The sequence below is a fragment of the Vitis vinifera genome, chromosome 11 (genome assembly GCF_030704535.1).
Source record: "Vitis vinifera cultivar Pinot Noir 40024 chromosome 11, ASM3070453v1".
In the NCBI taxonomy this organism is placed as follows: Eukaryota; Viridiplantae; Streptophyta; class Magnoliopsida; order Vitales; family Vitaceae; genus Vitis; species Vitis vinifera.
This window is the reverse complement of record NC_081815.1, coordinates 6,003,652-6,138,946: the sequence shown is the minus strand read 5'-3', so window position 1 is coordinate 6,138,946 and position 135,295 is coordinate 6,003,652. Positions and strand designations below refer to the sequence as shown.

General features: G+C 36.4%; 5 protein-coding genes and 1 pseudogene across 10 annotated transcripts in view; 5 read left to right on the top strand and 1 right to left on the bottom strand.

The window, feature by feature from the left end:
• The first annotated feature begins 17,925 nt into the window (after positions 1 to 17,925).
• On the top strand, positions 17,926 to 21,292 carry LOC100255842 (heparanase-like protein 3). Its single transcript, XM_002263137.4, has 9 exons — positions 17,926 to 18,480; positions 18,594 to 18,630; positions 18,720 to 18,903; positions 18,989 to 19,137; positions 19,829 to 20,059; positions 20,148 to 20,337; positions 20,419 to 20,544; positions 20,625 to 20,724; positions 20,807 to 21,292. The coding sequence occupies exons 1-9, from the start codon at positions 18,223 to 18,225 to the stop codon at positions 21,209 to 21,211; spliced, it is 1,680 nt and encodes a 559-aa protein (XP_002263173.1). The 5' UTR covers positions 17,926 to 18,222; the 3' UTR covers positions 21,212 to 21,292.
• Positions 21,293 to 21,403: 111 nt separating this feature from the next.
• On the bottom strand, positions 21,404 to 76,249 carry LOC100262576 (probable anion transporter 6, chloroplastic). 2 transcript variants are annotated; one of them, XM_002263164.5, is made up of 15 exons: positions 75,741 to 76,249; positions 72,742 to 72,887; positions 70,667 to 70,766; positions 70,340 to 70,392; positions 69,589 to 69,663; positions 66,829 to 66,909; positions 66,339 to 66,400; positions 65,509 to 65,576; positions 42,809 to 42,924; positions 40,749 to 40,785; positions 24,078 to 24,173; positions 23,059 to 23,200; positions 22,897 to 22,949; positions 22,044 to 22,130; positions 21,404 to 21,936 (listed from the first exon to the last, which is right to left on the bottom strand). In XM_002263164.5, exons 1-15 carry the CDS (start codon positions 76,101 to 76,103, stop codon positions 21,835 to 21,837), a joined length of 1,581 nt encoding a protein of 526 aa, XP_002263200.2. In that variant the 5' UTR covers positions 76,104 to 76,249; the 3' UTR covers positions 21,404 to 21,834. The 2 variants fall into 2 exon arrangements, with proteins under 2 accessions (XP_002263200.2, XP_059596836.1); XM_059740853.1 differs by lacking the exon at positions 24,078 to 24,173.
• A 3,298-nt stretch (positions 76,250 to 79,547) lies between these two features.
• Positions 79,548 to 80,889, top strand: LOC109123371 (protein SRG1-like; annotated as a pseudogene).
• Positions 80,890 to 90,210: 9,321 nt separating this feature from the next.
• Positions 90,211 to 105,965, top strand: LOC100250663 (protein SRG1-like). Of its 5 annotated transcripts, XR_009466910.1 has the most exons (6): positions 90,263 to 90,648; positions 90,846 to 91,093; positions 91,172 to 91,499; positions 91,952 to 92,234; positions 92,549 to 92,653; positions 93,405 to 93,843. XR_009466910.1 is itself a non-coding variant. In XM_019222796.2 (5 exons), the coding sequence occupies exons 1-4, from the start codon at positions 90,391 to 90,393 to the stop codon at positions 92,186 to 92,188; spliced, it is 1,071 nt and encodes a 356-aa protein (XP_019078341.1). In that variant the 5' UTR covers positions 90,258 to 90,390; the 3' UTR covers positions 92,189 to 92,234; positions 93,405 to 93,843. The 5 variants fall into 5 exon arrangements, 4 of the variants coding, with proteins under 4 accessions (XP_019078340.1, XP_019078341.1, XP_059596702.1 ...); XM_019222796.2 differs by lacking the exon at positions 92,549 to 92,653 and having other exon boundaries at positions 90,258 to 90,648; XM_059740719.1 differs by lacking the exons at positions 92,549 to 92,653; positions 93,405 to 93,843 and adding an exon at positions 105,625 to 105,965.
• Positions 105,966 to 112,517: 6,552 nt separating this feature from the next.
• LOC100247195 (protein SRG1) lies at positions 112,518 to 114,463 on the top strand. The gene is given in 5 exon segments (XM_010658246.3): positions 112,518 to 112,866; positions 113,101 to 113,348; positions 113,427 to 113,754; positions 114,228 to 114,333; positions 114,336 to 114,463. Coding segments are annotated over 5 exon segments (1,074 nt in total). The 5' UTR covers positions 112,518 to 112,602.
• A 19,000-nt stretch (positions 114,464 to 133,463) lies between these two features.
• LOC100242056 (protein SRG1) overlaps positions 133,464 to 135,295 on the top strand; it is a 2,560-nt gene continuing 728 nt past the window's right edge. Inside the window, exons 1-3 of the mRNA XM_002263281.4 lie at positions 133,464 to 133,986; positions 134,423 to 134,670; positions 134,747 to 135,074. Coding sequence (XP_002263317.1) covers positions 133,738 to 133,986; positions 134,423 to 134,670; positions 134,747 to 135,074 — 825 coding nt within the window. The 5' untranslated portion in view covers positions 133,464 to 133,737. The remainder of the gene's footprint in view (positions 133,987 to 134,422; positions 134,671 to 134,746; positions 135,075 to 135,295) is intronic.

The window sequence follows — 135,295 nt, the reverse complement described above, 5'->3', positions numbered from 1 at the left end:
TGACTCTTAGAGTAAACCTACAAGGTGTCATGTTGAATGTCATAAAAAGTTTAGTTTACTCTTATTAGACATCAAATAGTTTTCAAATAAAATGATCAAATTTTGGTCAGCCATGAGATGTGATATAAAATTTCATAAAGTGTTTGATCTACCCTCATTAGACATCAAAAGAAAATAAATGTTTTCACTGTAAGAGAGAGACTCTCATGAAAATGAATATTTGTTAATTCTATTTGAAAAACAGATTAAATACCAATTGATTTTCATATGAGATAATCAAAACTTGATCTAATAAAATCTAAAGGAAAAATAAGTGTTTTCATTATAGGAGAGAGGACCCTATAAAAAAAAAAAGGAACAAAAAACAATTGGTTTTCATATGAGATACTTAAAGTTCGATCCAACAAAGTTTAAGGACAAAATAGATGTTTTCATTATAGCAAAGAGGTACTATGAAAAGGAATTATTGTATTTGAAAAAGTTGAAAAATAGGCAAACTTAGGAAAAAAAAAATGACAAGAATACCATAGCCATTGTGTATAAAGTTTTAGTACTTGTAGCTAAAAAAATGACCTTTTTTTTCCCCTCTAATCGCCTTCCTCAGAAGCACTTAGCAACCATAGCAACCATGATCATGTTACATCAACCCTCAACTTCCTTTTTTTTTCCTCTAGGCTAAATTTGGTCTCACAGTGCCATTGATAAAAGGGATATATATATATATATAAACCAATTGTGTGCAAACTAATAACATATCCTTAGGCCAATAGTATCAGTTTGTTCAACAAATTACCAGCAACATTTCCAGTTAAGTCCAACATTTATTTCCAAAACTGACAGAATATCAAAGTTGGAAAGCTTAATACATGTGATAATCACCATAATTAATGTACCTCTTTATTCTCTCAATATGTTCATAATTGTCCTTTATTCTCCCAATTAATTCGAACTAAAAGAGAAACCAAGCTGCTGTTACCAAATTAATTGAGGAACTGGTTTATAAATCCTCTCCATCCTCTTCCTCCACACCCCAACGCTGAGAACCTCTTGCCAGCAGCAGAAAAGAGTCATACTTAATTTCCGACGAACCAAACAAACATGTTAAGAAAAAACCAAGTAGTCTCTTCATGGCTGGTAATGATGATATGCATCCCTTTGTTGGTCCATGTTGGACAAGCCCACATAGGCCCCCAACCTGGTATTCCCTTCCGGCCACCTAAATTTCCCAGCGTGCTACCTCATATTCCCGACCTGCCAGGTCTATTACCACCAATTTTCGATAAAGATATCCAGAAATGCTGGTCATCTCTTTGGGCAGTTGGAGGATGTGTGAGGCAGATTCAGAGGACTCTTGCCGGTTTCAACCTCGTCCATATAGCCCCTGCTTGTTGTGAGGCCATCAGTGCCATTGATGAGCATTGCTGGCCCAAGATGTTTCCCTACGCTCCTTTCTTCCCCCCATGGCTCAAGAGTAACTGTGCTCGCCTCTAGAGGCTAAGCCAGTTGGGCCCTTAGATCGGTAATGACCAGAAATCAGAAACAAATAAAGGTTGATGATTATTTTATAAGTTACTGCTTTCTTTCTCTTCTCTTCTCCTCCTAAAGATCTGTAGAAGCAAATTCAACCAACAACAGACCCAGCTGCCACTGTTTTGGTTTTAATGTATCCTGGAAATAATAGCAAAAGCAACTAAAAATTGGAGAAAGTGATTCCCATATTACATGCACATGAAACAAACTAAAGGTCTGCATGGGTGTACTTCTTGTTTTTCAATTTTTGCACTTTATTTTTAAATTTTGGTAGCAAAAGTTAAAATAATAATAATAATAATAATAATAATAATAATAATAATAATAATAATAATAATAATAATAATAATAATAATAATCGTAGAGATTTTTAGTTAATTAAATTTATTTAGTTTTTATTTAATGAAACCAATCCTTAGGTTTTTTTTTCTGGAGTACTTTTCTAAAGGTATGCATGGGCGTAATTCTTGTTTTTCAATTTTTGCACTTTATTTTTAAAATTTGGCAGCAAAAGTTAAAATAATAATAATAATAATAATTGTATAGATTTTTAGTTAATTAAATTTATTTAGTTTTTATTTAATGATACCAATCCTTAGGTTTTTTTTTTCTAGAGTACTTTTCTATGGCCAAACAAAATGTGAACAAAAGGAAGAGAAAAATGGTAATAATAATAATAATAATAATAATTGTATAGATTTTTAGTTAATTAAATTTATTTAGTTTTTATTTAATGATACCAATCCTTAGGTTTTTTTTTTTCTAGAGTACTTTTCTATGGCCAAACAAAATGTGAACAAAAGGAAGAGAAAAATGGTAATAATAATAATAATAATAATAATTGTATAGATTTTTAGTTAATTAAATTTATTTAGTTTTTATTTAATGATACCAATCCTTAGGTTTTTCTTTTCTAGAGTACTTTTCTATGGCCAAACAAAATGTGAACAAAAGGAAGAGAAAAATGGTAATAATAATAATAATAATAATAATAATAATAATAATAATAATTGTATACATACATTTTTAGTTAATTAAATTTATTTAGTTTTTATTTAATGATACCAATTCTTAGGGTTTTTTTTCTAGAGTACTTTTCTATGGCCAAACAAAATGTGAACAAAAGGAAGAGAAAAATGGTCAAGGAGTGAAGATGACTTTTAAGTAAATTATGCTTAAATAGTTTGTTTAAAACATATATACTACTTAATTGATATGTTAATACTAGATTTTTTTAATAAATCAATTTAATTTTTTAACTATTAGATTGATATATTAAACCCAACTAATAAATTTGTTTATCAAACAAAATTCTTATGAGCAACTAGAAAATTGAATTATTTTAAACCATATTAAATCATTAAATTGATTTACGAAATACACTTTTACTCTAATATTAGTTATTGTGAAATTAGCCCTCCAGAGGTCGTCATCCATTGACTTGTATTTTGATCATGTTTTTAGTAATAAAATAATTGGCATGGTGGGCTAAATACTTGAACTTTGGGACCATCCAAGTAAGTATGTAACAAAAAATTAAAATTAAACTTGTATATGTTCTCCCGAGGTAAAAATATATAGATGAGTATGCAGTATTTATCATGTAACACTTTTTTTTTTCTTAAGATTATACTTGGTTAGTACTAAAGAAATAAAAAAATTGTTAAGAAAAAATGATTTTATTATGTTTGAATATCATGGAATATTAAGAAAAGGAAAAAGAAAAACGTTAAAATATTTTTCTTATTTTCAGAGAATAAAATAGATAAAAAGTTTAAAAAATTGCATTTCTCAATCATTTGAATTTCTTCAATTTTTCAATTAACAGCTAAAGAAAAATATTTAATAATTTTTTTTAATCTTTTTCTTCCAAATTAAAAAGAGAGGATTGTGTGACATTTGCCATGCATGCAACAAATTTACATGAAATGAAAAAACAAATTTACCATATGCTTGAATATCATGGAAAAATGTGAAGAAAAATGTTAAAATATTTTTCTCATTTTCCTAGGATAAGAGGGGGAATACTTGAAAATTTCATATATTCTCAATAATTTGAGTTTCTTTAATTTTTCCCTTTAACAACTAAACAAGAAACATATTTTATAATTTTTTATTTTTTTCTTTTCGTATATTTTTTCTATCTATTTAATTCTCAAATGCCTTTAAAACCAAGCATACTCGAAAGCTTATTAAGAAGCAAAAACATTATTATCAATATCATTTTTAAGCCTTTTTTTTAAATAAAAAATAAAAAAGAAAAAAAACCTCTAAAACGTTGGCACTTTAATTTTGTTTCTTTTTATAGTAAAATCCCCACCTCTGGTTTCATTTATAATATTAACCTTTTATTTGAAAAATCCTGAAAATTGTTTTTTTTTTATTTTTTTGGGCTGTTTGGGGGTGGGGAATAACAGTCTGATGTGAGAAATAGCATGTTATCAGCATATTCCTTTTGTTTGGGTCACTGGAGTCAAATTCTTGGAAGCTTAATTAGTATCGGTTTCTAAAACTAGCAGACATGAGGTTACAACCTTTATTTGGTTTTTATTACATTTTTTATTTATTCGAATTGAAGAAATTAATTATAATTCTAAAAGCTAAAAGCACGTTATAAAAAACTGAAAAAAATATCTAAAATAAATAAAAAATAAAAACCTCTTGATTAATTTCTTCATCCTCTAACTGCTATAAATCATGGCCACATTCTTTTTCTCCACATCAAATATTCTCACCGTCAATCCCTTGCTTCAATCCAAGCAACAATGGCAAGGAAAAACCAAGTAGCATCATCAATGGTAGTATCAGTTGTGTGCATGTCAATGCTGCTCCATACTGGACTAGCCCACATAGCACCCAACCCGCCACCTCAGAGGCCAAACATACCAGGTCTACTCCCGCCATTCTTGGGCATAGATTTACAGAAGTGCTGGTCATCTATTCTGAATGTAGAAGGATGCGCGTGGGAGGTTTATAAGGTTCTTTTCAGTTTCCAATTCGGCTCCATCGGCCCTGCTTGTTGTAAGGCTATCAGTAGCATTGAAGATAATTGCTGGCCCAAGATGTTTCCCCTCACTCCTCTCTTCCCTCCATTGCTCAAGAGTATGTGTGTTCGCCCTTCACCGCCGCCTAAGGAAGTATAATTGGGTCAAACCAGTAATGAGCAGGAACAAATAGATAGCTAGCAAATAAGAGTTGATGATTGTTTTGTGAGATGACTAGTACTTCCTTTGTCTTCTCATATAGATTTTATTTATATAAGCAATTTCAATCAATGCGAGACCGGGAGTACGTAGTGTTTGTTTTTTTTAATTATTTTTTTTCATATGTTCAAGGCATTTTACAAATTTTCTTTGCATATGCTTCTCAAGGCTTCCTCCCCATCATGGAGACTTCGAGGAAGGGAAAGGGTTAGGAAAAGAAAATTAGGAGAAAAAAATGGAAAAAAAAGGGCTTAGCTTTAATGATTTATTTATTAAAAAAATTATCATGTGTTTTAAACATTGCTTTTAAGAAAAATAAACAACTTTATACTATAATTTTTTTTTTAAATAAATTTATTTTCATTTATATTTTTCTTGATAAGCTAAATAAGTAGTGATTTCAAATTCAGAGGTTAATTGGTCTCTAACAATTTTACACTAGTTAGAGTTCGATTTTTTGGGGGTGACAGTACTAGAAAAGTTGACGGACTCCATTTAACTTAAGTTGATTTAGACCATTTAACTATGTCAAGATAATCCTCTTTGAAAAAATTTGGTAGTGCTCTTAGATTAAAATCAAAATAATGAATTAGAGTTGATATAATTCAGTATAAAATGAACTTATAATCATGGAATTGACTCGATCATCATATTATAGATTATTAGTTGATAACCTAGCCCATTCTCACTTTGGATCCACTCATTTTGTATCTATGATAAAAGAAATCAAGAATTCAACTATATCATAATTTATTTATCTTTGCCTTGTACAAAAAGATTTCATTGTGCAGGATATTTCCTATGCCTTTTTTGGATTTTTCAAACTTCAAATGGCCCAAAAACCATCCTATTTATTGTATAGTATTAATATTAAGCCATTGTAGGTCTTAAAATCTTATGTATATGTATACTCCTTCAATCTCAAATAACAGAAAAAAAAAAGGAAAGAAAAGAAAAAACCACAAACCCACCTGCTTCATGCAACTCTAGCTTCTAAGCCATGGCTTCCGGTTTACCATTATTAATTATGAGCATTATTAATTACCTCCTGGCTTGTTATGAAAAAATTCGCCACACTTTTCCAACATAGATGCCAAAGGCCCGATCTCTATATCATAGCAAACAGTGGCATGCAATATAACAACACAACAATCATCGCTCAATTTGAGAAGATGGGTGTAGGAAGAGTGAAAATAATTTCTATTTTTATTTTTGGAAATTACTTTTAATTTAATTTATTTTATTCTATGAGTCTTATATTTTCGGGAAGTGTCCTATTGAGAATTATTTTTTATTTTATTTTATATTATTTTATTCTATTAGTGTTATATTTTTGGGAAGAGTCCTATTACGATTGTGTTAGTGGAATCTTATTTCTTTTATAAGTAGAATCATCTTCCATTTTGTGTCATCTTCTAATTACAAGTAGATTTACATTGGGACTGTGTTAGTGGCCTATAAAAGCAGGTCATCCCTCTCTCTCTCTATATGAATACCAATTTTTCAGAGAGTTTTCCAAGGAGTATTTTCATACATCTATTTGGAGGAATTTATTCAAAAACTCATACACATCTCGCTTATAGAGTGCACCCAAGGCGAGTGCACCCAAGGCAAGGTCTGACTGTTGAATCCTGGAGGTAGACCACTGGTACCCTAGTGCACCGAGTGTTGGGTTTTTCCTCATGTGGAATGCCCAAATTAAGAGCCCAAAATTTAAGACCTCTTAGGCCTTTATATAAAAGGGCTAGAAAAAGAACCCTTTTTCTTTTTCTTCTTCCAATTTTTCGTAGCCATCGGAGATAGGAGAAAAAAGAGAGAAAGGGGAGAACCACCATTTCGAAGTTAGAGAGAAAAATTCAGTTTTTTTCTTCATTGCCCAGATTTCATCAAAGGTCTGATCCCGCTTCGTCTGTGGGCCGATCGACCTGAAATTTGGAGGAGAGGTTCATAACTCATTGATATTCATTCTGAACGGTGAAGATCAGATTTGGAGATCTAGAAAGTTGTATTTTAGTCCGAGAACAGAGCCTCCATTTTGATGCATTTTCTATCCGGACAGTTTTGATCATAGACACCGATCAAGGTTAATCCATGGTTCGATTGAGCCGATTTTTGGAGAGCACGTTTAGAACTCATTGGTCTTCATTCTGAACGGTGGAGATTGGATTTGGAGTTCTGAAAATTTATATTTTAGTTCGAGAATAGTGGTGTGTTTGGTGAGATCTCTCTATTGTTTTTATGCAAAGTTGTTGAAATTGCTAAGATCAATTTGTCTTGATATATGGTTGATGTATGCCTCTAGTTTTATCTAGAGAGAATTGTGTAACCCATTAATTATATTAGTAGAGTTTTTAAGTGGCTTAAGGGTCCCGTGGTTTTCACTTCTCATATTGGAGAAGGTTTTCCATGCTAAAATTATTGGTGTTCATATACTTGTTGATTGGGTGTCTTCTTGCTACTCTATTTGATTGATTCTTATTAGGTTCTCATAAGAGGGGATAAAACCTGGTTGTGCATTATTTGTATTTATCCCATCAAAGTGGTATCAGAGCATTGGTTCAAGATAATTTGTGTCTTGTGTAGAACAATGGAAAGCAATACAAGTAGAATCATTACTTTGAATGGCTCCAATTATCATGTTTGGAAAGGAAAGACCTATTATATGTGAAAGATTATTATTTGCCTGTGTTTGCTTCTGAAAAGCCAGAAAATAAAACTGATGCAGAATGGAATTTACTTCATCGGTAGGTTTGTGGTTATATCAAATAGTGGGTAGATGATAATGTTCTCAATCATGTTAGTGAAGAGAAAAATGCACAGAGTCTATGGAACAAGCTCAAACAGATATATGCTCGAAAAATTGGTAACAATAAATTGTTTCTGATCAAGAAGATGATTAGCTTGAAGTATCAAGATGGAACTCCTATGACAGATCACTTGAATACATTCCAAGGTATTATTAATCAATTGGCTGGAATGAATATCAAGTTTGAGGAAGAAGTGCAAGGGTTGTGGCTTCTTGGTACATTTTCGGACTTGTGGGAGACGTTTAGAACTTTTTTGTCTAACTCAGTCCCAGATGGTACTATGAATATGGATTTGGTTAAGAGTTGTGTTATGAATGAAGAGATGAGAAGAAAGTCACAGGGTTCTTATTCACAGTCAGATATCTTAGTTACTGAAAAGAGGGGGAGGAGTAAGAGTAGAGGTCCGAAGAACAAAGACAGAAGCAAAAGCAAGACTAACAAGTTTGCCAATGTTGAGTGTCATTATTGCCATTTGAAAAGGCATATAAGGAAGTATTGTCGCCAATTGAAGAGAGATATGAAACAAGGGAAAGTGAAGGACAAGAAGAATGACAATGATGGTGAAGATGATCAAGTTGCCACTACCACTTCAGATTTTCTTATTGTTTATGATAGTGATGTTGTTAATTTTGCTTGCCAGGAGACCAGTTGGGTGATTGATAGTGGTGCCTCAATTCATGCTACACCTCGAAAAGATTTCTTTACATCCTACACATCTGGTGACTTTGGAAGTGTTAGAATGGGTAATGATGGCTCAGCTAAAGCCATTGGTATGGGAGATGTGCGTTTGGAGACTAGTAATGGTACTACGTTGATTTTGAAGAATGTCAAACACATTCCAGATATCCGCATGAACTTAATCTCCACAGGTAAGCTTGATGATGAAGTGTTCTACAACACCTTCCGTGATAGTCAGTGGAAGCTCACTAGAGGTTCTATGGTGGTAGCAAAAGGAAAGAAGTGTTCCTCATTGTATTTAATGCAAGTAAGGGTAATTGATTCCGGTATCAATGTAGTGGATGATGATAGCACAATTGAGCTTTGGCACAACAGACTCGGTCACATGAGTGAGAAAGACTTGATGATTTTGGCTAAGAAGAATCTTCTTTCTGGTATGAAGAAGGGATATTTGAAAAAGTGTGCTCATTGCTTAGCAGGGAAGCAGACCAGAGTTACATTCAAAACACACCGCCATACAAGGAAGCCAGCTATGCTTGATTTAGTGTATTTTGATGTGTGTGGTCCTATGAAAACAAAAACACTTGGTGGATCTCTATATTTTGTGACTTTTATAGATGATCATTCACGAAAGATTTTGGTGTATACCTTGAAAAAAAAAGACCAAGTGTTAGAAGTGTTTAAGCAGTTTCATGCTTTTGTTGAGAGACAATCTGGTGAAAAATTGAAATGCATCTGGATTGATAATGGGGGTGAGTATTCTGATCCTTTTGATGAGTATTGTAGACAACATGATATTCGACATCAAAAGACACCTCCTAAGACTCTTTAGTTGAATGGGTTGGCTGAGAGAATGAATAGGACACTAGTTGAAAAGGTGAGATGTTTACATTCATAGTCACAGTTGCCAAGATCCTTTTGGGGTGAGGCTTTGAATACTGTTGTACATGTTCTCAATCTTACACCATGTGTTCCTTTAGAATTTGATGTTCCAGATAGAATTTGGTCAAATAATAAAATCTTTTATGATCACTTGCGTGTCTTTGGATGCAAGGCTTTTGTGCACATTCCGAAAGATGAGAGGTCTAAGCTTGATGCTAAGACAAGACCTTGTGTATTCATTGGTTATGGTCAGGATAAGCTTGGTTATAGGTTTTATGATTCAGTGCAGAAAAAGCTTGTAAGAAGCTGAGATGCTATGTTTATGGAAGATCATACCATACATGACATTGAGAAGACTGATGTAACAGAGTTTCAGTATAGTGATAATTTGATTGACTTTGATCCAGTTCCTTTGACACATCTTCCTACATAGGTTGAAGATGAAGCACATGATGACCAACTTGACATTGGTGATGTTGAAACTCCCACACAAGTTGAGATGGATGATGATGTTCATGAGCAGTCACCAGTAGTAGAGGCTTTACTAGATATTCCACTCAAGAGGTCTACCAGAGACCAACATCCTTCCACACGGTATTCTGTTGATAATTATGTATTACTAACTAACGGGGGAGAACTTGAAAGTTATGAGGAAGCCATGGGAGATGAGAATAAGATAAAGTGGGTTGATGCTATGTAAGATGAGATGAAGTCATTGCATGAGAATCATTCTTATGAGTTTGTTAAGTTGCCAAAGGGAAAAAGAGCTTTGAAGAACAGGTGGGTCTACAGAGTGAAGCAAAAAAAACACACTTCACAGCCACGTTACAAAGCTAGATTGGTTGTCAAAGGGTTCAGTCAAAAGAAAGGTATTGATTTTGATGAGATTTTTTCTCCTGTTGTTAAGATGTCGTCTATTCGTGTAGTTTTGGGCTTGACAACTAGTCTTGATTTGGAGATTGAGCAGATGGATGTTAAGACTGCATTTCTTCATGGTGATTTAGACAAAAAAATTTATATGAAACAACTAGAGGGTTGCATAATAAAAAGAAGAGAGGACTTGTGTGTAAGTTGAAGAAAAGTCTTTATGGCTTAAAGCAGGCACCGAGGCAGTGGTATAAGAAGTTTGAATCAGTTATGGGGGAGCAAGACTACAGAAAAACTACTTTTGACCATTGTGTATTTGTGCAGAAATTCTCTGATGATGATTTTGTTATATTGTTGCTCTATGTTGATGATATCTTGATTGTTGACAGAAATGTTTCAAGAATTGATAAGCTGAAGAAGCAGTTAAGAAAATCCTTTTCCATGAAGGATTTGGGGCCAATAAAGAAAATTCTTGGTATTAGAATTGAGTGAAATAGAGCATCCAAGAAGTTGTATATGTCCTAGGAGCAATATATTGAAAATGTGCTTGAAAGATTTAACATGAGCAGACATAGCCCTTCTATAGATAAGGAGAAGGAAGACATGAGAAGAGTTCTGTATGCCTCAACAGTAGGAAGTTTGATGTATGCCATAGTATGTACTAGACCAGACATAGCTTATGTAGTTGGTGTTGTTAGCAACTTTCTATCTAATCCAGGAAGACTACATTAGGAGGTAGTCAAGTGGATTATGAGATATTTACGAGACACTTCCACGTTGAAACTCACTTTTGGAAGTGGGAAACTAGTACTTGTTGGCTACACTGATTCATATATGACAGGGGATGTAGATAATAGAAGGTCTACTTCAAGCTATTTGATGACATTCTCAGGAGGTGCCGTGTCTTGGCAATCAAGACTACAAAAATGTGTTGCATTTTCTATAATAGAGGCAGAGTACATTGTAGCAACAGATGCATGTAAAGAGTTGTTGTGGATGAAACGTTTCATACATGAGCTCGGCTTTAAGCAACAATGCTATGTGGTATACTGTGATAACCAGAGTGCCATTCACCTTAGTAAGAATTCTACTTTTCATACAAGATCGAAACACATTGATGTGAGGTATCATTGGATGAGAGATGCTCTCAATGATAATTTGTTTGAACTTGAGAAGATACATACCGATCACAATGACTCAGATATGTTAACGAAGTCCTTACCAAGGGAGAAGCTTGAAGTTTGTTGTTCAATCCTCGGGATGGCGAGTCCCTCCACATAATGGGAAATGGGGAAATTTGTTAGGTTTTTCCTCATGTGGAAGACCCAAATTAAGAGCCTAAAATTTAAGGCCTCTTAGGCCTTTATATAAAAGGGCTAGAAAAAGAATCATTTTTCTTCTTCTTTTTCCAATTTTTCGCAGCCACCGAAGGTAAGAGAAAAGAGAGGAAATAGGAGAACCACCATTTTGAAGTTAGAAAGAAAAATTTAGTTTTTTTTTTTCACTGCCCAGATTTCATCAAAGGTCTGATCCTGCTTCGTCTATGAGCCGGTCGACCTGAAATTTGGAAGAGAGGTTCATGACTCATTGATCTTCATTCTTAACGGTGGAGATCGGATTTGAAGATCTGGACGGTCATCTTTCAGTCCGAGAACAGAGCCTCCGTTTTAATGTTTTTTCTATCCGGACAGTTTTGATCATGGACTCCGATCAAGGTTAATCCATGGTTCGATTGAGCCGATTTTTGGAGAGCACGTTCATAACTCATTGGTCTTCATTCTGAACGATGGAGATTGGTTCTGGAGTTCTAAAAAGTTATATTTTAATTCGAGAACAGTGGTGTGTTTGGTGAGATCTCTCCATTGTTTTTATGCAAAGTTGTTGAAATTGCCAAGATCAATTTGTCTTGAGATATGGTTGATGTATGTCTCTAGTTTTATCTAGAGAGAATTGTGTAACCCATTAATTATATTAGTGGAGTTTTTAAGTGGCCTAAGGGTCTCGTGGTTTTTACTTTTTATATTGGAGAAGGTTTTCCACGCTAAAATTATTGATGTTCATATACTTGTTGATTAGGTGTCTTTTTGCTACTCTATTTGATTAATTCCTATTAGGTTATCATAAGAGGGGATAAAACCTGATTGTGCATTATTTGTATTTATCCCATCACTGAGTTCGTTTTCGAGGAGGGTGGATGTATTTCAAGGACAGTGTTTTGTTACGCCTTAGTCGATAAGTTTTTCTTTTCATTCATTATGTTATTTGTTTGTGTCTTTTGGGCTAGTATTTTGTTTCCATACCTTTAAATTCCAACATATGGAACCTTGTTGACCTGCTAAGCACTACTTTCTCACATTCTTTTGCAACATCATACGCCAACTTGCAACTTCGCTTATCGATTAGTCGGGACGCCAAGCTTGATCACTTGGTGCAACCAATAGGGCCATTATTATTAATGCCATGGAAATTGGTATTGCAAATACCTTTACTGCTGCCTCTTTCCTTGCCATGGCTGCACTTGTGGGCTTAGCTTCCTCTCTCCTTTGTACGTAGTATTAATATTGGTGGAGGACTAGAAATGAGAGTTGAAATCGAGGATTGTTGAAGGTGTAAATAGGATTTTTTTTTATGTTGTGGAATGGATTCTAGCTTTGAAACTCTGATGCATTATTTCCATTATGAAGTCTACGTGTAGCTTCAGTTGCATCTATTGTCACATAATTAGAATCTATGTATTAACCATTAGAGAATGAGTTACAGAAGAACTATTTGAGAAACATTAAATTATGTACGTCATAAATGACTAATTCTAATAAACTATTGCTTGCTAACAACATTTACAGTGGAAGAGCTAGAACCTATATCGCACGGGACAATAATTATAATTTACTTCAGTGGGGTAAATAATTGGCAATATCGAGTAGGGTTTATTCAAACAAAATCTCATATCAGGATTGAAAATCAATCACATTACCATTTATAATGACTTACTCCTTTATGTGTGGATATTATTTGTTCTAAACTCAATAAATTCTTACAGTTTTAAAACATGTCATAATTGAAGTGGGATATCATAAAGTTACTTCTAAAGTCAATTCAAAGTGAAAATTTGAAGATATCCAAATAAAAATTGTTGCAGTTTAAAATTAAGGCCATGCATACTAGAATAGCTAGGGGGAAAAAGAGTTAGGAGCTAGCACAAATATATTTGAATCACCATCCATAATGTCTGTAACTTTATTAAAAATTTGTCATCTAGTTCTTGTGTGACTCATTCTCTAATGGTTAATACATAAATTCTAATTATGAAACAATAGATGCAACTGAAGCTACACATAGACTTCATAATGGAAGTAAACGCATGAAAGATTTTCAAAGCTACAATCCTTTCCACAATATAAAAAGGCCTATGTACACCTTCAACAATCCTCAGTTTCAACTCTCATTTCCAGTCCTCCACTGATATGACCACAAGCGAGAGAAGAAGCTAAGCCCCCACAAGTGCAGCCATGGCAAGGAAAGAGGCATGCAATGCTAATTTCCATGGCATTATTAATCATAGCCCTGTTGGTTGCACCAAGTGATCGAGGCTGAGAGTGCCGACAACATTGTTGATAAACGAAGTTGCAAGTTGGCGTATGATATTGCAAAAGAATGTGAGAAAGCAGTGCTTAGCAAGTCAACAATATTCCATCTTCCCAAGTTGAGCGATGATTGTTGTACTGCTATCGCATTTGCCAGTGTTTGCTATGATATAGAGACCGGGCCTGCTTGGCTATATATTTTGGAAAAGTGTCGCGAAAATTTTCATAACTAGCCAAGAGGTAATTAATAACGCTCATAATTAATTATGGTAAACTGAAAGCCATGGCTTAGAAGCAACAGTTGCATGAAGCAGGTATGTTTGTGGTTTTTTTTTTTTGGGGACAATTGTGTTTTGGACCTAGTTGGACCCAAAAATTAATATTTGGTCCATATAAGTTCACCATTTAAGCCCAAGACCTAGAGAAAGTGTGAAAATTGAGAAAAATGATATGAATTTTTTATCTTTCCAAAAATGACATTTATTGACTATAAAAAAAAAAAAAGTAAAAAAACATTAATTTAAATTTTATTCCTTTTGTAAACTTCAATAAAATTTAATTTAATTTAGTGATTTGAAAAAAAATACAACATTTTCCAAAAAAATAAAAATAAATTATTATTATTATTATTATTATTATTATTATTATTATTATTATTATTATTATTATTTAAAAATCAAACATCTTGGAAAATATATATTTTTAAAATTATGTATGTAAAAAATAACTAAAAGTATGTCAAAATTATTTTTTAAAAATGATGTATTTTTAGAATATATTTTAAAAAAAATTAGTCTTCTAAAAAATAATAAATTTTCAAAATAATTATTAAAAAAATTAAAATAAAAAAGTTTATTAAACATTATGGTAGAAAATACTCAAAATAGTTTTGAATGGTATATTGGTCTCTTCATATTTTATATCTTTCTCATCAATTATGTAACTTTTATGGACCAAATCTTAATTTTTGGGCTCAGTTAGATCCAAAACACAATTGTCCCTTTTTTTTTTCTTGTCATTTGAGATTGGAGGAGTATACATATATGTAAGATTGTAAGACCTACAATGGCTTAATATTAATACTATACAATAAATAAGATGATTTTTGGGCCATATTATAATACCAATTTTGTATAATTTTTTTTGATTGGGAATTGTTTATACTTGGAATATATTTTTAAAGATGGATTTAGAGGTTCAAAAAGAAAAATGTAAATTAGACTACCATCATTTGTGTTCTCTCTAATCTGTATGGACTCTTAATTTTGGCCAAGATTGATTTTTCCATGGCTTCATATATTTTCAAATTAATACCATAATTCTTCCTAAAAAAAACCAACAAAGTTTTAATGTAAATACCAATAAATGAAACAAGTTCTAAACTAACATTTTATTTTTAGTTTGAATATAAGTAGAAAACAATGCTATAGCATTATACAATTAATCACATGTTATATTTGATTATTCCTGGCCAAAACCCAACCCCAACCCATCTCCCACATGGAGTTTTGACTGGGCTAGAGTGTCAGGCCTAGGCTCCAACCCAACCAGGCCCGATTACATGTGGACAAGGTTGAGGTTGGGCCAACACGACCCAGTAGGACACTTGGGGAAGCCCAGCTCAAGAGAAGAAACCCTACATATGTCAGAGGCCTTGGCATCTGCTTTTAGGTGAATTAGATTATTTAATGCATAATATAAATCCTTCAAATGAAACATTAATAAATGAGGGGGTTCAGCCCTTTTTTTCATGTCCTTTCCTTTTATCCCTTCCAAAAAGGAACAAGATGAAGGTCAATTATTAGGTATTCAGGATGACTATGTGGTTAATTTTAACCTAATCATAGGCCCAAGAAGCCCGTTATATTATAAAGTTTTCCGTTTAGAAGTCCCACTCTGTCTTACCTAATGGTCGTAGCCTTGTGGGCTTGTTGGTGACTTGGTGGAGCTCTGAGGGAGACTGTTCTTGATGGGTACTTTTGAATTTTAATGATGAATAATAAATGGTATATTTCGCTCTCTTTTCCTGGCTAAGAATTCAGGATGAGTCCACGCTAAGATAACCATTAAAGTTGTTGCATACGTAATTCAGAAAAACAATTGGTCTTTATGGTAAGGTAAACATCATGCAATGCCCCTTTTGTCAAAGTCCTTGTCGTTTTAGGTGAACTGTTCTCTTCATGATCATGGGTTTTCAATATTATCTTTGAAATATGTTGCCTTACATGCATGTATGGTTTAACAAAAAAATACAAATATGAAGGAATCTTTGAGTAACATTGTCTCAATTGCCGACCTCTTGGCCTTTGCAATCAAACTAATTGAAGTTCCTTTTGAAAACTTGAGGGCTCTTGACCAAATCAAGAATTGAACTCAAAGGAATAAAAGTAATAGGATTGATCAATTTTATTTTTCCATCGATATTAAAAAGACGTCGTCAATAAAATAATATCACATATAGAATTTTAAATCTCGTCATACATATGGTTTAGACTTAGATTTAGATTTAGATTTCAATAGATACCACAACGTGTATTAGCATTTTCTAAGCTAGGGATAACATATAAGGGAGCAGACAGAAGGACTTTGGTTGTTTGCCATGTTAATCTCATGTGGGCAGGTTTGCGTTACTTTCAAGAAATCCTGAGAGCTCATTAATTTGAATTTAATTTGCTAAATGCAGTTAGACCCAACAGATGGATCAGCCATCCGGTGTGGACTTTTGCAGGTGTAGAGAATGATGAGGTTTGGAGATATTTTAAATGAAAAGTAGAGACTTGAGTTGTGGACATCTTGAATTGGAGTGTAGGAACTGCAAGCCATACATATTCTTCCCCTCCTCTCCAAGTATTGAATATGGAGTGTGGTATAGTGGGTTACAGCAAAAGGAATCATTTCCAAATTAGAAGGTGTTAGGTTGGACTGAACTGAATTCCACCCACCAAAATGGACCTCCTTATCAAGCATTGATGGATTAGGTTTTTGGTTGTTGTCTTTTGGGTAGAAACCCACCTGATCCCCCAAGAGCTAAGATAATGGAGGATGCTTGCAGGTTCAAACTACTAAACAGAGAACAATTTTGGACTAAGTGCGTGTTTTGAATTGAACCAACCAAAGCAACCTAATATGTATGGGCCATTTTATATTTTCTTTTTCCTTTTTTTTTTTGGCTAATCATATGGCCATTTTAGCAATCCATATCCTTAATGAGAAGCTTTTGGAATTTCATCTGGACAAGTTCTTTGTGCTATTTTGTAGGGATTTTTTTTTGTTTTTTTAAAAAAAGAAAAAATTGAACTATAGAAACAATCGTTCGATTAAACAAAGGTTTGCATGTGCCATGCACATGTACTTCTCTAAGTTGGTTTGTAAATGAGGTTGGTTGAAGATTCAACTTTGAGTTCCTTGTAATGAACTTTTTTAGTCATGCTACTAAAAATAAAAGAAATAATTGAATAAAAGGGATGAAATATTCATCATATTTGTAAATTTATCCCCCATCATATTTTTATTTGAAAGGTAACTCATTTTTTTTTTATATATATATAAATGTCCTTAACTATTTCAATTATTTATAATATGTATATTTTTTTTGTAAAAAAATGTCATTTTTATAAGAAAACAATAACAGTGTTTTTGTCAAACTGAAAAAATGATGAATGGTTAGATTTTTAAAATTGGGTTTCCAATTACCATTTTAATCAAATATCTTAAAATAAAATGTAAAAATTGAAGAGAAACTTGCATATTGATTTATTCAAAAATGACCAAATTTGTTACAATAAAAATGATGGGCATTTAATTCAAGATTTAAGACACTAGAAAATAAAGACTTAGACTAAGAAAACTTAGTTTATGTTTGTAGCCTAATCATGTGAAATCTTACCATATGTATTAACAATTTAATGAAATTATTAGTAAAATTCAAGACATTTTCTCGAAAGTATTGATATTTTAATTTTTCTACTTATTTATACCCTGTGTAGAAATGACAATGAGATAGGGTCTTTTGATATCAATCAAATTCCATCTCAATTGTGAAAACTTAAACAAGTTGGAAACAAGTTTAATATATATATATATATATCCCGTGTAGAAATGACTAAAAGACGGATTCATTTGACATCAATCATATCCCATCCCAATTGGGAAAACTTAAAAGGGTTAGGAATAGGTTTAATACATGTATAGTAAGGATTAATTTTATTTTTTATTTGTCTCTATTTTTAACACAAAATAAAAAACCAATCTTGATCCAAGCTGAAATCTAATGGACCCACACTCACGCTCACCACAGTGCTTTTATCTCAAAAGTCTTACCTGCAATCCTCTTATGGGGCGCAATTGTCTTTCTAGTTTCTACCACCATAAACCAAAGCAAAGATCTGGCCCACTTGCAAGTTGCCGCTAATCTTTGTATTATTCTATCCAAAGGTTCCAAAGCAAAACACGGAGATGCAAAGCAAATCTTAAATTGCTTTCCCGCATATACAAAAACCAAAGCATGTCCTTAGATATTTTTATATATTTTTCCTCTCATGCATCCAGTGTGCGGCTTGTAAATCTCCATCCCTACCACTTCCCTTAGTAGCCTCCAATGGCAAGCTCTGTAATAACCCCACTTCTTTGTTGAGGGAGGGCGCGAGAGAGACTCGGATCCTGAACTGTCGTATGAATCTGAAGATGGGTTCTCTGTTTTGGCTAATGGGGCTGTGTTTTTGGGTGTTTGTCTTTAGTTACAGCTTCTCTACTGTAAATGCAGATACTGCAGGAGGAGGAGCTAATGTTGAGGGCACTGTTTTCATAGATGGGAAGGCTCACATTGGAAAAATTGATAATGATTTTGTCTGTGCTACCTTGGATTGGTGGCCTCCTGAGAAATGTGACTATGGAACATGCAGCTGGGGTCATGCTTCTCTCCTCAATCTGGTATCTTTCCCTCAGATACATTTCAAATGTGATTTAACATTACAATGAGATTGAATACTGTGATCTTTGAGACATTGCTGTTATGAAAATCATCTGGCTTTTCTCTTGTCCAGGATCTTAATAACAAAATCTTGCTAAATGCCATAAAAGGTATGATATTTGCCATGTGTTTATGCGGTTCAATCTGTTTCTTACCCTTTATGGTAAACTAACACTTACAGTTTCCAATTATGATGCAGCTTTTACTCCATTGAAGCTCAGATTGGGTGGTACTTTGCAAGATAAGGTCATATATGATACTGAAGATCACAGGCTGCCCTGCACTCATTTTGTTCAGAACACTTCACAGTTGTTTGGTTTCACTCAGGGATGCTTGCCCTTGTATAGATGGGATGAACTGAACACCTTCTTCAAGAATTCTGGGTAACATAAATTTCCCTCTTCTTGCCTGCTTTGATTTCTTTATATGCAATTTGGACCATTTCTGATTCTATGGGTTTGGATTCAGGGCTGTGATTATTTTTGGATTAAATGCTCTCTCTGGAAGATCTATTAGGCCTGATGGTTCTGCTGTAGGAGCTTGGGACTCCAGCAATGCTGAATCTCTTATTCGTTATACTGTCAAAAAGGGCTACGATATTAGTGCTTGGGAGCTCGGTAAGAATGCTTTTCTTTTGTTGCCAGTAGCATGTAGATACATAGACATAGGGGAAGATGAAAATTACGGATTCCCATGTCTTTCTCCCTCTGGGCGAGCTATTAGTTTGGTGATTGAGTTCAGAAATATTTTCTTCTTCCCCATGAGATATCATCTCTTCTCCCATCCATTGGACCACTAATGCGATTCTGTGTAGTCTGTGTTTAAATCCACATTCTAATTTTATGACCACAGTGAATAGAAAAACTTTTCAATGATTTATTGATTGTCCAGATCAGTCTTTGATCATATCTAAAAACCAATTGGTATTTAGTGAGGATAAGTGCAATCTTTTATGGCATTCAATATCACAGCTCACGTGCCCATTCTAAGAGTCATTATTCGGGTGATTCATCCCCTACCTTAAGAGACTTAAAAGTCATCATTTGGGTGACTCATCCAGCCTTTTAAGACTTAAAAGCCATCGTTTGGGTGACAAGAGTAACATTATTGCACCCAGGCTTCCAATAGAGCATTATTATAGTGACATTATGTTGACTTTTTTCACATTCCTTGATGACTTCTGCCCGATTCATATTGGTAATTATCCGCTTTACATAGGTAATTTTTCCAAAAATCACATTTCTCCTGCCTGAGAAAATGGGGTTCTTTATATCTGGTTCAAGTCTGAGATGGCTTGTTGCTTGTCAGGAAATGAATTGAGTGGGAATGGAGTTGGAACAAGAGTTGCTGCAAATCAGTATGCATCTGACACAATCTCTCTGCGAAACTTGGTGCAAGATATTTACAGTGGCGTGGAGCCTAAGCCACAAATCATAGCACCCGGGGGATTTTTTGATCAAAATTGGTTCAAAGAATTCTTAGATAAAACAACCAAATCCTTGGATGTGATCACCCACCACATTTATAATCTTGGGCCAGGTACAGTGCCTGAAGAAACTGATTCTTCACACTTTTTGAGGCACATTGAATTGGCTTTGTTTCTGAAGGTTTAGTTTCTTCATCGTAGGAGTTGATACACACCTTATTGAAAAGATTCTTGATCCATCCTATCTTGATGGTGAGGCTAATACATTCAGCAGACTCCAAAGCACCATCAACAGCTCTGCTTCTTCAGCAACTTCATGGGTTGGTGAGGCAGGAGGAGCCTATAATAGTGGCCGTAATCTTGTCACCAATGCATTTGTGTTTAGTTTCTGGTAATCTGCTACTGTTATGGTCAAGTTCTTTGGCTACTCTGATTGCATTTGCAGTGAGTGATGCAGTTTTGGCAATTACAGGTATTTGGACCAGCTGGGCATGGCATCTGCTTATGATACCAAAACATACTGCAGACAGACATTGATAGGTGGAAACTATGGTCTACTCAACACTAACACCTTTGTACCAAATCCAGACTACTACAGGTTATAAAATCTTGAAGTTCTAATATTACAGAAACGCAATCTAGTGAATCTGCTTTAACCTTATGCTTTCTATTATGCAGTGCTCTTCTATGGCACCGATTGATGGGAAGAAATGTCCTATCAACAAGTTTTTCAGGGCCTAAGAAAATACGTGCCTATGCTCATTGCGCAAAACAATCTGTAAGTTCAAGAATTCAAGCTTCAATCATCAAAAATCATTAGTATTGTTTTTGCTATGATCTGATTAGATTTTATCTTACAGCAAGGGATCACATTACTATTGATCAATCTAGACAATAGCACCACAGTTGAGGCCAAAGTCGCCTTCAATGGTACTTCAACTTTGCAACATAAACACAAGCTTCACAGGTTGCATAGATTGCACAAATATCGCCATAGACACAGGATTCATAGGACAAAGGTTATTTGGTTTGAAGGTTCCAAAACAAGCGAAATGGAGAGGGAGGAATACCATCTAACAGCTAAGGATGGGAATTTACACAGCCAAACTATGCTACTTAATGGAAACATTTTGACCGTAAATGCATCTGGAGACATACCTCCTCTGGAGCCTCTGAATGTAAATTCATCGAGTCCCATAACCATTGCTCCATTCTCTATTGTGTTCGTGCATATGCCAAGTGTTGTTCTTCCTGCTTGCAGGTAGGTGAGTCCAAATGGGACTGAAATTGGTCCCATTTGATCATTAATAAAAAAAAAAAAATAGAATACAACGCAAAATTTTCAATTCTTTTACCTGGTGAAGAATACAATGCAAATCTTTGGGAAAAATTGTTCATACGGATCCCCTTATTTTCTATTGAGTAATGATATATGTGAAGGAAGTTGACCTGGTATGTGAGAAAACTAAAACACAAGTAGCCATTGACAGGATCAGTATATAGAAGTTGGTAAGAAATCTGTACAAAGAATTCTTCACCTCTTTGAATAACTTACAAAATAGATGTCTATAACTGCTGTGCTGGATGAGCTCTTAAACATGTTCCGTACATCATGTTAGTGGCAACCCAAAATGGGTGATTGAAATATACAACACAAAAAATATCTTGCAAGTTACATTTGGGAATATACAGATTCCATCAATTCATCCTTTTTCTCTTCTTTTCTAATAGAACTTTCTTTCTTATCAGAGCACTTATAGAAAAATCCCTGAGGTGAGATCAGTGTCCTCCCAGCCTCTAGATAAGGTTAAATAGTAATACATAGAATGCAGCCACCTACAATTTGATGCTTCATTCAGGATACTCAAGCTGGAGCAGGGGTACAAGGTCAGTCTATCTTGGAAAAGGATTGAGGTTTACTGCTGGCAAATGCCAACCATACGATGGTACCAGTCAAGTAGAAGAAAATTGATGGTGCAAATAATGACAACTGCATAGCACATATTCAAATCACAAACAAACAGCAATGGTTAAGAACCGAGAATATAGATGGCCAATACAGCAATGGACTTTATAAGGAATAAGGGCACAACTTACGCTCCAAGAATGGGTTGAATCAAGAAGAGAACCGGTGAGAGCAACACCTACTATTCCAGGTACTGCCCCAACAGTGTTGGTAATTCCCTAAGGGAAAAGTCAAGAAAGAATCTTGTCATATAAAACCACATTTGAATAGATCCAAAGTTTTATGTCTTAGTGTTCAGTGTTCAAGCAAATACTAAAATCAGGCTGCTGCAGTTCCCAAATTTTTTTTTTTTTTTTTCTACATCCATTATCATGCATTGGGCCCACAATGTACTCATCTAAACCATTCCAGATGACCACCACTCTACCCAGGACTCCAAATGAATAATATTATGACTTTTGGCCTAGAGCTAAGACCAGGAAGGCTAAAAATGGAATGGATAAAGTCAGGAGAAATAAAAAAACTTCCAAGTAATGGTCACTGATTTGTTTAATATGGTCTGGACAACCTATAGCTTGATTATCGTCAAGACAAAATTGTAAGAGCCAATTCCACTAGTAAGATGGTTGGATACTAGCAGTCGGGGCTTTGGGAAGTATCAAATTAAGAAGTGATCAACACAATGAATGAGATTAATAAGTTACAGCAAAATAATATGAATATATGCAGACCACAAACCTATCACGTCCCTCATTTGCATCAAAAAATGAAAACACTTCCTTCTATAGAAAGTAACAGTGAATCCCAATGTTCTATGTGGTAGAAATAAGACTGACGATACAGAAACCATAAATTAAGATGCTGACTGGAAGCTGAATAGGGATGGGGAATATGGTATTAAGTCACCATCCATTTAAACATCAAAGATCATCACAGATGAGTTTCAAACAAAGTGAAAAACTTAAAATTTTAAGGTTCACATACCAAAAGTATACTTGCATATTCAGGTGATATATCCTGATGGGTACAATAAAGTCCTGTTGCAAAACAAGTGGTAGTATTTAGGCTCCAATAAAAGGAGAAAAAGTAGATTGTATCTTTTCTTAGCCATTTAAGTACCAGTACTAATTTTGGAATTTTCAGTACCTGACAAGGCAAAGCTTGAGAGTGCTAAGCCACCAGTGAGTATTCCAACAATTTCCCAAGGCGGAATTCCCAGATCCAAAGAGGAAAGAGTCATGCAGACTGCGGGAGACAAAAATGCAATTGTTTGGCAAATCTTTCGCACCTAAAATTACAAAAATAGATCAATCAGTAAGTTCTAATTTTAAATAAATCAGGACTTAAAAATACTGATTCATATCAAAATTTCAGCAAATGCAATTAACACTTGAAGCCATACATTGTCAAGTAAAAATAAAGTTCTAACATTAACTAAGTAATCAGCAAATTGCAAGTTAACAATTTGAGCCATACATTAAGTAAAAACGAAATTGTAAAATTAACTAAGTTATGATACAGACTTCACAACTGAAGTACAAATTACTGCACCAAGTAACAACAATGGGAAAAAAAAAAAGGACACAAAATCAATGTAAAAACTTGAAGTTACATGATTCTTTTACAATTTCTCATTGAAACATGCATAAGCACAATAAATAAATTTTTTCCCCAATAACATAATTTTTAAAATAGGTATAAAAGTGATATTTTCTAACAAAGCAAGAATAGTAGGAACAACATCTCTCTCCTAGAATCATAAAAAATGGGCTGATCTTATTAGTTTGCATGAGCTCATATAGGTGTGACCATTAAAATTTATAAGAGAATGATTTGCCAATATGACCAAATTTTCCACATTATATTTCACCAACCAGAGAACTCTTAGAAGCCCCATTTCAACTTTTCTTCTGCTTTCCTTACTGTTTTTTAAAGTCTATCATACATCAGAACAGGTAGCAACATTACAAAAATACTGGTTTTCACATAGCATGGTGTGTACTCTTACTTTGATATCTAGAACCCGATTCAGAGGCTGAAATCTAGTGATAAAGCAAGAGTTTTATTAGCCTAAGAATCACATTTCAGGAATCAACCAGAATTTCTTTAAAAAGAACTTGATTTGAGAATAACAATCAGGGCATTTGTGGCCCAGCTCACCGTACCGTCGTGGTTTCAACTCCATTTGCAATCAAGTTGTCTGCTAATTGTGATGCAATGGTTGTCACAAATATAGAAGCTAATGGAGGAAGGACAGAAACCTGAAACAAAAAATACAAATTTGAGATGAAAATGAATCCTTCAAAAAAACAAAAATGCTTACCTTGCAATTAAACAATTGACTCATTGGTGTGCATGGACTATGTTACTGATACTAAGTGGAAAATTCCCATACACTGATTTTGCTATGCATAAAATAAGCCCACCCTAACAACAGGACTAGTACATATTGTGCTCACTACCACGTGAATGGTACCACATGCAATCTCTCAAGGGTGGCATGGAAATAACTCAGCATTCCTTGGGTTATGCATGTTTATCACTCCCAGTTGCTATTAGGGGTGGCAATGGGTCGAGCCAAATAGAGTTAATAAAAAAACACTGAAAATTTATGCAACACAAGAATGATATGTTTATTATATGGGTAACATGATATGACACAACCTGTATAACTCATTTAATAAATAGGTTGGGTTGGGTTGGATTGTATGCGGATTGATGTGAATAGCCCGTTAACACGATTTTAACTTGTTTAACTTATTCAAAATCTTACATGTATAAAGTATTATTTTCAAAATATATTATTTTGGTTGTTCTTAAGTTTTTATTTTTTATTTTTTGTTTAAATCAAAATGAACTTTTATTTTACACTTGTTTTAGAATTTTTTTCAACTTTTTAGTTACAAAATATTTTTTACATTACAATTTTTGAAATATGTTACTTTAATTTGTTAGATAATTTATAGTTATTTAGGTTATTTACTTTTCCTTTTCCTTTTCTTTCCTTACTATATTGTGGGTCCCACTAGCATGTATATATATACCCAAGTCCAATGTGTATTCTTTACAGTTTTTCAATAACAATAATTAGGGATTCTCCCTTTTTCTCTCTCTTCACATGGTATCAGAGCCTAGGGAGAAAAAAAACCTTAATTATTTCCGGTTTATCCGTGAATCTATTCTGGGAAATCTTTCAGTGATCGTGTTTCATTCTGATCACCCTTCCCATCTCCTAATGCTTCCGATCAACCCTCACCGTCGTTGGAAAACCCTCACCGCCGGCGACTTTTCCGGCGACTTCCGGCGAGGTCCTTTTCCGACACCGACCATACCATCAGGTGCACAAGGAGGAGATCTTCAACTTTTCTCAAAGCACCAGAGGAAGAATCCCAGCCACGCGCCGGCCATGTGTGTCTCTTTTCCGGCGGCCTGAATCTCACGCGCCAGCGCGTGGGGCACTTTCTGGCCACCCGCTTCCACCTCCAGCCTCGCCTGATGCCGTCTAGCCACCCTCCATCTGCGCTTGTGTCATCTAAGCCCTAAAAGTGCATTTTTTTGGGTTTTTTGTCTCTGCTGGCCCTCTAAACCGCCTTTCCGGCGACCTCCGGTGACTTCCTCTCCACCCCGAGCCCTGCACGTGTCTTAGGAAGTCCGCGATAAGCCATATTAGGGCTCTCTTCGATCCAAACGTATTTCATTCACCAGATAAGTAGATATGACTACTAAAAGTTCCACTTTTTCCTCTGTCATATCTGGATCTCCTATGATTACTTCGGAGAAATTGGTTGGCAGTGAAAATTATTTGTCCTGGTTTGCCTTTGTGGAGCTTTGGTTTATGGGTCAAGGTTATGAGGATCACCTTGTTACACAGGAGGCGGATATCCCTGAGGTTGACAAAGTACAATGGAGGAAGATAGATGCACAGTTATGTAGTGTGTTATGGCAATCAGTTGATCCTAAGATTCTGCATCATCTTCGGGCCTACAAAACATGCTTTAAATTTTGGAATCAGGCGAAAGGGCTATACACGAATGATATCCAACGTCTTTATAAGGTGACTTCTTCTATTGTCAATGTCAAACAACAAGACATGAATTTATCTTCTTATATTGACCAGATTGCCTCTCTTAAGGAGGAATTCTTGACCGTGATGCCTCTTACTACTGATGTTGGGGATCAACGCATGCAGATTGACAAGTTCTTCATGGTTCTTACGCTTATTGGCCTCCGTCCAGATCTCGAGACCGTTCGCGATCAGATTCTTGGCAGTTCCTCCGTTCCATCATTGGATGACGTGTTTGCTCGCCTCCTCCGTATCTCCTCCACTCAGACTTTGCCATTTGATAACACTTCAGATTCTTCTGTGTTAGTTTCTCAAACTAACTCTCGAGGAGGACGCAGTGGTAACCGAGGTAGAGGCCAACGTCCTCATTACACCTATTGCAATAAGCTTGGCCACACTCGTGATCGGTGTTATCAGTTACATGGGCGGCCTCCCCACACTGCCCACGTGGCCCAGTCATCTGATCCTCAGTCGCCTCAACCTCCCAGTTCCTCCACATCTCAGGGTATTTTCCTCATTGACAGTGAGTATGACGACTATCTCCGCTATTAGGCCACCAAGTCAGCTTCTGTTGATTCTGTTGCCCAGATTGGTAATGCTTCTGCTTGTCTTACCCACACATCTTCTCTTGGACCTTGGATTCTAGATTCTGGCGCTTCTGATCACATATCTGGTAATAAGGATCTTTTCTCTTCTATTACTACTACCTCTGCCTTACCTACTGTTACTTTAGCTAATGGTTCCCAAACTATGGCTAAAGGTTTTGGTTTCGCTCATTCTCTCCCTTCCCTACCTTTCCATTCTGTCCTTTATGCCCCTGAGTGTCCTTTTAATCTTATTTCCATCAGCAAAATAACTCGCACTCTTAACTGTTCTATCACTTTCTCTGATAAATTTGTGACCTTGCAAGACCGGAGTACGGGGAAGACGATTGGCATAAGACGTGAGTCTCAAGGCCTCTATCACCTCACCTCGCCTTCACCTGCAGTTTGCATTTCCACTGATGCTCCCCTCCTCATCCACAGTTGCCTGGGCCACCCTAATCTATCCAAGTTTCAGAAAATGGTCCCTAGTTTTTCATCTTTGTCATTGCTTGCGTGTGAGTCCTGTCAGCTTGGGAAACATACCCGTGTCTCGTTCCCAAAGCGTTTGAATAATCGGGCAAAGTCTCCTTTTGAACTTGTCCACACTGATGTTTGGGGTCCTTGTCGGACCGTGTCTACTTTAGGATTTCAGTATTTTGTCACTTTCATTGATGACTATTCTCGATGTACTTGGTTATTTTTAATGAAAAATCAAGCTGAGTTATTCTCTATTTTCCAGAAATTTTATGCTGAAATCCAAACCCAGTTCAATATTTCTATTCGTGTGTTGCGCAGTGACAATGCCAGTGAATATTTTTCTGCACCATTTACTTTGTTTATGTCCCAACATGGGATCATTCATCAGTCTTCTTGTGCTCATACTCCTCAACAAAATGGGGTAGCTGAACGTAAGAATCGACATCTTGTTGAGACAGCTCGTACTCTCCTTCTACATAGTCATGTTCCTTTTCGTTTTTGGGGGGAAACTGTTCTTACAGCATGTTATTTGATTAATCGTATGCCCTCATCTGTATTATACGATCGGATTCCTCATTCCCTTATTTTCCCTGACCAACCACTTTATTTCCTTCCTCCTCGTGTTTTTGGTTGTACTTGCTTTGTTCATATTCTCACTCCTGGACAGGACAAACTTTCTGCCAAAGCCACAAAATGCATCTTCTTGGGATATTCCAGACTTCAAAAGGGTTATCGTTGTTATTCCTCTGAGACTCATCGCTACTTTCTCTCCGCTGATGTCACTTTCTTTGAGGACTCACCGTTTTTCTCCACCTCTGATTCCCTTCCTGTTTCTGAAGTCTTACCTCTTCCCATTATCTCCCCACCTGATGCAGTGCCTTCTCGCCCACTTTAGGTTTATCATCGCCGTCATCGTGTCACTGTTCCTCCTTCTTTGGCCACCGTACATGCTGACTCACCTCCTATCCCTTCGGCTTCTCCTGCCCCGGCTCTGCCTCCTTCTACTGACTTACCCATTGCTCTTCGGAAAGGTAATCGATCTACTCATAATCCTCATCCCATTTACAATTTTTTGAGTTACCATCGATTATCTTCACCCTATTCTGCATTTGTTTCTGCTATATCTTCTGTTTCTCTTTCCAAGAGCACCCCTGAGGCTCTTTCCCATCCAGGCTGGCGATAGGCAATGGTAGATGAAACGACTGCTTTACACTCCAATGGCACTTGGGATCTTGTTGTTTTCCCTCTGGTAAATCTACAGTTGGTTGTCGTTGGGTCTACACAGTTAAGGTTGGCCCTGATGGTCAGGTTGATCGCCTTAAGGCCCGCTTAGTTGCTAAAGGCTATACTCAAATTTATGGTTTTGATTATGGTGACACTTTCTCTCCTGTTGCCAAGATAGCTTATGTTCGTCTATTGCTCTCCATGGCTGCTATGCGTTCTTGGCCTCTTTATCAGTTAGATATTAAAAATGTTTTCCTTCATGGGGATCTTGCTGAGGAAGTTTATATGGAGCAACCACCTGGTTTTGTTGCCCAGGGGGAGTCTGGTTTAGTGTGCAGGTTACGCCGTTCTCTATATGGCTTGAAACAATCTCCTCGAGCATGGTTTAGCCGTTTTAGTTCTGTTGTTCAAGAGTTTGGCATGTTCCGCAGTACAACAGACCATTCCGTTTTCTATCATCATAACTCTTCAGGGTAGTGTATTTATCTGGTAGTTTATGTGGACGACATCGTCATTACAGGCAGTGATCAGAATGATATTCAGAACCTAAAGCAACACCTTTTCACCCACTTTCAGACTAAAGACTTGGGGAAACTCAAGTATTTCTTAGGGATTGAGATAGCTCAATCCAGTTCCGGTGTGGTTCTTTCCCAAAGGAAGTATGCTTTAGACATCTTGGAAGAAACCGGTATGTTAGACTGTAAACCGGTAGACACTCCTATGGATCCAAATGTCAAACTTATACCAGGACAGGGGGAGCCTTTAGGAGATCCTGGGAGATATCGGCGACTTGTAGGTAAACTGAACTACCTCACCATTACTCGTCCAAACATTTCTTTTCCTGTAAGTGTTGTTAGTCAATTCCTACAGTCACCATGTGATAACCATTGGGATGCTGTAATCCGCATTCTTCGATATATCAAAAGCACACCAGGCCAAGGTGTGTTGTACGAGAACAGAGGTCATACCCAAGTTGTTGGTTACACAGATGCAGATTAGGCTGGCTCACCCACAGATAGACGTTTCACTTCCGGGTATTGTGTTTTTATTGGAGGTAACCTAATATCTTGGAAGAGTAAGAAACAAGATGTAGTGACCAGATCTAGTGCTGAAGCCGAGTATCGAGCTATGTGTCTGGCAACATGTGAACTCATATGGCTGAAACATCTTCTTCGGGAGTTGAGATTTGGAAAGGATGAACAGATGAAGCTCATCTGTGACAACCAAGCCGCTTTGCATATTGCATCCAATCCAGTCTTCTATGAAAGGACCAAACACATTGAAGTTGACTGTCACTTCATTAGAGAGAAGATCGCATCAGGATGTGTGGCGACTAGTTTTGTCAATTCAAATGATCAACTAGCAGATATTTTTACTAAATCTCTCAGAGGTCCTAGAATTAAATACATTTGTAACAAGCTTGGTGCATATAACATATATGCTCCAGCTTGAGGGAGAGTGTTAGATAATGTATAGTTATTTAGGTTATTTACTTTTCCTTTTCCTTTTCTTTCCTTATTGTATTGTGGGTCCCACTAGCATGTATATATATACCCAAGTCCAATGTGTATTCTTTACAGTTTTTCAATAACAATAATTAGAGATTCTCCCTTTTTCTCTCTCTTCACATAATTATTTAATTTTTAATTATAAAAAAACGTGTTTTTAGTTTTTAAAATTTTTTAATAGATTACTTTAATAAATTTATATGAGCAAAATGGATTGTAAATGGGTTAGGTCATAATCATATCATTTGACACGATCAATTACATGGGCAATCCAGTTGCCACAAGCAGGCCCAACCTAAACCCACTAATTTGGTGTCATTTTCAAGTCCATCCCTAGATGTTACAACAGTTATAAGACATAGGAGATGTACTCTTAACTCTTAAGCATCAAATCAGGGTATCAACTATTTATCATAAAAGAGGATTAATCTAACTCATTCATCCTCAGTTCTGACTAGGCCATACTTATATCCTATTTTTCTCATACTAATTACAGCCCCATCCTACGTAATGCCCCACAAGTGCACCCAAACAGATATCCAGCAATAAATTAATTAGGGAAAAAAAAAATCCACACAAGAGAAGCAAGAACTTTAGTCCAAACAATAACATCACTAAATACACAGCACACCAAATCCTGATAAGAAACAGAACAGCCAGGGTCCTTTTCTTTTCCTTTTTTTCTTCCTTTTTTTGGGGTGAAGGTCAGAGTAGGTTAGGCCAGAGTAGCAAGTTAGAAGCTTCTATTTCCATTGAAAAAATAAAAAATAAAAAACAAAATAACTGTTCCTAAAAAGGAATATCTACACTCAGAATCCTCAGAAAAATAGGAAGTTTAGCAAATTCCAATAATGAAATAAATTTTGATCATATTGATATATTTATTTGATACTCCTTTATTTTCTAAAACCACCACATTAAAATAGAAACCTGCTACATGTTTCAGCTAAGATATCACAAGATTTTTATTCTCTCAAAACCTTCCTATCAGTTGCATAGAATAAATATTTAAAATTTAAAGAAGCAGAAATTAATAGAATTATTTCCCTCCCCATCCTCCCTTTTACATCTTCCAAACCTTGTTGGTGCTACACTCCATACTTTTTTCCCCTACAATTACCATTCCACCAGCACTAGCAATGCCTCCATCCAAACCTGGCGTGCAATGAAAATTCAAGTCCTACTTTTTTAGCATTGCATTTTGTTAAAATGGTTTACATAAGCACCTTGTGACCAGTTTTATTCAAGTTGACGTCACTCTTTTCTGTTTTTGGTTCTACATAACCATTTCTATAAATCAATCAACTTCCATTCCACATCTTAGCTATCAAAAAGAAATCATAACCATAATCAGATGAAAACAATAGGAAGAAATAAAATGAATCGATCCTTCCAATTCTCATTTCATAATAAATTCAATATCTCATAATTTTTAAATCATGTTTCTAAAATTGCCGTTGTAGGAGATCAAAGAGTAACTTTATTCTTCACAAATTTGAAAAAGTATTAGAAAGTGTCTCAAATTCTTAATTGATATATATTCCCTTTAGTCAAAGACTATTGTATAGTATATTTTACATATTGGCAATTCCTTATGAAAATAGATTTCCTTGTAGAATAAGAGAAGTTGCTAAGAATATCTCTATAAATATTTTAGGTCACAATGAAAAAAAGTTATGAGATCGAGATTGGTATGTAAAACCTATACTGAATAGGTAGAGATGTGATGAAGAGTGGAAGACATCTAGGAGAGTAAGGGCTCATGATTTAGAGTGTAGATACAAGTAGGGAGAAAACAACATAGGAGGTTTCAGGGCTCAATAGTTGTATTCATTTGTTTTTTTCATCTATAATATTCTCTATGATATAGTGAAATATTTCTCTCTTAACCGTACATATAGGCATGGTTGGTTGAATCACATTAAAACCTCATGTATCTCTTTATGTGTGATTGATTTTGCTTTATCTTCACATTTTGTACTAACTCATGGTATTAAAGCTCTCATTAGTACAACAAATGGTATTAGAGTCCAAGTCAAGATTTCTAGAAGGTAAAGATTTCTTAAAGAGCCAAGGAAAATGGAACACACAAGAGGATCACAAAAAGAACTTTGATAAAGGTGGAGTCAATCATTCTCACAATGAAATGTAATACACAGAGCATGCACTTTATTATTTGGTATAAGTATAGTTTCTCCTATATACTTATTAGATCCTGAATGTGGAAACTATAAAGTGTCTAAATAATTTGAATCCTTGGCACATGACGAGACCATGGTACATGAGGGAATCATGGTGCAAGAAAAATTTGTGGCATGAACTCAGAATGTGGTTCAAACAAGTTTCTTGGCAGAGTATAGTAGTTTTTTACCTTAATTATGGAATATCAAAGGAGTTATGTGTATTAACAAAAGCATGTCTAAAAAAGTCATGCATGTGATGAAGATTTATGTCAGGATAAGATGAAAAAATATTGATGAAATTTGATTCAAGTTGGAGATTGTTAGAAAGTGTCTCATATTCCTTTTAATAAAAAAATTTGTAAAAAATATTTTATATATTGGCGATGCCTTATGAAAAATAGATTTCCTTGCCCGATAAGGTAAGTTACTAGGGATATTTCCTTAAATATTTTATATCATAAAGAGGAAAAAACTATGAGATAGGAATTGGCATGTTAAGCTTATACCGAGTTGGTAGATGTGTGTGGAAAAGTGGGAAACACTCAATGAAGGGCTCATGATCTAATGTGTCACTTCAAAGAGCCACAAATATGGGATGTTTCAAATCTCCATAGTTGTATTTGTTATTTCAAAGCTCAATAATTGTATTTGTTTTTCTACTCTCTTTAATACTCTCTATGGTATAGTGAATCTTAGATGGGACTTTAATCATCTTATCTAAAAACCATTGGTGTCTAGTGAGAGTAAGCTACGTTTTATGACATTTGGCCACCATCATTTGGGTGACTCATCCCTAGACTTGAGAGAGGCATTCTTGCACTATCCTTCCCCTAGCATGGACTCCCATGGCTTGAATCCATGACCCTTGGCTCTAATACCAATTCTTAGATTGGCCTTTGAACATCTCATCTGAAAGTCCAATGAGGGTAGGTTAAGCTTTTTGTAGCATTCGACCATCATCATTTGGGTGACCCATTCCCGAGCTTAAGAGTGGCATTGCTGCACCATAATAGCGGAATACTTCTCTCTCATTTGTGGAGGTAGGCTTTGTTGGACTAACCAAGTTAAAACACCATGTATCTTTTATATGTGGTTAATCTTGCTTTATCTTCATATTTTGCATTAACTAATGGTATTAACATTTTTGTTAGCACAAGAAAAAGAATGGCCAATGATTTTCATGTGAATTGAACTTCATGTTAGTTCAAGGTTTCTATTGGACTTTTTTCATACTAACAAAACAAATGAATGATTAAGATGATTGATATTCAATCATTCACTTGAGGGTGAACATATGTAAGTCAACTCAAAACACATGGAGACATATTTGAATACATAAATATATAAATAATAAAATAGGAGCTTGAAAGATCATTAAGGACAAGTGAAGCCTTGAACTATTGTTTAGGCCTCTACATTTAATTAAGGTATCATGATTAGGTCCATTTGTAACTAGTATTTTTGTGCATTTTTGAAGTGGAGATCTTTCATACACTTGACCTAGATTGACCTTAGGCTTAAAGCAATCATGACCTTTTAGGCCTCATTGAGTCAAAATTTTCAATGAGACCTGACCTGTTTAACCATGACAGTCTTGAGAGAAAACAAACATTGAAAACCAACGTTTGGACTTATTTTGGATAAGATTTTTTCAATGCCTAGTTGAGCCTTAAAACAAACATAGAAAGGTTGAGGAACAGAGGAAATTGAAAGCATTTCTGCTGATGGTCAAGGGTAACAATGGTCTCTTTGCCTAGGCAGCTGGTAGGTGAACCAAATGAATTAGGTTCTTCCGGAACCAGTTAACCAGTTTGACAGTTATACAGTCACCTACAAAATTGCATTTAAAGTCCAACAGCTTGTTAGTGCTTGGAGTTGCTCAGGAAGTCAAATGAGTCTATGTATTTTTGTATATAAAGGCTCTGTTTTACTTGTAGACAATAAACAAAACACTTGGGATGCACTTATGACCAATCTAATACCCACAAGCCCTATTCAATTCTTGTCCTCAAGTCTTTAAGGTGCATATAGTTTAATTTGAACCAGCACTCGCTTATTTCCTTCATGAATTGCACATTGAGCTAGAGTTTGAGTTGTAAATCTACTTTTTTAAGAGTATTATTCTTGTAAATCATTTTCATTCCTTGAAAGTGGTTTTTCCATTGCTTTTCAATTAGGCTCTCCCAAGGATGCTACAGTAGCAGACTTGTGGGAAAAGGGAAGGAATGGAGGCAATTGATCTATACAGTTAAGAAGGCACTTTCAGGATTGGGAAATGGATGCAGTGGTTCAATATTTCTGGCTCATGCATTCAGTGAGAGTGCAAGGAGCAGGGTAGACAGCTTATGCTTGAAAGAATATAGGAAAGGAGAGTTTTGTGTTAAGTCCTACTATAATTCATTATACGGTTGGAGTAGAGAATTGTCCTGAGTGAAACAAATTAAGTGCTCCTCTGAGAACCATTTTTTTGGCATGGGAAATTGTACGAGGTAAGATTCTATACATAAATAACCTCATGATAAGAGGGTGGACATGGAAAATAGATGTAGCCTCTGCAAAGATAGTGAAGAAACAACAAATCACAACCTAATCCATTGTGAATGGAAAAACTTGTGGAATCTTATTTTAGAAATTTTTGGGTTGAAGTGGATGTTCCCAAACTCAATGAAAAATCTTCTTATGGGTAGAAGGTAAAGGGGATGGAGAAATGGCGAAGGAAGACACATGGCTCCCCCTTGCTGATCTTAGTGCATGTGGAAAGAACATAATTGAAGGATCTTTAGTGAGGAAGAGCTTCCAAAGCTAGAGATTAAAGGAATCCTTTTTGAAATCCTTGTTGGAGTAGTCTTGAGATGCGACGGGGATAGAGATCTTCACAATGTTGGATTTTCATGGAGCCTTATCTATGAATATATAGGTCTTTTTGTTGGCTATCTTGTTTAGTTTCTTTTTGCCCTTCTTTTTATTGAATTTGGAAGAGAAACTGAATGATACTCTATTGAAAAATTTTGGTTTACATTGAGAACTTAAATAGACGAAGCAATCCCATCCTGCAGAATATCATTTGATATTCTCTCTAATTCAAACTAGAGATAAAAACAAATTTAAACACACTAGGACTTATCTAAACTAAACAGTCCAGAATAATAGGAGTCAATCAAGCCTTATATTCTGGTTTTATTTTAAATTCAAACTCCTAAAAATCTAGGACTTACAATATAAAATAATAGGACTCAGTCAAGCCTTATCTTTTGGTTTTATTTTTAAATTCAAACTCCTAAAAATCAAACCTAAGGTTTCAACACTTCCCCTTGAACTGAGGAATAGATATTGATCATTCCCAGTTTGCTTATAAGAGAATTGAAATGTTGTCTTGGTAGAGCTTTTGTAAGAATGTCTGCAGTTTGAAGTTTGGTAGGCGTGTACTGCAATAAAAACTCCCCATTCTCAACTTTCTCCTTGATGAAATGTTGGTCTATTTCCACATGTTTGGTTCTGTCATGATGAACCAGATTATGGGAGATGTTGATGGCTGCTTGATTATCACAAAACATTTTTATTGGAAACTCGATTGAAATCTTCAACTCCTCCATCGCACGTTTTAGCCATAGTCTTTCACATATACCAAGTGCAATAGCTCGAAACTCAGCTTCCGCACTACTCCGAGCCACTACAGACTGCTTCTTACTTCTCCAAGTAACCAAATTACCCCATATGTAGGTACAGTAGCCTGAAGTGGACCTTCTATCCTTCACGAAACCTACCCAATCTGCGTCAGAATATACTTCAATTCCTCATTTGGTACTTTTACCAAAAAATAACCCCTTTCTAGGTGTCATTTTCAAGTACCAGAGAATTATGTGAACTGCACTGAGAAGTTCTTCAGTGGGGGGCTTGCATTAATTGACTAACCACACTAACAGGAAAGACTATGTCTGGCCTAGTATGGGATAAATAGATCAACTTCCCAACAACTCTTTGGTATTGACCTTTGTAAATCGGAGGACCTTCTTCTTCATCACTAAGCTTGCCATTCTGCTCCATAGGTGTGTCCTCTAGTCTACATCCAAGCATACCGGTTTTCTCCAGAAGATCAAGGACATATTTCCATTGAGAGATCGATATTCCACTTGAAGTTCGAGCCACCTCCATGCCAAGGAAGTACCTAAGAGCTCCCAAGTCCTTGATTTCAAATTCCTAAGAGAGGGTGCTCTTTAAATTTATCATTTCTACTTCATCATCACCTTTAAGAATTATGTTGTCCACATAGACGATAAGAATAACTATTTTCCCATCCGATGAATGTTTGAAAAACATCGTATGATTTGATTGTCTTTTATTGTACTTAACTTTCTTAATAGCTAAAGTGAAACGGTCAAACCAGGCCCTAGGTGATTGCTTTAAGCCATACAAAGACTTCTTTAACCTGCACACTCAATTTTTTTTTTAGCATCTTTGAATCTTGGTGGAATATCCATGTAAACTTCTTCATTGAGATCACTATTTTGGAATGCATTTTTTACATCTAGCTGATGAAGAGGCCAATCATTGTTGACTGCAATGGAGAGTAGAACTTGAACAATGTTTAGTTTTGCAACTAGAGCAAAAGTTTCTTGATAATTTACTCCATACGTTTGCGTAAATCCCTTAGCCACCAATCTTGCCTTATATTTGTCAATATTCCCATCAGCTATATATTTCACATTGAAAATCCACTTGCATCCCACAGTAGATTTCCCAAAGGCAATTTGGTTAATTCCTAGGTTCCATTTTTTTCAAGAGCTTTAATCTCCTCATGCACAGTTGTCTTCCAATTTGGATGTTGTAATGTCTCATGAATGTCCTTGGGTATATCAACTTTAGAGAGATTAGTAGTAAATGCTTGAAATTGTGGAGATAATCTTTCATTGGAAACAAAATCAGCAATGGGATGTGTAGTACACGATCTAACCCCTTTCCGAAATGAAATATGAACATCCAAATCATTTAATACAATTGGATTAGTATCAATTACTGTATTACGTGAATTTTGGTCATAAGGATTCGGATTAGGTTCAATTAACTAGCCATGAGTTGAGGGCATGGGAGTCTGTATATCCCTGACAACTTTTCTTCTGGAATAAACCCGAAGCTCTAAGGTCAAATTTGCTGGAAGATTGGGTGCAGAATCTCGTTCGAAGGGAACAACAGTGGTTTCAGGGCTGGACTTACTTGTTGTTACAGGGGTTGTTGAGGTGGCAGATTCGAAAATTTGCCTGGAAGAGCAATATCAGCTGGAATAGCAATATCCCAAATTTGATTTGAGCTAGAATTCCTTGAAATCTCCCCCTGAAGTTGAGTTTTGGGGAAATAGGCTTGATTCTCAAGGAATGTTACATCCATGGAAACATAGAACCTTTTTGTGATTGGAGAGTAACATTTATAACCTTTTTGGGTTGAAGAATATCCCAAGAAAAGACATTTGAGGGCTCTTGGATCTAGTTTCGTTCTTTTTTTGAGCATGAGTGTTGACAAAAATGCTGCAACCAAAAATTTTTGGTGGAAAGGATGATACTAGCCGAATACTAGGGTAGCAATTTTTTAGGACTTCGATGGGAGTTTGGTACTATAATACTCTAGTGGGCATCCTGTTTATCAAGTATGATGCAGTGAGAATGGCTTTCCCCCTAAAATATTTAGGAACATTTGTCGTGAACATAAGGGATTGAGCAACTTCCAACAGATGACAGTTTTTTCTTTCTAAAATTCCATTTTGTTGTGGTGTAGCAATGCATGAGCTTTGATGAATAATGCCATGTTCATGAAGATAGGGTCCAAGAATTGAATTAAAGTATTCAGTACCATTGTCAGTGCAAAAAATTTGGATTTTGGTTTGGAATTGAGTGTTAATCATGACATTAAAATTTTTGAATCTTTTGCTTTAGATTTTTCTTTTAACAAATACACTAACATATTCATGTATGATCGTTAATAAATGAAATGAACCACTTAGAGCCTGTTACATTGCTAATATTGGAAGGTTCCCATAAATCACTATGTATGAGTGAAAAATGATGAGATTTTTTATAAGGTTATGAAACATAAGAATTTCGACAATGTTTAGACAATTGACAGAACTCACAATGAAATGACTCTAAGCTTTTATTTCTTAATAACGATGGAAACAACTTTTTCAAATATGGAAAGCTTGGGTGGCCTAGCCTAAAGTGCCAAACCATTATTTCATGGTCACTGGAATTTGTAAAAGATGAAATAACATAGCAACTTGCCTTTTGAGTGTGTCCTTTTGAAGCAGTTAAGATCTTTAGTGACTTTGCTTATAGAGAGCAGGTTACACGTAAGCTTGGGAACATGAAGAACAGAGAGCAATCTAAACCTATTTGGAAGAATGACACTCCCTTTATTGGCCACTAGTGAGTAAAAACCATAAGCTATTTTAATTTTATAATTCTCAGAACAAGGCTGAAAAGAGTGAAAAAGAGTTATATCACTGGCTATGTGATCAGATGCACTGGAGTTGATAATCCATGAATTTGACTTTGAAGAAGCATTCAAGGCTTTGGAACATATACCTTTCTGGGCAATAGAACTTGATCGTATAGTGGAGGTACTCGAAGGATCACGTGTGAGGAGTTTCTGAAGTAGCTCCATCTGTTCTCCGCTGAAAGGTGTTTTGTTGGCTGAGTTATTAGACTGTGGTGGTTCATCATTGGTGACACGATAACCTTGGGGTTCATTTTCCTGAGTTCTGTTACTTTTCCAATTGGACGGCTTCCCATGAATTTTCCAACAGGTTTCTCAAGTGTGACCAACTCAATTACAATTATCACACCGTGGCCTATTGGATCTCCTTTGTGAATCAAAGTGTTGAGAATTTGGTTCCTTGGTGGCCAAGGTTGATCCATTGTTGCTCGAAAAGGACTGTGATGATTTGTGATCCTTCATCATGACCTTCTTTCGATTTCCTCTCTCCAGACTTCGGAACACGCCTCTCGAAGTGATGGGAGTGGCTTAGTGCTAAGAATCCTTCTTTGAACTTCATCGAGATTTTTGTTGAGTCCTGCCAAGAATGTAAAGATCCTTTTTTTTTTTTCACAATTTTCTGATATTTGATGTTGTCACTAGTGTAATCCCATTCCAATTCTTCGTACACATCCAGTTTTTGCTAATATCAGGAGAGAATGCTTAAGTGTTGGGTCACGCTGAGGTCCCCTTGCCATAATTCTAGAAATTGACTTTTGATTTCAAACACCTCTGTTGCATTTTCGCTGTCTGAAAACGTCTCCTTGGCTGCATCCCAAATTTCTTTTGCTGTCTTGTAGAATAGGAATGTCTGGCCTATGTTTGTCTTCATGGAATTAGTAAGCCAAGACATAATCATATTGTTCTCAGAAAACCAGGTTTTGTAAGATGCATCATTCTTTGTAGGGGTTGTTTTCGCGCCTATGATGTAGTCATCTTTGCCTCTTCCACGTATATACATCATTACCGATTGAGACCATTTGAGATAATTCTTGCCATTTAATTTGTGGACAGTATTGTGGTGAATGGAATTTTCAGAACCACCATTACCATCGGAATTGACAAGAGAAGAATCGGAAATGACATTCGAAGATCTTGTTGGATGTTTGCCAATCATGGCAGTTTTCACCATGTTTATGTTTAGATCTTGAGCTCTAATACCATATTGAATTTGGAAAAGAAACTGAATGATACTCTATTGAAAAATTTTGGTTTACATCAAGAACTTAAATAGACGAAGCAATCCCATCATGTGGAATATCATCGGATATTCTCTCTAATTCAAACTAGAGATAAAAACAAATTTAAACACACTAGGACTTATCTAAACTAAATAGTCCAGAATAATAGGATTCAATCAAGCCTTATCTTTTGGTTTTATTTTAAATTCAAACTCCTAAAAATCTAGGACTTATCTAAACTAAAAAGTCCAAAATAATAGGACTCAGTTAAGCCTTATCTTTTGGTTTTATTTTTAAATTCAAACTCCAAAAAATAAAACCTACAGTTTCAACACTTTTTTACCACCTATATACATTAGTGGCACCTCTTTTTGTTAGGCACTGATCCTTTAATATAATACCTATTTGCCTATAAAAAAAAAAGGTAAATCATTTTCATTCATTTGTTAGTGCTTGTGAAATTATGTGAAGACATCTCAATTGTAAAGGTCCATGTTTATTTGTGGAAACCAAGCATGAAAAAGACTTGAATCTTGATTGAAGACCCTTGGTGAATAGTGTAGAACTCTCAAGGTTTGGAAGAAGCCTAGGACATGGACATGGGTGAGTTTGACAACTACGATAAATCTTATGCTTGCATTTCTCATCTCTATCTTTTGACCTTTACACAATTTACCTTACAATTGCTTTATTTTCTTTTTATCTTTGATATTTTCCAAAAAGTTTTTCGTAGTTTCTCTAACCACCCAATTCAAACCCAAACCCCCCTAAGCCCCTTGTCCCCCAACCTATTGGGTGATTTCTATTAGAATTGCCTTAGTAGACCTAAAGTCAGACTTTATGCAAGCATTTTGTGCCTTAGGTCTTCAATTTCAACTCTTCTTCTGCATAAAAATCAAGGGCAAGATGACTAAATGTAATCCAACCAGACTCATTAAATGCACTTCTCTTATATGAGAATGCTTCCTGATCTATAAAAGATCATGATACACATGCATTTCATGTCAAACCCTGTCCTGAGGCACTAAAAATTTGCACATTCTAGCTTGAACATCTAAAAGAGTGCTAAAGGCACAGAAATATTATAGGCTTACCCATGCAGCTTCAGTCAAATTCAGATTCAGCTCCTCACTGCAATGTAAAGTGAAATTTCAGTTTCTTTGCAATTAAAAGTACACAAGGAAGATAAATATGTACTTTACAGATAAGAGAATAATAATTTATTCAATACATATGCTAAGTTCTATGCATTGAAGAAACAAAAAATAAGAACCTTCAAGAAAACGTAAAACAAAGCTAGGAGGTGTTCCACAAGTTCTTCCAATAATGTATATAAACTTCCACAATTTATCTTTTCACACAGAAATGTGAGGTGATATTTCGCTGCTAATGATACAGTTTTTATATGTTACAATATATATATATAAACCTGATGTGCTTAAAAAAGAAATAACACTTGCATTGTTGGAAAATGTCTCAAATTCCTAATTAGTACAAAATCCTTTTTGTAAAGAATATTTCTTATATTTATACGTCATTAAAATATTAGATTTCCTTATAGAATAAGGAAAGTGACTATCTCTATAAATTTTCTAGGTCATGAGTGGAAAAGGTTATAAGATAGAGATGGGTTTGTGAAGACCATATATGATGGATAGAGATGTTAGGAAGAATGAGTGACACCAAATGGAGTTAAGGGACTCGTGGTTCAAGGTATAGATGCAAGGAATGAGGAAAGATGGATGTTTCAAGACCCAATAATTGTATCTGGTTTCTATCCTCTATAATATTTTCTATAGTATAGTGAAATAATTTCTCTCATCCGTGGATGTACACATGGTTGGCCAAACCATGTTAAAACCCCAACAATACCTTTGCATGTGGTTGGTTTTATCTTTGTGTCCTTGAACTAACATGTTTGCATTGGAACTCTCACTATCACAACAAATTGGTATCAAGCTAGGTCATGAGTTCGAGTCACAAGGGTTGCATGTTGAGAGGGATTGTTAGGTGTGCAACAATGTTGTTTCTTGGGAAAAATGGATTTTGAAAAATGATCTTGGTTTGAGTATGTAAGGTTGGAGATGGTACAGATGGTTAGGCACTAGTATGAGCCTCGGGATGAATCAAAACCCTGAAATGTGTGTGTTGTATGGGATGGGTTAAGCCTAACTATGTACCTTTGGATGGTTAAGCCCCAAGATGAGTATGAATGAGTGGGATATCAAACCACATAAAGAGGATTAGCTTTACCTCACTGATAGCCAATTGGTTTTCAAATGAGATCACTAAGTCCTTGATCCTAACATGAGAAAAGGAAAAAAAACTTGAAACTACTTTTGCTCCAACCATTAATGTCATGATTAGGTATGCCCTTCATTTATTACTAAAATAATTAGACAAAAGCTGCAAAAAAAAAAAAAAAAACAACTGTTTGCACTCTCTTTATGATTTTCATGGTTACATTTTTCAGCAGGACTTCAAGAGATAAAACCGAAAGCTTATAGGTTAGAGAGCTAAATAACTCCTTCCCTTTCCCAAACCCCTTTCCCATTTTAAATCTGGAGGTAATTAATTGTCTGAGTTTGTTTCTTTTTCCTTGTTTTAACCATATTGTAAAACAATAAAAAGGGAAAAACAAAACTATTTTCTATTTTCTTTTACACAATTAGTGATTTCATCCCGAAAGACTACAACAACTTGAACCTACTGATTTTTGGTTTAACAGTCTACCAGTCAAAGGAAAAGAAGATTTCCAGATAAACACCAAGTATTGACCAACATGTATTTAAACTAGTTACCAAATCACAAAATAAAAATAGTAGTAGTAGTTAATAATAATAATAATAATATTAAACATCTTTGAAGTGAAGAAAAAATCATACAGATGCTGAATTTACATTAAAAACATGATAATTTCTTGCTTAAGGAACAGTCCAATACGAAATATACTAACTTTTCTTTCATATTATTTTATTACCGCATAAATATGTATATCACTAATACCAAGTATAAAATGGGAAAAAGATAATTAAGGAACTAGATATGGACAAAAAACCAAGAGCAAAACTCTTGGAAAGAGCTTATGTAATTTAGAAATAACCAAAAATAAAAACCAAAAAAAATTGAAATATTTAACTGCAACAAGAGATACCTAAAATAAGTAGGGAGCCAGGATAGACAAGTATAGTGACCCCAACTTCCGCAAAAATGAGTATATATCATCGCCCATACAGCTCTAGTTTGAAAAAAAGCCTTCCATGGTACATCCTATAATATATGAGAGAATATTAAATTAAAGGCAATAATATAATAATGGTCTATTCTGAGCAGACTCATATTATTTTCCAACAGAAAATTTCCTAGACCATTAACTACATCTATCACATGTATTGGCAGAAAAAAAAAAATGAAAAATCTAAACAGGTCGAATAACAGTTATGCAGTCATGCATGGTAATAAAACAAATGGAGGCACCAGTAGGACTATGTAAAGAAAATTATGTTCCCCGGTAACTACAGTTTTTCCAACCACTTCACTTGGAACTGTTAGGGGCATTATGCAGCAAAAGTTTAAGCTGCTATCACAACTCCTCACATGCAGCCCTCTCCCACATTTGGTGGAGCAGATTGACTGACTAACAACAGAAAAAATAGTAATTTGACCTTTGAAAGCATCGTTGACTTTTTTGAAAAAAAATTCGGAATTTACTCGGTTTTCCGTAGGAGCCAAGGATTGAGAAGCTGAAACGGGAAGCAAGGGGGTAGAAGGACTCGGAATGGGGATGGAAGGGTTCAAGAGGGAATTAGTGAAGCCACTAGAAGAGGGAATATATTGCTGGGTAGACTGAAAAAGTGAAGGCGTTACCTCCAGAGATTCCGCAACCATCGAACCACAATTCCCCAACAAGTTAGGCCCTTTACCTCTGGTTACTGGCGAAGAAGGCATACCCATGACTGCTGAGCCTCGAGGATCAGACTCCACTCGGCCCAAAAATCCTTCCATATCTTCGTCAGATGAAGCTTTGTTCGAAATCTCTTCCTTTCTCGGCGCCGAAGCCCCTTCCCCTAAATTCTTCTTGCGAGGCCTTGGAAATCGAGGAGAAAAAAGAGAGCTTGCACTTAAAATTTTCTTTGGTGGGAGGATTTCTCATCCTTCTAATTGTACCTTCTTTTTATCAATATATTCCGTTGTCGTTTCCTATCAAAAAACAACAGAAAAAATAGGGAACAAACAGATGCTTTCAGAGTGGTCTAACCCAAGACCAGGAACCATAATGTATTAGACTTAAAGAATCCTGTTTGGGCTAATTAAGAAAATATTCTGGTGATATATTTCTAATACATGTACAAGAAAACATTATATAGGCAGATTACAAAAGAATAGATAGGAAAAAATCTCTACAGCTATACAAATATTTACAGCTAGAAAATATCTCTACAGCTGTACAAATATTTACAGCTAGCACCTAGGATAACAGCTCCTAGGACCTCCGGAGATTTCCAACACTCCCACTCAAGTTGGCTTGAAAATGTCTTCCATGGCCAGCTTGCTCACTAACTTATCAAATTGCTTCTTTGGTAGTCCCTTAGTGAGTATATCAGCTACTTGTTCATCAGTAGGAATGTGGGGCATACAAATGAGTCCCTCCAATTTCTCCTTAATAAATTGCTTGTCAGCCTCAACATGCTTTGTCCTATCATGTAGGACAGGATTGTGAGCAATTGCAATTGCTGCCTTATTATTGCAAAACACCTTCATAGGAAGACTACTAGTTACCCTAAGTTCTTCAAGTAGTCTTTTGATCCAAAGGATCTCACAGCATGAGCAACTACTCTGAATTTTGCTTTTGCACTACTCCAAGCAATTACATTCTGCTTTTTACTCTGCCATGTAACCAAGTTTCCTCCCACAAAAGTGCAATACCTAGAAATAGATCTCCTATCCGTTACACTCCCGGCCCAAGCAGCATCTGTGTAAACTTTAACTCTCAAATGGCCCCTGTCTTCAAATAAAAGACCCTTTGCTGGAGTTCCTTTTAGGTATCTAAGGATCCTATAAATAGCATCAAAGTGTTCCTATCCTAGTGAGTGCATGAACTGACTAACCATGCTCACTGCAAATGCTATATTTAGATGTGTGTGGGAGAGAGAGATTAATCTGCCTATCAGACATTGAAACTTATCTCTATCGACAACATCCTCGACCTTGACTAGTTGCAATTTTAAGTTAGAGTCAATAGGAGTCTTGGTAGCTCTACAACCCAATAAGCCTGTCTCAAGTAAATCTAGTATGTACTTCCTCTAGGAAACAAATATTCCTTTCCTTGATCTTGCAAATTCCATACCAAGGAAATACTTCAAGGTTCCCAAGTCTTTGATCTCAAAATCCCGAGCAAGCAACCCTTTCAATCTCTCAATCTCCAAGCTATCATCACTAATTAATATAATATCGTCCACATAAACGATTAAGATAGCAATTTTACCTTTACAAGAATGTTTAAAGAACATCGTATGATTTGCTTGACTTTGAGTATAACCGTGACTCTTCACTGCTTTCCCAAAGCGCTCGAACCAAGCTCTGGGTGACTACTTGAATCCATAGAGGGATTTTTTCAGCTTACAAACTCTCTGCCTACCTCATTTCTCTTCAAACCTTGGTGGTCCATAAAAACCTCATTTTCTAGATCCCCATTCAAAAAAGCGTTTTTCACATCTAGTTGATGCAAAGGCCAATTTGACTTGACTAAAAGAGAAAGTAGAATCCAAATTGAGTTGATCTTTACCACTGGTGCGAAAGTTTCTTGGTAGTCTATCCCGAATGTTTGAGTGAAGCCCTTTGCCACTAAACGTGCCTTGTATCTTCCCACGCTACCATCAACTTTGCATTTGATTGTAAACACCTACTTACAACCCACAATCTTCTTTCCATTGGGCAATTCTACAATCTCCTTTGTTCCATTTCTTTTAAGGGTATTCATTTATTCTAAAACTGTTGTCCTCCAATCTGAATGACTAAGAGCTTCCTAAACATTCCTTGGCACAAACAGATTAGTGATTTTAGAAGTAAAGGCCTTATGGTTTTCAGATAGTTTATGGTAAGATAAAAAATTAGCAATAGGGTGTTTGGTACAAGTTCTAATTCCTTTCCTAAGAGCGATAGGAACATCGAGATTAGTGGATTGAATAGGATTAGAAGAGGAATCTGATATACCTGGACCTTGAGGAATCGGTGGGGTTGATTATTGACCTTCCAGGATAGCTGGATTGTCTCCAGTAGTTTGACGAAATTTTCTTCTTGTATAAACACATAGTTCAGTAGGATTATTATTATTTTGGAGTGTTTCTCCCCTTGCTTGCAACTCACTATACTTTGACATAGGTAGACCAGGCTCTCTTATTTTTTCTCTATCAAACAATTCAGTCCCAACAATAAAAAGAGTATCATTAAGAGAAATATTTGGTGTTGGAGAAGAAATATGTCAAAACTGATCTTCATTTTCTCTCTCCATTTGAAGAGAAGTTTTGTGAAAAAAAAATGGTATTTTCAACAAAATGAACATCCATAGTGATATGAAATTTCCTTGTAATTGGATTGAAACATTTGTAACCCTTTTTATTTGTGGCATAACCAACAAAAACACATTTTTCAGCCCTAGGGTCTAACTTATTTCTTAGATGACTAGGTATGTGAACACAAGCAATGCAACCAAACACTTTCAAAAGATAATTCTGCAGTCAACCAATTTGTAGGGAATAATTTTTGCAAACATTGCAGGGGTGTATCATATTTCAAAATACGATTAGGCATTCTATTGATCAAATAACAAGAAGTTAAAATCGCTTCACCCCACAAATATTTTGGTATATGCATGGAAAACATAAGAAACCTAGCCACTTCTAACAAATGACGGTTTTTACGTTCAACTATACCGTTTTGTTGGGGTGTGTCCCTACAAGTGGATTGATGGTGAATGCCCTTTTCCTTAAAAAAAAAAAAGTCCCCAAACAGTCATTGAAATATTTAGTACCATTATCGGTTTTTAAAATACTGATTTTTATTTGAAATTGTATTTCAAAAAAAGCATAGAAATCTTTGAAGATTTGTTCAACATCTGATTTATTTTTCATCAAGTAAACCCAACACAGTCGAGTGTGATCATCTATGAATGTCACAAACCATCTTTTTCCATTCAAATTATGAATTTTAGAAGACCCTCACACATCACTATAGATTAAATAAAAAGGTTTTGATGGAGAATATGCCTTTGTGTAATAAGACGTTCGATGATTTTTTGATAAAACGCAAGCTTCATAGTGCAGCAAATTGCAATCAACTCCTCTTAATAATCCTGGAAAAAAAATGTTTTAAATAAGAAAAACCGGGATGTCCTAGTCTAAGATGCCAAAGCATTATTCTATTATAAGCAGAAGTAAAACTGACACTACCACCAAAGCTCTGGACTTGTTTATTTTTGAAGACCTTTTCATCAAAATATTAGAGACGATCTTGCATCCTAGCATTGCCAATCATCTTCCCTGTGTTCTGGTCCTGAAATTCACAATGAAAATAAAAAAAAGTGACACAACAATTAAAATCTTTAGACAATTTATTGACAGACAACAAATTGTAAATAAGTGTTGAAAGTCACATGATTATAGGATTTTTGGGTTAAGGAAACTATGTAATTTAAATATAGAATCCCATGTATGGTCAATTGTATTGATATCAATCCTTGATTTGTAGGGATTTATAGAGGAGGTTTTTTTTTTTTTTTTTTTTTTTTTTGTAGCAGTAGCTATATATATATGAGGCTATTTCTTTTTGTTCTAGCAATTCTTTTGCGTCTTTACTGTAGGTTTTGTGTCATGTTCTTTTGCGATTTGTTATTCTCAGCTTTTGTTGGTTTTCTTGTTTTCTGCATATTGATTTTGTTTTCTTTTCCTTCTTGCTGATTGGGTCTCTTGGAAATTTTTCTCATAAATCTTTCTTCTTCTATCATATTCCTTATATTCGGAATTTCTAGATCCACATTTTTTTTTTGTGATAAATTTTTTCCTTCTATTTTTCCCTTCTCGTATTTTGTCCTTTCTCAAAGAACTATTCGTCATGTCTAAGGTGTCTGAAGCAACCAACACGTCGACTGTCCCTGCATCTGAAGCACTTGCAATTCATGCACTTGGCGAGCTTCCAAACATTCAAGTGACGTATAGGTTGAACGGGAAGAACTATTTGCAGTGGTCACAATTGGTGCGAACCTTCTAGAAAGGAAAATGGAAACTAAGCCATTTGGTTGGAAAAGGACCTGATCCGAGTGACCCGAAGTTTCACATCTGGGATGAGGAGGATTCGATGATAATGTCATGATTGTGGAATTCCATGGTTCTAGAAATCTTGTATGTTTTTTACTACGACGAAAGAGATTTGGGATGTTGTAAACGAGACTTATTCTAAGGTCTGTGACGCGACTCAAATTTTTTAGATTAAGACGCGAATTTCTGCTACAAGACAAGGTGATCGTTCTATCACTGAATATGCCAATATTTTGAAAAGTCTATGGCAAGAATTGGATCATTATCAATGCCTTAAGATGATGTGTAGTGAGGATGCAGCCCTGCTCAAGAGATTTGTGGAGAAAGAGAGAATCTTTGAGTTTCTTGCTGGCCTCAATGTGGAATATGATTAGAAACGAAGCCAAGTCTTAGGCAGGGATGAGTTGCCATCATTGAATGAGACCATCTCTATGATTTGTGCAGAAGAAGGAAGGTGAGGGGCAATGATTGAATCCTAAACAACAGATGGCTCGACTATGGTCTCGAATGGAAATCCGACAATGCTTTCCAATGGTAGACCAAATCAGGTTTCCAATTATGGGAATGGCAGGGTAGATTTGTCCAAAGCAGACAACAAAGATAATCGTTTGTGCAATTACTGTAAAAAAACCAAGCCATGAAAAAGATCGTTGCTAAAAATTACATGGAAAATCACCTAATTTTGGGAAAAACTGAAACAGTAAAGGCGGACAACAAGGTAATCATGGCCAGGCTCATCTTTCTGCTACTCAATCAGATAATGAAAGTTCCCAAGACACTGGAGAGTTCAACAAAGAAAAGATTGAGAAACTCTAGAAAAACCCTCGAGTGCTTGCTCATTGGCACTCGTGGGTAAGTCTCTTATCTCTCATGCGTTAAGTGCTTCGGATATTAATTTTCCAAACTCTTGGGTCATTGACTCAGGAGCAAAAGACTACATGAAAAATTCGTCCCTCAAATTTAGTACCTATAATCCATGCCTCAACAATAAAAAGATTGCAACGGTTGATGGGTCATTGAACACTGTTGCCGGTCAGGGTGAAATTAAAATACATCATTTCCTAGTCTTGAAAATTGTTTTATATGTTCCTAAATTGTCTACCAATCTTGTTTTAATCCATAAACTCACATAGGACATGAATTGTAGTGTCATTTTTCACCCAACTCATTATGTTTTTCAGGACCAGGACTCGGGGAGGATGATTGGACGTGCTAGAGAAAAGGATGGGATGTACCACCCTGAAGCATCAAGCAATCCAAGTAGGATTGAAAATAATTTACCTAGGTTGTTTATTTTTGAAATTGTTTCCAATAAAGCTAAAATTTGGCTACATCATTGTCGTTTAGGGCATTCGTCTTTTAGTGTTCTGAAAATTTTGTTCCTATTATTGTTCAAAGGAATTGATGTGGAAAGTCTTCATTGTGATATTTGTGAATTTTCCAAATACCATTGTGTACCTTTGCTCATCAGTAATAATAGAACATTTGTTCCTTTCTCGTTGATTCATAGTGATATCTGGGGTCCCTCTACCATTCCCAATGTTTTTGGTGCTCGTTGGTTTGTTTCCTTTATTAAGGATTGCACTCGTGTTACTTGGCCCTATCTTATGAGACAAAAATCTGATGTTAATATTGTGTTCCTAATGTTTCATAGCATTGTCAAAAATCACTTTGGTGTGGCAATAAAAAGATTCAGGTCTGATAATGCTCGTGATTACTTTAATCAGGTCTTATCTCCTCAATTTCAAAAGAAGAAAATCATTTAGGAATCTTCCTATGTAAGCATTCCACAACAAAATGGGGTCATTGAACGGAAGAATGGTCATTTGCTAGCTTTAACCCGAGTTTTTTTGTTTCAAAACAATGTGCCAAAGACATACTGGGGAGAGGCTATCATCATGGCTACCCACCTTATAAATCGATTACCTTCAAGTGTGTTGGGGTTCAAAAGTCCTATGGAAGTCTTTTCTAAATTCTACCCGAACTTCAATACCTCCAATAACCTTGTTTCTTGAATCTTTGGTTGTGTCTCATTTGTTCATGTTCATGCTCAAAACTAGGGGAAACTTGATCCAAGAGCTATTCAGTGTGTCTTTGTGGGATATTTCTTTACTAAAAAAGGTTACAAATGTTATCATCCTCCTACGAGGAAATTTTATGTGTTTGCCGATGTCACTTTTTTCGAGAATGAACCGTATTTTCTCACTCCTTATCTTCAAGGGGAGACATCATTGATAGAAGACGAGGATCGAGATTTGTTTTTGTTAGAGCTTTCTTCTTCCTCGTCTATTCAACTCGAGTCTTAATCTAGTCCAAGTCAATGGTCTGAGTCTCCAAATCCACATGTTATCTCGATCCAAGAACTTGAGTCTCAACCTCCGAGTCAAAATTCAGAGTCTTCGACTAAGGTAAATGAAATCCTTGGTCCCACATGGCCTTTGCAAGTGTATTCAAGGAGGAAGGCACGCATTCCTGACCTCTTGCAAGTCTAAGAGTCCGAATCAACCCTGAAAAAAGAGGTAACACCCATTTTTTACCTTACTTTAGAAAATTCACTTGCACCTCTTGATAGTCTTGACCATGATCTGCCCATTGCCATTAGGAAAGTATTAAAGAATGCACCAAGCATCCACTCTACCTACTGTCACATTTTGTGTCATACAAGAACCTATCACCGTCTCATATAAGCTTCCTCATGAGCCTAAACAGTATATCCATCCCTAACACTCTATCTAAAGCTCTAAACAGTGAGGAATGGAGACAAGCTATGCGAGTAGACATGGAGGAACTTGAGAAAAGCAAAACTTGGGAATTGGTTGACTTGCCTGAAGGAAAGAGCCTCGTGGGATGTAAGTGGGTCTTTACGGTGAAGTATAAGGTAGATGGATCACTTGAGAGGTATAAGGCTCGGTTAGTTGCAAAAGGCTACACTCAAACATATGGGGTGGTTTATCAGGAGACCTTTGCACCAGTTGCAAAAATGAATATAGTAAGGATTCTCTTGTCTCTAGCTGCTAATTATGATTGGGAGTTACAACGATATGATGTGAAAAATGCATTTTTACATGGTGATCTTGAAGAAGAAATTTACATGGAAATCCCACTTGGTTTTAGAGCTGAGTTGAAAGGAAAAAGGGTGTGTAAATTAAAGAAGGCCCTTTATGGACTTAAACAATCCCCAAGGACTTGGTTCGACAGATTCACTAAAGCTATGATGGCAATAGGGTACAAGCAAAGTCAAGGTGATCACACTCTCTTTATTAAACACTCGAAGTCAGGGGGAGTCACAACTTTGTTAGTTTATGTGGATGACATAATTGTGATCGAGAATGATTTAAAGGAAAGAAAAACTGTAAGATGTTAGTTGGCAAAGGAATTTGAGATCAAGGACCTTAGCAAGTTTAATACTTTCTCGGAATTGAAGTAGCTTACTCTAAGCGAGGAATATTTATCTCCCAACACAAATACGTGTTGGATTTGTTGGAAGATATAGGGAAACTCACTTGTAAACCTGCTAAAACGCCTATTGAACAGAATCACCGAACTGTAAAAGCAAGTGAAGACATGGTAGTGGACAAGGGAATGTACCAGAGGCTCATTTATCTCTCCCATACAAGGTCGGATATGGCTTACGCAGTGGGAGTCATAAGCCAATTCATGCATAGCTCTTCATTATCTAAAGTCTTCTCCAAGAAAGGGTATTCTCTTAAAAAAGGGAACTGAACTAACCCTTGAAGCTTACACGAATGCAGACTATGCAGGCTCAGTAGTAAATAGGAGGTCAACATCGGGATATTGCACTTTTGTTGGTGGAAACTTGATCACTTGGAGGAGCAAGAACCAAACTATGGTTGCAAGGTCTAGTGTCGAGTCTGAATTCAGAACAATGGCACATGGTGTATGTGAGTTGTTATGGCTGAAGATTATTCTTGATTACCAATGAGGCTACTTTGACAACAAATCAGCTATTAATATCACTCATAATCCAGTGCAACATGATCGGACGAAGCATATTGAGGTTGATAGACACTTTATCAAAGAAAAATTGGATAGTGGCTTGATCTACACACCTTATGTGCTTACAAGGGGTCAAATAGCAAATATTTTAACGAAGGGGCTAGCAAGAACTGCATTCCAAGCAATCACAAGCAAGCTGAGAATGGAAAATATCTATTCACCTGCTTGAGGGGGAGTGCTAGAAAGTCACACGATTATAGGATTTTTTAGTTAAGGAAACTATGTAATGTAAATATTGGATCCCATGTATAGTCAACTGTATTGATATCAATCCCTGATTTGTAGGGATTCATAGGGTAGTTTCTTTTTTCGTTTTGTAGCAGCAGCTGTATATGAGCTAGACCTGTACCTTGAATTAATTATGAATAAATCAATCATTCTTTTTAACAGTAAGTTTAGGAACATGTAGCACTGATTGAAGTACAATGTTTTCAGAAATAGAAATTGAGTCTTTGCCTACAATGGGTGAGAGGCTACCATCTGCAATTTGGACCTTTTTATTGCCAGGACAAAGGACGTAAGTTTGAAACCAATTAGATATGCTGGTAATATGATCAGATGCACTTGAATCAAGTATCCATGGTGCAGATGAACAAGTTGTAATGGAAAAAACACTATTTATTTGTGCCAACAAACCAATAGGAGTAGTAGCCGGTGGATTAGATTTCAACAGTTGAAGAAATTGCTCCATCTGTTCCCTGCTAAGAGAAGCCATCTCGGCAGTAATGGCAACAACAATATTTCGGTTGGACTGGTTTCCAAGTTTGTTGTTTTTTCTCTCCATTGGTTTCCAATTCATTGGCTTTCCATGGATCTTCCAGCACGTCTCACGAGTATGCCGAGGTTTGTTGCAAAAATCACACCAAACCCGAGTCTTTTCTTCTGTCTGCCTTTGGGTGTTGGGGTTCCGACTAATGGCGACAACAGCAATAGGCATGGCTAAAGCTGAGTTTTCAATTGGAGCAGTCACCGTTTTCTTCCCCAGCATCACACTTCTTCAACTTTCTTCCCTGCTGACTTCAAAGAACACTTCTCCTATAAAGGGTAGAGGTTGTCTTCCAATCCTCTTTTCTTTAGAAAATCTCAATTCCATTCAAGTTTTCGGCAGGGTGGTCGAAGCTATACGCATGTGCATGAACAACTTGAAGCGATTCTTCCTCTAACCTCATCAAATTCTATATTAAGGCCAGCAAGAAATTTGAAATTTCTGGTACACTCCACCATCTTCCTGTAGTGATTTCCATCTTCTGAACACTTCCATTCATATTCATTAAACAAGTCAAGGTCCTGCCACAACCCTTTGAGGGTATTAAAATACCTAGTGACAATATTATCTTCTTGCCGAATCTCTCCCAACTTCATCTCCAATTCATAAACCTGAGACTGATTACCAAAATCAGAGTACATCTGATTTATATTGTCCCATAGTTCTTTAGCAGTTGAATAACACATATAATTGGCACTGATGTCTTCCTCCATGGCATTAACGAGCCAAGCCATTATCATGGAATTCTCCGCATCCCAGGTTGCGTATGCTGCATCGGTCTTCGCTGGCTCCTTTGTAAACAATCTTGCCTCTCCCTCTTATGTACATGCAAACCGCCCAAGACCACCATAGAAAGTTGTTTCCATTTAATCGAATACTCGTAATCTGAACGAAGTAGGAATGGGATTCAGAACTGGTACCTTTTAGGACTGCTGGTATGGTAGAAATAGTGGAAGTTGTTTCAGAGGTAGCATCGCCCATGGGTTATTTTCAGGGAATGAGAAACAGTATTTCTGGGACTGCTAGTACGATTTCTGGAGAAAACACAGTTGGCTATTTAAGCCAAAGAAGTAGGGCAGAAAAAAAATACCAGAGAACTTTTCTGATTTGATACCCTAAAGAATCCCATTTGGGCTAATTAAGAAAATATTCTGGTGATATATTTCTAATACATTTACAAGAATACATTATTATTATTATTTTTTTTGATTGGAAACGCCACAAATATATATTAATATAAAAAAGAAGTACAAGAAGAAGGATGAGAAATCCTCCAACCAAAGACAACTAAATTACAGGAAAATACACATAAAACAAACGAACACCCACTAAGGACCAATCCCTATGGAGTACACACCGCTATCCAATCCAGATGAATCACATTAAGGGGAATCCCCTTAAATGCCTTGGAACAGAAAGCCCAAAGGGAAGCAAGGAAAACTATAGAGTCCCAAAGGACCTCTGAATTCCTTGCTTTATCCTCGAAAATCTTTGCGTTTCTTTCCCACCACACAACCCGAATTAGAGCTATGCTCGCAGCTTGCCACAAAACTATCCCTCTCTTAGAATTACCGAAGCCTTTAAATTTGATGGACATCATGTCATATATGCTCCTTGGAGGAACCCAATCCATCTTGGCTAACTGAAATAACCTGTACCACAACCCAATCATCAAGGAACAATGAAGAAATAGATGATCTGTTGATTCCCCGTGCTTCATGCACAGGATACAAATATTAGGACTAAGGGCTTTGTAGGGTCTTCTCACTTGTAACATATCATTAGTATTCACCTTCTTGTGTGCCACTAACCAGACAAAGGACTTCACTTTGAAAGGAACTTGGGAATTCCACACGAACTTTGAAGGAAAGTTCTGAGAAGATCCAGAAGATTGAGATAATGCTAGAAAAAAGGATTTGACTGAAAAAAGCCCTGAAGAGGATAATGGCCATAATCTGGCATCTGGGATCGAAGGAGAAAGATACAAATCATCAAGAGACCGCATGAGGCCTTCTAAGTCCTCAATCTCAGAATCTGACAGGTTACGGCGGAAATTCAAATTCCACAAGAAAGGTCGAGATGGACCGAGAACTGAAGAAATAGAAATGTTTTTGTCCACGACTACTCTGAATAGTCTTGGATATTGGATTCCCAAAGGTTGGTCCCCCCGCCACAAATCTTCCCAGAACCGAATTCTATCCCCGTTTCCTACCACATACCGAGTAATCAAAGAAAACTCCTGAAAGACTTGAGCAATAGCCTTCCAAGGACAGCGATGTGACCATCTGACTAAAGTGTTAGCATCCCAACCATTAGAGTGTGAACCATAAATGCTTAAAATGACCTGATGCCAAAGAGCTGAACCCTCTCTAGGATACCTCCATAACCATTTCCCTAGAAGAGCGAGATTCCTCCAAGAAATATTCCCCAAACCCAAACCCCCTATTGTCTTCGGTTTGCACACAATATCCCACCTCACTAAATGATCCCTTTTGCCTTCCCCAACCCCTGACCATAAAAAATCCCTTTGCAACCTCTCTATTTTTGCAGCCACTGAAGCGGGCATTTTAAATAAGGATAGGAAGTAACTTGGCAAATGGGAAAGACAAGATTGGATAAGAGTTATCCTCCCCCCTAAGGATAAGTAGGCCTTTTGCCACCCATCTAATCTACTTGAGATTCTCTCAACCACTGGATCCCAAAAACCACACGCCTTAGGATTCCCGCCCAGAGGGAGACCCAGATATAGAATAGGCCATCCAGACGCCTTACAATCAAGCATCTCAGCCAATCTTGAAAGATGAGCCTGATCAAGATTGATGCCATAAATACTACTCTTGTTAAGATTGACCTTGAGCCCAGAAATGTGCCCAAACACTAACAAAAGACTCTTCAGAGTCTGCAGCTCTTCCTCCCTTGAGTTAGAAAAGAATATGGTGTCATCAACAAATTGCAAATGGGACACCCTAGTTCTATTTCTACCCACCCTAAAACCCTCCATCAAATTTCTTTCCTCAGCTCTCATGAGCATCCTGCTCAGTACATCTGCGACTAAAGTAAACAAAAAAGGGGATAAAGGGTCGCCTTGTCTTAATCCCCTAGATGCCTTAACCCACCCTTTAGCACTACCATTCACCAAGATTGCAAAAGATACTGAAGATAAACATCCACTCATCCATTTCCTCCATCTAGGACTGAACCCCTTCTTTTCTAACACATGATCCAAAAAATCCCACTTCACGTGATCGTATGCCTTTTCAAAGTCTATTTTGAATACGACGCCTTTCTCCCCTGACCTTCTTCTCTCATCCACTATCTCATTCGCTATAAGAACCGCGTCCAATATTTGTCTCCCTTGAACAAAAGCGCCTTGAGTATAGTGGATGGTCTTATGTAGAACCCCTCTTAGACGCCCAGAGAGCACTTTGGCTATTATCTTGTAGAGACTAGTGATCAAACTAATGGGTCTAAAGTCTGATATTCTCTTTGATAAACTCTTTTTGGGCATTAGAACAATGAAAGAGGCATTAGTGCTTTGATTGATAATTCCGCTGCTATGAAATTCAACGAACACTCTCACCAAATCCTCCTTAATCACATCCCAACACTCTTGGAATACGGCAATAGTAAAGCCATTTGGCCCCGGAGCCTTGTCCCTATCCAACTGAAAAATGGCCTTAGAAATCTCTTCTTCGGTGAAAGAGGATTCTAACCTTAACGCACTCTCTTCCGAGATAGGGGACCAATCTAATCCTTCAACACCCCAAGACTCTCCTGTAGGATTTGTGTAAAACTTCTCAAAGTAATGTAAAATCTCCTCTGTGATACTCTCGGCATTCTTCAGCACTAAACCCCTCTCATTCTCCAACTCCTTGATATATTTCCTATTTCGCCTGCCATTAGCCACTTTATGATAAAACTTAGAGTTGCAATCCCCTTCCTTGACCCATTTCACTTTGGCTTTTTGTCTCCAATGTATTTCCTCCCTCAATATTAATACCTCTAGCTCCCCTTTTCTTGAGGCTCTTTGACTTATCAAATCAGGATTGAGACCCCCTTCCTGCTCAATGGCGTCAAAGATAGCTAAATCATTGAGAATACTTTTTTTCTTTTCTTTAAGCTCTCCAAAAGAAAACTTATTCCACTCCTTCAGTTTAGCTTTAACATATTGAAGTCTCCTCATGAACTTATGACCTTCCCATCCGTTTCCTTGAAACCCACTCCACCAATCTCTAAAGTTCTCCTTGAAATTAGTGTGTTGTAACCACATATTCTCAAACCTAAAAGGTGTTGGCCCCCACATAAACGGGTTGGTATCCATAACAATTGGCCAATGATCCGATGTCCTTCTGATTAAGGCTTCTTGAAGGCCTTGAGGAAAGAGCAGCCCCCACGCATTTGAGTAGAGAAAACGGTCCAATCTCTTACACACGGGAGACTCTTGCATATTTGACCAAGTGAATGAAGCATTCCGAAGAGGTGGGTCAAGTAATTCACATTCACTAATAAAACTATCAAAGTCCCTCATGCTTGGAGTAAGGCTAGAACCCCCCATTTTTTCTGAGCTTCTCCTTATGACATTAAAATCACCTCCCACACACCATAGCGGATAAGTTAATCCATAAATGTCAAAAAGTTCCACCCAAAAATCCTTCCTAAGTGAGGGACTGTTTGGACCATAAACAGCAGAAATCCAAAGGGGTCCACAACCGTCCAAAGAGAACTTGACTGAGACCGAGAAAGATTCTATTACCACCTCCTCTCTACTCAGAATTTTTGAATCCCAGATGATCAAAATCCCACTTGATGCCCCAGACGCCGGAAGAGCAACCCACTCCTTATTCCTGACCGTCCAGACACTACCCACAAACCTTCTATCACAAATCTCCTTTTTTGTTTCCTGAATCATCACAACATCCGGATTCTCTGACCTAAGAAAATCTTTAACCATCCTACGCTTATTCCTTGAACCCAAACCCCTAACGTTCCAGCTGATAATTTTCATGGGAAAACACAAAGACCCTAGCCTTCCGAGCCAAAACCAACATGTCTCAATGCCCTGTGGGGCCTCTGCTCTTCCTCCTAGAATACACCTTAATGTCTAGAGAGCATAATACCTCTCGCACTTTGGCCATTTTCCCGGGAGACAGGCCATCAATAAGGAAATCACCCGAAACCTCCTTATGCGACCTGACAATAGAATCCTTAGGGATACAGCTCTCTGACATCTGGTTAGATAAAGCACACTGGTTCTCCTCCTCAACACGGTTAGGTATGTCACCATGATTTAAATTGTCAACACCACCTTTTTCATAAAAATTTTTTGAGATGCCTTGGTTTTCCGTAGGAGACTAAGGAAAAGGGACTGAATTGGGAAGAATTGGACCAGAGGGATTCGTCAAAGGAGAATCCGGACTACAGGAAGGAAAAGAAAGTGACTCGGGTGGCTGAGAAGGAGAGGGCTGACATACCTCCAAGTTTTTGGCTCCCGGAATTTCGCAAAACCCCTCAAAGATGAGTCCTTTACCTCTGATTATTGAAATAGAAGGTGAGCCCATGTCTGAAAAGCCACGAGGATCAAACCCCACTCGTCCCATTAGCCCTCCTTTGACTTCAACGCGGCTCGCCGAGGTGTCCTCCTTCGCAAGCTTACCAGAAAGAGGACATCTGGAGAGAGGATTCACTCTGATTCCTCGCTCCATCTGAAAGCCCATCCCAAACTCCTCTTCCATGTTGCGGTCTTCCCTTGACGATGACGAACCCCTTGTGAAAATAGGCTCACTGCAGCACCGATGTCCCTGTCATCGATCGGTGCTTGGAGGGAAGAGGGTAGACCACGCCTTCTTTGAAATTGCCGTCTCTTTCTCCTGCGTAGCGTCTCTCATGTGAACCGCGGGGGCTTTCCCCTTCCTCGCTTCGATTTCTTCCCTTCGCGACCATGCTTCCATACCAGAGGGCTTCGTTCCTCCTAATTTTTGGCCCAACCTCGACGGGCTTTTAAAGTTACAGCCCACGATGTTGTCTGACAATGGCCTAGAGTTGGGAAGGGACTGGGCCTTTAGCTCAACGGCCCGACCTTCTTCTCCGAAGAAAACCTCGGCGCCGGACCTTGCACCGTCTGGACAGAGCGTCGCAATCGCCATTGTAGAAGAAGCAGCTCGCTGGGGAGAAAGAGGCGAAGCCGATGCAGACTGGTGGGCTTGAGGATCATCTGGGCCATCTTGAAGCCCACGATGCCTCATCCCACTTTGGGCCCTAACCTTTTGGGCTATAAAAGAGGACTCATGCTCTGGCCCAATAAAATTTGCTTCAGCTTGGCCCGATCTGCTCAATCTCCCTCCTGTCTCCCCTTTGTCATCCAAACACGTCCTTGACTGCCGATAACGTGCCCGGGGAAGACGCCTCTTACTGTAGCACTCAATGTCCCTAACGCTACCTCGTAGCCCTTCTGCAGCTTTTGACGACTGAGAGACGCAACCTCCCACTCTCACCCACTCGTTCCTGTTGCGGTTTACCTCAGACATGACAACGTCGGCATCTTCATCTTCTCCGGTGACTGAAACTGCTACTGTATAGGACCATTCCCCATCTTCCACCTCAAGCAACGCTGGTAACACGACGTTTGGAAGCATCTCCACCCACAGCTTCGCCCTCGTCAGGTCCACCAGCTTCAAAGTTTCCTTTGCCACCTTCGTTACCCTCCCCCATTTCTTCAAAATGAAATTCAACTGAACTTCATCCCACAAATGGAAAGGGAGACCTCTCAATACTAGCCAGCCCCTCCTGAACTTTCCTTGAACCACCATGTTTTCCTTGGGCGACCATTTCCTTAGCAGAATCGTCCTTCCTTTCACTGAAATTCATCCCTGATCATGAACACTTTCCGCTCTCCTTGTTGTACTCACAAAGAAGCATCCTTTGAAAGCGGAAATGGAATTTATGGACACCATTCCTTTCATCCCCATCATCCTTGCAATGGCTCTTCCTTCGTGAGTCCAGTCTTGGACTTCTTCTTGGCTTTCACATATTACAGCTCTGGCCCATTTTCCAGCTGACAACGTACCTCCAGTCCTCAAACCAGCCTCTGCCACCACTTCTGCGTATGACCTTCCTCCTCTGAAAGTGTCCCTATTCATCCGGATATCACCATTCTTCTCCTTCGAAGCTCCTCCGTCTCGTTCATAATACTCTTGCACTGATAGGATCGCCTTCCTGAGATCTTCCCATCCTTTCCCTTTGACGCCCTCGGGGACGACAAGTACTAAAGGTTTCCTTTTTGTAACAATTTCTGTAATTTTCATGAACCTCCCTCTGTTATTGAAGCATATCTCCATCAAGAGGGTCTTAGTCTTGCCCCTGATCTTTCTTACAAAACCCCTAGAAGCCTCCACCTCCACAGCTTTCTTCAAATGCTCCATCAACCAAACCAGCTCCTCCATGTCAAATCCTATTGAAACTACGAAACTTCGGCTCCTCTCTGTTACCGATACCCAAGTTCCACCATTCAAACCTTCAAACTCTACCTGATAATACTTTTTCTCCACAATAATCCTTTCAACTTTGCACTTCATCTTTTCACATTACAGAGAGAACTAGTTTTTATCTATACAAGAATACATTATATAGGTAGATTACAAAAGAATAGATAGGAAAAAATCTTTACAGCTATACAAATATTTATAGCTAGAAAATATCTATACAGATGTAGCAATTATCTCTACAGCTGTACAAATATTTACAGCTAGCACCTAGGGTAACAGCACCTAGGATCTGCTGAGATTTCCAACAAGACTATCACTTCCTCAAGAGCTTAAGCTATGCTACTAGGAAATGAGTTAACAATTTATATCATGCTAACAAAAATGTCTATGATTGTTTCTACAATCCTGTAAGTCTCAACTCCTATTTATTTAAACTCCATTTTTAACATGTTCAATCTACTTCTTTACAATTATAATCCATTCCTGTTTTGGTTTTTACCTTTCTAGTAACTCAACAACTCATTTCAATAGTAAAATCTATGATGTTCAATATTGCAAATTCAGCCAATTATGATTTTGCAGATTCACTCTCAAGCCTGACACCATTTCAAAGCATATTAATTAACTTATTAAAATGCACCAAATAATTCTCATTTGAGAATGTGAGGTATGCCAAAAGAGCAGTAAGCCATCCTAAAAAACCAGTATTGAAGATGCTCCTAAACCTACATAAAGCCCTCCACCTATCCACTTCCCTGACTTGATCGATGAAGACTTCTCCTGCTATGTTTGAAAGAAGGGGGTCCCAGCCTAGAAGCCCTAGGACTACAACCTAAAGAGAGAATCTATAAATACACCATAAGTCAGAACAGAATAGAAAAAAGAACAAGATGAAACATATAATTGGGTCTATTGCTCCACTCAACCTAATAACTATGCGCCTGAAAATATAAATAAAGGAAATCTGAACTGGCATAGTCCTATACTTTTGTCCATGTGAAACTTACAAGCAACTTCTAATTTCTTTTTAATCTTTGAAAAGTGACTCTTAATAATGAAGAATGATTTGGTTTCCAGCTTGTACTAAACAGTGAACATAAAAAACTTCCTTCCATCTTATTGAAAAAGGGCAATACAAACAAGAATATATGGAGGCTAAAAAAGCATTCTGTTACCAATGGTAACAACCTTCCAGCTCACCATAAAAATACAAAAAAAAAAAATCCAATAGGCAAAAATTCCAACTAATTTAATACTCCCACTCAAAATGGAGAATGGATGTTATGAATTCCCATCTTGCCAAGAAGAAAATGAAACTGAGCTGGGAAAAGAGGTTTGGTCAACAAATCTAATAATTGATGCTAAGAAGAGACATGCAGAGTCTTCAAGGTTCTATTTTGAATCTTTTCCCGAGCAATGTGGCAATTGATTGCTATGTGCTTGGTTCGTTCATAGAAAATAGGATTAGCAGCAATGTGAAGAGCAGCTTGGTTGTCACAAAACAGAATGACAGGATGAGTGTGATCAATGTGCAAGTCTTCTAGTAAAGATAAAAGCCAAACTATTTCACAAGTAGCATTGGCCATTAATTGGTATTCAACCTCAGCAAAGGATCTAGAAACTATATGTTGTTTCTTAGATTTCCAAGAGACTTTAAGGAATTCCCATTGAAAATGCAGAAACTATTGATTGATCTTCTAGTATTAGAACAAGCAGCCCAATTGATCTGCAAAACCTTTTAACTCAATAGAAGATTTAGATGAGAAGAAAAGACCTTGGCCTGCAGTGGCTTTGATATATTATAGAACATGTTCTTCAACTTGGAGATGAGGGACTTTCAGTTTAGCAAGAAATTGACTTAACCGATTTATAAAATAGGACAAATCAGGTTTGGTTATGGTAAGGTACAACAACTAACCAATTAACCATTTGTATTGAGAAGGGTCATCAAGTTCATAACCTTCTTCCTAGGATAGTTTGACGTTAGGATCCATGGGAATTTTTTTTTTTTTTTTGTTTTGCATCTAAGAAAACCTGCTTCAGACGAGTTCTAAAGCATAATGTCATTGGCTTAATGAAATCTCATTTGGAGATCTAGCCACTTCAATTCCCAAAAATATTTCAAGGTGCCTAAATCCTTCAATTTGAACTGTCTCTCAAGGGCCTTCTTTAGATTATTGACTTCACTTTAATTGTTGTTGGCTATCACTAAGTCATCAACATAAACCAATAAGGCTATAAATGAATTTCAATTACCCAAGAGGATAGCTAAGAAAAACAACTTGTGTGGCATGGGTGAGAATTTTGGAACAATGATGAATTAATGTGGATGCATAACAAAGACAACCAAAAGCTCTAAGATGTGAGTAACATGGTTGTTTGTTTCAAAGTAGTTCAAAGGGGGTCTTATTGGATAAAAAAGGCGATGTGGTTCTATTGATGAGATACATTGAAGTTAAAACGCAACTGCCTTAATAAGATAAAGGAATGTGTGACTGAAAATGTAAGGCTCAAGTAACATTGAGAACATGTTGGTGTTTCTGTTCTGCAACAAACTTCTGTTGTGGAGTATCAACACAAGAATGGAAGGGAAAGATCCCTTTACATGGAAAAACTCAGAAAAGGATAGCTCAAAAGCATTGTCAGTATGCACAGACTTTATCTTCACACCAAATTGATTTTCAATTAAGGAGAAAAAAGTCAAGAAACATATGAACAACATTAGAATTGGCACGCAGTAAGTAAACCGAGTACAATCATCCTCAATAATCAATAAATAACGATAACCTTCTATAGTGAGAGTGTGGAACGAACCCTATATATCACAATGTATGAAGTGGAAAGGTGCAAGAGACAAATTGTTAGAAGAAATAAAGGGCAATTTACGTTGTTTAGCCAAATGACATATGGAACAATGTGAAGGATGATCTAAACTTTGATTAATATTCAATGTGTTTTTCAGAATTTGAATCTTTACATAAGGAGGGTGTCCCAGTCTATGGTGCCAAAGCTCAGTTTGAGACTAAACTACATTATTATGCAATGTAACAAATTGATGACTAAAACTTGGAAAATCTAAAACATAGAGGTTGTTGTGCCTCTTACCCATCCCAATCACTTTGGCCTATGAATGGTCCTAAATAACACAAGAGTCAAAGAGAAAATTGACTGAGTAACGATGACTTTATGTGATGTCACTAATAGAAAGAAGATTGAATTTAAATTTTAGAACAAACAAAGCATTGGAGATAATGAAATTATTTGACAATTTCATAGACCCTATACAACTAATGGAAACAAAATGACCATTGGGCAGAGTGACAAAGGAATTAATAGTAGGAACAAGATGGAGAAAAGACTTCAAAGAACAACAAACATGATGTGTAGCACTAGTATCCAGAATATAGGATGACAGAGGAATAAAAGGCTTAGCAGAAAGTGAGGATAAAGAGAAGATACCACTGAAATTAAAGACAGAAGATCAGACTCCTAAGATTAAGTAAAAGCTAGGGAGCTGCTATGAAGTTGAGAACTTAGGAGAACAATGAGTTATTGGCATTGACTTGCAGTGAGAGATCCAACAGAGGTGTTAGAGGAGGTTGTATCATCATTAACAATAGAAGCAACTTGATTAATTTGTGTTTTAGATTAAGATGCTTTCAATTTGGGTTTATAACCACGAGGATAATCGTGAATTGTGTAGCATTTGTTAATGGTATGACCCTAAACACCACAATGCGAGCAAATTGGTCTTTCACATTTGGATCTAAGAGTAAAATAAGTTGAAGCAGTAGCTAAGGAATTTGGGTCTCCAAACAGTATAGAGTATAATAAAGGAGAAAATCCATTATTGATGGTGCATTGGCATTCTTCCTGAACAACGAGAGCAAAGACTTTGGTGATGGAGGGCACAGGATCCATTAGAAGAATTTGAGTGCGAGTTGGTATGTAGGAATCATTCAGACCCATGAGAAATTGCATTACATATTCCCGTTTCTAGTCATCCACTCATGACTTCATGGCTCTGCATTGACAAATGGGAAGGGGTTGATAATCCTTAAGCTCATCCTACAGAATTTTGAGCCGAGTGTAGTAGGTGTTCACATTTAGGGCACCTTGATTTAACGGAATTAGGTGTTTCTTGATCTGAAAAACTTGCAGACCATTGTCATGATGAAATTGGTCACACAAATCATTCCAAATTTCAACAGCAACGTAGATATACAACAGACTATCAGCTATGTCTTGAGCAACAGCATTGAGAAGCCAAGAAATCACCATACCATTGCAATGGATCCAAATACCCAAAAGAAGACCATCAAATGCTGGTTGAGAGATGCTTCCATCAACAAAGCCAATCTTGTTTTTGGCAGTAAAAGTTGTAGTTCTAGCACAACTCCAATAGTTATAATTTAATACTTTAAGCTGACTGGAAACAAGAATGAGACCTGGGTGATCTCTAGTGTGCAGGAAATAAGGGCTGCATGAATCCTCCATGGGAGACAAAAAGGAGGTCCCAACGATCTGCTGATTTGCAGTATGGCCTCTTGCCATCAACTTAGAAGATAGAAGGAAAAAAGGAAGATGAAGGAAGGGGCAACAGATTCATGGCTCTGAAACCATATTAAAGAGTGAACAAAAAAAACTTCCTTTTATCTTATTGAAAAAGGGCAAAACAGATGAGAATATATTGAGGCTAAAAAAGCATTTTGTTACCAATGGTAACAACCTTCCAGCTCACCATAACAATACAAAAAAAGAAAAAATAAAAGAAAAAACAAATACAAAAACATAAACAAAATCCAATAGGCAGAAATTCAAACTAATTTAATAGCTTGAATGAGCACAAACACTAACAGCTTAGCAAAGAAGAAAACAATTTTTTTTTTTTTTGTTACTTTAATAAGTAGTCTTATGCCACTCTGCAAATGAAATTTTGCAAAGTAATAGAGTGACATACATCCAACTGAGATGTGGTTCTTAATAAGCAGAGTTCGCACACCAGGATTTGGCCTCCAACCCCTGCTATTTAGGGAACAAACATTGATGGTGTAGTACACAAAAATGACATCCAGATATGCGTAAAACCAACTCATGTCTGACTACCACTGACCCAATGCCTTCACTGGTCAAGCGAACAGGGATTTCCTAGAATGTTATCAGGGTCCCTTTGGAACACTGAAATTTGACTTATATTTCTGGCATGCTACAATCTAATCATTATATCAGTAAATTTCAACAAAGAACATTTTTGTTTACCAACATAATTGCATCTTACCTTCAGTGAGGCATCCAAATCTTTCAAAGAAGTATTCAATGACTTTTTACTGGAGATAGTGCGTGACCCTGTTAGATATAAGATATCACAGTTATGAAAATGTACAAAAAAGGTTGAATGCATGTATAAAGAAATCAAGAAAAGCACAGTGCTTTTCAAAATTTTACTTTTTTTTTTGTCCCATTGGGACTCGAACCTAGAACCTCCCCAAATCCACCCAACTCTTTACCACTTGAGCCAGACCTCAAGGGCTGGCTTTCAAAATTTTAATTGCAAATCTAATAAAAAAAAAACATGGCATTGATGCATGAAGTGAAAACTACAAACGTAAAAAGATGCCTGAAGCCATGCAAGGTGTGCAACAAGAGTGCCTCACATTTCAAGGCAGGGTGTTAGCGGATCTTAGCCTTTAGGATTGCCGCTTAAGGGGTAAATTTCTTCAACACACAGGGGTCATATGCATTTTCAAACTATTGCTCCAACACTTTTCATGCTTAACCATAAAGTTAGTGTTAAAGAAGTCACCTTCTTAAATGTATTTGTTAATTGAAGTGCTCAGTTACTTAATTCAAACTATATTTTGAAATATTTAATCATTGCAGTGTTGTTTTCAGTGGGTCAATTATCTGTTCAACTTCAATCAATTTCTAAATCAATTTCAAATATGATTTAATTTCAGAATTTGTCAACTTAATACAAATGAAATATGATCATAACAAAAGTGGAAGCAGAGATGCATCAAAATTTATTACCAATCTTAAATTATTTTCTGACTATCTTATAAAGAAACTTCTGATTAACAATACAGGTAAGAGTGAGCAAGGGCTTACATGGAATGAGATCAGCTACAAATGAAGGTTGTTCTTCTTTGACAAATTGAAATCCCAAGAACCTTCAAAAGTTTTGCACAACAACAATAACATGAAAAGAAGTTATACATTAGTCAAATCTTCATCTTGGCAATTCACAAAATCTACTGATTTTCAGAACCAAGGAAGTTCCTTAATAATGAGACTTAGAAGAATGGTGGCTATGCAACTAAAAAAAAAACTGTTTTACAAGGAAAAAGATTTCCTCTGCAGAGTGTACTTGATAAGCACATCCTTTACTCTAGAGTGAATAATTTAACATTAATTTGCAGATACAACTGCTTTACAGAAATTTGGATTTTAGAAATTACCAACTAATAGGAGCCAAATGTATTCACAATAACCGATCAGCTTAATTTGCTTATGACAAAGCTACAACATAGAACTTGCTAGTAACAAAAGGCACAAAATTTGCAACAGATGATTTATAAGTTTCATGGTTTCCACTTACCAGGCTATCCCTAAAATGCCAAATATATAAAAGACAGCTTCCCAACCAAAGTTTTGGATAAGTGGAGGAGCCAAAAGAAGCCTGCAAGATTTTTCGATGTTAAGAATGACAAACAAGCAAACCCAAGTGTTAAGAATGAATTTCACTATGCAGTACACTTGCATACCCTAACACTAAAATGATACAATGCCTTTATCTTTCTAGGTATAAGGTTTGAGATTATTCTTTATAAAATGAAAAATTGGCATTTGACCATTCAGCTTTATAGATGAGAGTCAAGGAACCAAAAAAGGGGAAAGAAAACAGAAAACCATATATAGTTAAACCTTTTGCACCTTCTCTTTTCTGCAGTTCACCAGAACCATTTATAGCACACATAAGATTCATCAACATAGGAAGATAAGGGCCCTAATTGTCAAGACCTAATCTTAGCCAGCTTAATATACCTTATTGGCCCATGACCCAACAACTAAAGCTTTTGAGGGGAATTGATAATTTATTATGGTATCTTACCATTAGTTTTCTACAACCACTCATTTGACCCACATGCAAATGAGAGGAGGTGGCACATGAGATGGGAAGTTAAGACCACTAACCAAATATTGGTCAGTTTAATATATATTGTTCATCCAAAACCAAATAACTTAAACTTTTAGGTTATTTGATAGCTTAACATCACGAATGTATATTTAATAAAAGAGATGAGCTCACATGGTTTAACTATAGACATGGCTTTAAATAGGCTTGTCTGCCAATCCCAAGCAATTGTGACAAGGCACTGTGGACCAGTGTTTTAAAGGCTATTGAGGTCTCAAGGCGAAATTTTTTTTTTTTTTGATAACCGCCTCAAGGCAAAATTATGCAAATTAACCTTGAGGCTATAGCCTTCATAAAGGGTAATAGAGGCATAAGCCCCACCTGGTTGAGGCTTATAGCCTTGAGCTTATAGCCTCGAGGCCATTGAGGCTTAAGCCTCAAATATTCAAAAGGTTTTAAAGGGTTTAGGGTGTTTATCGGGTTTTTGTATACATTTGTTAAGAGGTTTAAACCTCAATATTTATTGGTTGTAGTGATTTGTGCTTTTTCAAGGTTTTGGTATAAATTTATATGTTTTTTCTTGCATCCAAGATTAGGGTTAAATCTTTTAAAAAAAATAAGGGCTTAGTTGACTACCAATTAACCCTTTAAATGGAAATGAAAGGAAGAGATTGGGAAGAAGAAATAAAAGAATTGTTGATCACTACAGTGACCAAGTTTACATATAATCTTTATCTTATTATATATGGATAAAGGAAAAAAGATCACTGTAATTAATGGATAAAGAAGAAAAATAGATTGACATTAACATTGATGGAAAGGATAATAAAGCAAGTGGATATAATTATGATTCATTAGAGGATCCTACTAGTGATAGTGATGGTAGTTTTGAAGATTATTTGATAAATGCATGAGAGAGAGTTGGATTTTAGAAGAAACACTAAAAACTAAATTAGAAGCTATTAAAAATGGCATACAATTAATTTGATCATTGTACATTATATGGTTTTCTTATTATTTAATTTCATATGATCTTATCAGTATCTTTTTTATTTTTAAGATTTTTTTTCTTTTTATTATTATTAAAGTTGAGGGTTATGCCTTGGTCTGCCTCGAGGCTTACACTTCACCTCAATTGGGAAAAACATCTCAAGACCTCCTTTAGTCTTTCAAAAATTGTTGCAGACTGAATGAATATTTCAAATGTTTTTGATGTTATCACTCTAATGGAAAACACTCATCTCATTAGACAAAGTTAGGAATAAACACAAAGAAGACCAATATTACTAGCTACTTGAATGAGTTTTCCTGTTAAAATCTAAAACAGCCATTAACTGCAGTTAATTTTGCTTTACCAAGAAAAATAAATGGTGTTTTATATTATTATTATCAGATGGGACAATGAATATTAGAGCAGAAGTTGCAAAACTAGAAGGGGAAACAGCAACTACAATACCCAAGAAACATATTCCTTTCTCATGAAAAAGATAGCCAAGCATCAGAGGAAAAATTTTCCGTGTAACTCGAATTAAAAATACTAGTAACACTTACAGGGCATATGGGAGTATCTGTGAACATGCTACATACTCTGCTGCTAAGACATTTAGGAGTAATATAAAAGAATCCATGAAGAATCAAAACATTATTAACTTTCTAGTAAATAAGAAAATATAATATTAGAAAGCATTTGCAGCTAACACTTTCTCTACCCCTTTACATGCTACCCCATAAATTTGAAAGCCCCTGCTTCTTTTGCAGTTTCTTGCAGTTTTCCAGGGTAACATAAAATTAATTTCTTAGGTCAAGTGGATCATTTTGTTGGTGCCAGAAAACATGCAATTTGAATGACACAAACTTCCCCAACAATATTACATGGTCAAGCAAGGCAAACAAATATCAAACAGTAAAAGGATGGTAATAAGCTCAATTTAATGGAAGCCCACAACAAACATTAATTTGGACTTTCAATGAAATAACAGAAGCCTTTACAGATAAGTAAAAAGATATTTGAATCCATTCATCTGAAATCATAATGGTAAAATGACAACATTGAAAAATTGCCTTCTTTAATAAAATTGTTAACAAGGAAATAAGAACAGGGATAGTATTTGATCATTTTACAATTATGATTTCACATGAATCCATTCAAATCTCAAGCACTGACCACAATACAAAAGTGCCTCATTATAGGCCCTGGTTAACACCACATTCAAAGAAGCATACCCTGTAACACTTCCCACACTTAAACCACCAAAAACAAATGCTACAGCCCTTGAGCGTTCTTCCAATGGTATTGACCTGCATATGATGTTGGACACTGTCAATTAAGTTATCTTAAAAAAAAAAAAAAAAAAAATTTAAACAAAAAACAGAAAGGTAAATAAATGAGCTCGTCAGAAACAGAAAAATTATTCATTAAAATTTGATATAGCATCAAAACTAAACTATTCACTCTAGGTGAAATCCTTATTTTGTGAGTTTTTGTGTCATCATAAAATGACAAGAGAAATGACAGAACTCGAAGAAGGGACCCAGTGAAAAGGCACGAAAGAGACTATATATAGACTTGCGAGTAAGCGCTATATATTTATAACCTCTTGAGTGAGTTGGGAAACCTATTACTGAATAATCCCTCCTATGGTTCTGTTAACGAGAAGGCTCTTGTTGTCATAGCTGCTATTAAAGTTCCATGTTCTTTTTTGGGTTATGCCTCTAGGCGGACTATCAAATACCGGGAAATGGGAACCGATGGTCCCTGTACCGCAATGTTTGTTAACTGAGTGAAACCTAGTAACCTCTCTTAGACTTAGTTGTGATCGTGTCTTTTCCTCTATCGACTCGAGTAGACTATTATGTTATGGCAAGGATAGCATGTTAAAAAAGAATTCCTATCCCGTAGATATCTTATCCAAATAACAGTAAAAAAAGTTCATCATATTGACTTGCTCCTAACTACATTAGAAGCCATACATGCCTGGCGATAAGGTCAGTTGCTGCTGATGGGGAGACACCTTCTCCTATACCAACCTGATTTGGAAGAAGAGAGAAATGCTTAATAAGGTGATAGGGATGCTTATTCAACATTGAAAATAAAACAAACAACTTGATAGGTAACAGAAAGGGAAAAAAGTTTCATTAGATGTATACATAAGAAAAAACTATGATCTGGCATAAATTTGGTCCTTTTAGAAAAAGCAATCCAATTTTCATGCATGTAACCTGAGAGGTTATAAAAAGTTCCTAGCGTAGAGCACATGCTTAGCCTAATTGGAGAAAATTAATTGGAAGAAGAGCAGTGTACCAAAATCCTTGACAAGACAAGTCCCGGCATAAATCCAGCAAGTACAGGAACAAGTGCCGTAGCCAATGACCAAGTCAAGACTCCAATCTCAAGAACTTTTCTGCACCAGCAAGAGATAAATGGTGAGCATGAGGCATACATTACACTATCTATTTAGCCCAAAAAACAAAACATATTTCTTTTAGAGCATGTCATGTGGAAACAACTATTTCTGAGCCTGAATGACCTTATAGCTAATTAGCAGTTAAAATATTCTTGTTCAACCACTTGAGTTATTTCAGGTAACAGTACTTAGTTAATAACCCTTGATTTGTTGAGGAAAATTCTTGTCTTTGTATAGGTTGAATTACCTCAAGTTAAGACCAGGTTCAAGACTCAGCTTGGCGATATATTGGGGATACCCCCTATAAAGCTTTGCACAGCTTCAGAAAAGGTTAAGCAACATAAATCAGTTTTTTTCTAGTTGATTGATGATAAGATGATCCTCGTTGCACGTGACACTATGCGTATGGAATTTTGTGATGCAGGAAAATGCTTAAAATGTTTAAAAGGCTCCCACGCTGAAACATTTATAGGATAAAGCTCTGGTTTTTAGGATTTATGGACAGAAAGGCATCTAAGGTGGAAAAAAGGTTAGAATGTTGATATTTGATATTTGAGGTGGTTTATTGGCTGGCTTAAGGGGGGAAAAAGGAAAAGGAAAAAAAAAAGTTCTGGACAGCAAGGAAAAGTTAGGGTTTTCCTATTATGCTAATGGGTAATGTGGGTTAAGGTTTACAATTATAAGGTTACAGATTTAGGAATAAAAGTTGAAGTTGAAGCAAGGTTTTTTAGGGTGAAAATGGGAGCCCAGTAATGCAAAAATAAAACAAGGAAGAAAGCAAAGAAAAAGAAAGACAAACCATAGAACATCTCAAAGGTCTTCTTGGAGACTCTCATCTGTAAATGAACTTTACCATTAATTAGGAGCAAAGTCTGCAGAAAAGTTTCATTTCTTAACCTATTCAATCTTTACAAATCTTCCTTATGTAATCATTACTAAATATCTCCAACTTAAGACAATATTTGAAAACAAGAAACTTCTATCAAACAAAGACTAAGTTCTCAATAAGACACAAATTTAGAAAACTATAACCAAATAAGAAACTTCTGTAAGTCTTAGTGTCTTAGTGTCTTACTAATATAGAGAGCCATAAAGCCTAGAAGCCAAATCCTACTCTTTGCTAAAATATAGAACTTACATAATGAAAAGATTAGCAACCTAAGTAAGTATGAGAATTATTAAAACCATAAGCCAACAACTACCAGCTTTGACACCAAACCCAAACCAAAACACCCCTAAATATTAAATTTCATATTTCCCTACATTTAAGGGGACTTGAGTGAAATAGACCATGGCTAGAGAGTCCAAATGTTGAAATAGATTGCTTTGTTGGTTGCATCAATCAAGTATCAAGAGTTGAAATTTTGATTTTAAGAATATAGCAAAGGAACACAAGGAAACATGATAATATAAGCTTTTGGAACAAACACACAATTCTTATTGCACAAGTGTGTGGTAGTTGAGGAGCGGGAGTAAAAGCAATAACAATGTAAGTAAATGAAGGTCTCCTATGTATGAACAATAAGAAACATGATGCAAAAATATAGGTTTTTTTTTCTCTTTCTCATGTTTAAAACCAGTGTTAGAATCTAGTTCTAGTGTTTTGTCCTTTACACAAACCCCTATTTTCTTGATTTTTTCCACTTTGGTGATATGTTGGCTACCCCATAAAAATTGTAATTGCATGTACTACATGGTTGGTCAAGTGAATCATGTTTTTCTGCTAGAACCAAAACTCATAAAATGAACCAACTGTCCATTTCCAACTCAACCAAATCGTATAAGCTTAATTTGGCCTAGGCTTCATTATTGTCACCTCTACTTCATGAGTATCCTAACAAAGCATTGAGAACTTAGAACACTATCTTATAAAAGCTCTCTTGATCAATGTCAATCAAATTTGAGAGCAGTTCAAACAGAGTCTAGTAAAATTAAAACAAATAAGAAATAGCTTGGGCCATCAAAAGCTAACCTTCCACCAAAAATCTTTGCAAGCCACCCCCCAGGCAATTGACTTAATGCGTATCCCCAAAAGAAAGATGATTGGACCAATCCAGCAGTGGATGAATTCCACCCAAATTGGTGCGACATTGGAATTATAGCAACACTCAGATTCACCTGCCCAATCAAAAATACAAAAAAAAAAAACATTAATTCAATGTGAAATAGAAAGCCCCAGTTACTCAGTGAGTAACAATTTATCCTAACTCCTACAACTAGTCACTTTGTCTTTTTCATTTCAAAGAAAAAAAAAAGGTGACTATGACTTTTCATTCATTTTGAAAGCATTTTTGCTATGACAAGGACAATGATCAAGAAAAATTTCAGTCTCATTGATTTAAAAATATGAATAAATATTTATCACCACATTAATTGGAAAACTGATGTTGCCACCATAAAGGAGATTGTACAAGCCAAAACTGATGAACATAAAAGTTAACAAACTTGCATTTATCACTTATTAGTTTATAAGTTGATAATTCTTAGATATTATCAATTCATATTCAATACTTAAATTCAAATAAATATCTAATTATAATCAGATTGTAACCATTGTATATCTTTTGAGTTTATAAATATGATATCACTTCTCTGTCATTATCAAGGGAGGCTTTCAACATTCTTGAACTTTTTTATTTCCTTACATGGTATCAAAGCCATCTCTGACTAACATCCAATACTGAATCACCACCAATCTCCTTTCATACAACACCCTCATTGTTTCACAATACCTTTTCCACCACACCAGACCTGCCATCACAGCCCCTGCAGGTTCTTCTCCCATTACTGCCACAAGCCCCACCTCCTTGTATCTCTTGCATTCAACAAATCCCATACCTACATCCTCACACATCCCAGGCCAGCTCCTTTCACACCTTACCACCATCACATGATCACCCTCATGCCCACCCATTGCCCACTCTATCACAAGACCAAACCTCAGATATGATGGGCCTCATAGAAACTACCCCAACTGAACCCATAGAACCCACGAATACCCATCCCATACAAACATGTTCCAAATCCAACATTTTTTAAGTCCAAGCCCTTTCTCTCCACACTTCCTCCCTTACCCCTCCCATCCATACCTCCCAAACCACACACCTTTGCAGAAGCTTTCAAATCTCTAGAATGACACCAAGCCAACTTTGCTGCTCTCATGCATAACCAAACTTGGTGTCTTGTTCCACCACCTTCTAATGCCAACATTGTCAGCTGCAAATGATGAGTTTATCGTATAAAACAGACAACTAATGGCACTGTGGACAGATTCAATGCTCGCTTGATCATGAAGGGATTTCATCAGTTTGCAAGTGTTGATTACCCTGAAACATTCAGCCTGGTGGTCAAAGTGGCCACCAACTGAACTGTTCCATCATTTGCACTCTCCCACAATTGGCACATCCACCAATTAGATGTGCACAATGCCTTCGTGAATGGGCTTCTTATGAAGAACATATATATGGCTCAACCACCTCGATTTGTTCACTCTTGGTTTCTTAATTATATTTGCAAATTAAAGAAGGCGGTATAAGAGCTCAAACAAGCTCCCCAGACCTGGTTCCAACGTTTGCAGGACACTCTACATAAATATGATTTAATCCTTCCCCTGCTGACTCCATGTTTCTTTTCCACCACAATCAGCATACTCTGATTTTATTAGTTTATGTCGATGACTTCCTTCTCACAGGTGACATCATGTCTCTCCTTCAGTCCTTCATTTTGTATCTAACAAGGATTTTGCCTTTAAGGATTTGGGAGCTCTCCATTATTTTTTAGGCTTGGAAGCATCTCGACATGATAATCTACTCCATCTCACTCAATTGAAGTATAATAATGACTTACATATTAGAACAAACATGGACGGTGCTAAGCCATTGTCAAAGCCCAATTGTCATTGGTAAACAACTTTTTTTTTTTTTTGATAGGAAACGTCATTGGTAAACAACTTTCCATTCACAATGGTGGTCCAACAATAACCCCACTACTTAATTGTTTCACTGTTGGCACATTACAATACTTAACACTAACCAGGCCATGTATCACCTTTTCAATCAACAAAGCTTGCCAATTCATGCACAATCTAACTATTCTGCACTGGAAAGGGGTGAAAAGGATATTACGATACCATAAAAGTACAATTCATCATGGTCTTCGATTCATTAGAGCATCATCTTTGCCTCTTATCACCTATACTAATGTGAACTGCACCAGCAATCCCAATGATAAAAAGTCCATGGGTGGTTATAATATTTATCTTGTTCCTAATCTTATTTCTTGGCAGGCAACCAAGCAAAAAGTCATAGCTTATTCTAGTATAGGGTTGGAATACAGCCCTATCACACAGTTGCAGAACCATCATGGATCCAATCCTTGCTTAAGGAAATTGGTATTGTTTAACACTCTTCTCCTATATTATGGTGTTATAATTTGGGAGCTACATTTCTTGCAGCAAATCTGGTCATGCACTCTAGAATGAAGCATGTGGAAATTGATTTTCACTTTCTTTTGGAGAAGGTCCTGCAGGGCAATCTTATTGTTTGACACATCTCTACCAAATGATAAAATCGCAAATATTTTCAACTGTTTCAAATGCTTAAAGACAAGCTCACTGTCACTGCAGACATCTAAAGGATATTGTATAACCTCAAACTAATGAAGATAAAATTAACAAACTTGCATTCATCACTTATATTAGTTGATAAGTTGACAATTCTTAAATATTATAAATTTGTTTTCCATAGTTAAATTCAAATGATTATCTGATGATAATCAGATTGTAACCATTGTACTGTTTTTGAGTTTATAAATATAACATCACCCCTCTGTGATTATCAAGGGAGGCTTTCAACATTCTTTAACTTTTCTATTTCCTTGAAGCCACATCACCCATGGCAATTCAATAAGCAAGAATATCATTTCACTTGATGATAAAGTATACCAAGAAATACCCAAGAAGAAAAAGACTACCTTATCCATATTACAAACAACAAAAGCCAAGGAAGTCGTGCCAATGAGTTTATATCTTTGTGGAAGATTTTTCCAGGGCGGCCAATTCCAATCAAAACCCACTTCCCCACCCTCCTCTTGACCCTCAGCATCCGACGCTGAAGCCGAATTGTCCAATTCATCCACCCGAAGACCCGTAATCACACTCTCGGTTTCTGTAACGCTTTCTTTTCCTCTGATTGCGGAGAAAACTCTTAGTTGAGAGCGCTGTTTGGATGAGAATATAAGAAGCTGACGGTGTTTGAGGGAAGTATTGTTGAAGAGTGAGTTGGTATGGCGAGGAAAACAACAAATATTTTCAGTAGTGAATGCGAATTTTGCCATGGTTGCGATTGAGTTAAAGTTGTTTGTGTTTAGGCCTGTGAGAAATCAGAGTTGCGTAGAGAGGAGTAGAAAGGGCATGAGATGGACCGATGGGATTAGGCATGGTTGCAAGGCCATGAGGTGGCCACGGAGGAGCTGGTTTGTGGCTCCCAATGTGAGGGTATCTCTCGGAATATTTGGTTTGGTGGGACCCGTAAATTTTGGTCATGTGGCCGTTAGGCTGTTGCGTAGAAAGAGCAAGGCTTCTAAAACCTAATAATAATATATAAGGGTTAATTCCACTCAACAATTTTGGTGTAAATACATTATTATTTTTTTTTTATTATTATTATTATTATTATTATCATCGATTTTAAATTTCACCGTTAGTATTCTTATAAATTTATTTTATTTATAATTTTTTTTAAAATAGTTTTTAGGTTAATTTTTTTTTAATAAGTGTGTTCAACAATTCTTTAAAAATTAAACTTAATTATCTAAAAGATAAATTTTATATTTAAAATTTAAAATTATATTTATAATAAAACTTGCCTAAAGAATAAAAAATGTAAAACCTTAGAAGAATGTTTTTTAAATGATGTTAAAGGTGTGTTTCATTATGTTTTCTAAAACAATTTTCAAGAAATAGTTTTTAAAAATAAATTTTTATTATTTTTAAGAATAAAATTATGTCTCAAACTCAAATATATTTTCTTCCCTTATTCTTCGTAATATGCATATACATGCAAAAAAACCTCTTAGTATTTTTCATGTTTTAAATTATTTCTCACAAAAAATTTATTAAAAAAATACTTTATAAGAACATCTCAAATTTGTTCTAAAACACAACGTTTCTCAAATCTAATTTTCAATAAAATAAAATAAAATAAAATTATCAAAGTTGTTTTTAAAATTAAAAATAATATTGTATTCTAAAAAAAAAAAAAGTTTTCAAGAACAATTGGTAAAGATGATAGGTGCCCAACCATTCAAGAGAAAGGTTTCATATTCTACGAAAGAAAAACATATTAAATTGTATGGAAACCTAAAGTAGTCAATATTTCTCAAATTAAAACCTATGGAAATAAGATATAGGAATAAAAATTTTCTTTTTATTCTCATTTCTCCTTAAATAGGAATAAATTTGGTAATTTCACTTAGATTTTATTTAATATATAATCATATACATTAGTACACTCATTATAGGAATCTCATCACAATAGTTAAGACTGGTCATTTTTCCAATTAAAAGGTAGTGAATTACAACCTCAAATAGATTATCTAAGTTCATGAACTGATTGTGAATAAATCATCTACTTGCAAGGAAGTCATGACTTGGACTTTCCATGTAACTCTTAATGCACCAAGTCATGTATAATATAAGAGATACAAAATTGAACGCTCATAAAATATAATACATGAAACAATGATAGATAAAAGTGCAATGAAAATATGACTAAATAAATAATAAATTCCAAATTTATTATGTTATGTCATACTTTTAAGGGTTCTATCATAATAATACTTTTACATAACAAATAGACATTTCCACTTTCATGAGTCATTACTTGCTTAAAGCCTATGGAGTGGTCAAAGGGATCCTTAGCATCATAGTACATGTTAAATTTAGGCATCACAAAGTGTCATAAGCCTCTTACAACAAAATTCACAGAGCGAATGTTGTTGTAGCTTTGTTGCCTAGTATTTGGAATGTCATACCATGTGTTTAGTTTTCTCATTCAAGTCTATGAGTAGGCTTGCCATTAGAAACACAAATAAGGTTCATGAGTAGCCATTGTTAGCATGCTCCATGCTAGAATTTGCACTTGAATCACCCAATTGTTGTTTAATGATCAAATTTTCTAAAAGTTTAAGTTTGTAGGATTTGATTTCAATATGCATATCATACTCCTTAACACTTTCTCTTACATGCGGCCTATACCTGCATGCGAAGAGATAAACAAAATTTGAATTCATATCCAACGAAATAAATTGAGGAAATGCAAATTGTGGAGAGGAGGCTCAAACACGAGACCTCTCTTCAAACCAAATTTTGATACTACATTGAATGGTCAATTTTCCTAAAAACTTAAACTTGTAAGATTTGACTTCAATATGCCCGTATCATTCCCCTTTCCTTAACAATTATAGGACTAGTTCCTCCCATTTGTATATCTATTTGGGGTCACTATTTTGTCCGGTTGTTCTCTTATGTTTCCGAATGGGCGCAGCAGGCTGGAGAGAAGGTTGCAGATCAACAGACTGGATGGGAATCAATGTGTATTGTGAGGTCCTGGTAGCGGCTATCATCCTTGGAATCTCGTTCTCTTGCTGTAGGATTTTCAAAAGCTAAAAAGAGTACTTCAATTCGTTTTTTATGTCCTTGCTGCTCACCTAATTTCTTCTCAATCTTAGAACATTGATCGATCGTTCTTTTGAGATGTCATTGCTTCAACCAAGCTTTTGCTTCCTGATTCCATAGATCACGTCAAATACTGTGCCTCTAAAAAAAATCCATAGCATTACGGTTAACCTAATGTATAAGACTTTTCCATGCCACTTGTTACAAGCCTAATGATCAACAACATCCATCTTCTAAAGGATTCCATTAGATGATTCGTGTTTCTCAGAGGATAAACCTGTGTTTTTCATAAGACGATGGAACCTCATATTCTCAAGAACACAAACCTCGTGTTCATAGGTCAGACTGGATTAGAATCGTGCAATCAAATTTCATGTATCCCTTCATTTGTATCGATCATGCTCATGAATACTAGAATTACGTGGCTGTAAAATGTAATAATCTTTATTTTCATTGTATAGAAAGTCAAGCCCCTATATATAAAATTCATTGGGAAACGTACATGCATAACCATTCCCATAATCATGATATATATATATATATATATATATATATATAGTGTGGAGCACGAGAAAGTAAAGAAACTGTATATAATAGGGAAGATCGATGGCCATGAGCACCACAAGCTAAAAGAAACTATAAATAATGCCCAAGGTTGTAAGCACAAGAGAATGAAATTAGTGCCAAAGGGGTGGAATTGAAGAACTGCCGTAAATTAAGTTACTGCTGTTGACATGTATGCTTCAAGTATTTTTCACAAGTTCATAACCTACAAAACAAGGTCCAAGCTACTGCACATGAATGCAAGTATAATTTTTACAAAATTTTTGGTGTCTATCTTTGAAAGAAAATAACGCTCTTTGTTCTTGCTACTTCAACCACATTAATGTATCATATTATTAGATAAAAGTGATGATTAATTGAATGCTAAAAAAATTAAATTACTTCCTGTAAATGGTGATTAAAAAAGGCATTACACATCTGAAAATATGGTAACAACCTATTAAGTATCTCAGTTTATTCATTTGTCTCAGCAACTGAACAAATCTGATAATATAATAATATTGCACTAACATCAAGGCCCTCTTCTCCTCCCCCTCATCAAACGCCTGTGGACACAATATATGATAATGCATATATAGATCGCCATGTATGTTTTGAGTATCATCCCTCAGGTCTCTTGCCAAGGCGCAACATGGCCAGAAGTCTAGGTGCCACCGATGTCGGATCACTTGCAAAGAGCTTGCAAGAAATGTCCATGAATGGGACTGAGCCACCCCTGCAGTACTTCCTTAAAGAGAATAGTATCAAGCCTATGGATTCATTTCTCCCATCAGATCCAATCCCCATAATTCTCCTCCTCTTCATCTCTATCTTCTAAAGAAGGAGAAGATGAGCTAGAGAAACTTAAATCAGCTCTCACTTCATGGGGCTGCTTTCAGGTTCTGGTGGGATTTCAAGTTCATTCCTAGATAAAGTCCGGGAAGTTGCAAAGCAATTTTTTGCACTTCCGGTGGAAGAGAAACAGAAGTACTCTCGCGAGGTTGATGGCAGTGAAGGCTATGGGAATGACCGAATACTTTCAGAGAATCAAGTGCTTGACTGGTTGTATCGCCTGTCTCTCAGGCTACGACCAGTCGATCAAAGAAAGCTTCAACTTTGGCCAGAGAACCCAAATGAGTTTAGGTACTTTTATCCTTAATTTTGAATGAGGGAAGTTTTTCTCTTATATTGATCATAAAATTTGGCTTATTTTTCTTGCAGAGAGGTCTTAGATGAATATGGCACAAAGGTAAAGATTATAATGGATGTTCTCTTTAAAGCCATGGCAAAGTCACTGAGTCTGGAAGAGAATAGCTTCTCAAGTCAATTTGGAGAGCGAGCAGTGATGCAGGCAAGGTTTAATTTCTACCCCAGATGTGCAAGACCTGATCTGGTTCTTGGTGTTAAACCTCATTCAGATAGATCAGGAATCACTGTCCTTCTGCAAGATAAAGAAGTGGAAGGTCTTCAAGTTTTCAAAAATGATAAATGGTTTATAGTTTCTGTAATTCCTCATGCTTTTGTTGTCAAACTTGGGGATCAAATGCAGGTACCATATATAACTTCATCTATCTGGGATCAATGCTTATACTTATGATCAAATTAATCATAAGTACTAATGGAACTGAGCTTAATTTGAAATTGGTTTTGCATGAATTTATGCAGATAATGAGTAATGGAATATTCAAGAGCCCGATGCACAGGGTTGTGACAAACTCAGAAAGGATGAGGATATCAGTGGCTATGTTTAATGAACCAGCGCCAGACAAGGAAATTGGACCGGTGGATGGCTTGATAGACGAGAAAAGGCCAAGATTATATAGAAATGTGAAGAATTATGCCGCTTTCAACTTTGAATGCTTTCAGAAAGGGGTGGTACCACTTGAATCAGCAAAAATATGAGTTTTTATCATCTTCATGACCTTTGGCCCTAGAAATGAATTAGGGAATTTCTTTGTTGATCACAAGTGATTAAACCAATCTTTGGGCATGTGACATTGGAGCTTTGTTCTTCATTGAAAAAAATGGCTTCCAGTCTATAAATATAAAGTATGTTCTCTTACACTCGGATTCTAAATTCTACATCCATCAAATTTCTTTCTTTTTACAACCACCTCAATCAATTTATAGAAATGACCTAATGAAATAATTAAAATACCCGTAAAAGTTAAATACATTTCAATCTCTCTTTTCTTCTTCGTTTATTTTTTCTCTTCTAATCTCTACATAACTATAACAAAAATTTTCAAGAAAGTTATGTTTCTTGTCCTATATCATGGATAATCATATGACCATCTCTAATGATGCTAAGTGTAGAAGCATGTTTCTTACAACATTTTTTTTTTTTGTGCATTTTTCGAAGCTAAAAAAAAGGTGTTATAATAAGTGTTCATGGTTGCAGGGTGGGACAAATTGAAAGAACAACAAACAAGAAGATGGGTGTGAAAGAGAAGAAAAAAACTTTTTATCTTAGCATATATAGTGATTGCAATGAGCATAATTTTTTAATTTTTTTAATTTTCATGATATCAGCTTCACTATCTAAGCACTTTTTTCTTTTTTTTTTTCATTTCTTATTGCACAATGGAATTAAATAGTTTTAATTTTTTAAACTAAAATGAACCAAGTTTTTATTACCTTCAGATACCTTGACTTAGATTTGGTTTGAACATCAAAATGAATCACCATATTAAATATAAGTTTGTGTGATTTGCTATTCTTGCATTCATAAATATAAGTTTGATTGGTCGAATCATATTAAAATTTCATGTTACTTTTGTGTGAGTTTGTTGTAGAATTACAACTTAATGGAATAGATGTTTTGAGTTTATATTCAATCTAAATTAAAAATAGTCAACCTCAAACTCGATACAACCCAACCTTTTAACTCAATGTGCTCAATTCAAACCCCAACTCAATGTCATTTTTTTACATTTGAGTTAAACTTAGGTTTGACAAATAATAGGTGGGTTACACTTAATTAGCTTTATCAAGTTGTACATGTTAAATTTAGGTTAATTGGATAAGGTTAGATTCGGTTGAACACATCCACCAATTTTTTTTTTATCTATTTATATCAAAATTTAAATAGTATATAACACAACACTTAAGGATAACATTAAAAAATAAATAAATAAAGTTGTGTATCTTTTTAGCAAAATCAATTATTAATATTATTACCATATAAAATAATTTAAATTATGAATATTATAAAAATATTAAATTGTGTTTAGGTTACGCTAATATTGCTTGAACTTTGGCCTAAGACTAATTAACTTGAATTAAATTTGAATTGATATATATATATATATATAAACATACAAACAAACAAACCCTACCCACAACAAACGAAGAGTTAAAAATCATTATTTAAGTCTATAAAAAGATCAAATTGAGTTCAGATTGGTTCATGCCAAGCCCACCTAAGTTGCAACCTTGATTTGTATTAAAGCTTTCATTTACACAATACATGGTGTCAAAGTTGAAACAATTTGGTGCTAAGTGCATTATAGAATGAGTTGGAGAGGTTCCAATATATGATATAATAGTTGTTTAATGAAAAGAATGATAAGGATAGGAATATCATCCATGTAAAACTCTTTGATGAGGTAATAATACAAGGTGTAAACTTAAAAAATGAAGCAACAACTAAGGATACCTAAGATGGTTTGGATCCATTGTACATGGGAAAGAACTCATCAAACAAGTCATATATGAAGGAGCTATATTGTCTATTGATATTAGAATCATATTCACTATAATATTTGAATGCATTCAATCAATTCATGATTGTTATTATTCAAGGCAATTCTTCAAAAACTAGACAAAGTGATCCATTTGTTGGCTTCTTTTCGGCTTGTTACATGAATTTTTTTTAAAAAAATAATAATAAAATAGGAGTTCAATTGGTTACTAGAACCTTGTTAGTTTATGATAAAAGTAAAAACTCTCTTAAGAAGATGATTGAATGGTAGTCAAAATAGAAAAATGAAAGGGCTCGTCTAGCTAAGAGAGATCAAACAAGAATAAATCTATATTACAATGTTGTTGACATCAAGACACAGAAATATGAACCACTACAATTACAAACTTTTCTTGTCGGGGGGGTGGGGGGGGTATTGGTGTAAATCTAAGCGTGCATACGGGTGGTGCATACGGGTGTATAGTGGTGCATACGGGTGGAATTTTTCCGAACATATCGATCGAGTAGGTCCTGCGATACATATCCGGAAATGGAAATGTGGTGTCAACACGCAAGGTAAGCATCCTGGTTTCTCCATCTGTCTAAGCAATCAAACACATCTGGTAATAGTCTCCATCACACGTCCCTATGTAGGCGAGACATGCAAGTCTTCTTCTATTGAAAATGTTCAAGGCATTTACTCTTGTTTTGGTCATCTTTTTCATCTTCTTCTACCATTAAGAATTGTCCTCTGTATGAAAATGAGCTAAAATCAAGTTTGGCTGCAAAGTGGCCCATTTTCCATAAAAGCCATGTTTGCATCCATCTCTGGAGAGTAAAAAAGCCCTTTTTTAAATTCAATAAAAGCTTTTTATACTTATTTAGCTAAATTTACCCCCATAATTTATAATTTTAAAAAATTTAATATGGGAGTCGGGAAAACATTTCTTCTAGTAAAAACTCTATTTAGATTTACATAAGAAATTTTTTTCATGTGTTAAAGCTTAGGATACAAGATTTACGTTAGTTAGAGATTTGATGTATTAATAATTGAATATTTATTTATTTTGTGGATCTTATCACATATAAGTAAAATAAAAATATCTTTGGTTATTTTATTTTTATGTTTATGATATTTTAAATTTTAATTTTTTGTTTCATTCGTCATACAACCATTTTCTTAATTTCAGATTTCTTTTCAAAATATTTAAAACATGACCATTGATAAAAATAAAAATAAAAATTATAATAAGTTAAAATTTAGTATTGAAATAAAAAAAAAAATTATAGTGGCTAGTAAAATTAAGAGAAAATTAATATAAAATATTATATACAATTTTTTAAAAAATATGTTTATCTTTTATTTTATATAAAAATAAATAAAAATTTTAATTAATCAAAAAGTTAAAATCACAAGAAAAAAGATAAGCAAAATGTTAGAAACATAGAATCCGGTTGGTAGTAATTATAGAAAACACTTTTAACTTAAAAAGTGTTTTTAAAAAAATTGATATTTAGCAAAATTTAGGAAATACTTTTAAAAATCCAAAATATCACTAATAGTTTTAGAAAATCACTTATAGTGTTTTTTTGGAGAATACTTGATAGGTGATCTCCTAAAAACACTTCCACTAAAAAATACATCGAATAGAAATACTATCAAACACACTAATAGTCATTGACATAAAATAGCATATTGTGGTTTTAACTCAAAAAAATTAAAAATAAAATAAACATTGAAATAAAATATAAAGATAATATGATTTGTTTTTTTTAACATGCATAAGATCCACATAAATAAACAATTTATTTAGTATCACCATATGAAATCACATTATGTTAGACCAGGTTTACTTAATCTCCATTTTGACGATTACAAAATAAAGTTTGAAACTTATAATTTTATTCTAAGTGTGATTAGGAAGAAGATTTCTAAAGAGTCAATCAAGAAGATATATCTATTAGGAATCTCATATTGCTCTGTTTTTTTTTTACCCTATATCTTATAGGATGTATGCAACTATCCTTAGGGTTCTCTAGATCTATTATGGTGGAAACATATGACATTAAAAACCAATATAAAACATAGATCTAAAGAAGAAAAACTCAAATTTGCAATTAGGATATTCCTAGATCGATTTCCATCTCATGCAAACTTTAAAATAGCAGTGGTTGTTGTAGAACTCGTCTACCCAACAATCTTCCACTTGATCTCTCTCTCCATGAGTCTTGACATGAGAGAAGGATAAGTTTTTCTATTTCTCTCTCTCTAAAAAAATGGCTAGGATTTCTCTCTCCCTCTATCCGGATGAAACAATGGTAAAAGTGGCAAAAGCCTAATACATCCCACTTAGGTCCTGATTAATTAATTAGCCTAACTCATCAATCCAAAAAGGCAATTCATAAGATCTAGTGCAACTTTACTTTTTTACCAAAATACTCTTATGCACACTTATGAATTACATATCCAAAATACCCTCAAAGCGTACCACCATGAAATAAGAGCTCAAGCAAGGACCATTAGGATCCATAAGAAAATATTGACTCTCTCATAATCGAATTCTAAAGTTGACTTACTCCACTAAAAAGAGTCAACTGCATTCTACTATCCTATGAAATTATAACGAAACAAAGCTTGGGTTCGTGACCTACTATTCATTGCATTCAAACTCCCTATGAATTGGTATATGTTATCTAACAAGGTAATACTATCAATCCATCAAAATTACCTTTTCAATCATTGAGTTACAAATCCTCCTATTATGTGATCAACTGACATACTCTAGCTTCAAGAAATATATATCAAATTTCAATAAAGGAATTACTACGACCATAGATTTTATGATCACATGTCCCTTGAATCACTTAATGAGACACACTATTTTAATATCATGAAATATCATGATACTTCTATTGAGAATACTTATTGTCACCAGAACTCATTAATAGTAACCCAATCCGCAAATATATATGACCACTTTAAGATCTCCACCCATTGGTCAAAGTCTCCTATTGATTTCAATAGAGGCTCAATATCTTCTCAAGATTGAGAGTCTATGAAATATAGTAGCTTGGTGAATCATAACAATCTGATAATCTTATGTCATAATTCACCATAAGTCTTGTCTAAGGTGTGGTATACACACTAGTGCAGTTACAATGGGAATCTTATCCCGATAGTCAAGATAAGTCATCCTTCCGATTTGGAGGTAGTGCACTACTATCTCTACTGGATTATCTAAATCCATGAATCAATTGTGAACAACTTATCACCTTGTAAAGAACCCATGTCTTGTATCTTTTGTGCAACTCCTAATACACCCAAGTCATATACAATACAAGTGATACATGTTTAATGATCAAATCATTGTCAATGCATAAAAAAATATAGCAAATCAAAGATCATGTCTTACTTTTAGTGCTCAATCTCAACAATATCAAGCTAAAAGGAAATAAAGTAGAAAGAGAGGACTTTAACATTATAGTATTACAAGTCAATTTTTCCAAAATCTCTTTGTTAGATTGTTGTTGCACTAAGCTTGTATTGCATTACCTTTTTATTTATGCACTTAAAATCATCTAAGTGCCTAAATTAGTTTTATTTTTTTATAAATTAGATGATGAATCTTTTTAAATAAAAATAATTTTTTTATTAGTGTTATTCATGGTTAAAAAGGTTTTAAAAATGTTAAACAGTTCATTTAGTCTGGTTTTCCTAAGGATTTTACGCTAAAGTTGCAAATATATCAAAAACTATAGAGTTCATGATTGGAACCAAAATATGTGCTCTAATGACCCATATTCGATATGGTTTATGCACCTTAAGACACTCAAATCATCTAACTTGACACAAATCTATACTAAGGCCCTACCCATGAGTTTAACTTGAATTTTAGAGATTTATCGAAGGTTCAAGATAATAAAAGGGTGCAAGTTAAAGTCACTTTAGATTTTGAAAGATCAAGAAATGGATAAATGCATGGAATATGAGGAAATGCAAGACGAGGATATCATGAGTTTAAGAGATGAGGAATGACCATTATGAAGTAAGAAAGAAGGCACATAAACATGGGAAATGAGGCATGAAAGAAAATTCATCAAGTTTGTATGGAAATTTAGAACTTAAAATCTAGTAGTAATATATACTTTGAATTTGAAGTGAAATTTGAATTAAATTTTGAAGTCCATTTTGGGCAAACTATATATTGTTTTGAAGATTGGGAAGTCAGAAATCCAAACTTTAAACGGTGTGCAAATCAGAGTTGAAACAAGGAAATTATGCATGTTTGAAGAAAACTAGTTAGAGAGGAAAACTGAGTTCAAAATTGACAACTTGAATTCAAAATGGTTTTTGGTCATTTAAAAGTCATAGGAATTCAAGGAAACTTTTAGAAAATGCTAAGTTCGAATCTTTCTACAAGTTTTGAACAAGAGACACGTATTTTGAACCCGAAAACATTTTCTGCATGGGCAGTAGGTAAGTTTGAAATTCTCTATGAATTTTGAACTTACCTTGTTGATTCCGAATTGGTTCATTTTTCTCCCACTTATGAGTTTGAAATTGATTTGGAACTCACCCAAATTTCAAATACAACCACCAACAATCAATTTTGAGCTACGAGACATATCAAAATGAGTACCAAATGCCTCTATCTAATTCAAAATGCATCATACTTATTTAAAACTCATAATTTTTGGAGTTTTCTTAAGTTATTTATTACTTTTCTTTGCAATAAGTGGTCAATGAGAGTGTACCACATGTTAGGTCATTTAAGTTACTATATAAGCTCTCTTAGTTTTAGGGTTAAGGAGATCTTTTGGGAGTTTGACATTTTGTGGGGAGCAAGATAAGAACTTCAATTTGTTTCTTCTCTTCTTTATTAAATACAATGTTTTTAGTTTCTTTTGATTCAAATTATATATTTTTACTCTATTATGGATTGTGAATGTGACATCATCCCCATGAGAGGCTAAAAAGCCAACTTAGGGCTTGAAGCATGAAAACCTATGGTTATAAAAAAAAATGAGTAAATTATTATAACAATGAGATTAATTATTAGTTGGGTTATAATTTATCAATTTTTTTATACTATCCTTGTAAGTTAGTTTAAGAAATAATACCGTAAGTTATTACCCAATACTAGTGATTCTTAGTAACTTTTGATCATTAGTTATCATGGTCTTTCCTATCATTATTTGTCCCAAAATAAAGTTATAAGAAGTAAAAAGAGTTAAAAAGTTAAACCTTAAATTAGTAATTAATCTCATTCATTTGATGGTTTTATGAATTTGTTTTTAAAATGAAAAATTAGGTTTCAGATGCAATAATGAGTTACAGAACTCAAGTTGATCACAAGCAGTCAAAGATCCCAAAACCCTATGATCACTCTATTTAAGGAACCTTTGTTTTCTCTGTTCTATACCTTAAGTTGGATTGTGGAAAGCCCTAGACTTAAATCAATTGAATTAAAATTCAATATTCATTTTGTTATTAATTTAGGTTCTTTTACATAGTTTCACTTCATAAAAATTACTTTACATATTGCTTTTCCCTTTAGGATTTAAATAAAAGTTATTCTTTTATCTTAGTATTAACAAATTCCATAAGTCAGTCCCTGAGGGTGATACCCGAAGTACTACAAAAGTTACAATGACTTTTTCTTTGGTTGGTATCCCTCTCACATTGTCGGTACCCTTTCTCACAATGTTTCTATCATCTCTCATAATGTTGTTCCCTTTTTCACAATGTTTATTATATCTCTCACAATGTTGTACCATTTCTCACAATATTTATACTCCCTCTCACAATATTCAATCCTATTTCACATTGTTCGTACTCTCTTTCACAATGTTTGTACATTCTCTTACAATGTTCATACTTTCTCTCACAGTGTTTGTACTATCTTTCACAATGTTCATACAATTTCTCACAATATTCGTACTTTGCCTCACATTCTTCGTACCCCCTCTTACATTATTGGTAATATTTCTCACATTGTTCATAACTCTTCTCACATTATTCGTACTATCTCTTACATTGTTTGTACAATTTCTCACATTGTTCGCACCCTCTCTCACATTATTTGTATCATCTCTCATAATGTTTATACATTCTCTCACACTATTCGTATCTCATTTTACATTGTTCGTACCATCTCTCATATTGTTTGTACTCCCTTTCACATTGTTCATACCTCATTCACATTATTCGTACATCTTCTTACATTGTTCGTACCATCTTTCACATTGTTTGTACCATATCTCACATTATTCGTGTACTTTGTCTTACATTGTTTATACTTCATCTCACATTGTTCATATCTCCTCTCACATTGTTCGTACCCCCTCTCATATTATTTGTATTCTCTTTCATATTGTTTGTACTTCCTCTCACATTGTTTGCACCTTGTCTTACAGTGTTTATATCATCTTTCCTATTGTTCATACATCTTCTTATATTATTTGTACCATTTTTCATATTTTTCGTACTCCTCACATTATTTGTACTTTCTCATGTATTGTGTGCACACTTTCTTACATTGTTTGTACATTTTCTTACACTATTCATACTCTCTCACACATTGTTCATATCCTCTCTCACATATTAAAAACAATTTGATCACAAATGACTAAATTATCTTAATTTCATTAATAATGAACATTGTTCTAAAATCTAAATCTTCAAATGCTTTTTAACACAACATTTCTACCAACAAAATTTATATTTAAATAAAAAATAATAATCAACTTTTACCTTTAATACTTGTAATCACTTGGAATCCTTCAAATAATATCTTCCCAAGAAACAAAAATTCTTATTTTCCTTCTTCAAGATATATAAAACTTCATCTTCAAATTTAATCTATGAATAGACAATATATATATATATATATATATATATATATATATAAATATTGATGACAAATTCATAACAAATGACTAAATTGTCTCAATTTGATTAATAATAACTCATAAATGATTACATACTTAAATGCTATTGAACATGACATTGTTACCTACAAAATTTATATTTAAATAATATATAGATATATATATATATATATATATATATATATATATATATATACCTTTTAACACTTGAAATCCTTCATATAATATCTTTCTCAAGAACCAAAAATTATAGTTTTCCTTTTTTTTAAGACATATAAAACTTCATCTTCTAATTTAATCTATCAATTCACACAAAAAATGATATAAAAATATTAATAGCAATTTAATAACATAAGATTAAATTATCTTAATTTGATTAAAACTTGATATTTAAATTTGATTTATCAAAACACATACCAAGTATTTTTCAATACTATGGTTGAACTAATTTTCATATTAAATTAGTGTCCTTTTTGTATATTTGAATAATGAGAGTATAAGGGTACTTGATAGGATTTTCTTTTTTTAAATAAATGTTAGGTAGTTCATTAAATAACGAATTATATTTGTTATATAATAATAAATTATAATAAAGTTGTAATATTTAGATATACATATGAGATGCATAGGATTATTTCCAGCAATAAGTCATCTTTCCCGATTAAGTTTTTTCAAATTTTGTAATGGCCTGCACTTTGCACATGTCATCTTATTATTATTATTGGAGTCAGTGGGTAGTAGCCCCAAAATAAACGGTGGGTACAAAGAACAACCCTCCATGTATTATTGCGTTTATCATCTCTTGGGTATCCCGCAGCATACCTTAAAACATGGCCGGAAGTCCAGTTGCCACCGTCGTACCACCACTTGCCCAGAGTGTTCAAGAAATGTCTGTGAATGGGAATGAGCCACCCCCACAATACTTCCTTAAAGAAAACAGTATCCAGCCTATGGATTCGTATCTGCCATCAGATCCAATTCCCATCATCGACATCAGTCTCCTCTCCTCTTCGTCGCTATCTTCTAAAGGAGGAGAAGAAGAGCTACAGAAATTTAAATCAACTCTCACTTCATGGGGCTGCTTTCAGGTTTTGGTTTCTGCATACTCGAAAACTTCATAAGAAAATATATATATATTTTATAGGGCGACACTTACTGGAATTATCCAAACACTCAGATTGGTAGAATTTGTTCTTAGCAACTGGGTGTATTAATTCCTTGTCATGCCTGTCGTTCATTTGCCCGAGCACTTACAAATTACTTGGAATTTTCTTCTGAGTATCAGGCGGTAGGCCATGGACTTTCAAGTTCATTTCTGGATAAAGTACGGGAAGTTGGAAAGCAATTCTTTGCACTTCCGGTGGAAGAGAAAGAAAAGTACTCTAGGGCAACTGATGGCATCGAAGGTTATGGGAATGACCCTATTCTTTCAGAGAATCAAGTGCTTGACTGGTCATATCGCTTGTTTCTCAGGCTACAACCAGTGGATCAAAGAAAGCTTCGACTTTGGCCAGAGAACCCAACTGAGTTTAGGTACCTTTATGAACAATGTTGAATGAGGGAAGCTTTTCCCTTATATTGATCATGAACTTTGGTTTATTTTTCTTGCAGAGAGGTCTTAGATGAATATGGCACAAAGGTAAAGATTATAATGGATGTTCTCTTTAAGGCCATGGCAAAGTCACTGAATCTGGAAGAGAATAGCTTCTCAAGTCGATTTGGAGAGCGAGCAGTGATGCAGACAAGGTTTAATTTCTATCTGAGTTGTCCGAGGCCTGATCTGGTTCTTGGTGTTAAACCTCATTCAGATAGATCAGGAATCACTGTCCTTCTGCAAGACAAAGAAGTAGAAGGTCTTCAAGTTTTCAAAGATGATAAATGGTTTAAGGTTCCTGTAATTCCCCACGCTCTTGTTGTCAACCTTGGGGATCAGATGCAGGTATATATATCTCTGTCTATTTGGCATGGCCCCAAAACACTATTCCACCTGAGAAGGATTTGCTTGGCCTTGTTTAGCTAACATGGCAACTAGTGAAAAAAAAAAAAAAAAAAAACAAGACAGAAACTAGGAATATTCTTTGATTCACCTTGAGATTTCAGAAATATACTGTAGTCGAATCCCAGATTTGCTTCAAACCCATCTGTATTCCTATTTTGTCTCCAAAATGAAAACCTGGTACTAGGATCTTAGGCTGCCTCCCACCTCCTTGTTGAGGGGTTGCAGTTACATGCTGGCCATAATAGGCTACTTGCAATTCTGCATTTCTGTGGGTTATTAGAGACATAAAACAAATTTTTCCTTCAGTGAATTAATCAGCATAGCATCCCTAGCTTAGAAGAAAGCAATGGACAACTGAGCTTTGTAATTGGTTTTTTTATGAATTTATGCAGATAATGAGTAATGGAATATTCAAGAGCCCCATACACAGGGTTGTGACAAACTCAGAAAGGATGAGGATATCAGTAGCTATGTTTAATGAACCTGAGCCAGAGAAGGAAATTGGACCGGTGGAGGGCTTGATAGATGAGAAAAGGCCAAGATTATATAGAGACGTGAAAAATTATGCTTCTTTCAACTTTGAGTGCTTTCAAAAAGGGGTGGTACCACTTGAATCAGCAAAAATATGAGTCTCAATTCTCATTGTCTTCATATCCTCTGTTTTTCCAGAAAAGGGTGAGAATTCTATTTCTTGTTCAGAACTAGTTCAACTAAAATCTCTGAGCTTATGTTATTGAGTCATGTGATCTTCATCTGCAAAACAGGCTTAGAGTATTTTAATCTATATATATATATAGTGGGATCTAATTGACATATCTTGAGGCATTATCACAGAGTGAGCTTGTGCAATCTAATGATTGTAAACAACTTCCCTTCTTAGTTGTGTAGAAAGCTGCAATGGAGGCTAATATGATCATATGTTCCTGCATTACTGCATCATGTGCAGATAATCAGAAAATAACAGTTATCACATATTAGCATTCTTTCAGAGGTGATCTTCACTATACATCAACCATCTAATTAACAATATGCCAATCTTGAAGTGCTAATTGGATCATTGACCTACCCGTGAATTCGAGGCTCAATCCATCCAGGTAAGGATTTGGTAACAAAAAGATTAGAAAGTTGGATCGTGTAGTATATCTTGTGATATCCCACATGAGATAAGGAAAAAAGTTTGACATTATATATGTAGTGAACTCCTCTTGGTTACATAAACGTATTTTAAAGCTATTAGGACCTATTAAATCCATAACACATTATCTATATGATTGAGAGTGAGTCATTGCATATCCTACCTATTATTCAGCTATGGAAACCTTAGTTATATGCATCTTTTTTTCCACACTTTTGATAACTTGTACATCCTTGCATAACAAAATAAATTGAATACAGAAAATATTATAATAATTGGTTAGTGACTGAATGACCACCACTAAATATTGTGTTCCATTGGAACTGTGACCATCAATCAAATGAAATTGCTTTTCTTGTGTTGCATTCATATGTATAAACAAATGAATCTTGGGGTCCTCACCATATTCACAAAAGCTCCTTTTGAAGCATATTACTACTTGTCACATTGTATCCGAGACAAGTAGAGGCTCAACTAGAAAGGGACATTTGTATATTTAACTAAAGCACTTAAGCTCCGAGCATCTTGTCATGAACCAAGGTGGTGAAAACCTAACCTATTGCTGAGCTTGCTTTATTAAATAATGAAGAGAGAATATCATCTGTTAATCTGCTATTATATCTAAGAAAACAATTTCATAAATAGACTTGAACAAATTTTATGCTTAGGTGAATTTAGAAACAATATATAAACCTATTATGAAATTGCAGAAAGAACAGTCATCATCAACATATTGCATATGGGTGCTCCTATCAGCAATTGAAAAAGAAGAATGAAAAGATGACAAAAAGATGAAGATGGCTCTTATGTGAAGTCATAAAACAATTCTTGAAACCTATAAGGGAAGAGAGAAAAAGAAGGATTGCTGAGCAGTAGGTAACATGCAAATTGGCAATAATCCGGTCCTTTCAGAAAACCAGGTTCTATCCACTATTTGCTTGGGATACCAGAAAATTGAAGGAGGTTCAAATTTTGGCCCCAAGAGCCAAATGATTTTAGGTAACATTTTTTTTCCAAGTATTAAGATTAGTGGGGAAGAAGGGGCATATGTCATCTCCTTTTCGAAGCTATTTTGATATGCGTGATACTTGAAATTGAAGCAATTAATGACTCTAAAACTGAGCAAACTCTTGATATCATATTGACCCATGAGCTTGTGTTAATAATCTTGCAGGGAAAGTCCATGAATATGAAGTTTATAATAGATCTTCATGGAATTCAGAAGAAACTAGCTTATCAAACCAGTTTGTATAACTAAGGAGTGGTTATGTATTGATCCTAGAGGCACTTTAGAGATGCCTTTTAACAACTATGGCTAAGCCACAAGCCTAGGACGAGGGAACGACACACCCTATCGACAAATTCAATAAGGGACAAGCTACCTGCTCGAGAGAATCCTTGACCAAGAGAACAAGGATTTGGGTATGAAATCTTTCGATGCTATCCCTGACCAGCCATATCTGTCAGGGTGACATGACCTGGGCCATGTCACAAGATATGGATCAAAATGGATTGAGCCTGATACTGAACCTATTCATAATTGGAAAGGCCTCAAACCACACCTGGTTTTAGCTTACCATTTACTTTGAGAAAAGTAGGGAGAAGAGAACGAGTTACGAATTCCATATTGCTTGCAGAACCACTTGAGTTTTCCATCATTGAATTGTGGTCGACTATGACACGTGAAATGTTGAATTAGCATTGGATGTTTTTCCACATGAACTTGATGAGAGCTGAGTCTTTGATTTGGGAGGGAGATATCAAAACTGTTTTCTGAGATATAAAGCTATATGGATTGGAGCACATAAGCAATGCCATTCAAAGCACTCAGTCCACTGGAAATGAAATAGAGGCTCTTTATTAGATTCAAAAAGTCAAAGTCAACCAACGGGCGGAAATTAGAATCAAATAGAAGCTGATGTAGGAGCAGAAGTGGTGCTAGGCTTCACTCCTTGTTCCTTATTTTCATTCCAATATGAGGAATTTGTCTGATAGCTTAAATCCTATCCTATATTAGTTAAGAAATTTTGAATTGTGTCCTTCAACTTCCACCCATTTAGTGAAATAATTTGTGGCTATAAGAAGAAATTTCTTTTAAGTGGGTATTGTAGGAAGAGGGTCGACTATATCTATCCCTTACAATGCAAAAGGCCAAAGAATAGTAACTAGGACAAGCTCTTTGACCAGCATATGAATGATAGGATCAAATTGGCACTTGTCCCATTTCGACACGAATTGGTCTGAGTCTGCGTTGTTAGAATGATCGTCCTCCAACATGATTTCCACATGCTCCTTTGTGTAGCTTGGAGAGGATAAGATGGGCTTACTCGAGAAAGAGACACCTCAAGTAAGGTTCTATGAAGGACCAATTATATAACAGGTTATTGATTACAGAAGATCATGTTATTTTTTTGCCTAAACTTTGTACGTTCCTTTTATCCCTGTAAGTAATGTGTCGTCTTCCAGGTAACAAAAGATAAGGTCCATCCAAGATGTCTTGGGCATGATGCACTTTGTTTGGTTGACTAACGAAAAAATCACTTATGCACCAACCACAAAATCAACTAGTATTTTTCAAGCCTCTCACATTGTCAAGGATGATGTTAGGTTAGCTAGTGCATCAACTTGCTTGTTCTTCATATGCGGGACTTGTGATACTTTGGCTTGCTTAAAACGTGACAACATATCTTTCACTTTTTTGAAATATTTTTCCATCTGGTCTTCCTTACCTTTGTATTCCCCTTTAATTTGTACGATTCACTAGCTATGAGTCACTAAATACATATAAGTTTTTCATAGATGGGTCTTAGGCGAGTGCAACCCTACTATGAGAGCTTCCTACCCTACTTTATTAATAGACAAAAGGAAGTCAAACTGGATAGCATATAGGACTTCCATGTCATCTGGTGTTCATAGAATGAGCTTGGCTCTGCTTCCTATTTTCTTTATCGACTTGTCTACATATAATTACCAAAAATTTTGTTTGATTCTTCACTCTTAAAGTTATTTTGCAACTCAATGATGAAGTCTACAAGTACCCAATTGACGAGGCATCCTAATATATCGAGTTTATGGAGGGAGCACCAACCTTAGTGGTTGGTTAGTGAGGATGTTAATAACATGGTCTTGAAAGTACGTTCATAACTGCTTTGTTTCCATCCTCAATGCTAATGCTATCTTTTCTAATTTGTTGTACCTCGTTTCACTATTGGCCAATGTATAGTATACGAGGCGTTACTAGTTCTCGCTTATGTAAAGCAAAGAAACCCTACAACATGATCTGAAGTGACTAAATACATGAAAAGGTATTATTTAATAGTCTTGAAGGCTCGTTCACAAACATCTGACCACCCAAAACAACTAGCTCCTTTAAAAAGATTGAAAAATGGTTATAGTCAGACTAACGACTTCGAGATGAACCTATTTAGGCCTTCTAACCTTCCTATTAGGATCTAAGAGACTTGGTATTCAAGAGAGATTGAAAACTTGTATCTCAGAAAATAAGGTTGATGTCTCTTGTTTTTTATGGTCGAAGAAGGCATGTCCAGCACTGCCATGAGTTGCCCAAGGCTTCTATTCCCTGTTTTACAACTAAGAAACCTAAAAATTTGCCCAATTCCGATCCAAATGCACACTTTCGAGGGTTGAGTTTCAAATTTTTGTACCATAGTACTTAGGAGGAGTTGTTCAAGTGTTCTAAGTGATTTGTCCAATGTTTGGATTTCATCAACTTATTGTCAACATAAACCTTCATTGTCTTTCCCAGTAATGGTTTGAATAGACAAAGTGACCAACCGATGATAGATGGCTCTATCATTCTTTAGGCCAAGAGACATGGCATTATACAATAGATATCATCACTCTAGATGAAGGTTATCTTTTTTGAACCAATTAGGCACATAGGGATTTGATTGTAACCCAAATACACATCCATATAAAGAAGAGCAACTCATGCCTTCTTGTTACATCCATATTTAATCAATTCGAGGTAATGGGAAACAATCTTCATTTAAATCCATGTATAGTTACATATATTTTCGACTTTCTATCCTTCTTTGGTATAACCACAACATTTGTCAACCACTTTGGGTACTATATTTCTCGAATGAATCCAGCACCCAAAAGTTGTTTAACCTCCTACCATATGATCTCTTGCCTTTTTGGATGGAATATATTGGACAGGCCGGTTTCCTCCCGGGTTTCATGTTTAGTTGATGTTTGACCACATAAGGGTCAATCCCAATCATGTCATAATGTTTTTATGCAAACATATCAGAATTAATTCACAAGAAAGTCAACAGGGTGTCAATTTCATATGGAGATATATGGACGCAAAGTGATACTATTTTATGCAAATTTGAGTTGAACAGTGGGTGAGACTGTAAAGGTTCTGCAAATTAAGAAAGGCTGCCTTTTATCAAACATGTGGGAACTATGTTGTAAATTCTACTTAGAAGGTTTTTAGCTTCCAAATTATCCTTGGTTGCATTGCCAATTAACAATGATACAGTGTAGGGTCTAGCAACCTTGATCTTCTTATATGTCAAGTTGTCCCTACATTGTGTAGAAACTCAACTTCTGATGATAAGTGAACGGGGCGACTTTCATCTTGTGAATCCACACCCATCACAATATGACGTTATATAAAGATGATCATCCATAATGTTGAACAACATGAGCATGGTTGTTGGCCCTATTGAGACGGGTTGAAATACTTATCTCAATGAAACAATATGCAACCCGTTGACACCTATCAACACCTGTCCTAAGGATTGTAACATGGCAATTTTGTACCCCATTTGAAGGAAAGTAGGAAAGTGGAGCAATTCAACTGAACTTCCTCGATCGACCAATACTCTTTACATAATGTGCCCGATCATCGTTAAGGTTAACACTAGTGCATCCTCATATAGGTGTAACCAGTGTTGTAACTTGGATGAATCAAATATGATTGGTCCATCTATTAGTTGGATGTTATCTTGTGTGAGCATGTTTTGTATACTAGTTATTCGAAACAACGGGTTTGTCTCTTGTATTTTTCCTTTTATTTATGATTTAAAGCTCCATGATGAATAAGTTAGCCCTGCCATCAATAACAGTGGATGATCGAGTGAGATACAAGTTAACTAGCATGATCTCTTTTCCTCTTTGATTGTTCTCATCATCGATTTTTCATTCTTTCATATATAGCCTTAGATAATTAGCTTGTATTAATATCTCGACTAAGTAGCGTAGATTTCAACACTAATATGTATTATGTCCTCGGCCTTGATGGTAGTCACAAAAACATGATTGGTCATGTTGCTCTAATTCCCCTCTTATTGGAGGACCTATTCAAATCCATCTACTCCTTAAATTAGGGATAAGATTTAGGAGTATGACATTGCCAAAGGGAGAAGGGATCATCCTATATTGAATATCCTATTGCTCTACTAGATGCTTCCTTTTTTTTGTCTAGATGAATCATGTTTAAATTCTTTTCTATATAACAATTCATTAAATGTGTTTTACACTAGTTTAGTGTTAGTTCCCACTTGAGTCGATATGACTATGCATTATGATGTTGCATGAAGGTTGTCTTCTAACATTGTGTACTAGTTAGCTCTTTGGAACAATTCATCCACAAGGTTAGGGAGATCTAGAGATATCAAATTAAAGAATAATGTGCTTAGAAATATTACCTCCTTGATAGTCTGCATCATAATGTCCATGCTAACTTTGTCCAACTATAGAATTGCACCTCAAAAAATTGTCATGAACTTCTGAATAGATTCTCCACAAACATTTTTTTACATGGAATAAACCTATCATACTCCGCTTTTGTTTTACTAAGCATAGATAGTGGGAAGCACTTGTTTCCGAGAGTTATCTAAACTAATGTATCGAGTCTAATGGCAGACGATAGACGATAGAACCATGAGAATGCGAAACCCTACATGCTAGATCGAAATACTTGTTGGGAAATCTAGATTACTCTATGTTCATGCCCTAAATCTTGATAGAAGCATGAAACTATTCATAGGGCTATTAGATCCTATTCATAGCAGAAACAAAGCATTCAAAACCTTTCTAGGATTTATAAAATAGGTTTGGAGTGTTTACCTCATATTTGGATGGATGTTCTTAGATTAAATCATTGTGATGGAGATAGTCATTTGATGACGTAGTAGTTAAAAACGATTTCATAAACCTCTATTCTTCCACTCAATGACTCATCCATGAAGCTCAGCACAAAGATGTTGGAAATCTAAAAGATGGAGGCCAAGACTCTCTCTTTAGAACATATGGGGAATGGCTCGAAAAAGATTGAAATCCTTACCCTATAAGGGATATTTATAGAGTTCCTATTAGGTTTAAGTGACTTTAGTTCACCTTGGGTTTGAGTTATTTAATCTAACCCAAAAAGGATCCTAATTGATTGATTAACCTAACATTGCTCCAATTAATTAATTAACTCAATCCAACAATATTGTTCACAAATTTCTATGCAACCTTGCATAAAAACACTTCTATGCACATAAGTGAACCAAGAATTGAACCAACCCTCATGAACCATGTCATCAAGATATATAAGCTAGAATGAGTCCACTAGGACCCATAGGATAGTATTGACTCCATTAAAATCTAATTTTGAAGCTGACTTAACATTCTACTATAGAGAATTAACTACACTCCAATATTTTATGTATATTACAATGAGACACCAAGTGTTCAGATCTATGACTTGCTTTTTATTGTATATAATCTCCCTATGAACTGGTGTTTGTAATCTAACAAGTTGAAAGTTATCAACTTCTTAATATTACCTCCATCATCCTTAAATTACAAATCCTTTTATCATGTAATCAATTAACATATCCTAACTCTCAAAGAGCCTATATCAAGTTCCATTTAAGGATCTATTATGACCATAATTTATCTAAACACACATCTTTAGGATCACCTAAGGAGACACATTATCTCAATCCTATGAGGTATCATGGAACCTCTATTGAGAATATCTGTTGCTACTAACTTACATCTATAGTGACCCAATCTATAACGAATAAATGATCACTTTAAGATCTTAGGTGTAGGTCAAAGTCACTACTAACTTCTACATAAGTTCAATATTCTCTCAAAGTTGAAAGACAATACAGTATAGCATCTTAGTGAAGTTATGACTACTCAATAGTCTTATGTCAAGACTCATTATAATTCCTATTTAATATGTAACCATATACATAGTGCACTCATCATGGGAACCTCATCTCTATTAGACTAATCATCTTTCTAATTAGGAGGTAATGCACTATAGCCTTAAATAAATTACTGAACTTCATGAACCGACTATGAACAAATCAACAACTTGCAAGGAAGTCATGACTTGGACCTTCCATATAACTCCTAATACACTCAAGTCATGCACAATACAAGAAATGCAAGCTTGAATACTCATAAAGTATAATGTGTGGAACAAAGATAAATAAAAGTGTCATTGAAATATAATTAAATAAATAATAAATTTCAAGTTTGTTACATCTTGTCATGCTTTTAAGGACATTATCGTAACAATACTGTGGACCCGCATTTTTCACGTGCGTCCCCACTCGATCGGCGAGACTCTCTTTTTATTTGTGAAAAATTATTCAGTTTTGGAAAAGTTGGAGCCACCACTTATTTTATTTTTATTTTAAAGGGAAAATAAAACAAGAAAGAAAAACCCTAAAATGTGACTCCATAATTTTTGGAAAAAAGCATGTCTTTGAAAAACCTGAGTATAGGTCCGGGGATCAGGTTACTTATTGGGAAGGTACCTCTAGGAGGTAACACCCTTCTAAGCCCTAAAGAGGTCTTTACTGACTAAATTGAGGAAATGGGGCAATTAATTGATTAATTGTAGATACCTAAGTAAGCTAGGTGATTTTCATAAAGTAGCATGCTAAATAAGGAGATCAATCACAATAAAGGAGAGTTAAGGTGCGTACCTGAACCACTTCTTAAGCGCTATCATAAAACATCAATGGTTAATTCAGAAATATGACACACGACATGCATTTTATCAAGGATGATCAAACAAGCATCGAGGCAATCAAGTATGGCATCAAACAAGGGCAATGACATGCAGATTCATGAAATTTTGGGAACGTACCTGGATAGCATATATAATTCCTAATGTGCTTCCTCAGGACATGGGGGTTAGATAATAAATAATAAATAATAAATCCTAGCATGCTTATCTAAATAATTAGCAAAAATTATCAGAATTCAGAATAATTAATTATCATACATATCTTGTATACAATTCCTAAAAAGAAAAATGTAAATATGATTACAATAAATAGCAGGATGGTAGCAAAAGTAAATTTTGAAAAAAATTTCTTATGTAGGGGTTTCACCAATTCCCCAAATTAATATACACGAATTTAGCCTAAAATTGTTCCATTTATTTGGGACCACAAGCTTTGATTCGCGTTTTGTTTAAAACCAAAATTTTTGTTGAAAATTGAGAAGGATGCAAACCGATTAAGATATGGTTGCATATTATTTTTTAAAAAGAAAATAGATTTTGATTCTAAAGGCTTTAAATGAATAATAATAAAAAAAAATTTAAGAAACGATTTTTTTGAGAAAAAGAGTTTTGTTTTAAAATAAAAGAAATTAATTTTTAAAATAACAAAAATAGAAAACAAAATATCAATCAAAACAAAAGGAAACAAAGATCACGAAATAAAGATTTTAGAAAATCTTGTCAATTAAAGTGGTGAGAGTAAAGGCCAACCTCCATGGGTTTCCAATGACCCTCAAAAAAAAAAAATTGACCAACAATCACTAAGGCAACAAATTTATGACTTCCTAATCAAACAAACTAACAAAATTATCATCCAAAAACTAACATTTAAATTTCAAGAAACACATGAATAACTAGAGTTAGATTAATTGGAATTAAAAATGTAAACTTTACCTCACAAGATCGATTAAACTAAAGAATTAAGATCGATAACACATTCAAATTAAAAATAAACTAGAATTTAAACTAATCGGAATTAAAAATATAAACTTTACCTTACCAGACCAATTAAACTAATAGATTAAGATCAATGACTCATTCAAATTAAAAATAAACTAGAATTTAAATTAATCGGAATTAAAAATATAAACTTTACCTTACAAGTCCAATTAAACTAATAGATTTAAGATCAATAACTCATTCAAATTAAAAATAAACTAGAATTTTAACTAATCGGAATTAAAAATATAAACTTTACCTTACAAGTTCAATTAAACTAATATATTTAAGATCAATAACTCATTCAAATTAAAAATAAACTAAAATTAAACTAATCGGAATTAAAAATATAAATTTTATCTCACAAAATCAATTAAACTAAAGAATTAAGATCAATAACTCATTCAAATTAAAAATAAACTAGAATTTAAACTAATCGGAATTAAAAATATAAACTTTACCTTACAAGTCCAATTAAACTAATAGACTTAAAATCAATAACTCATTCAAATTAAAAATAAACTAGAATTTAAACTAATCGGAATTAAAAATATAAACTTACCTTACAAGTCCAATTAAACTAATAGATTTAAGATCAATAACTCATTCAAATTAAAAATAAACTAGAATTTAAACTAATCGGAATTAAAAATATAAACTTACCTTACAAGTCCAATTAAACTAATAGATTTAAGATCAATAACTCATTCAAATTAAAAATAAACTAGAATTTTAACTAATCGGAATTAAAAATATAAACTTTACCTTACAAGTCCCATTAAACTAATAGATTTAAGATCAATAACTCGTTCAAATTAAAAATAAACTAAAATTAAACTAATTGGAATTAAAAATATAAATTTTATCTCACAAGGTCAATTAAACTAAAGAATTAAGATCGATAACTCATTCAAATTTAAAAATAAACTAATTGGAATTAAAAATATAAACTTTATTTAAACTTTCATGTAAATTAAAAATAAACTAGCATAAAACTAATGAATTGCAATCATAAAAGAGAGACATTTAATCTAAGAAAAATAAAAGATTGTTCGAAATCGAGATTTAAAAGAATTTATCACAAACAATTAATTAAACCAAACAACTAAAACCCAAACTAAAAAAAAAAAGAAATACGGTATCAAAAATCGAAAACTAACCTGTATTGTATCGGAAAAATACTCTCTTGATGTTTCAAAATGGCAGCCCAATTAGTCTTTCAAGTCTTCTACCGCTCCCCCCAAAAAATTGCATCTGTTCCTCTCCTCTAAAAAAGATTGCCTTTTGTATGTGAATTTCTACTCCAAAAGAAAAAAAATCTCCCTGCCAAAGTCCCCCTTGTCTTAGATCTCTCTCCTCAAGAAAAACAATCCCCCCTCCAAAAATAAAACTTCTCTGATCCAAAAAAAGGAAATCCACTTTCCTTTCTTATTTTCTACCCTTTTATAACCTATTCTCCCATGGAAATAATATATGTGTTATCCTTCTAAAAACAAAATCTCCTCTTTTCCAAAATTTTGGTGATTCTCCTTCCAAATAGATGGTGGCCCGTTTCCTCATGCCCAAAAAAGCCAAGAAATATGATTTAGAAAACTTGTAATAAGATAAAATAAAATAAAATAAAAATAATAAAGAAATCCATATAAGCCACACAAGTCATGTAGGTCATGCAATCATGCAAGTCATATAAAAAGTGGGTTTAAAAATGCTTAAATGGGCCTAAGGCGTTCAGGAAAGTGCCTAAGTCTAAATTAAGGCTGTCAAGGTCATAATAAGGGGTTAGGCAATCCTTCAACCAGAGTCTCCGAGGTGGTTCAAGAAAAGTAAGTAGTGTGAGTAGATATGGGCCACCAAGGAGCTAACTGTAAAGTATCGAACAAGTATCTAATAAGACATGTATTAGGAGGACAAAATTGAGGGTCTACAAATACTTTTACATAATAAAGAGACATTTCCACTTTCAAGAGTCATTACTTGCTTAAGCGCATAAGGTAGTCAAAAGGATCCCCCACATCGTCGAACATGTTAAATTTAGGCATCACAAAGTGCCACAAGCCTCTTACAGCAAAATTCACAAAGCCAATGTTGTTGTAGCTTTTTCGACTAGTATTCAGAGTAGGCTTGCCATTAGAAACACGAATAAGGTTCATGAGGAGCCATTATTGGCATGCTCAATGTTAGAGTACATGCTTAAATCACCCAATTATTGTTAAATGACCAATTTTCCTAAAGTTTAACCTTACAGAATTTAGATTCAATATGCAATTCATGGTCCTTAACACCCTCCCTAATGTGTGGCCCCATACTCTCACATAGAGAAATAGACAGAATTTGGATTTATATTTAACAAACAAAATTTCAATTCATATCCAACGAAACAAATGGAGCAAATGCAAATTGTGGAAAGGCGATTCAAACGTGAGATCTCCCTCCAAATCAAGCTCTAATACCATGTTGAATTATCAATTTTCCTAAAAGTTTAAGTTTGCAAGATTTTGGTTCATATGCATATCATACTCCTTAACAATTGTAGAATTAATTCCTCACCTTTGTATATCTATTTGGGGTGGTCACTATTTTGTTCGGTTGTTCTTTTATGTTCCCCAACAGGCACAGCAAGCTGGAGAGAAGGTTGTGGATCAACAGACTGGATGGTATTGTGAGGTTCTGGTAGTGGCTGCCATCCATAGAATCTCGTTCTCTTGCCGTAGGATTTTCAAAAACTAAAAAGAGTACTTCAATTTGTTTTTTATGTCCTTACTGCTCACCTAATTTCTTCTCAATTTGTAGCAATCTGTCTTCCATCAATTTTAGAACATTGATCGATCGTTGTTTTAATGTCATTGCTTCAACCAAGCTTTTGCTTCCTGATTCCATAGACCATGTCAAATATTGGGTCTCTAAAAAAATCCATAGCATTACGGTTAACCTAATATGTAACACTTTTCCATGCCACTTGTTACATTCTAAAGGATTCCAGTCTCAGAGGATGAACTTGTGTTTTTCATAAGACGATGGAACCTCATATTCTCAAGAACACAGAACCCGTGTTCATAGGACAGACTGGATTAGAATCGTGTTATCGAATTTCATGTATCCCGTCATTTGTATCGATCATGCTCATGAATGCTAGACTTACGTGGCTGTAAAATGTTGTAATCTTTATTTTCATTGTATAGAAAGTCAAGCCCCTATATATAAAATTCATTGGGAAACGTACATGCATAACCATTCCCACATATATCATGATATATATATATATATATATATATATATATATATATAGATAGATAGATAGTGTGGAGCACGAGAAAGTAAAGAAACTGTCTACAATGGGGAAGATCGATGGCCATGAGCACCACAAGCTAAAAGAAACTACAAATAATGCCCAAGGTTGTAAGCACAAGAGAATGAAATTAGTGCCAAAGGGGTGGAATTGAAGAACTGCCGTAAATTAAGTTACTGCTGTTGACATGTATGCTTCAAGTATGTTTCACTAGTTCATAACCTACAAAACAAGGTCCATGCTGCTGCACATGGGTGGTGCAAGTATAATTTTTACAAAAATTTTGGTGTCCATCTTTAACCACATTAATTTTATCATATTATTAGATAAAAGTGATGATTAATTGAATGCCAAAAAATTAAATCACTTCCTGTAAATGGTGATTAAAAAAAAGATTAAGGTGGTATTTATTTTTTTTTACTGAATAGAAAAAGTCAAAACAAACACCATCTAAGTACACATCTTAAAATATGGTAGCAACCTATTAAGTATATCGGTTTATTCATTTGCCTAAGCAACTAAACAAATGCGATAATATGATATGATTGCACTAACATCAAGGCCCTCTTCCTCCTCATTAAACGCCTGTGGACACAATATATGATTATGCATATATATATAGATCACCATGTGTGTTTTGAGTATCATCTCTCAGGTCTCTTGCCAAGGCGCAACATGGCCAGAAGTCTAGGTGCCACCGATGTAGTATCAGTTGCCAAGAGCTGCCACCCCCACAATACTTCCCTAAAGAGAACAGTATTAAGCCTATGGATTCATTTCTCCCATCAGATGCAATCTCCATCATTGATATTAGTCTCCTCTCCTCTTCATCGCTATCTTCTAAAGGAGAAGATGAGCTACAGAAAATTAAATCAGCTCTCACTTCATGGCGCTGCTTTGAGGTTCTGGTTTCTACATACTTGAAAATTTTCTATGAAAATATATAATTTTTAGGGCTCCAGTTACTTGCCATGAATGGATGATCTGTTTACTTAGGCTAGCAATTCATGTCGCATGTTAGCACTTATTCCTTGCTGCATGGGGGAAGACCCAAGAGGGTGTGTTACCTCAGGCGCATATGAGTCATGTGTACCGTATCATGCCTAAAGAGCATAATTTCAGGTCAGAGGCTCGACGACCTCTTCTTCCACCATTAATGGTGGAAAAGAATTCATCATCGGATCAATTAGAGACGGAGTTTATCACGAATAAAAATTATGTCTTTAGTAAAAATAAATAAAATAAAATAAAATCTGAAGGTGTATCTTGAAAATAACACCTTTAATGAAATCAAGTATTTTTATAAATAAATAAAAAATTAAGTTTTAAAGAAGTTATTTAAAAAAAAAAAAAAAAACAGCTTTCATGTAAATTGTTAATAATTCAACATCTACTATTTAAAAATTACACTCAAATTATTTTTGAAAAAGACAACTCTTATGAAATATATATCTGTAATAAAAACCATATTTTGATTAAAAAAATAGATAAAATTAATTTTAAAATGATTAACTTTAATTAAAAAAGAAAATCAATGTCTAAGGAAGTTGTCTATTGAAATAACACTACTAATGAAAAATTGAGTTATTTATAAAAAATTAAGTTCTCAAAAAAAATTGTTCAATTTTAAAACAACTTTAATGTAAATTATTTATATTTTAATATTTATTATTTATTTTTTAAAAATAAATTTATATTGTAATTATCTTTTAAATACAACTCTCTACGTGAAAAACTATATGAAAGATATCTTTTAAAAAGACAATTTCTCATATATGAAAAATGTCTTAAAAGGACATTATTACTACCCTTTCTTAAGATTTTTTTTTTTTTTTTTTTTTTGGCATTGTAGATGTTTTGAAGTTGTGCATAGGGATGGAATTTTTTCAAACTTCTTGCGTAGCTCTTGTATTATATATCCGGAAATGGAAGTGTGGTGTGAGCACATAAGGTAAGCATGCACCTTCATTTCGGTGGTAGCGTTCATCAAATGTCTATATACATTGAAGAATTTGAAGACTAAAATATGAAGAATTTGAAGACAAACTATGGAGAAACACCTCAATTCATTCTGTGATACATTCCTTTACAATGAATGAAAGCATAAATAAATAGCCTACAGATATGAGACAATTCCGGAATGGTACACTATCACTGCAGGGAATTTCCCTTACATGGAAAGTGAATAAACTCTTACATGGGAAGTGAATAAACTACTCTTACATGGAAAGTGAATAAACTACCTTGCTAGAATTACTCCTAAATCAATTATAATAAAGGCTGTACATTACACTAATTCAGGGAAGTAGACAGAGGATGCTAAATATGGGGAGGAATATGCACAGGCAGGAAGGCGACATGGGCTTGATTTCCAACACTCCCCCTCAAGCCGCGTTGTAGATGTTGATCATTCCAAGTTTTTCTGTCAGATCTTCGAAGTTAACTCGAGCAAGAGCTTTTGTGAGAATGTCAGCCGTTTGACAGTTTGTCGGAGTGTAGCTGACTTTGAAAACTCCTTCTTCAATCTTTTCCTTGATAAAGTGTCGATCTATCTCCACATGCTTAGTTCGATCATGATGAACCGGATTCTTAGCGATACTGATGGCAGCTTGATTGTCGCAGTATAACACCATGGGATGCTTCAATGGAACCCGTAATTCTTCTAACAGCCTGTTCAACCAGATTCCCTCGCAGATACCTTGTGCCATAGCACGAAATTCTGCCTCAGCACTGCTACGGGCTACCACTGACTGTTTCTTGCTTCGCCATGTAACCAAGTTCCCCCAGACAAATGAACAATAGCCTGAAGTTGATCTCCGATCAGTCACTGAACCTACCCAATCTGCATCTGAAAAAATCTCAATCTCTTTCTTTGTTGTTCTTTGAAAGAAGAGACCCTTTCCCGGTGTCATCTTGAGGTATCTCAATATTTTGATCACAGCAGTCATGTGTTTTTCGGTTGGATTATTCATGAATTGACTTACCACACTAACGGAGAAGCCGATGTCTGACCTTGTATGAGAAAGATAGATAAGTTTCCCCACAAGACGTTGATATCTTCCTTTATCAACTGGCGCACTTCCATCACTTTCTTCCAGTTTGACAGTTGTATCCATAGGTGTTTCTGCCGGCTTGCATCCTAGCATTCCTGTTTCATTCAATAAGTCCAGAACGTATTTGCGTTATGAGACTGCTATACCTTTCTTTGACCTAGCAATCTCCATTCCGAGAAAGTACTTGAGGTTTCCAAGATCCTTGATCTCAAATTCCTTTGTCAGTAATTTTTTAAGTAATTCAATTTTCTCTTCATGATCACCTGTCAAAATTATGTCGTCCACATATACAATGATAATTGCCAGTTTCCCTTCTGGGAAGTGTTTCACAAATAGTGTGTGATCGGATTGACATTGAACGAATCCGTATCCTTTCACTACCTTAGTGAACCGTTCAAACCAGGCCCTGGGAGATTGTTTGAGACCATACAAGGATTTTCGGAGTCTGCAAACCTTGTTGAAATTTGATGTCGTCTCAAGTCTAACAGGAATGTCCATGTAAACTTCTTCCTCTAAGTCACCATTGAGGAAGGCATTCTTCACATCAAGTTGGTGAAGCGACCAATCGAGATTAGCTGCCAAGGATAAAAGTACACGAACAGTATTGAGCTTGGCAACTGGAGCAAAAGTTTCTTGATAGTCAATGCCATAGGATTGGGTGAATCCTTTGGCGACCAACCGAGCCTTATACCTGTCCACATTACCATCTGCCTTGTACTTTACTGTGAAAATCCACTTACACCCAACTGGTTTCTTACCTCTTGGGAGGTCAGTAATTTCCCACGTACCATTCTTTTCCAGCGCCCGAACTTCCTCATCGACTGCCGCCTTCCACTTAGGATACTTGAAAGCTTCCTGAATATTCTGAGGAACTTGTATCTCTGTGATGCTAGAAGTGAATGCACGAAACGTAGGTGATAGCTTATCATAAGAAATAAAATTTCCAATGGGATGCTGAGTGCATGATCTAACTCCTTTCCTCCAAGCTATGGGCATATTAAGAATATCATTTTCTAACTCGGAATCAACAGTACCATCAGGAGCGTTGTTACCTGGAAGTTTGCTTGGATTAGGACCCGGTTCTGCCTCATGGGTTTGTTGAGAAAGTGCTCATTCCTCCGTTTCCTCTTGGATGTGCTCCTTATCCCACAAGTCAACAATGGACTCGGGCTGATTAAATGACTCTGGAGGAATGTGATTTCCTGTGGTGATGGGTGACTCACTAAATGACTCAAGATCCCAAAATTGATATTCCTGAGTTGAATTCTCCCCCTGAATATCGTTTTTGGGATAGTAAGGCTGGGTTTCAAAAAAGGTGACATCCATTGAATTGTAGAATTTTCTTGTGACCGGAGAGTAACACTTATACCCTTTTTGATTTGAAGAATACCCAAGAAAGATGCACTTGAGTGACCTAGGATCAAGTTTACTTCTATGTTGTTGATTGATATGAACAAAGACAGAGCACCCGAAAATTTTGGGTGGGACGGTGGAGATGAGACGAGTAGTCGGAAAGGATTTTAGGAGTGTTTGACAAGGTGTTTGGAATTTTAGTACCCTAGACGGCATCCTATTGATGAGGTAGGCTGTCGTAAGGACAGCTTGCCCCCAGAATAATTTTGGAACATTCATGGAGAACATTAGTGATCTAGCCACCTCTAACAAATGCCTATTTTTCCTTTCAGCGATTCCGTTTTGTTGTGGGGTATCAACACATGAACTTAAGTGAACTATCCCTTCTTGTGCTAGAAATTCTCCTAGAATGGAGTTGAAATAATCCCTAGCATTATCAGACTTTAGAATTTGTATTTTTGACTGGAATTGGGTCTGAATCATATTTTTAAAATTTTTGAAAATTTGACTCGTTTCAGATTTTTCTTTCATGAGGAATACCCAAGTTAATCTAGTGTGATCATCTATGAATGAGACAAACCACCTAGTACCAGTTACATTTTTTATTCTTGACGGACCCCAGATATCGCTATGAATCATTGAGAATGGACTAGACTCTTTATAGGGTTGAATGGGAAAATGAGACCGGACTTGCTTTGATAATTGACAGATTTCACACTCAAAGGATTTTGGATTTTTATTAAATAATGAAGGAAATAAATGCTTGAGATACATAACATTTGGATGACCTAAGCGATAGTGCCACAACCTAATTGCACTATCGTTATTTTGACATGAAACCGAAAATGAATTACTACCAATTGCCATTTGAGGTTGTTCTTGTGGATCGTGGCGCTCCTTAAGGATGTAGAGTCCAGAGCATTCCTCAGCATTGCCAATCGTCTTCCCCGAATCCAAATCCTGAAATTCACAGTGAGTGGAGGAAAAATTAGTAATACACCTCTTTTCCTTAGTGAGTTTACTAATTGACAATAGATTACAGTCCAAGTTAGGAACAAGGAGAACAGAGTTGAGAGTAAGATCCCTTGATAGCACAACTGAACCTGTTCCGGCAACCTTTGATAGTGAACCATCTACTATTCGGACTGTTAAATTATTTGGACATGAGCTATATGTATCAAAAATTGTCGCATCTCCCGTCATATGATCAAATGCTCCTGAGTCCACTATCCAAGGTTTTTTACGTTTCTTACCAGCAGTGAAGGCACTTAAAAAATTACCTTTGTGAGCCAAGGTTCCGGAACCAATGACCTGGTTGGAAGATGAGCCAGTTTGTGACTGTACTGACAAAAGAGGAGACAGTAGTTTCTGAAGCATCTCCATTTGCTCCTTATTAAAAGGGTTAGCTTCAGGTTGTGGCGATTGTTCATCGGTAGCCACATGATTGCCTCGTCCTTCTTTCTCAAGTGGTTGACGTGGCTTCCAATCTACTGGCTTTCCATGAATCTTCCAGCGAGTTTCTCTTAAGTGTCCCGACTTTCTGCAATGATCACACCAAGGTCTACCTCCTTTAATTTTTTGACGATTGTCAAAAGGAGCCAATTGAGTCTTAAGAGCCGAGCTTTCTGCCATATTCAGTTGTTGATGGGATCCCATCATGAGATTTTTCCGACTTTCTTCGCGATGGACTTCAGAGAATGCCTCTCTGAGGCTAGGTAGGGGTTTTACTCCCATGATTCTTCCTCTGATTTCATCAAGATTTTTGTTCAAACCTAACAAAAATTTAAACACTCGTTTCCTTTCGACAATCTTTTTATACAAAAAACCATCTGTAACACAATTCCAGTTATGAACCTCAAACGTATCAAGTTGACGCCATAGACGAGTAAGAGTATTGAAATATTCAGTTACCGTAAGGTTTCCTTGACGCAAATCGTGGAGGATGCCTTCAATCTGGATGATTTCAGATGTGTTTTCCTTGTCTGAGAAAGTTTCTTTTGCAATGTCCCAGATTTCTTTGGCAGTATCAAATGACAGAAAATTTTCACCAATGTCAGCGGTCATAGAGTTGACTAGCTAGGACATGACCATATTATTTTCTGCTATCCACTTTTTGTAGGTTGATGCTGTGGTTTCTGGTGCCGCCGAAGCTCCGGTGATGTAGTCATCTTTCTCCTTTCCCCGTATAAACATTAATATGGACTGAGACCATTGCAAATAATTTTGCCCATTCAGTTTATGGGCTGTGATTGGAAGATGAGAGGTTTCCATCTGATGAGAGGATGAAGACGATGAGATGATGATATCAGAGGTAGAGGATGATGAGTTGGTAGCCATTCCAAAGGCTGGACCGTATTTAGGCATAAATTAGAAGAATAGAATTGAGTAGAAAAAAAAAACTGACTAAAGATGAAGACGATGAGACAGGATTAAACCTGCTCTGATACCATGAAGAATTTGAAGACTAAAATATGAAGAATTTGAAGACAAACTATGGAGGAACACCTCAATTCATTCTGTGATACATTCCTTTACAATGAATGAAAGCATAAATAAATAGCCTACAGATATAAGACAATTCCGGAATGGTACACTATCACCGGAGGGAATTTCCCTTACATGGAAAGTGAATAAACTCTTACATGAGAAGTGAATAAACTACTCTTACATGGAAAGTGAATAAACTACCTTGCTAGAATTACTCCTAAATCAATTATAATAAAGGCTGTACATTACACTAATTCAGGGAAGTAAACAGAGGATGCTAAATATGGGGAGGAATATGCACAGGCAAGAAGGCAACGTGGGCTTGATTTCCAACATACATCTTAAACAAGTCTTACAAAGAGTGGTCTATTTGAAAAAGTTAAGATACTTGGATACATTTAGTAGTGATTTTAAGAAATATTTATAATATTTATAACATTTAAAATTTTTATCTTTCAAATAGGAGAAAGACTAGAAACACTTTGCCATGTTTTCAATCACATATATAGAAAGAAATTAAAGAAAGGAAGAGAATGAAAGAAAAAAAAAAAAAAGGCCTCGTCACATGCTGATGCTCTTATTCAACTAGAGAGTCCCATCAAGCTCTGATTAAGGCCTCGTCACCTCTCACCAAATGTCCAGTACTAGACATAGCTATATGGTTCTGCATATTTCCATATATATATGCAACACCATGTTATCGAGTTTATCATCTCTTGCGTACCCTGCCAACGAGCAACATGGCCGGAAGTCCAGTTGCCGCCGTCGTATCACCACTTGGCCAGAGTGTTCAAGAAATGTCTATGAATGGGAATGAGCCACCCCCACAATACTTCCTTAAAGAAAACAGTATCCACCCTATGGATTCTTTTCTCCCATCAGATCCAATTCCCATCATCGACATCAGTCTCCTCTCCTCCTCTTCGTCGCTATCTTCAAGAGGAGGAGAAGAAGAAGAGCTACAGAAACTTAAATCAGCTCTCACTTCATGGGGCTGCTTTCAGGTTTTGGTTTCTGCATACTCGAAATCTTTATAAGAAATATGTATATTTTTTTTATAGGGCGACAGTTAATGGCATAATCAAAACCCTCAGTTTGGTAGAATTTGTGTCTAGCAATTGGGCCCATTTATTTTTATATAAAGAAATTAGTCAATTTGGTGCTTAATTCCTTGTCATGCCTGCCTTTCATTTGCATGAGCACTCACAAACAACTTGGAATTTTCTTCTGAGTCTCAGGCGGTAGGCCATGGGATTTCTAGTTCATTCTTAGATAAAGTACGGGAAGTTGGGAAGCAATTCTTTGCACTTCCGGTGGAAGAGAAACAAAAGTACTCCAGGGCGACTGATGGCATCGAAGGTTATGGGAATGAGCCTATTCTTTCAGAGAATCAAGTGCTCGACTGGTCATATCGCTTGCTTCTCAGGCTACAACCAGTGGATCAAAGAAAGCTTCAACTTTGGCCCGAAAACCCAAATGAATTTAGGTACTTTTACCCTTAATTTTGAATGATGGAAGCTTTTCTCTTATATTGATCATGGACTTTGGTTTATTTTTCTTGCAGAGAGGTCTTGGATGAATATGGCGCAAATGTAAAGATTATAATGGATGTTCTCTTCAAGGCCATGGCAATGTCATTGAATCTGGAAGAGAATAGCTTCTCCAGTCAATTTGGAGAGCGGGCAGTGATGCAGAGAAGGTTTAATTTCTATCTGAGTTGTCCAAGGCCTGATCTGGTTCTTGGTTTTAAACCTCATTCAGATGGATCAGGAATCACTGTCCTTCTCCAAAACAAAGAAGTAGAAGGTCTTCAAGTCTTCAAAGATGATAAATGGTTTAGGGTTCCTATAATTCCCCATGCTCTTGTTGTCAACCTTGGGGATCAGATGCAGGTATCTATATCTCTGTCTATTTGGCATGGCCCAAAAAACTATTCCACCTGAGAAGGATTTTCTTGGCCTTGTTTAACTAACATATATAGCAACTACTGAATAAAAAATAAGACAGAAACTAGGAATATTCTTTGATTCACCGCAAAATTTCGGAAATATATCATAGCGGAACGCCAGATTTTCTTAAAACCCATCTGTACTTCTAATTTGTCTCCAAAATAAAAACCTGGTACTAGGATTTAAAGCTGCCTCCCACCTCCTTCTCTGGGGGTTGCAGTCACATGGTGCCCATAGAAACCCAACATATTGACCCTTCAGGCCACTTGCAATTCTGCAGTTCTGTGGGTTATTAGAGACATAAACAAACTTTTCCTTTTACATGTGCACTGAATTAATCAGCATAGCATGCCTAGCTTAGAAGAAAGCAATGGACAACTGAGCATTGTAATTGGTTTTTATATGAATTTATGCAGATAATGAGTAATGGAATATTCAAGAGCGCCATACACAGGGTTGTAAGCAACTCAGAAAGGATGAGGATATCAGTGGCTATGTTTAATGAACCTGAGCCAGACAAGGAATCGGACCAGTGGATGCCTTGATTGACGAGAAAAGGCCAAGATTATATAGAAATGTGAAAAATTATGCTTATTTCAACTTTGAGTGCTTTCTGAAAGGCCTGATACCACTTGAATCAGCAAAAATATGATTCTCGATTCTCATTGCCTTCGTATCCTCCGTATTAAGAATTGTTGGGGTGCTTTTGGTATTAATAGTAGTATTCATATGAGAATAACAGAAGGCATTGTTTTTTTGTTTCTTTTCAATAAATAGTGAGCTGAAAAATCTGTTAATAACAGAATTTGGCTTCAGCTTCTATATAATGTAAACTTGTCTCTTTTTTGGGAGTGATAATAAATTTAATATACAGAGTTTTCTTCTCAAAGTTTTTCTAATATGGCATCAGAGCGTATCTAGTTCTTCTCTCCTTGACGCATGGCTCGTGGTGGTTCTAATGGCAATCGCATGGTGGTTAGTGTAAGGACCACCCCTAAACGCACAAGTGGCAACCTCACAGAGCACTCCTCCATTGGACAAATGGCACGTCCAACCCTTTGTCCGGATTTCCTCATGGGGCACGTGGCACTCTCAACTCTTCATCCGGATGACCATGGGATCGGCGTGCTATCCACACCCCCTTGTCCGGAGACCGCGTTTCACGGGCCATCATTATTCATACTACATGCTCGACGGGACCCTCCTGGGTCACTTCAAGCAAACTGTCACGACCTGCACCGCGCCGCTTGCAGAGCGAAAAGACAAGGATGACGGTAAGTCATCCCTCACATAATTTCTGACAGCCGCCTGCAGGACAATGATGGTTCTGCTACCATCTTAGCACCATCATGACAAGCCAAAAAGTCTTCCCACCATTAAAGGGGACAAAGCTCCTGACACTATAAAAGGCCCTCACACAGTAAAAGAAGGTAAGCATTCTTTCCCAAAAGAGAAGGGCCCAAGTGAGAATATGAAAATGTTAGAGATAAAAGCTAACAAAACCATCGGAGGGTGTGTTCGGACCCCCTATCCAGACATCTTTTGCAGGTCAAATGAATGAAGTATCATCTTCAGTTGAAAAGGTGTGTCCATCTAGCATCTGCAGTGGTCCCAGTGACGCGAGCCCTCAACATTGGCGTCGTATGTGGGAAACGTAGCATCGGCAAAGATGTCCACACTTTCCAGGAGTCGTTCGTCAACCAGGGGAGATGAAGGCTATTTCGAATGGCGCAAAACCATGGAAAGGCGACAGCTAGAAAACGAACGACAAATGCAAGCCCTGCTCCAAGAAACAAGGAGACTTAGAGAAGAAAATGAGGTGTTACGGATCCAAGTTTCATCCTCGGGACCTCCTCACGACCAACGGCCGAGAGGCCAAGGAGCGAATTCTAGGCTTAACCAAGAGGCAATGTACCCTGGAATTACAGGGGTCGTCTCTGATATGCGTGATGAGCGGCCTCGAGAACAACCCGTACCCATGTATCATGCTCCACAGGATGAAAGCTCAGACTCTACTCGTCTCTCATCAAAGAGACAACGTGATAAAAGACCCCAGTTGTCGAACGCAATGCGAGCGAGGCTGGGACCACAAGAACCTAGTAAGGAGAAGTCGCCTATGACCATGACTTGGGAGACGTATCCCAACCCCCCAGTTGCACCCATCATCCGGGGCAATCCCCTACACCAAGCGGTATGACAAATTGGAAGGAATTCATCAAATGAACCCCCTCCCCTCCCCTCCAGGCTCCATCAGTAGGCGGTTGGATGACATGCTCTCCACGCCTTTTAGCTCACGTATTATCCATTACGATCCCCCAAGAGGATTTCTCATTCCAAAATTTTCTGCATATGACTGGTCTAGCAATCCATTTGATTATATCATGCACTACCGGCAACTCATGACTCTCGATATAGGGAATGATGCGTTGCTATGCAAGGTATTCCCCGCCAGCCTACAAGGCCAAGCTCTTTCATGGTTTCACCGACTCCCTCTGAATTCTGTCGATAACTTTCAGGATCTATCAGAAGCTTTTGTGGGGCAATACTTGTGTTTCGCACGACATAAACAAAATATAAGCACCTTGCAAAACATAAAAATGCAGGAGAATGAATCCTTGAGGGAATTCATGAAACGATTTGGTCAAGTTGTATTGCAAGTAGAGGTTTACGGCATGGATGCTGGAAGATGATGCGCGCATAACCACCCAACAAATTCTGGTTACCAGACAGTCAGCCAGAAATGACGCGGAAAATAGTTCCAAACCTCCAAACCAGCAAAGGTCGTCCGGCCGTAGACAAGGAGAACAAAGCCACTCGGAGCTGCCACCACTCACACCCCTTACCGTGTTATATGAAAATCTTCTTCCCATGATCCGCGAGCTGTCCAACTTTAGGTGGCCCGGACCCATCAGAGCAGACCCAGCCAAGAGGAATCATAGCAATAAGTGTGCTTATCATAAAGAACATGGGCATACTACGGAGCAATGCAGGAGTCTCCATTACTTGGTAGAAAGGCTCATAAAAGCGGGGCATCCAAAGCAGTACATCCGCTCAGAAGCCAGAGTTGGGGATACTTCCCGGAGTCGAAACTCCGGGACCCCCAAGACTCCAATCACCCCCAGAGTCGTAATCAACTACATCCACGGGGGACCCCTGAACAAGGAGTACGACTCCAAACGAAAGAGGCAAAGGTTATTGCAAGCAGCATCGATACGTGAACGTGTCAATTCCATCCAGCCCGGGTTAACTGGCGGGAACGCCCACCCAATAGATGGGATAATCATTTTCCCCCCAGTGGATCCCACACGAATATTACAACCACACCGTGACGCCTTCATCCTGTCTCTTGGGATTGGAGACTTCGACGTGAAACGGATCCTAGTCGACTCGGGCAACTCGACCGACCTCTTACAGGCGTCAATAATCAAACAAATGGGACTCGAGCTCTCCGGCCTAGAAAACCCGGGGCAGATTTTGTCAAGATTCAATGGAGCGGCAACCACCTCCCTTGGAGACGTTGTGCTACCAGTACAAGTAGGTTCGGTCATCCTTAATGTACAATTTTCAGTAGTAGAAGATTTGTCCCCCTTCAACGCTATCTTGGGACGCACCTGGTTGCATTACATGAAAGTCATCCCTTCCACATATCATCAGATGGTAAGCTTCCTCAATGAAGACGGATAGATCGATCTATACGGCAGCCAGCTAGTAGCCCGCTAGTGCTATCAGGTATCACGAGCAGCCGAACCCAGCAAAGATAGCAAGCCACTCCCCAAACCCACCAACGCACCTGGCCAATAGCAATTACTGAACCTGGCGGATAAGGATCCCTCGGTGACAGACCCCTTGCGAACCATCCAAATCTCAGAGGAAAACACTCACCTCACTCATATTAGTTCCCTCTTGACACTCGAAGAGGCTTAGAGTATCGAGGAAGTGCTCCGGCAGAACCATAGAGTTTTTGCATGGGCGCATTTCGATATGACAGGAATCCATCCTTTAGTTGCCTCCCACCGGCTTAACATTTTGCCCTCATCAAGACCTGTCCGGCAAAAGGTTAAGCGATTTCACCCGGACAGGTAAAAGATTATTTGGGACGAGGTTGACAAATTATTGGAAGTCGGATTTATCAAAGAAGTTGAATACCCGGATTGGTTGGCAAATGTGGTGGTGGTCCCCAAAAAGGAAGGGAAGTGGCGAGTGTGCATCGATTACACCAATCTCAACAATGCATGCCCAAAAGACAATTTTCCTCTACCGCGGATAGATTAAATTGTGGACTCCACTGCCGGGCAGGGAATGCTCTCATTCCTAGATGCCTTCTTCGGATACCACCAGATCCCCATGGCCCCCACGGACGAAGAAAAAACAGCCTTTATAAAGCCGCATGGGCTTTATTGTTACAAGGTCATGTCCTTCGGACTCAAAAATGTCGGCGCTACCTATCAAAGACTGATGACAAAGATCTTCAGACCCCTGGTTGGCCGCACAATGAAGTATACATTGATGATATAGTGGTCAAAAGTAAAACCAGAGAAGATCATGCGCACCACTTGCAAGAAGTTTTCCACCTACTAAGGAAGTACGGCATGAAACTGAATCCATCCAAATACTCATTTGGTGTAAGTGCAGGGAAATTCTTGGGGTTCATGGTCACCCAAAGAGGGATAGAAGTCAACATCGATCAAATTAAGGTAGTCATAAAGGTACCCGTCCCCAGGAACAAAAGGGAGTTGTCGCGCCTCACGGGCAAACTCGTCGCACTGGGACGGTTCATAGCCCGATTCACTGACAAATTATGATCCTTCTTCCTAGTGCTACGGAAAGCTGGCGCGACTGGATGGATGGATAATTGTCAAAGCTTTTTCGAGAAGATTAAACATTACCTCACACAACCGCCCATCTTAAACAGCCCCCAGCCTGGAGAGAGGTTGTACATGTATTTGGCTGTGTCGGATTAGGCAATTAGCGTTATTTTGTTTCGTTGCCCAACACACAAGGAGCAGAAACCTATTTATTATGTCAGCAGAGCAATGGCCGATGCAAAAACAAGGTATTCAAAGATAGAGCAAATTGCCTTAGCCTTGCGAAGTGCCGCCCAAAAACTCCGTTTATACTTCCAAGCTTACCCAGTAGTCATACTTACCGACCAGCCCCTCCGCAGCATCTTACATAAGCCAGATCTGTCCAGAAGAATACTCCAATGGGCCATAGAATTAAGTGAGTATGGGATCGAATACCGATCGAGATTGTCCATGAAATGGCAGGTAATGGTTGACTTTGTGGTAGAATCTCCCCAATGACCTGCTCGAGACGGGAAACCAGACAAGGAGGAGCGGTGGACCTTACGAGTTGACGGAGCCTCTCGATCGTCAGGATTCGGAGTAGGACTACTACTACAATCCCCAACTGGTGAACAACTGGAGCAAGCCATCCGGCTGGGGTTCCCCGCATCAAACAACGAAGCTGAGTACGAAGCCATTTTGTCCGGATTGGACCTCGCACTCGCACTATCCATCTCTAAGCTCCGAATCTACAGCGATTCTCAACTCGTTGTGAGACACTTACAGGAGGAATACGGAGCTAAGGACAAGCACATGACGCGATATCTAACAAAAGTGAGAGACACCCTACATCGGTTGGGCGAGTGGACCATCGAAAAAATCCCTCGGGCTGACAACATACGTGCTGACACCTTGGCAGGAATAGTTGTCTCGCTTCCCATCAAAGAGACCATATTATTGCCCATCTATGTGCAGACTAGTCCCTTCATCACAAAAGCGCCCACTTGCAATACTATTGAAGAGAGCCAGGAAGAAAGCCAAGAGTGGACGAGAGTCATAGCAGAGTACCTCCGGACAGACACTCTACCTGATGAACCCAAGCAGGCGCATAAGATCTGGGTGCAAACTACCCGTTTCACCCTGATCGGAGAATGCTTTTACAAGTGATCTTTCACAGGCCCCTACCTTAGATGCCTAGACCGCTCAGAAGCCCAATACGTATTAGCAAAGTTACACGAGGGTGTATGCGACAATCACTCCGGATGACGATCTTTGGCACATTGGGAGCACTCACAAGGGTACTATTGGCCTACCATGAAGAAGGACGTGGCGTCTTATGTCAAGAAATGTGACAAATGCCAAAGGCATGCACCCATCCCGCATGTGCCATCTGAAACGTTGAAGTCAATATCTAGTCCTTGGCCGTTTACACAGTGGGGGATGGACATAGTGGGACCCTTGCCCGTCGTAACTCTCCAGAAGAAATTTCTGCTCTTTGCCACAGATTACTTCAGTAAATAGGTAGAAACAGAGGCGTATGCTAACATCAAGGACAAAGATGTCACAAAATTCGTTTGGAAGAACACCATTTGTCGGTTTGGAATCCCTCAAGCAATCATAGCCGACAACGATCCGCAATTTGACAGCATTGCCTTCCGGAATTTCTGCTCGGAACTCAAAATCCAAAATTTGTACTCCACACCACGCTACCCCCAAAGCAATGGATAGGCAGAAGCGACAAACAAAACCTTAATGACTGCCTTAAAGAAGAGGCTGGAGCGAGTCAAAGGAAAGTGGGTGGAGGAACTGCCCGGTGTCTTATGGGCCTACCGGACCACGCTTGGGCGACCCACGGGAAACACTCCCTTCGCTCTTGCATACGACATGGATGCAGTCATCCCCACAGAAATAGGCTTACCCACGATCTGGACTATTGTACGAGGACAGAATGATGAAAGTATGGAACTAGGAAAGAACCTAGACTGGCCGAATGATGTAAGAGAAAATGTGTCCATCCGAATGGCCAACTACCAACAAAGAGCGACTACTCATTACAATCGCAAGGCACGGCCCCGAGTCTTCAAGATCGGAACATTTGTCCTCAAGAAAGTTTTTGAAAACACCGCTGAAAAAGGAGCAGGGAAGTTCCAAGAAAATTGGGAAGGCCCTTACATTATCTCTAAAGCAGGTGAAAGCGGGGCTTATCATCTACAAAAGTTAGAAGGAACCCTGTTACTCCGTCCATGGAACGTATCTAACATTAAGCAATATTATCAGTAAAAAGAAACAAGGAATGAAGAAAAGCATATGAGCGTAAATATTTATAAATGACTGTAAAAATTGTCTTTACAAAATTGATCGCACCGCATACGGCAAAAAAAGAAAAAATTATAAGGAGGGCTACATGTAAAGAAATCTCATTGCGGAGGGCCTTCGGGTATCGCATCCTCATCATCAGAAGGAAGAGAAGGAATATCGTGCATGATACTATTCTTCTTCATACAACAACGGTAGCTGAAGAAGTACATCTCGTCTACTTACCTCTTATATTCCATCTCCAGCTTCTTCTTCTGAACGGCAAATCCGACCTCCATCTCCTTCCTTTGAGCAACCAAGCCCGCTTACAGCTCCTTCGTCTCCTTCTTTTAAGCCACGAGACTGGCCCGGAGTTCGTCCATCTCCTTCTTGAGCTGAGAATTCTCCTGCTCTGCCCCCTTGACTTGAGCCTCCAAGGCTTCCTTTTCCCTTTTCAGCTGGTCTGCTTCAGCCCGGATAGCCCCCTTCTCCCCCTCAGCCAGCTTTAGCATCTCCGCCCCATCCGCTACAACCTTCTAAGCAATGGCCAAGTCAACTTTCACCCTCTCTAACTTCGAGTGCATTTCCTCAATGTCGCCGAGGTGGTGGGGGATGAAGCCCTGCATAGCCTCTATCACCTCTAGTCGCTTGAAAAGCTGCTCACAAGTATGCATCATATAGCGGATGTCAACCACAACCTAGAAAATGCAACAAGAACCGAAGGTAATGCTAGGCGATGGAGTAAGCATTGCTAAAAAATAAGAAGGAGAAGGCAGCATAAAAGGGATTACCACTTCTACAGTCTCTGGGATCGTCCATTCATGCAGATGTTGGATGCAAGACACGACAGACTCAAGAGTGCCAAAAGGGAGCCGAGCCTTAACAAAGATAGGAGGATCACCACCCATGTTTACAGAAAACCACTTGTTGAGCGGGAAGAAGTCGGAAATCTTCATGGAAGGAGCCTCCGCGTCCGTGAAGCACGGCACTCCCTTCAACATCTCCATCATTTCCTCCCAACTTGGAGGAGCCGCAGGAGCTGAACTACTCTTCTCGTCTGGAGCCTCCTCGGTGACTGCGGCATCCGAACCCCCCTCCGTCCCACAAGCCTCCTCTACAGTCGAGGCGTTGCTGGGGGCAGCTGCGTCTGGCTGAACCACAGTCGCTGCGCTAGGCCCCGCAACATCTAGCTAAGTCGCTGCCGCCGCACTAGGACCTGCCTCATCCGGTTGGGGCATAGTCAAGATAGGAGCCTCCGTCGTCGAATCCTCCTCAGCCCTCTCCGGGCAAACCCCCTTGGCTAAGGACGGGACAATGTCGATAGCCTCATATAGCCGCTTACGATGCCTTTCCAGGAACCCGATTTTGAGATCGTTCATATCTCTTTCTTCCTCCGGCTCGTTCAAGACTCTCAAGCCAATGAATTCCGGCTGAGGCTGGGAAGGGCCAGTCCCAAGATGGAAAGTGTCAAGCTGCGGGGAGCTAGAAGTATCCTCAGACACCTGTGTAGGGTTGTCCTATCGGTTGGATGCAGAATCTGAGGATGAAGACGAAATATCAGGAGGCGAAGACACGATCTTGAGAGCTTATGCAATGGTCTTCTTTTTCTTCTTCACGGTAGGAGGACGAACCGCAGGAGAAGAATCGCGCCCTTTCTTGCCAGGCCCTTTCTCACTGACGCTTTCCTCAACGTCCCCTCCTGCCTCTTCTCCTCCCGCTGGTCAAGGCGCTCCTAGTGTGCCTTTGCATCAGCCTCGCGAGCCCTTTCATAAAAAGGGAGGTCCTTCAACATAAAATGTTCCCCAGGAACCACAACATTGGGTAGCCCAGCCTAGGGAGGATTTTGAGGACGTATGGCTAAGGCTCCCGGACGACCGCCAAGAGGTTTTGGGCAGTGAGGAGCGTCTGGTAGTGTCTTTCGACGGTAGTAATCTCGAACAGCATGTTTAAGTGGTCAAAGGAAGCTTTCTCCACCTACTCGACCAAGCGGCCCCTCTTATGTGTACCTGCAGTAGCTAGAACAAAGGAGATTAGTCATCTGATAAAATTAACTCAAGAGTCAATAACCAACACGGAACAGACACTAAGAGCTACCCCTACCCGAAAGCTTCAACGAATAGTTGGGGCAGAAGTCTCTTTCCAGATGTTCCAACAAACCAGCCCATGGCCCCCTGACCAGTACGTACCCTTTGGCTCCCCCCTTGTTCGAATCCAGAAGGTTGGTCACTAGTTGAAGAGACGGGATATGGGCAAACATGTTGAAGATGTCTTTTTTCCCCTTCTTGATGGTGTAAACAAAAAGGACCTCCAGTAGAGAGAAGTCCAAGTTAAACAACATATTTAGGATGTTGCACCCCATCAACACCCAAACGATATTGGGATTGATGTAAGTTGGAGGAATTTGAGTGTAGTAGAGGAATTCTTTGAAAAGAGACGAAAGAGGAAAACGGAGCCCCACATTAAACTACTCTTGGAGAAGTAAATAGCGTTGTGCGCAGCTTTCTCTATGTTCATAGCATCCCCGTCCACTAGCTAAACGAAGATGTCATTCGAGAAGCAGAAGTACTCACGAAACTCCCTCTTGTTCAGTTTGTCAGTGGGCTTCCTCGAGTAGGATTGTCCGGATACACTTTTCCCGCTTGGCCCAGCCGCGCTGGACGAAGCTACATCTTTTTTCGTAGGCATTGTGGAGCGTGGGGCTGAGACAAAACCTACATGGCGAAATGCCAACAGTTAAAACAGAGTTACCCGACCCCACAGCCCTGAGAACAACGCCCCAGAAGGCCTAAAATAACCAAACTCCCCAAGCTCAACCCCTAATTCTACCCAAAAGACGATTCAGCCATTTACAGAGACGACAGGGGGCAATAAAAGTTACAGTGGGCTTAACAAAACCTCAAAAGAACGAAATAATGCAAACACCCTTGCACAGACCGATGCATTCTTCTTCCACAAAAACCAGCAAAACAATTCCCCCAAACCCCTGAAAACCCCTAAACATCACTCCTAACCCTCAATCGCAAGCAAACACCCAACAAACCAAGGAAAATCGAAGAAACAGGAAATTGGAAATGAAATGATAGAAACAGAAAACATACCCGGCACAAGCTTGCAACTGGAACAAAAGCCGAGACGTAGTCGACCAAATGCACCGATAGAGAAATCACGAGAGGGACACCGCTGACGGAAACCCTAGGAAGCAATGCTCAGTCACTAACCAGATGAACGAGAAGCAGAAGAAAAAATGCAGCCGCAGGGACTGGATTCCCTATTTATGGGATGGGACTCCTCGGAACTCCAAACGACCAGACGCCCAACCCACTACTATCGAAACGACACGCCGTCTGGTAACCATCCCAAGGACGGTGGCTCGCCATAAATGTCTCCCCTCTTTTAGCACCACGTGTCACGTAAACCCCAAAAAAGAAACGAACACATGGCAGCCTCACAAAGAACTCCTCCATTGGACACATGGCATGTCCAACCCTCTGTCTGGATTTCCTCATGGGGCACGTGGCACTCTCAACTCTTCATCCGGATGACCATGGGACCGGCGTGCTATCCACACTCCCTTGTTTGGACCCAATGCTAGCATCTTAGACAAAAGCCTTGACCACGTTTTGCGGGCCATCATTATTCATACTACTAAAAGCATGCTCGACGGGACCCTCCTGGGTCGCTTCAAGCAACCTGTCACGACCTACACCGCGTCGCCTGTAGAGTGAAAAGACAAGGATGACGGCAAGTCATCCCTCCCATAATTTCTGACAGCCGCCTGTAGGACAATGATGGCTTTGCCACCATCTTGGCACCATCATGACAAGCCTAAAAGTCTTCTCACCATTAAAGGGGACAAAGTTCCTAACACTATAAAAGGCCTTCACATAGTAAAAAAAAAAGGTAAGCATTCTTTCCCAAAAGAGGAGAGCCCAAGTGAGAATATGAAAATGTTAGAGATAAAAGCTAACAAAACCATCGGAGGATGTGTCCGGACCCCCTATTCAAACATCTTTTGCAGGTCAAATGAAGGAAGTATCATCTTCAGTTGAGAAAACGCATCCATCTGGCATCTGCAATGGTTCCGGTGACGCGAGCCCTCAGTAGTTATCACTTCTCAATCCTCTACTTCAGATGATTCCAAAAGCCCTTAGTTTCTTCATAATGGGGATCATCTTGGGTTCACTCTAGTTCCCCATCAACTTACAGGATCCAATTACAATACATGGAGTCGTGCCATGATTATAGCTCTCACAACAAAGAAGAAGTTGGGATTAGTCGATGGAAGTCTTCCTCGACCTTCTGCCACTGATCTTCTTTTTGTTGTGTGGAATTGTTGTAATAGTATGGTCACTTCTTGGATCTTAAATGTTGTTTGTAGGGACATTGCTAATAGTGTTCTATATATCGACAATGCATTTGATGTGTGACGTGATATACACAATCACTTCAACCAGAGCAATAGTCCTCGTATCTTCCAAATTAAGTAGTTTTTAGCTACCCTAAATCAGCGATCTATGGATGTCAACAGCAAGAGTGTGTGATGCAATTTTTAATGTGTCTTAATGAATCTTTTTCTCAACCTCGCACCCAAATTATGTTCATGGATCTTATCGCGTTGATCTTTAAGGTGTTTGCTCTTGTTGTTCAAAAAGAACGTCAACAATCTATTAGCTATGGACTCCGACTTTACTAATTCCAATTCGAATTTCTGATTCATCCTCATCTATGGCTGCTTCAAGTTTCACTCCCAAACAATGGCATGATCGTCCTCTCTACACTCACTATGGTCTCTAAGGGCATACCATTAACAAATGTTATAAGCTCTCATAGGTATCCCCTTGGATATAAACCCAAATTGAAGTCCTCTAAATCCAAAAGCCAAATCAATCAAATCTTTAGGGTTGTTTCTGAACAATTGAAACAAGGATCTCCATTAGGTTCTCTTACTACTACTCAATGTCAACAATTTATTGCCTTGCTAAGCTCTCAAGTGTAGGGGTGCTCCTCTCCTTATTTGCTTCTCCATCGAAGCCTTCTTTCTCCAACTTCAATGGTATTGTTTCTCTCTCTACTTCTTCTTTGAACCTTTTCATTTCTCCTACCTCTTAGATTTTGGATACTGGTGCAACACACCATGTCTGTTGTTCATTATCCTTATTTGCTCATTCCAATTTTATTTATAATTATTGTGTTACTTTACCTAATGGTCCTTCTGTTTCCATCACTCGTATAGGCCCAATAGTGTTATCTCCCACTTTCACATTGCATAATGTCTTGTTCATTCCTTAATTCAAATTCAATCTGGTTTCTTTTAATTTTTTGTTAATTTTTGTCCAATTCTTGTGTCATTTAGGACCTCAAACAAGCCAAAACAATTAGGATAAGTAAAAGACTGGGCAATTTGTATTTGTTGGACCTTACCGGTTTTTCTCTCCAGAACCAAGATGTTTTTGCTTCTAGTAATAGTATTTATTTTCCAAAAATATTTTGTGACATCACTATTTGGGCCATCTTTTTTATGAAAAAATACATACACTCAAAAATGAATTGGAACTTTCTCATTGTTCTAAAGAAGTTGTTCATTGTTCTATTTGCTATTTAGTTAAACAGAGGCATTTACCTTTTATTTCTAATAATTCATCGTCTAATACACTGTTTCAATTGGTCAATTTTGACATATGAAGCTCATTTCAAACACTCATTACTAAAGATTACAAATACTTCTTAACCATAGTAAATGATTGTACACATTTCACCTGGATTTATTTATTGCATTTCGAAGTTTGATCTTACCATGTTTTTCCTCAATTTTTTGCTCTAATCAAGACGCAATTAGGGTCAAAATCATAGATGTTCGCTTTGATAATGCCCTTGAACTAGCTTTTTCTTATTATTTTTTTGAAGTCGGGCAATATTGTTTGTTTCTACTCGTGTAGATGGGCCACAACAAAATTTTATTGTTGAGCGTAAACCTTAACATCTTCTCAATGTAGCTTGGGCATTGCATTTCCAATCTCATATTCCACTTATTTATTGGGGTGATTGCATTTTAACTTCTACTTATCTAATTAATAGAACTCCATCACCACTCTTTTCCCATAAAACTTCTTTTGAACTCCTCATGAACAAAAAGCCTTCTTATTTATGTCTCCACACTTTTGGGTATTTATGCTATGGTTCAACATTGCCTAAAACTTGGACAAAATTCTCTCCAAGAGTTATACCTATTGTCTTTCATGGTTATCCTCTTGGTTACAAGGGATACAAACTTATTGATTTGGTCACTAATTCTATTTTTATCTTAAGGGATGTTGTGTTTCATAAGTCCATTTTTCCTTTCAAAACCAATTCCAATGTGCAACTTGACATGGATATTTTTGTTGACACTATGCTTTCTACTCCCTCTTTGAACACATCACATCCACTTGTATTTGGTTCTAATGATCCTACTTCTAGCTTAACTCCTACAAGCTCTTCTTCATGCCCTTCTAAGCTCACAAAACATCCATCTTATCTTCGGGACTATCATTATTACTTGGTGACTGATTCCACTAATCTCTCTCCACATTTTACATCTCACATTTGGTCTTGGGTCCTTGATTACCATAGGTTATCTCCTTCCTACAAGCAATTTGTGTGTCATCTTTTTTCTAATGTTGAGTCTACTTCTTTATCTTAAGTTATTCCTGTTTTGGAATGGAAGAAGACAATGGATGTTGAATTAGAAGCTTTAGAGACTAATGGAATCTGGTCTCTCACCACACTTCTTTCACAAAAACATCCAATGGGTTGTAAATGGGTACATCATATAAAGTATAGTGTCGATGGTTCAATTGAGTGATACAAGGCTCACCTTATTGCTAAAGGATATACACAGTAAAAGAGGTTGGATTATTTTGGCACTTTCTCACCTATCACTAAGTTAGTCACTATTAAGGTTTTAATTGTTTTAACTACAATTAATGGTTGGCATTTAACCTAGCAAGATGTGAATAATGTATTTTTGCACGGTGAACTTTCCAAAGAGGTTTATATGACTTTGCCATCGAGATTTCACCATGAGAAGGTGTCGTTGGCTACTAATATCATTTACATCACAAATCCTTCTATGATTTAAAATAGGCTTCACGTAAGTGGTTCTCAAAGTTCTCCACCATCCTCAATGGTGAAGGATTTGTTTAATTTGCTGTAGACAATACTTTATTTGTAAACTCATTGACAATCATTTCATTGCTTTGTTAGTGTATGTAAATGACATTATCATAGTTAGTGATAATCAAGAATGTGTTAATGATCAATTGAAGAAGTTTCTTAACAATCATTTTAAGTTGAAGGGCCTTGGAGACTTAAAACATTTTTTAGGTCTTGAGGTTGCTACGGATCCAAGTGTTATTGGTTGCAAAATAAGAAAAACTCCTATGGATTCGAGTCTAAAGCTCTCATAGGATAATGGTGAATTGCTTAATGACCCTACCACTTACAAAATGCTAGCTAATAGGGAAACTTTTGTATCTAACTATAACATAACCTGATTTGGCTTATTTGATTGGTGTCTTAAGTCAATTCCTTACTCAACCAAGAGTTCCTCATATGCAAGTTGTTCATCATGTGCTTTAATACAAAAAAAACCACTATTAGCCAAGGACTATTTTATTCATCCTCAATCTTAGTAGAGCTTAAAGATTTGCTTATTCGGATTTGGCATCATGTTCTGATACCCAAAAATCAATTAGTGGTTTTTGTGTATTCATTAGGAATTCACTAGTTTCTTGGAAATCCAAGAAATAACATACTATTTCCAACTCTTTTGCTGAAGTAGAGTATCGTTCCATGGCTAATGCCACATGTGAGATAGTGTGGTTACTTGCCTTGCTTAAAGATTTGCACGTGCATCATCCCAAACCAGCTTTGTTGTTCTATGACACCAAGTAACACTTTATAATGCAACAAAGTCAGTCTTTCATGAACGCACCAAGCATATTGAAATTGACTACCATTTTGTAAAGGAGAGAAAGTCTAAAATGGTATCCTTAAGACACTGTATGTTTTTTCCCAACATCAACTTGCTAATATGCTAACAAAGTCATTTTTCCTCAATTTGCTTTTTTGCTCAACAAGATGGGAGTTAACAATATATACTCTCCATCTTGAGGGCGGGGAGTATTAAGAATTGTTGGGGTACTTTCAATATTAGTAGTAGTATTCATATAGGAATAATAACAAAAGGCATTATTTTTTTTGTTTCTTTTCAGTAAATAGTGAGCTAGAAAATCTAATGTAACATAACTTGTTTTCAACCTCTATAAAATGGAAACTTGCCTTTTTTTTTTTGTGAGAGTGAAAATGAATTCAATATACAAGTTTTTTTCTTTGATTTTTTCTAATACTCTGTTTTTCCCAAAAATTGTGAGAATTCTATTTCTTGTTTAGAACTAGTTGAACTAAATCTCTAGGATTATGTTATTGAAGCCTTGTTCTTTATATGTAAGACAAGCTTAGAATATTTTAGTCTATATATAGTGGGATATAATTGATGTATTTTGAATTGCATCATCACAGAATGAGCTTGTATAATCAAATAATTGAAAACAACTTTCCCTCTTAATTATGTAGAAAGGTGCCAAGGAGGCTAATATGATCATGTGTCTGCATTATTACTACCAAGGAGGCTAATATGATCATATGTTTTTGCATTACTACTCCCAAGGAGGCTAATATGATCATGTGTTTCTACATTACTACATCATGTACTAATAATCAAAAAGTAACAATTATCACATATTAGCATTGTTTTAGAGGTGATCTACACCATATATCAAATTAAACCATCTAATTAACAATATGCCAATCTTGAAGTAAGTGCTCAAGATTTTAATAATAATAATAATAATAATAATTTAAAAACACACACACACACAAATTTAAGGAGAACTCTAGCGCTCTTAAATGGAGCTTGAGCATGTGAGCCTAAATTTAACTAAATTTCGGCAATTTCCAATTCACTCATGTTTTCAAAAATAAATTTAGTATATTGTGATTTGTATAATTCATCCTAGTCCACTAGAGTTTAACTAATATAAATATCTCTTAGAGAGTTTTTTCCTCCTCTACACACTCTAAGTATAACAACATCATTATTCTTTGTGTTCAACGAAATGCTCTCAAAAGAAAGATTTATGTTCATTAAGTTTATGTTAACGATTCACATCTAATTGTGTCATTGACAATATTTTCAGAATCAGACTGATAATTGAACCAAAAAAGTTGTTGATTCATGATTCACCGGTTGAACCCACGATCAAATCGATGATGCAATAAATATATAATTTATATATTGTATAAAATTAAAAATATATAAAATTAAAAATTTTAATAATGTTTGATTTTTATATTTGATATATTAAATTAAATTATAAAGTTTAATATTTTAAATTTTATTAAATAGAAATATGGAATATTTAAGAATGAAGATATATTTAAGATGAAAAAAATTATAATATTTAATTTTATCCCTATGTCTTTGTATTTTATTGTTTTAAAATTATTCTATTAATTAATTTATATTATTTTTCATAATTATTATTATATAATTATTACAAAAATAAATAGGAATTTAAATATTTACATTTCTTTAAAGATTTGTATGATAAAATTTTGAAATAAAAACATTAATCTTAGATTCTTACTATGTATTTTATTTTACAACAACATATAACAAATATGTATATTGCTCAATGGTTTAAACGTTAATTTTTAGGCTAAAGATCCATGTGTCAAGTCCTCTAACAAGCAATGTTTGTTTTCTTCACCTCTAATCAGTCTCAATCCAACATCAGAAGCACATGAACCAAAAAGCTTATCGATCGATTGACCTGACCCGACCAGTCCAATCTAGTTTTTAAAACGTTGAGAAGTCCACTAAAAAATACATATCAATATACATCTCAAAGAGAGCAACAAATGTCAGAGCAAATCTATATACTTCATTCTTTATATTTAGTAGATTTCACTTTACTATTTGTAAATTCATCAGATCAATATACATCTCAAAGAGGTAAATGTCCAAGCAAATCTATATACTTAATTCTTTATATTTAGTAGATTTCACTTTACTGTCTGAAAATTCATGATTTTTATATCTATAAAGTCTCTAAGAGACTTTGTGGGTGATTTTCCTTATTTATGATCAGTCCTTTGATTTGTTAATTAAATACATACTGAAAAACCGTTTGTCCAAAATAATAATAACCTGGTACTAGGATTTAAAGCTGCCTCACACCTTCTTGGGGATTGCAGTCACGTGCTGCCCATAGAACCCCAACATATTGACCCTTCAGGCCACTTGCATTCTGCATTTCTGTGGGTTATTGGAGACAAACAAATTTTTCCGTTTGCATCTGCGCTGAATTAATCAACATAGCATGCCTAGCTTAGAAGAAAGCAATGGAATACTGAGCTTTGTAATTGGTTTTTTTATGATATTTATGCAGATAATGAGTAATGGGATATTCAAGAGCCCCCCATACACAAGGTTGTGACAAACTCAGAAAGGGTGAGGATACCAGTGGCTATGTTTAATGAGCCTGAGCCAGAGAAGGAAATCGGACCGGTGGATGGCTTGATTGATGAGAAAAGGCCAAGATTATATACAAATGTGAAAAATTATGCTTCTTTCAACTTTGAGTGCTTTCAGAAAGGGCTGGTACCACTTGAATCAGCAAAAATATGATTCTCAATTCTCATTGTCTTCATATCCTCTGCTTTTCCAGAAGAGGGTGAGGATTCTATTTCCTGTTCAGAACTAATTGAACTAAATGTCTGAGCCTATGCTATTGAAGCCCTGTTCTTCATCTTCAAGACAGGCTTAGAACATTTTGTCTATATAGTGGGCGTATTTTGAATTGCATTATCACATAACTGCAATGTCATTTGAATGAGCTTGTGTGATCAAATGACTGCAAACGACTTCCCCACTTAGTTGTGTAGAAAGGTGCCAAGGAAGCTAATATGATCATATGTTTCTGCATTACTGCATCATGTACAGATAATCAGAAAATAACAGTTATCACATATTAGCACTGTTTCAGAGGTGATCTACGCCATACATCTAATTAAACCATCCAATTAACAATACTGCAATCTTGAATTCCATAAGACTATATGACGCTGCACTGACATAACCAGAAATTGCAGACTCAGTCCATCCAGGTAAGGGCTTGGCAACAAAGTTACAAAACATTAGAAAGTTGGGTCTTGGAGCATATCCTGCCTATAATTCAGCTGTGGACACCCTAGCTATATGCATCCCCCTTTTTCCTCACTTATTGTCATAGCTTATCCATCCTTGCATAACAAAATAAATTGAATACAGAATTGGTTAGTTGCTGGATGACAACCAGCATAACCTTTTTCTCCAACTGTAACCATCAACCAAATAAAATCACTTTTCCTGTGTTGTATTCATACCCATAATCCTGCAGTCCTCACCATATTCACAAAGCTCCTCTTGAAGCATAACTAGTTGTCACATTGTATCAGAGCCTAGTAGAGGCTCTACTCAAAAGGGGAATTTGTACATTAACTAAATTAATTAAGCTTGTAGCATCTTGTCATGAACCAAGATGGTGAAACCTAAACTTTTGCTGAGCTTGCATTATTAAATAATGAAGAGAGAACATCATGTCTGTCAATCTGCTATTATATCTAAGAAAATAATTTCGTAAATATACTTGAACAAATTTTATGCTTAGGTGAATTAAGAAACAATATATAAACCTATTATGAAATTGCAGAAAGAACGGCAATCATCAATATATTGCAAATGAGTGCTCATATCAGCAGATGAAAAAGAAAGAAAAGATGGCAAAAAGATGAAGGTGGCTCTTCTGTTAAGTCATAAAACAATTCCTGGCACCTGTAAGGGAAGAGAGAACAAGGAGGATTGCTGATCAGTAGATGATATGGAAACTTACAGCAATAATCCAGTCCTTTCAGAAAACCAAGTTCTATCCACTATTTTCTTGGGATACCAGAAAATTGAAGGAAGTTCAAATTTGGCCCCAAGAGCCAAATGATTTTAGATACCTTTTTTTTCCAAGTATTAAGAGCAGTGGAGAAGGAGGGGCATATGTCATCTCTTTTTTCTAAGCTATTTTGACATGCATGATACTTGAAATTGAAGCAATTAATGACTCTAAAACTGAGCAAATTCTTGATATCATATTGACCCTTGAGCTTGTGTTATAATCTTGCAGGAAAGTCCATGAATATGAAGTTCATAATAGATCTTCATGGAATTTAATTAGAAGAAAATAGCTTATCAAACCAGTTTGAATGATTAAGGAATGGTTATGTACTGATCCTAGAGGCACTTTAGACATGCCTTTTAACAACTATGGCTAAGCCAGAAGCCCAGGACGAGTGGACGACACACCCCATCAACAAAGTCAATTAGGGACAAATCTTTTCAATGCTAGCCCTCAGCAGCCATATCTGTAGTGGTGGCATGAGCTGGGCCATGGCACAAGTTATGGGTCAAATTGGATGGAGCCTGATTCTGAACCTATTCATAATTGGAAAGGCCCCAAACCACACCTGGTTCATCTAGAAGTCAAGCATTTGCCTTTCAAGTCTACTAGGAAACTTCATGCATTATTGATCCATTGTTATATTTGAATAAATCCCTTTTGACCTGGCAATGTAGACCCGTCCAGATACGCCTCCACAATGAGCTTATCCTTGGACTCTACCCAAATTCAATAAGAACCCTAATCCATTTTCATCTTCTTTCGTCTAGAAAAGCTCACCTTGGACAAGAGAACAGGACCCAAGTTCTGCAGCAAACAGTATGGCAGCTTCTTCCCCTCCTCCCAGAGTAGAGTCACTGTCCAATCCTGTTCAACAACTGGTGATCAACGGTGAACAAGTGCCGGAAAACTACATCCATCGGAACACTGACGATGGACCGATCTGTGCCTCCTTTCCAGTGACGGAGATTCCTATTATTGATCTTGGTCTCCTCACATCTTCATCGCCCACCGGTGAACCAGAACTTGAGAAACTTAGATCAGCTCTCAGCTCATGGGGTTGTTTTCAGGTTTGCTACAAACCCCATTATAATTAGATTTGTTCACTCCCTAGGACCCTCACCATACTTTCGATGTGTTACATATAGGAGAATCATGCAGTTCTAAGCATCAATTATAACCCAATTATGAAGCAAGCTCATCCAATTCTTAGGACTCAAATCAGTGTTCATCGCGGAATGAACAGTAGTCGAATATTGGAGTCCACTTAAGATAGCACCTCTATGAATTCTGAAAATCAACTTCATCTCCTGATTTATCAGTACATGAATCAGGAGATGAAGTAAGAATCCCATTGATCAACCTGTTGACAAGACTTTTTGGGAACTGTTTAGGCTTGTTCGTATGATTTTTCTCCATTTCAAACCTGTTGTACCCAAAAAAGAAAAAGCATGTTTAATATCTTCCATCATTCTTACAGTATACCATGAGTTGATTGGGTTTCAGGCAATAAATCATGGAATGGCAAGTTCTTTTCTAGACAAAGTGCGGGCAGTAACCAAGGAATTCTTTGCACTTCCAATGGAAGAGAAGCAGAAATACTCCAGAACCCTTGAAGACATTGAAGGGTATGGGAATGACACAGTCGTCACAGAGCATCAGACCCTTGATTGGACTGACCGGTTGTATCTTCTGGTAAGGCCAGAAGACCAGCGAAAGCTCAAACTTTGGCCTGAAAATCCTGATACTTTTAGGTAATTTTATCCATGCATCTCAAAATTGGAAGAATATAGAAGCAAGTTTTTCATTTGTTTGAAAATTTATCTGCAGGGATACATTAAATGAATATACCGAGAAGCTGGGACAGTTGACTGAAATAGTTCTCAAGGCCATGGCAAAGTCATTGAGCCTGGATGATAGTTGCTTTCTTGATCACTGTAGAGAAGGAGCATTGATGTATACAAGATTCAATTTGTACCCAGTATGTCCAAGGCCTGATGTTATTCTGGGCTTGAAACCACATGCAGATGGATCAACAATCACTTTTTTGTTGCAAGACAAAGAAGTGGAAGGTCTTCAAGTCTTGAAAGATGATCAGTGGGTTGGAGTTCCTATCATCCCTCAAGCACTTCTCATTAATCTCGGCGATCAATCAGAGGTAAAAGTTCTAACATAAACAGTTGGAAAATGTGTTAAATTCCTAACTAAAAATATTGAATAAAATATTTTGTAAATGGATATATTATTGTAATATTAGATTTTCTAATAAAATAAAGAAAACTATTAGAAATATTTCTATAAATATTTTAAGTCACAAGGAGAAAAGGTTATAAAATGGAGATGAATCTATAAAGATTATTCAAATGTGAGAAAGAATAG

Bases quoted from the DNA above. Each gene is read 5' to 3' on its own strand.
- LOC100255842 (XM_002263137.4), top strand. From the start codon at position 18,223: ATGAATCTGAAGATGGGTTCTCTGTTTTGGCTAATGGGGCTGTGTTTT. The intron at 19,138-19,828 runs GTAAGAATGCTT...GTTGCTTGTCAG, and splicing joins TATTAGTGCTTGGGAGCTCG to GAAATGAATTGAGTGGGAAT. The intron at 20,338-20,418 runs GTAATCTGCTAC...TGGCAATTACAG, and splicing joins GCATTTGTGTTTAGTTTCTG to GTATTTGGACCAGCTGGGCA.
- LOC100262576 (XM_002263164.5), bottom strand. From the start codon at position 76,103: ATGGCAAAATTCGCATTCACTACTGAAAATATTTGTTGTTTTCCTCGC. The intron at 42,925-65,508 runs GTAAGATGCAAT...CATATATTATAG, and splicing joins ATTTGGATGCCTCACTGAAG to GATGTACCATGGAAGGCTTT. The intron at 22,950-23,058 runs GTACTGAAAATT...GTTTTGCAACAG, and splicing joins CTCAAGCTTTGCCTTGTCAG to GACTTTATTGTACCCATCAG.
- LOC100250663 (XM_059740719.1), top strand. From the start codon at position 90,391: ATGGCCGGAAGTCCAGTTGCCACCGTCGTACCACCACTTGCCCAGAGT. The intron at 90,649-90,845 runs GTTTTGGTTTCT...TCTGAGTATCAG, and splicing joins CTTCATGGGGCTGCTTTCAG to GCGGTAGGCCATGGACTTTC. The intron at 91,500-91,951 runs GTATATATATCT...GAATTTATGCAG, and splicing joins ACCTTGGGGATCAGATGCAG to ATAATGAGTAATGGAATATT.